This window comes from Trachypithecus francoisi, unplaced genomic scaffold (genome assembly GCF_009764315.1).
Source record: "Trachypithecus francoisi isolate TF-2019V2 unplaced genomic scaffold, Tfra_2.0 Lachesis_group11, whole genome shotgun sequence".
In the NCBI taxonomy this organism is placed as follows: Eukaryota; Metazoa; Chordata; class Mammalia; order Primates; family Cercopithecidae; genus Trachypithecus; species Trachypithecus francoisi.
In genome coordinates, this window is record NW_022681456.1 from 124,693,955 (window position 1) to 124,815,850 (window position 121,896).

Here is a 121,896-nt window from a genome sequence, read left to right on the forward strand (position 1 = left end):
CAGACAGAACTCAACTTCCCTAGTGACCAACGGCTTTCCAACCTCTCCTCCAAGTAAGAAAAGTAATGCCTGATCTCAGTATATTCCAAGGTCTCTAGATGCTGGGCTTCATGCTTTCCTAGCTATTGCGGTAAATGATTAGCACTCAAACTCAGACCGTCAAAGCCACAAAGCCACCCATACTTGCCGCCTAAAAGTCACAGCAATAGGAAGAGGGAGACTTCTACAACCCCTCTTCAAGATGCTGAGAGAACAGGGAACCTATTCACCTGCTGACTCTTCCACCTGCTTCATCCCATAGCAAATGATCCACTAGAGTTTTCCCTAAGGGCTTTGCAAGAAAAGAATGTAAGCCCCATGACAGCAAGGACTTCAGCCGGCTCAGTGCTGGATCTCCAGGACCTAGAACTGTGCCTGCCACACATAGTAGATAGTGTTTTAATTGGTTTTATTATTTTTAGGTATGGTAAATCCAACAGATCAGGAAATGATTGCCACTGAAAAGATAGTTTGTTACAATTCCCAGAGAAGTGGGGGGCACACCATAACTACTTTGATATACTTCAGTGGCTTTACCAACTCCAACTATGTCAAATTGAGCGGGTTGAATGGGCCACATGGACAGCCAGTGCTGTAGAGAAATGATTGAAATGTCCGCTCCTGTATCTACCAAACCTTTAAATTTCTTTCCTTGAATAGTTATTTCACAGGTAGGACATTTATCAGTAATTTGATTTACCCAGTAAGCTGCTTTGCTTTGTTTATTTGTGCTTCCAAATCCTCCTGTTCATTTAATTTCACTTTTTCCCTTTCCCACATACCGCACAATCAGGAGCTGTGCTATGTGCTCTCCTGGCTCTGCTTTCCAGGGAACAGAAGTAGACATAACAATTTGAATTTCCCCATTATAATCTGAATCAATGACTCCTGTATGTATTAGTACACCTTTTAATCTTACACTAGACCTTGCTAAAAGTAATCCTATTGTCCCTGCCAGCAAGGGTCCACAGACTCCTGTAGGGACCTTTTGCGGGGGTTCCTCAGGCAGAAAGCTCACAGCTTTTGTGCAGCATAAATCTACTGTGGCACTACCGGCTGTGGCGGGGGACAGACATTGTACAGGGTGAGGGAATGGCCTGAGTTAGAAATGCCCCAGTTTAGAACGGGGCCCAGGACGGGCCCCTCATGGAGTTTCCCAAAATCAGGTTCCCATCTTTATCAAACTTAGAGTGACACTGACTAGCCCAGTGTTTTTCTTTTTTACATTTTGGACATATTTCAGGCTCAACAGTTTCCTTTTTTCCCCTATCTGGTGGCCTGACTCGCTGATTTTTTCTACATTGTTTTTTAGTATGAATAACTTGTTTAAATTCTTGGAGTAATTTAAAAGGAAAAGGCTCAACTGCAGCTGTAGTATTTCCCTCTTGATCTGGAGGGTATATTCTAACAGGGAACTGCCAAGCTTCTAAATCACACTCTCGTCTAGCTTGCTGAATTCCTGCCTTAATAGAACTAAGAGCGGTCACTCAAGGCACGGCTCAAATAGTCACTGGGGCAACGACTTTCTGCCCAGTGTCCTCCAGAAAAGAAAGATCTGGGGGGTCATTTTCTTCAAAATAATAATGAGAGGGTGCAGACACAGGGTAGGGATGAACCTCTCCTTCCTTTGCCACTTTAGCTTCAGCTGTCAAATAAGCATGCTCTGTAACCTCTTCTGTTACCTCGCTATACTCTTGTTCCTCCCTGTCATCAGTGTGAAAAAGTTCCAAGGTAGAACGAACCAGGCCCCAAACTTGCCCCATTGTTACCCTGATGCTTCCGAGCTCCTCTTCTTACTCACCACAGGGATTGCTTTAAGAGTACTCGGGTGTCCTCCAGCTTGTTTTCCATTCCAACTGTCACTCCGGTGGCCCTTCGACCTGGATTCGAGCCCCCACAAATGGACGCCACTTGCTGAGACCAGCTCGTTCGAGGAGACCCTAACCCAGCAGTGCTAGAAGAATTAAAGACACACACACAGAAATATAGAGGTGTGAAGTGGGGCATCAGGGGTCTCACAGCCTTCAGAGCTGAGAGCCCCGAACAGAGATTTACCCACATATTTATTAACAGCAAAGCAGTCATTAGCATTGTTTCTATAGATATTAAATTAACTAAAAGTATGCCTTATGGAAAGCAAGAGGATGGGCCGAATTAATTGCAGCAGGAACACGCCCTTAAGACACAGATCGCTAGGGCTTTTGTTTGTGGCTTAAGAATGCCTTTAAGCAGTTTTCCACCCTGGGCGGGCCAGGTGTTCCTTGCCCTCATTCCCATAAACCCACAACCTTCCAGCTTGGGCATTATGGCCATTATGGACATGTTACATTGCTGCAGATATTTTATTTATGGCCAGTTTTGGGGGGGCTTGCTTCCAACAGGGGCAAGTTTATAGTCACATTTTGGAGGGCCTGCTCCCAACAGAGATATGGAAGAAAAATGTTCAGCCAGCCACTTGTCTACCACCATGGGAAACTGTCCATTGGGTCAGGGTCTAAGATCCCCAGTTTACTTATTTGAGAAAGGCCACTATTTGGAGCTAATGGAAGGTTAGCTCTGGTATTGACAGGGAGTTTTTTCCCCATCTCACCAGGGACAGTTAGGACATTCTCATTGCCAATGGCCCTTTTGCTTATAGTAGACACACTGATTCTGGCCCAGAGGCCAGCAAGTCAGGGGCTCTTGTCTGGGAATCCCAGATGCTGATCTTGTGACACTTTCTTGGGATGGGCAATTTTGAGGTGGCAGGTGGCTTTAAGCAATTGTTAACAATTTAACTTTTGGGCTATGTTTTGTATGTGTTTTTTCCACCTCTTTTGCCCTGGCCCTATTGTTGTAAACTTTATAGGCCATGTTTAAATGTTGACTTATAGAGGTTTAAAGTCCCCTTGCTGCTTTTTGTAGCTTCCTCCTAATGTCGGGGCAGATTGAGTAATAAAATGTATACCCAGGAGAGCTTGCCCTTCTGAGGAGTCTGGGTCTGCATTGGTATATTTCCTGAGTGTCTCAAACAAATGACCCTGAAACAGTGGGATTTTTGTCTTTGAGTTATTTCTCTTGCCTTGTCATAATTCACTGGCTTAACCACACACCTTTTCTTCTGCTTTTTTTTCCACAGTACAGCAAGCAGATGACAATACTTGCAAGTCATGACGAGTTGAATTTAAAAACCTGGTTTATTTAACGAATTCTTTTGTAAATTTTTCTGGATTTTCTGGCCAAATTTTTCCTTGTATAAAACCAAATCACACATAGAAAATGGCACACGTACTCTGTTTCCTCATTTCTATCAGGCATCTCCCTCAGTGGACACAGGTTTGATTTTAGGGGCTGATACGGATTCCTACTCCTGGTGGTACTGGTTGGGCTTACTTTCTCAGGCAGCAGGGGTGTATAGGCTGGGGTAGCTGGATAAGGGGAATGGGTACCCAATGACCTTGGGTGGAATTCTTCATTAGAGAACTGACAGGAACCCCCTCAGAACTGGGGGACTGAGGAGACTCCAGGGAGACCATAGGCCTTCTAGGGGGAGCAGCTAGGAGGGGATCCCTTAGGCACAGCTTTCTGTTACTTAGAAGTAACATGAGCTAGTAAAGGACCATAAAAGCCTGTACACAAGGGACCTCCTCTCGTTTTCTTTCTTCTTTACAGAATGAGTCTAATGGTAAAATATTATTATAACATATAGAACCATGTTTAGGCCAAATCTATTGGTTTTCTAATTTGAATCGAATCCAAGTGGTATTGTAATAGAAAATGAGTTGCTTTTTCTTGAAGCCAAATTTGAATTTGCTCTAATAGCCTAAAAGACAACCTAGTGGCAATTCCTCTGGTATACTTATCATTGTCTCATGTCCAACAAGGATTTCTACTGGACATAGTTTTTCTAAGTCTAGTGAAAGGGAAAGGAACTGGGCTTTTACTATGTTTCCCTTTTAGATTCTCACTTCCTACTGAGAAGGTCTAAGTATAAGTAGCAAGGCATTATGAAAGTGGGTTAGAAGCATTTGCCAGTGAATGAACTATGACAAAAGGAGTATTTTTAAAGCAAAATGTAAAAGGAAAAGTGCAAATAAAGTGACAATAAGAAAAGAAGATGCTGTTATAGAAAATGAAAACTTTAGGGCAGGAAACAAGAAAAGGCAAGACCAATATTCCCCCTAGGGTGTGCCTCGAACCCACAATCCTAGAGGGAACACCAATGCTGAAAGCCCTGGAGCATTCAGAGGGTGGCCAACAATATCAAATGCCAATAACCCAGAGTACCAGAGTATCAGCCTGTGAGGATCCCTACACCAAATGCCAGAAATTCCAGAGTACCTGGGGCTAACCAATGCCAATAACTTCAGAGCATCTAGGGGAAAGCCAACAGTGAACCCCAAAGGCCTGGTTGGAGCCACAGAACAATGTGACTCTAGCGTCACACAATGGGAGGGCTCTCACAACCAGGTGACCTGCTTTAAACAATTGCCCAAATACAGTTAACAGAAAGTCAAAGCAAAAACACTGCAGGCAAAACACACATTTAAGAACTGAAAATAAAATGGCTGGTTATTTAAGAAAGAGATAGTAAAGACAAGTCAAAAAGTCCAAGCATGTTGTAAATGGTCTTTGTAAGTCGTGATAAGGTTCATGAAAGGGAATTTATGAAAGGAATTCTGTGTATGATTAAGCTAGCTGTAATTAAAATAAAATTGCTTAAAATAGACTTTCTACTTTGGGAGGCCAAGGTGGGTGGATCACCTGAGGTCAGGAGTTAAAGACCAGCCTGGCCAACATGGTGAAACCCTATCTCTACTAAAAATACAAAAATTAGCTGGACATGGTGGCAGGCACCTGTAATCCCAGCAACTTGGGTGGCTGAGGCAGGAGAATCGCTTGAACCCAGGAGACAGAAGTTGCAGGGAGCTGACAAGATCATGCCATTGCACTGCTACCTGGGTGACAGAGGGAGACTCCTCTGTCTCAAAAAAAAATTAAAAATTAAAAACAAATAAAATAGACTTTCTAAAAAACGATCTGCATGTTAAAACCAAACTTTCTTGAGGTACTGATTTGCTAAATTACGGGAAATTTTGCTTTCAATACTATAACCAGTTGTGTTTTTTCTTTTTTAGGCTTCTCAAGTTAGTGTTTCCAGTCCTTTCTGGGCCATCTCTTCTCCATCTTTTAGATTTCTCTGGACTCCATCATTCTTTCTGATCTAATTACTGATACAACTTTCACACACACACACAATCGTCATTGTGAATATTTTTAATGTCTAATGTATGTGAGAAAGACTATTTCCAGGTACCTGGGTTTTTAATCAATGTTTACTAAAATTATAATTATAAAACCTGATTTTGCATAAGGCTTTAAATTCAAATTACAAATCTTAAAATTCTGTCTATAAATGTACTAAGTGTTGTTTTTTGAAAAAAATCACTTCTGCTTGTTCTTTGATTGATGTTTAACTCAAACAGATTTATATTTTGTTAGCAATTAGTCCTATTTACAAAGTTAGTACATTTTTCATAACTGATATAAACCATATTCACATGCTTAATGTATTGGATTTTTTTTCCTCATGCCTTTTCATTACCTGACAAGGTAGACTTAGAATCCTTATATGCAAAATTTTTCTCATCACTTAAGCAACTCTTGTAAATCTAATTACTTGATTTGCCATGCTCAGATGTTTGATTTGTCCTAAATGTTCTAATACTGCTTATAAGCTTCAGCAGCATCTTATACCTTTCAACTAAAACTCATCAGTCTAAAATCAACACATATTTCAAGTTGAAAACACAATTTAAATTGAGATTTAACTTAAATTCACACCGGTTTTTAAAATTTATCTTAAACTTGACATCACAATATTATAATTTACCTCACTGATTCTATACTAAGTTTCACACCTTGTCAGAGTTGTAGAGTCGTTCATCCCACTAAGCAAAGCAATTTGACCTTCTCAGGAAGATTCTGGTTATTAGGTCAAAAACTTAGTACCTAATATGGAATGAATGCTTGTGTCCCTTCCTCCTAAAAAATTTATATGTTGAAATCCTAACCCCAATTTGATGGTATTAGGTTGGTGCAAAAGTAACTGTGGTTTTGCCATTAAAAAAAAAAAAAAATGGCAAAAACCGCAATTACTTTTTCACCAACCTAATATTAGAAGGTGGAGCCTTTGGGAGATAATTAAGGCATGAAGGTGGAGCTCCCATGAATGCAATTAGTGTCTTTCCTTATAAAAAGAGATACGAGCACTCATCCTCACTCTCTCTGCTCTCCACCGTGCAAGAAGATAGATATCTACCAACTAGGAAGACAGCGAGCCCTCATCAGGAACCAAATCTGCTGACACCTGGATCTTGAACTTCCCAGCCAACAGAATTGTGAGGAATAAATGTATGTTTTCTAAGTCAGTGGTCACCTACCTTTTTGGCACCAGAGACCAGTTTCATGGAGGACAATTTTTCCACAGACTGGAGGGTGCAATGGTTTCAGGATGATTCAAGCACTTTTATTGTGCACTTTATTTCTATTATTATTACACTGCAATACATAGTAAGATAATTATACAACTCACCATAATGTAGAATCACTGGGAGCCCTGAACTTGTTTTCCTGCAACTAGACACCCTTTCTGGGGATGATGGGAGATATTGACAAGTCATCAGGCATTAGATTCTCACGAGGAGCACACAACCTAGATCCCTCACATGCACAGATCACGACAGGGTTCATGCTTCTATGAGAATCTAATACTGCCGCTGCTCTGACAGGAGGCAAAGCTCAGGCAGTAATGCCAGCAATGGGGAGCAGCTATAAATACAGATGAAGCTTCACTTGCTTGCCTAACACTCATCTGCTGTTAGCACAGTTTCTAACAGACCACAGACTGGTACTGATCAGTGACCCAGGGACTGAGGACCCCTGGTTTAAGCCACCCAGGCTTAAACCATCTCAAGGTGGCTGTTGAATTGTAATCTTTAGAATCCTTTGGTTACCTATACAATCCTTGGTCCTGAAGTTGAATTTCGGAGACCAACACTGTGGCTTTACCCACTAAGAGTATTATATTTTTTCCAATGTAGATATCAAAAGGAGGAAGAATCCCTCATTATGTACCATGGTATTCTGTTACAGCAGCCCAATTGACTAAGAAAGTGCTATAAAACAGTTACTTGTCAGATTGAAGAGCAGGACAAGAGAGCTACATGCTGCCAAGGTAATTCTCACCAGTGACCTCATGAGCATTCTCCTGGTAGATTTACCTCTGCTGACCACAGGCCAGGTTTTTGGCTGGACTGTTTCACAGCTCACATCAGCAGGGCATCTTTTGCATTGTGCCTTCTCCCATCTTAGGTAGATGGAACAGTACTGCTCCCGTACCTGGATCCTTAGCAAGTTTTCCTCACTTAATAAGTTCTGCATTCTGTATTGCATTTTTCTTGTCTCACCAAACTCTATAGCCCTGTTAATGGCCTTGTCTAACCCTCTAATTGAGGGTCATCAGACCCACATACACCTTTTCTCTTTCATACACATCTGGCCTGGCCTCTAAGTCCTCATACTCCTTTAATATTGTCTAGCTTGTCTTCAAAGACCATAAACCTTTCTCCCAATGAAATTTCCCTCTTCCTCCGTCTTAATCAGCCTTTTATTTTTCTTTTGTTTTTATTTATTTTCACTGCACCTGTTCCAGAAGAAAGACTAAATTCTGTGTTGTTTTGTTGTTGTTGCTGCTGTTGTCTTTAACTAGTTCTTCCTTGATTCCTTGAGCAAATCTGATTCTTAGAATGTTTTAAACATAGGCATTTTAATTGCCTTCTTGAGCCTTTGGGTTTGCAGTAAGTTCAGTTATCTCTATATCTTAATAAGAAAATGGTATATAATGAGGGATTCTTCCTCCTTTTGATATCTACATTGGTAAAAATATAATACTCTTAGTGGGTAAAGTCACAGTTTCAGTCTAGTCTCCAAAATTCAACTTCATGGCCAAGGATTGTATAGGTAACCAAGGCATTATAAAGATTACAATTCAACAGCCACCTTGAGATGGTTGGAAGCAACTCCTCAGGGCTTGTGGACAAGCCTCATGATCTGAGCTCAAGACACCTCCACACTTCACTGTCTCATCTCATGGTACAGCTCCCAATGACAGTAAGAAACTGGCCAGGCATGGCCCACTTAGGCCTGCACAAAGCTCACACACACATGCTTGGGAGAGCAACTTAGCTTCTTTTAAGCTTTGAAGCTCAGACTGAAAACCTGGCTGAAAAACACAACAGAAAAAAAATCATTGCATCCACCAATGCTTACCTAGAAAGCTTATATTTTTGAGAATCTTTTGAGATTCTGACCATTTTGAGATGACTCCAAAAGACTTTCTATATAGTGAGCTAACCTTCTCTATGTTTGCCTTCCGTGCGACACTAGATCACCTTTGCTCATGTAGCTCAAGATCAGCCACAGAAGTTGGAATCCAAAACTCTGTGAGATCTTGCTTACTAAGACCCTAGCGGCTCAGTTCCTGTGTGCTAAAGCCCCCATCTATTAAAAAATAATAACAGGCCAGACGTGGTGGCTCAAGCCTGTAATCCCAGCACTTTGGGAGGCCGAGACGGGCGGATCACGAGGTCAGGAGATCAAGACCATCCTGGCTAATACGGTGAAACCCCGTCTCTACTAAAAAATACAAAAATCTAGCCGGGCAAAGTGGTGGGCGCCTGTAGTCCCAGCTACTCGGGAGGCTGAGGCAGGAGAATGGTAGGAACCCGGGAGGCGGAGCTTGCAGTGAGCTGAGATCCGGGCACTGCACTCCAGCCTGGGCGACAGAGCGAGACTCCATCTCAAAATAAAATAATAATAATAATAATAATAATAATAATAATAATAACAGGCCAGGTGCGATGGCTCATGCCTGTAATCCCGACACTTTGGGAGGCCAAGGCAGGTGGACCACCTGAGGTCGGGAATTCGAGACCAGCCTGACCAACATGGAGAAACCTCATCCCTATTAAAAAATACAAAAATTAGCCTGGTATGGTGGCACATGCCTGTAATCTCAGCTACTCGGGAGGCTGAGGCAGGGGAATTGCTTGAACCTGGGAAGCGGAGGTTGCAGTGAGCTGAGATCACGCCATTGCACTCTAGCCTGGGCAACAAATGCGAAACTGTCTCAAATAATAACAATAGTAATAACACTGTGCCTGTTTAAATTATAACACTGTGCCTGTTTAAAACAGCCTGGCAATGATAGTCACACTCCTATGGACATTAGCCACAGTAAGCTTCTGTGAGCTACCAACGTGAAAAAATCCAGGTGTGTCTGGCTCCAAAGCATGTGTTCAAAACCACAACCCCATGCTGCCTGGGCTTCAGATGGGAGAAGCTTGAGGAATTCTGCCATTCCTAAAACTCCATGCTTTTAAAGACCCCAGCATTGCTGGAACTAAGGATGGTTTTGTTTACCTCCCGGTAATTAATGACGATAATAGCTAACAAGTAGCATGTACTTTACAGTATGTGAGCTCTGAGTTATTCAGAAAAGGTTATCTTATTTAAGCCTCATTCAACTCCTTGAGTAAGTAATTTCCCCCTTTATGTGATGAACCAACCCTTAGAGAAACTGAAGACCAAGAGTCAACACTAAGTTCCTGGAATATGAACACAGGCAGCACTGACAGCAAAGTCCATGTTCTCAGCTCCCTCCCCACCACCACTGCACCCAGCAAAAGGAGCCCTCTGTGCTTTGGGATTTTCTCAAAGCAAAAAGATGGCATAGCAAGAATAGGTCCCTGAGGAAGAGGGGAAGTGGTCCAATGGTCTGGGAAGGGGCTAGACTTTCAGGGGGCAAGTGGCAAGAGCAGCCTGCATCCTCCTTGGGCCTGGTACCCTGGGGCTTTGTGCAATTGTCTGGAAATTGTGTTTGCCTCGCTTCACTGCTTCATGCCTTTGGACTTATCTTTCCTCTCTGTAGTGCCAGGGAAGGAAAACTACTCTCCTTCCAGTGACCTAAGTAAAAATCAGAGGTTTTCTCAAATGCTGCTTTTGTCCCCTGGTAATAACGTCTTCCCCCAGAGCCGGCCGCACTGCGACTCAAGGAGAAAGGGTAACACAATCTCAACCTTTAAGTGTGGAAGGGAAGAGACCACGTCTGATGGGGGAGGTGGGAGAGGGGCGACAGGGCTGGGGTGAGAACTTCTGAAACTGGAGTCAGGTGGCTGAGATTGGATATTGGGACAGAACTTCCCGTATCCTTATGAATTTGAATCCCCACCCAGGAAATACAGGATTCCTACTCCTTTTCTGACAACGCCAGCTCCACCGCATCCCGGAGTCTTCATTCCCCCTCTCCTACCCACTGTCGCTAAATTTAGAGCCTCATCTGTCCTCTTCCTGTAGGACGTGAGTATTTTAAGTGCTCCGCAGCGTGGTGCCGCAGGAGAGGCAGTGACGCCAGCACCGTGGAGGTAGGCACGTCAGCTCCTCCTCTCTGCCTGTCAGACACGCCCACCTGCCCGGGCTCACCCATCTCTCACCACACCTGTCTGCCTTCCTCCTGTTCTTCCTTTCTCCCAGGAGGCTGCCAGAGGGAGCACATTGAGAGCCTCCGCAGGTTGCTGGGGAGTTTAGGAAACTGCACAAAGGAACCTAATGGACACACTCATCTCCAATTCATGCTTATGGACATCTCAGGGAAACACCCCAGAGTCTGAAAGGTTCACCGGCTGGACACACAGTCCAGAAGAGCTCCTAGTTGGGATAGGTCTGGGGATATAGGTGATCTACTTTGGGAAGCCCCTGACACAGACCTAAAATCTGAAGGGAACATGAAATATCCCACAGTACCTAGAAGGCTAGGAGCACATGTGACCTTCCAGGCCCACCCCAATGAAGCCCCCAGGGTGAAGGCGCATCAGCCCAAAGGCTGCAGGATGGAGTGCAGACTTTGGAAGTGGGTAGAGCCACACCTCTGCACACCGCCAGTGCATTTGTGTCCAGCTGCTCTGACGGCACAAAAGGGAATTTCCAGATCTCTGGTTTGGTGACAGAAAGAAGGACACACTTTGTTCTTGAACTGGTGGTTAACATAGTTGCCTCTAGAGCATCGCTTTTCCCCAAGGACATGCTTTTCATCATGTACCTTTAGAGAAGTTAATTAATTTTCATTGTGAAGAGTGGACTTGAGAGGAAAACAGCCTTCCATTGCAGAAAGAACGATTTGAGTGATGCCAAGGGAAATGTGTTTGCCGTTTCAAATTAAATTGGGAATAGGTGAATTGGAAACTCTGCCCCAGGCCTGATATCTCCAGGCTTTGCCAGCTTCTTTGAGGGAGGTTAGGAAACATCTTTCCAGGAGATCTTGAGCAACAAAATAAAAACTCATGCAGAATCCTGCCTGCTGCCCTTTCCCTGCGTCACCGGAGCTGGCCTCCTGCCTCAAACCTGATCCCTGTGCAGTGTGTGTGTGAGTGATGTGTCAGAGAGAGGCAGAGATTGAGAGAGGGAAGGAAGTCAGCAAGTGACAGCAGAAGTTCAGGGCATGTAGTGGCACAAGAAATTCATGGTCTTCTCCAGGCCTCTGGTGCCCATGTATACCCCCATCCCAGGTAACATCTCGATGGGCCCAGTAGTCACACAGGGAGATGTGCTAACCATGGGCCCAAGACCTGGGTGTCAAACACCGAGGGTGAAGAGGAGGGCCAGGAAAGGTTACACCAGCAGAAATAATCAGTGGTCAGGGCTTCTGATTCTGGAGAGAGTTTCCAGGAATCTCAGGTAGAGTGGTTGCATTTAAGAGAAAACCCATGTCCAGCCCCAGAGGCAACCAATCCAGGAAGGCCAAGAGTTGAGCCGAGGCTGGGCAGACGCTAAGAGGACATATGCTACTCTGTGGCGGTCTACAGGGGTGTGTACATCAAGAGGGATGCAGAGCTCATGGCAAACTTGCCTTCTCACCCACAGCCACTACCCCTGAGGCTTGAGCTAGAGGTGAATAAGGACTCCCGAGCCTCAAGTCTCAACAACAGTGTAGGGGCTCCAAGGACAAACACAAAAATAGTAGAAGCCACTTGGCTTCTGCTCCTCTTCATGGGAAACTGTATTTCTGAGACAGGGTAGGTGAGGACTAAGAGGATGACAAGAAGGAGGAGGGGGCTGAACTTCACCCACTGAAATTCAGGACCACCAACTATTAATAAAAACTCTCTCTCAAGCCCCTTTGAGAACCAAAGCTCTCGGATGTCTGAAGTCTGTGATCTTTTGAGCCTCTGGAAGACTCTAGGTAGACAGGCAAGGTGGTCTTCTATGCAGTTTTGCCACAGACCCTGGAACATCAGCTTGGTGTCTAGGCAGACCTAGACTACTGGAGAGGCCACTACAGGGCATCTGCTTGGCCATGCTCAGCCCCTGGACCTCCCATGCTGTGGGCCACCAATGGAGGTCTCCTCTCTCTTCCTACCAGTGAGTCTTCCCTGAGTCTGAGAGCCATACATATCACCTCAGTCACCACTGACTGAGCCCCTACTGTGTGCCAGGCCCTATGCAAGTTCTTGGGGATACAGAGAATCTGTGGGGAGACAGACATGTCCCACAGCTTTGTAGTCACTACCATCATGGAGGCATGAACAAGGGGTCCCAGAGCACAGCAGAACTCCTGGAAGAGGCAACTCTCGAACCAGGTCTTCAGTAATAGAAGACTGTCAAGGCACACAATGGGTAAGAGACATGCCAGGGAGGGGGAACAATACCTGCAGACACAGAGGCGAGAAAGAGCAGGGTGCGTGTGGGAAGCATACATGATTTCTGTGACCCCACTGCAGGGGTGCAGGGGTGGTGGCTGCAAAGAGGCCAGAGAAGGAGGAAGGCAGGACCTGCTCCACCTGGGTTAAGGGGCTAAGGCTTCAGGATGCGACCCAGGCCTGTCAAGGAGGTAGGAAAGTTGCTATACCGGAGAGTGGTCCAAACAGAGTTGCACTTGAGAAAGGCCACTGAGATCCAGAGTTGAGGATGGGTTGGAGTGGAGCAAGGCATAGGAGACAAGGGCAGGTGGGAGGCAGGTGGAGGGCAGGTGGGAGGCTCTTGCCACAGACCAGGCAAAAACACAGAAGGTGCGGGTCAAGGCAGCGGCAGCAATAGGGGGAATAGAAAGCAAAAGACCTATTGGAGAGATTTTAAGGGGTAAGAACAACAGGGTTTCGTCACCATTTGGCCATCGGGTTGAGGGAGAGGGAGGAATCTAGGCTGACTCTCAGATTTCTGGCATAGGCAAATGGGTGAAAGGTGATAGGGACAGGTCACAGAGAAGCTGGGGAAAGGTGGAATCTGAGGCACAGGAAGGGCAGGTGAATATGCCAATAGGTAGTTGCAAATATGAGTTAGGAGAGAGATCCAGGTGGGAGATAAAAATATGGAGGCATCAACACACAGCTGGGAGTTTGCAGCCATGGGCAAGGACAATGGTACCTGGTAGATGTCAGAACAGGCGTCAGGCAGAGCACCTACCTCCACCCCAACTGCGCTACAGGCAACCGCAGAGAACCAGGAAGAGCCTGAGGATGCCCTACCCCCTCACGCTGCAGGAAGGAACTAAGACTTGGATCCCTGGTATTTCCTGGGCCAGGACAGCACCGGGGAGATGCTCCCACCAGCAGTTCACTCTTCTGAAATAACCCCTTCGGGTTACCATCCTTTATCACCTGCGGGTTGAATAAGACCTGGGTCAGAGAACTAGTGGCCCAAAAGGCTGTGGAAGGGCCAGACTCTGCCTGCTGTCAGGCCAGGGGCTGGGCCAGCGTGGAGAGGGCTGAGGTCATTCAGCAGCCATGTGAGGTAGCCACGTGGACATGGGCAAGGAAGGCAGATATCCCCTGGGTCTGAATCTTGGCCAGCAGGGAAGGCTCAGCCTGGGAACAGTCTCCAGATCCCTTTGGTACAAATATCAGGGTTGCCTGCCTTCTCCCTGGGGACACCCAGCAGGGAGCCCGTGTGCACGGGCAATATGTTCCAAGTTGTGGGGTGGGGTTGGCAGTGCCCCTACAAGGCACTGGGCATCTGCCCAGGTGTCCATAGCATTCCCTGAATCTTCTATACTTTTCCAGGGGGTACTGAAGGAAGGGGGCGTGGGAACCTTCTGCCTCAGCTTACTTTCCAGGTGATCTGGCATCCTGGGGACTTACTCGGTCAGGCCCTCAAGATCACCAGCCCTTCCCACCTCACTTCAGCCCTGCGCAGAGACCAATACAGCCCCTGAGGCCTCAGAGCCTCCGTCACGCCCACACAGGACCAGGCAGGCAGGAGACAGCTCACAGAGCTTTTTTTTTTCTGATTGTTTTATTTGAAAACCCTAGGATATGTCCCTTCCCTCACCACACCCATCCCCCCGCCCCTGCCCCAGGACATGACGATGCCACACACACACACACACACACACACACACACAAGGCCGTGAGCTGCACACGGGAACACAGGGGCTGCACTCACGACAACACTGAAAAAATATACATTATATATATACACCTGGGGCCCCCACATCCTCTCCCGTCCCCACAACTTGGCCACACCAGGTCACAGAGGAGGGGCCGGGGCTGCAGGACCTCAGGACTGCAAGGGCAGGAAGGGAAACAGGACAAGAAAGGAAGGAAGTTGGAAAGGAGGGAGAAGCGGGGTCCCCAGACTGAAATGGAAACGAGGTGGGGTGATCATAAGAGAAGCAGGGACGACGGCCCAGCTGAGGGAGCCCTGCAGAGGGAGACAAGCTTCCCATGGACAGAAGAGAGAAGGGAAGGGGAGAGGAGAAGGTTTCCTTCAGTCCCACTCCCAGCTCCAGCCCCAGCCATTGCAATTGTCACCCTCTCCCCAACACAGTGACTGCTAAGAGGGCAGATGCCATTGGGGGTAGAAAGGCAACTGAAGTCCAGCCCACTTTCCAACCCAGTCAGCCCCAGTGCAAGGGGCACACCAGGAGTATGACAGCCCAGAGGTGAGGGATGGGGGGCTAGGGGAGGGGCAGGGCAGACTCCAGAGGGCCCGCTGGGGTTTTGAGATGAAAGGAGGACTGGTTCTGAAGTCTGTCTCCCTCTTGGTCTCTGTTCTCCCAGAAGGTCCTTCTCCCATGTCTGGAGTGTCTGTTTCACCAGGGCAGAATTCTCCCTCTGCGTGGGGAGAGGTGTTGACCTCAGTAGCGGTGTGGGGGGGTCTCAATGATGCGTCTCTCGTCGCTGCTGGGGGAGTCGGCCACCTCCGAGTCACTGCTGTCCTCGTCCTCCTGCTGGCCCCCGGCAGCCCCTGCCACACAGGCTTGCCGATTCTGGTAGGACTGGAGGGCGGGAACAGAGAGAAGAAGGGATCAATGGCCTGCACACACCCCAGCCTCTCTTTCAGGGGCCACACTTCCCTCGGTCCCCTTATCCCCTTTGCACCCCCTTCCCTGCCTGAACCGCTCTCCCTCCTGCTCACTGCAGCTCTGCGAACAGCCTCCACCCGGGCCTGCCCCTCCTCAGGAGTTCTCCCAGTGTGTCCTCCACAGTCTTGACCCTACAGAATCCCCCTTCCCCGGCCTCTCACCTCCATGGGGTTCACAATGATGGTGAGAGCTGAGTCATCCCAGAAGAGGTCAGGGTCCTTGGGGTCACTGGAGGCCCCTGGAGGCCCGCCAGCCCCTGAGACGCGGCGGTGAAGGGAATGGATGCGCACCAGGCCCAGGATGACCATGAGCACCAGGAAGCCCACACACACCACAATGATGAGGGTCGCGGCGCTGGGAATCACTGCAGAGAGAGTGCGGGGGTGAGCAGAACGTGACCAGGCACACCTGGGGCACTCAGACAGGGGGCTGGGTAGGAAAGGAGGCGGCCCAGGCTGAAGGAGTCCCAGGGCAGAACCCACAGTGGCCGAGAAGAGAGGAACACCTGGAGAAGCCAGAAGAGAAACAGCCCGCCAGGAAGGGCAGGAGACGAGAGGGGAGGAAGGGAGCTGCTGCAAGGCAAAGGGACAAACACAGAGGGTGGCTTCCCAACCCAACACTGTCATGAACAGCCCTATCCACACAGGACAGAGGGCAAGGACTGGAATCTGTCCCTGTCATTCCACCTGTGCCTTCCCCAGAGACCACTCAGCCTAGGAAAGAGGTGCCAGTGCCCAGTGAGGGAGGGGCGGGGCCACTACATGAGCTTGGCTGTGCAGGAGGAGATGCAGCTCCAAGCCTGGCCTGGCTGCAGGAGGAGGGCACTAGCACCTGAGGCTGGGGACAAGTCCAAGGGGCACAGAGCAGCCCCTTCCCTTACCCACCTGGGCTGAGCTCACTCCGTGACACCTCCCTTCTCCTGGTGGGCTTGGGGCTCCTGGACGCCTGGGGTTCCTGCTTCCCCAACATCTCCCCCTGAGGCGTACCTGCCTCCCCCATGGCTCTGCCATGCTTCCGGCCCTGCAGCCCCACTTTGATGCCCAGGTTCAGAGGGGCATGGACCTTCAAAGGCAGTGAGACACAGAACGGCATGTGCACTCTCACACGGACCTGAGAGCTGATGGCGGCAAAGCAGATGTGCATGCACAGGTACATGCTCAGGAAGACCGTGTGGGCACACAGCTGCACAAAGATCGCCACACCCCACACCCGAGCCAGGCCTCTGCCAGCCTGCATGCCGGCCCACACCAGCCACCTGGCCGCCTGCTCACATAGCGGGAGTAAAGGAACGCGTCTGAGGGTCTCCAGTAAGGCACAGCAGAGCCATATGTGCAGCATCACCCAGCTCCCCACCAGCTGGGCAGACCAGGCAACCCCCTGAAGGAAGACGTAGACACTACAGATGTGGGCTGTGAGGGCCACAGAGCTAGCCACCGTGAGCACAGCCCTGCCTGCTTCCTGCACACACACACACAGCTCTCGGAGAAGCACAAGGAAGCAAAGCAGGAAAGCCCGCAGCCCCAGGGACAGCAGGTGGAGGTAAAGACCCCACACACGCACCCCCAAGCCCAGGGCCCTTATGGGCAGCTGGGTCACTACTCCCCACATGGGTGCACACCCCTGCCCACCATGCATGCACACGGCTTCTCCCTGGGCAGTCCCGTTGCTGAGGGACTATTCCATGTATGTGTGCCCCAAACACACACAGAGACTGGCAATCACACAAGCAAGCTCCTAGAAACATACACACATCACATCCCAGCCGCGTCTCCAAATTACCTACAGCCTGAGACTCATGTGTCAATAGACAGAGCAGAGCGTAGGGAAGTACATGGCCCAGGAGCTCCCCCAAGCTCACACTCACACCCTGCTGCAGCGCCCCTCTCCCCAGCAGCCAGCACACTCTGCTGCCACGCACTCCAGGGCCAAGCAGGTGTGTGGAGAATGCCCTGCCTGGGCAGGCCACACACCTCCCTGAGGCCACCCTGATGGCTGTCTGCCAAGTTGGTCCCCATCCTGACCCGACCCACAGCCCACTTGAGGCCACTTGCCAATTAGAACGGACTCTGCTGGGGCACACTCCCTCGACACTGGTTCCAAGGTGAAGACAGGACTGGCTGGATCAGTATTTCCCAACTGCCTGGGAACGGGGGGATGAGGGAGGAGGGGACAGAGCTGCCTCTTCTGCCCATTGGCAGGAAATAGTGCCTCTCAGGTCTCCATGTCAACAGACCAGACCCAGGGGCAGTGCCTCCACTGGCAGATGGGCCTGGTGGCTAAGCCTAGGCTCTAGAAGGAGTGGTGACCCCAGCCTCAGAGTGGAGGCCAAAGCAGGTGAACTTGCTGTAAGCACACAATGGTAACAAGCTAAAGCTGGTTTGTGCCTTAATCAACGCAGTGTCCCTCCGAGCTCCTGGCCTAATGAAGGAAATGACAAGTTGACTGCCAGGACCATAAGAAATGACCACAGGAAAGACAAAATGCAGACACTGTATCTACAAGCAGACAAGTCTGGTTAATTAGTTTAAGATGAGTCAGCAGCCCAGGGAGATGGGAGGATTTTTAAATCAGCTACAGATAAAAATCAAGAATTGAAGAAGTACGGTCAACTTTTCTTGCTACATGAGATGTGAGCAGTTAATTCCAGCCTTGAATGACCTCCAGAGCCAACATAAGGGGTGACTTAGCAAATGGTCTGTGGGATTGCGAGGACACTGTTGAAAGCCCTGCCCACAGCTCCACACGGTGCCCTCTTTGCAAAGAGTCTCGGGAGAGACTTCTTTCTGCCCCAGTCCCAGGGCTTTTCATGAAATAGCGTTCGGCTCCTATCATGGCTTTCAGAACTGCTCAGGTTTCCTTTTGCTTTAGCTTCAAAGAAGCTCAGAGTCCAAATTCTGGCCCATGGTAGCAACTGCACGGCATCTCATAGTAAGCATGTTATGAGCTGACTTTATTCCCTGGCTTCATTTGATCTTTATTTCATCATTACCTGTTCCTCCTCGCTTCCTCATTCATTCTCTTTCTGTCCTATTGCTTTCTAACTCTTCCTGCAAAGCTTCAGATACTTGTAGGAAACAAAGGAGGAAAATTATTCCCAAACTTTTAAAGATCACATGGGATTTTTAAAAACCACTGATACATGGCTCCCACCCGCTAGACATTCTAGGGTGTAATTTAGGTGCCAAGAGTTTTTAAAGCTCCCCAGGTGATTCTGGCAGGCATCAAAATTTGATATGAGTAGATGCACAATACCCTCATCACCTCGGCTCACTCTTCTTAACCAACCTTATTCTCTCTAACCGTAAACACTCCTAACCACCCATCTACCCCCAGTTCTCAAATTCTCATTCTCTCTCAGGCCCATCCAAAACTCCCTTCTACACTTCAGGTCCAAATGCAAACTCTACATGTGCCATAAAATCTCCCCTACTGTTCCAGTTTACACTGGTTCCAGTCCACATTGATCTCTCTCTAGTGCACTTAGGAGATTTAGAGCGATGGGCCTCTGTGCCACTGGAGGAGATCGCACCTCTCACTGCTTCTGCATGTTTAGAATGGTTTGATATTGTGAAACCACAATTCTGCAACACCACTCGGCATTTGTAGGTGAAAGGGAGGGAGCACCTTGCGGACTCAGAAAAGGCATATAGAAGGGGTTTTATGCAATGAATGGCCTGTCAGCTCAGGCATGCCAATCACCGGTGCCCTCAGGGAAGCTATGAACTCTGTGTCCTACTCAGGCCAACATAAGAGAAGAAGCAAAGGAAAACTGCTGCTCTCAACTGAAATCTGAGGGAAGCTTGATCAGCCTGGACATGAGCTCAGAACAAAGGATGGGGAGACCGGGCTTCACTGTGGGGAGGTGAAAGGGTGCCATGTGCAGACACTGCTCCAGGGGCTGAGGGGTGACAAGCGCTGCCCGCCAGGCCAGCCCATGCAGGGCAGCTGGACACTCAGGGGAGAAGGTGCTGGGCTCTTAGAACAAGAAGTCCCGGCCGGGCGCGGTGGCTCAAGTCTGTAATCCCAGCACTTTGGGAGGCCGAGACGGGCGGATCACAAGGTCAGGAGATCGAGACCATCCTGGCTAACATGGTGAAACCCCGTCTCTACTAAAAACCATATAAAAAAATTAGCCGGGCGTGGTGGCGGGCTCCTGTAGTCCCAGCTACTCAGGAGGCTGAGGCAGAAGAATGGCATAAACCCGGGAGGCGGAGCTTGCAGTGAGCTGGGATCCGGTCACTGCACTCCAGCCTGGGCGACAGAGCAAGACTCTGTCTCAAAAAAAAAAAAGAACAAGAAGTCCCTCACCTGGGGCCTTATACCAAAGAAAGTAAGGATCGAGAGTCTCACCAGGCCGGGCAGCACCCCTATCTACCTTGAGCCTAATCAGAGTAGCAGGACCTAGTATCCAACCCAGAAAAGATTGAGTGGAATGATCCCCAATGAAAGAACTGGAGAAAGTGCTATGGAATCACAAGAAGGAAAAAAAATACGTAGCTGGCCTCAAGAGTTTATTTGAAATAAATAGGTTTGGTTTGCTAACATGTCTCTCTTGACTAAATACTGTGTGAAACTTCTCTGAATCTTTGCAGCTTGGTGATGCCTTATATTCCCCACGAATCCTCACTTCCACCTACTTGCTATAGTGAATCACAGTAGAACACTGAAAAAGGCCTCTGCAAGTCCAAATGCGGCGGCTCACACCTGTAATCCCAGCACTTCAGAAGCTCAGCCAGGATGAGTGCTTGAGCCTGGGAGTTCAAGACCAGCTTGAGCAACAAAGTGAGACCCTGTCTCTATAAAAAAATCTTAAAAATAGCCAGCATACTGGCATGCATCTGCTCCTCGGGGGGCTAAGGCAAGAGGATTGCTTGAGCTCAGGAGTTCCAGGCTCCAGTGAGCTATGATTACCACTGTTCTCCAGCTTAGGCGACAGAACAGGACCCTGCCTCCCCCTCCCAAAAGCCTCTGCCGTTGTTTTCAGAGAAAGCAAGGAAGAAGGGAGCCAGTCCCAGAAAAAAGAAAACATAAGAGACAGTATAGGTGGTGGCCGCTGCAGGAGGAGAGGAAGCCAGACTGAATCCCTGGGGGCATCAGAGGAGCTGGCCTCTGTCAGAAAACCCTGGGAAGGCCCTCAGGGGCTCCCCCTAATTATGTGCAACTCTAAAATCATAAGACTAATCTTTTTAAAGCATCAAACATCTGGGGAGAGGGGTGAGGGCCATGGTCAGTGCACAGACTGGAATCATGCCTCCTGGAGGTAAATCCTGGCTCCACTTACTTTCTAGCTGTGTGAACTTGAACTCTCTGTGCCTCTGTTTCCTTGCCTGTAAAGGGGATAATTCTGGTACCCATTTCATTGGTTGTTTATGATGGCTAAATGAGTTAATATGCGTAATCCCCCAGCACGGTGCCTGGCACACGATGAGAGCACCCTGTGTTTGTTATAACTATTATTACCATCACATATATTGAAATAAGCTCTGTACTTTCACACAGTGTTCACAGACCACGAACTTCTTCCAAGAAAGCACTAGTGGAATCCTCTGAGAATTGCCTTAAAAGCCTGTGGCACAACCTTTTGACTTTTTTCAAAGGTGACCAATCTATGGCCTTTGAGAGTGGGTTTAATGTTTAAAAACTTAGAATTATATCCAGAGCCAACTTTGGCAAAAGTGGATGATGAAGTTGAGTAACACTGAACAGGGTCAAAAGCAAGTTATGCCCAAAAAATAACAAAATTAAATGCACCTTATAAATTGGCTCTGAAAGCAATTCTAAGAAGGGGTTCCAAAAATCACTTTCAACAACATCAGCATCATTTGCAATTTTTAATAACGTGGGAGAATACTTGTTTTATAATATGAAGTGTAACTATCAGATCACAAAATAGGTTAATACCTAACTCTATAAAAAGGAAAAATTAGGCATAGAAAATAGAAAAAAGACTGGAACAGAAAATCTCATGTTATCAGTGGTTTCCTCTCTAATGAAATCATGGCTGATTTTTCTTCGTCGTCGTCTTCTTCTTCTTCTTTTTTTTTTTTTTTTTTTTTGAGACAGAGTCTTGCTCTGTCTCCCAGACTGGAATGCAATGGTGTGATCACAGCTCACTGTAGCCTCGGCCTCCCAGGCCCAAGAGATCCTCCTACCTCAGCCTCCCAAGTAGCTGGGACTACAGGCAAGTGCTACCATGCCCAGTTAATTTTTTTTATTTTTTGTAAAGACAGAGTCTCACTATGTTCCCAGGCTGGTCTCAAACTCCTGGGCTCAAGTGATCCTCCTGCCTCAGCCTCCCAATGTATTGGGATTGCAGGCGTGAGCCACTGTGCCTGGCCTGATTTTTCTTCTTTAAAAGAAATATTTGATATTTATTTTCTGGTTTTTCTACAATTATGCAACTCAAAAGTTGAAAATAAAATTGCACCATTGGTAAAGGACCATGACCGGGAACCTTTGGGTCCATGGCCAGGTTGCTTTGAAGGGCAGCACTCCATCTGAATGTAATGCTTTGCATATTTGCATATTTTTTTAGACATATTCTTGTGACTGCACACATAGCACATAATTTTACATGTAATAGTACCAATTCTCTCCTTGGGGATAGGGACTGTATCTATCCTATAACTCATTTAGATCATCTTAGGACAGTGCTAGTACACAGTAGGTGCTTAGTAAATGCTTGATAGCTTCACCACAGAGGATCCTAGGTCCAGGGCTAATTTGATAATGCTTGGGGCTGGGGAAGAAGGCATCATCAGGAAAAACAAACACTTCTAAACCCACACTGACTTTATGATTCCAGGAATAAGCACCCCTACAATGACACAAGGCTCATGTTCTTCACAAGGGAAAGTGAGTGATCCAAAGGGAGAGAGGGATTGGTCCGTAGCTGTCAACGAAGGCATGTATCACAGGGGAACTGAACCCATTGCTCCACCCCCCTTGTCCTCTCCCAGAGGTGGAGGGGAGGATACCTGTCCCAGGCCACTCACCTGCCACCTTCCCCTCCCTGTCCAGCCCCACCAGGCTTACGTACTGGAGTTTCGGTGGGAGCTGGCCAGGCTGTGTCCAGCCATCTCAGGCGGGGGCTGGTGCCCACGGTGCAGGAACTGCTGGGAGCTGAGCACGTGGCTGGGGTGGGCAACCCGGTTCATGCTGTGCAGGACATTGACCTGGGCAGAGGGAGGCCTCCATGGGCACACACGCTTCTCCCAGGTCCTCCCCACTTCTCTAGAGCCCAGCCCCATCTAACTACTGCCCCCATCTCCTTCTTCTCCACCCACCACAGGGTCCAGCAGCCCTGCACGCTGCCATGTCCATGCCCACCAGCTAACATTTTGAGTCCATGCCACCTCAGCTCCTTTCTGGGGGTGGGTAACTGCGGAAGGAAGGAGACTCTCTGGGTACCTCCACGATGAATTCATTGCTGGAGTAACGGCCATTCATTTCCGAGCAGGAAAGCCGGAATTTCCTGGCGTAGAGGGCAGCTCCGTGTCGCAGCCGATAACGAGCCTGCCTCAGGATCTCTTCATACACAGTGATGCTCTCCACCCCTGGAGATGAGGAAGCACCTCAGGGCAGGTCCAGTGGAGGCAGGACCCTCTCTCCTGGACCCCCACTAGCTGACACCACACAAGCTGTAGAGTGGGTCAGCCCCATCTCTGCAGAAGTGCGACCTGAGGTCAAAGGGAGAGATGCTCCCCTCCATCCCTGCCCGCTCTGCCTAACTAGGATGGAGAGATCAAGGCTCTGTTTCCTGCTCTGTAGGTTCTGAGGAGGAATGGAAAGAAGGAGAAAAAGACATCCTGAAAGACAGAAAGGGAGATGGCAAGCAGGAGGGAATCTGAGACAGAGGAAAACACAGAAGTGAGCCCTGGAAAGGAGTGGAAATAGAAGGGAACTGGTTATCTCCACCTTCTCCATTCTCCCTCCTGGCTTCCTTTGGAAACTACCAAATCATCACTCCCACTATTCACTAAGAGATGAGCACTTCTTGTAAAGCTCTGGTGTGCACGTGAGATGAGAGAGCTGTACAACAGAGATGACCAGTAACAAACAGCTGGAGGATTAGAAAGCTGGGCAGAGATGAGCCGAAAGAGGAGAGGAAGGAGAGAAGCCTGAATGGAAACAGGAGTGGGACCAGAAGTGGAGGTGACCCAGGCTATGCAGAGGAGCAGGAAGAGAGAAGCATTCGGAGCCTAAACCCAGCACACCTCCCCTAGGGACAATCAAAGCCAGAGGATCTTCCAGGCTAGGAAAATGCAAAACAACACTTGTCCACATCCCTGGACCTGGAGGGAGGACCCTCTGGGCTTCCCAGGCCCTTACGTTTTAGGAGGGGCGCACACACAGAAGACAGGCCCTCAGGCCCCACTGACCAGCAATGGTGAGGTAGGCGGATGTGTTGGTGAGCTCCAGCCCTCGCTGCTGCACGGAGGTTGTGTCCAGGAGCAGGCTTTCCCGCTCGGGGTCCAGGTCATCCCCCACCAGAGAAATTTCACAGCCATCCAGGTTGTGCACAATCTCATCCGACATGCGTGTGTCTGTCACTGGGTTGGGGAGAGCAGGGTCTGGGTCAGAGCCAAAGGGCCCACAGAGGTTCTGAGCCCCAGCCATCCCCTCACCACCACTGTCCCCCCCTTTCCAGGGTCAGGGAAAGGGAAGGCAGCATCATTTTCAAGAAGATCATTACGCAGCAATTCATTTCCATCCATGGGTTTCCCGCTTGCTCTCCTTCTTAAAGATAAGTTGTTTAATCAAACAAACACAGGATGGAGTCACTTTCTGCTTCCAGCCCCAGGAGTTCTCCCGCACTCTGGCTTCAGACACTGGCTGGTTCTCTGGATGGTGTTACTCCCCGGAGTCATCCTTACCTGTGCCCTGCCAACTCTCATCCTTTTTGGCCTCCACCTGGTGAGAAATGGAGCAGGTGATTTGAAGATCAGGGAACAAAGGGACACCCTCCGTTCCCTCAAAGTCCACAGCTGGGCGGGCAAAATGGGCAGTGCCACTCAGCAGGATCTGGGGGGCATCAGGCTGAAGGACCACCACATAGCCCTCTACTTCAGGGATGGACACACAGGACTCTTCACTGAAGCATCTGTGTGAGAAAGGAGGAGAAGCAACATGTGACCCCAACACTTCCTCCCTGAAAACCTACATTCTGTTTCACTCGCTGCCCCAGCTACCTCTATCATAGAGCATCTCATATCAGGGAGGGGCAGGGGAAGAAAGGGGGTCATGCCTCTGCACCCCAACCCCCACAGCAGTTGAAGGGGGACATATCCTTTCCTGGTAGGATGTCACCAAGGAAAATATTGAGGACAGAAAGTCAGGTAACTCCAACCTGTGGGTGTGATCACACCATCAATGACCTACTCCAGGATTATGGAGTACCTATAAATGGTATTTTAATGAAAAATAAAGCAAACTGAACTGACAAACATGTATATATACACACACAGTTCTTTATCCAGGAGTTTAAAAATACAAGGGAACAGTATACTCTCTAGCACATATGCGCCCAAAATTATTCAACACTAAAAGTAGAGGGTGGACATCTACCAAAGGGTGTCCTCCTCGGGTGTGCCTTTCATTCCCTTCAATAGCGGGGACACACACTTTGGTAGGTGAGATCATCTGGCTACCTTGGACCTAGATCCACTGTCTCATGAAGCTTTAGGATCCAGGCACCAGGACAAGCTATCCCTAGAGGACGCCGTTGAGCCAGACCAACCAACAGCACAGCTGCTCAGGAGTGATGCTCTCAGGATCACATTTAGCCCCGCCTTTTACCAGAAATACCAACACCTCACAACCAATAGCCCTTGCCAGTTATGAAGCCTTTTTCCCATACTATTTCTTTTGTTCACTTGTCTGTTTTTTGTTTTTGGGGGGGTTTTTTGGTTTTTGTTTGTTTGTTTGTTTTTTGGTGGAGTTTCACTCTTGTTGCCCAGGCTGGAGCGCAATGGTGTAATCTTGGCTCACTGCAACCTCTGCCTCCTGGGTTCAAGCGATTCTCCTGCCTCAGCCTCCGGAGTAGCTGGGATTATAGGGCACACGCCACAACGCCCGGCTAATTTTTGTAGTTTTGGTAGAGATGGGATTTCATCATATTGGTCAGGCTGGTCTTGAACTCCTGACCTCAGGTGACCTGCCCATCTGGGCCTCCCAAAGTGCTGGGATTACAGTCGTGAGCCACCGCACCTGGCCCATATTATTTCAATATAACCTCATTTCTATGCTGTAAAATGCCAAAAGCTCAGGCTGGGCATGGTGGCTCATGCCTGTAATATTGGCACTTTGGGAGGCTGAGGCGGGAGGATCCCTTGAGTTTAGGAGTTCAAGATCAGCCTGGGCAACATAGTGAAACCCCGTCTCTACAAAAAATACAAAAATTATCCAGGTGTGGTGTCAGACACCTGTAGTCCCAGCTACTCAGGAGGCTGAGGTGGAAGGAACACTTGAGCCCAGGAGGCAGAGGTTGCAGTGAGCCAATAAGATCATGCCACTGCACTCCAGCCTGGGCAACAGAGTGAGACCCTATCTCAAAAACAAAAACAAAAACAAAAAAAAGAAAGACAAAGAAAACAAAAGAGTCAAGGCTTAAACCATTCTTCTCCTTCCAGGTCCACTGATTTTTGTTTTGTTTTGTTTTGTTTTGCTTTGCAGAGTCTCGCTCTGTTGCCCAGGCTGCAATGTAGTAGCGCCATCTCAGCTCACTGCAACCTCCGCCTCCTGGGTTCAAGCGATTTTGTGCCTCAGCCTCCTGAGTAGCTGGGACCACAGGCATGCGCCACCACACACGGCCCAAGTCCACTGATCTTTCCACTAAACCACAGGCACCATTTGGGGCCTGGGTTTGCACCAGGGAAATTTATGTGTAAAGGCGTTTCCCCACTTGAACAAGCAGACTTCACAGTGGAGTTAGCGATGCAGGAGCAGGGACTCTGATCCACATGCTGGTGCTAGTGGAAACAATTTTGCAGAGAGGACTGTAATTATTAGTGTTACTGAGCATGCCCAGCTTGAATGCTGGAGCAAAAAGGGAGAAGGCATAATCTCAGCAGGCGTGATGAGCTCAGAGCCCCTGAAGCTGCCAATGCCCACGATGTGCTGAGTTCCTGTGCCACATGGAGCAGGGCCTATTACAATCTGCACTGTCATCCAGATAGGCCTAGGGCAAAGCCCCTTGGGAAACAATCCCAGATGACCCTAAAGGCACAGACTCCAACAGACATCTTCCCTGCAATGAGCAATGCTGTGCTGTGCTGCCGCTCTGGGAATCCCAAGGGGAATAGGGGGCCTGACCCAAAGGCACTGCTGGTCTGGTAGAGAGATTAGACATGGCACACAAAAGTTAAAACAAAGGCAAATATGGTCATCGCCAGATGAGTGCAACAAACAACCAGAAGAGTTCAGAGGAGGGAGAGGTTAGTTCTGGCTAGGATAAGAGGAGGGTGCTTGGAAAAGGAAGGTAGGAATGATCAGAGAAAGTAGCAACTGAGCTAGCCTTTGAAGGAGGGTAGCACTGACCCAGAGTGGATGGCGAGAAGCTTAACTAAGGGGAGTAGAAGAATATGAGGCAGAAACGACCAGGAGCCAGATGGCTGGTGGCTTTAAATGCCATGATAAGATCTGACTTTTTTTCTCTAACGTTTTAGAGACAAGGTCTCGCTCTGTCACCCAGGCTGGAGTGTAGTGGTGCAATCATGACTCACTACAGCCTTGAACTCCTGGGCTCAAGTGATTCTCCCACCTCAGCCTTCTGAGTAGCTGCAACTACAGGCATGCAGCTTGTTGGTTGTCCAGGCTGGTCTCAAACTTCTGGCCTCAGGTGATCCTCTCACCTTGGCCTCCCAAAGTGCTGGGATTACAGGTGTGAGCCACTGCACCCAGCACATTTGACATTTTTATGCAGTGGGCAAGAGGAAGCCACTGATATCTTTTTCATCAGGGAAGTGTGATGATGAAAACTCAAAAGATCACTCACCTAGCCTCAGAGTGGAGGATAAATGAAATTAGAACACTAGAGATAGGTCAGCTAGTTAGGAGGCAATGGGCCAGACAAGAGGTAATAAGACCTGGGCTAGAATAGTAACAGCAGCAAAAGAAAGAGGAGACAGATTTCAGACACCCAGCACAGAGGCAGGGTCCAGGTGACCTGGCAACTGATGGGCAGTGGAAGATAAAGACAGGCAAGAATCAAAGATGACTCAGAGCTTTCAAGCTCTGGGTGACTGCAAGGACAGAGACACCATTAGAGAGGGAGTTCGGGGGAGGGCTGGTTTGGGACTGCAGTTGATTATTTCAGCATTAGCTCATTCGGTTGAGGTGCTGGCGGAACTTCTACATAGAGGCTACAGGAAGCAAGTGGAAAGTCAAAAGCTGTGGAAAGAGGACAATACTAGAGAAAAAGATGTGGTATCTATCTGTCCGGGGGTCAATGCCACAAGTAGATGGGCTTTCCAAGAAAATACTAAAAAAAAAAAAAAAAAAAAATTTCAGGAAAACCTGCATTTAGGCATTGACCAAATAGCTGCATAAATCTGGCTTTAAATAGACAGACGTCCAAGAACTGAAAACTGGAAGCTACGAAAGCCACATGGACAGGGGCAAGGAGAAGCATCAGGGAAAGGGAAGTGTTGCTAGGTACCTGTCTGTATCTGTTGCATGCACACACACACACACACACACACACATCCCTCTATATTTTCTCCCATCACCTCAGGGAAGTATAAGGATAGCACCAACCATGTAGTAACCTTAGATATGGAGAAATGTAAACTCTGTTTCTTAACCTCATAGAGAAAACATCAAGGCCCCTTTCCTCATAGGCAGCTTCCAAGCCCTTGGATAAACCTCTATCCTAGGCATGAAAAAGATAGGGGGAATTCAGATGAGCCACTCAGCAAAGAAAATGTCAACTCCTCCCCCTGCAGGAACTCCCCTTGCAGAGCTCCACCCTAGGCCAAAAACCAGAGCCCTCCCTTCTGACATGGCTCCTGAGCACTGGAGGGAACGAGGCAATGCCTTGGCTTCTGACGGATTACGCCTTTCATAACTGAATGACAGCCCCTTAACAACTGGAGCTCTGACTGGGACATGGTGGGGTGCATACTCAGCAATCAGCTGCACCCACATTAACTCATCTGCCTGTGACCTTCAGCTCCATACCCTGAACGAGCAAATTCCCAAAAGCCACGGTCCGGGCCCTTCCACAGCTCTAACTCTGAGGCCTGATGATCACACCCAGTAGCCCTCCAGGGCTCAGAGCACTCTCCCCTCTAAACGCACCCCTCCCAGGATAGGGGCAAATTTGAGATGTTTATCTTCATATAGCTCACAGAGAAACTGAGGCAGAATGGGGGCTGGGGTAACAAGATTGGAACGCAGAAATCCTGACTCCTAAAGCATGTCATTCACCCACTAGATGGCAGTATCTCCTAAAAACCGCCCATCAACCATAATAAGGGGTGAAAATGCCTTCATGTAATAATAGCCAGCATTTAAGCAGCATCAGCTCTCTGCTAGGCATTTGATCCAGATTATATCATATAGTTATGATAACAATTCCATGAGTTACTCTATTGCTATCACTACTTTATAGCATTTGCCCAGTGCCAAAAAGCTAGCAACAGACCCTATGCTCTTAACTATCATACTTTCATTGCCTCTCAATTGATCTGTATTTTTAAACATGTAATATATACTCAAACCTTGAAATAATCTACAATTTTTCTTTTAAAGACACCAAAAGTCATTCACTTAGAATTCAGAGGTCAGCAAACTTTCCTTTTTTTCTTTTTTTTGAGACAGAGTCTCGCTTTGTAGCCCAGGCTGGAGTGCAGTGTTACAATCTCGGCTCACTGCAACCTCCACCTCCCAGGCCCCGGTTCAAGCAATTCTCCTGTCTCAGCCTCCCAAGTAGCTGGGATTACAGGCATGCGCCACCACGCCCAGCTAATTTTTGTATTTTTAGTAGAGATGGGGTTTCACCATGTTGGCCAGGCTGGTCTTGAACTCCTCGTGATCCGTCTGCCTCAGCCTCCCAAAGTGCTGGGATTACAGGTGTGAGCCACCATGGCCGGCCAGCAAACTTTTTCTATGAAGGATTAGATAGTTCTGTTTGCAGGGCCATATGATCTCTGTCCCAACTACCCACAGTTCTGCCATCCCAGTGTGAAAGTAGCCATAGACATATGCAAACGAATGGGCACTGGTGTGTTCCAATACAACTATTTACAGAAACAGGCAGCAGGCCAGATTTGGCCTAGGACTGCCAACCCCTAGACTTAGGTCATCGTATGTGACCTCGCAAGGGCTTGGTGAAGCAAGATTAAAACAAGTGAAGCAGCCAGGACTCACCATTTGCCCAAGGTTATCCAAGCAATTCGTATTGAGTCAGAATTAATGTCAGGTCTCCCCACTCCCAATCCTGTGTCCCACTTTACGTGTCAGCACAGAGGCATAGAGGAGATCAAAGGCCGAAAACCCTGGAAGTGTGACTTGGTAGAAAGAGTAACGTATTGATTGTTGAGAAATCTGAGTGTAGTCCAGACTCTTCTACCAATATTGCTCTGTGACCCTCTCCATTTGAGGGCCCAGTCTCCTCATCCATAAAACAAAAGAGGTATGCCTAGCTCTAGGTGATGCCTTAGGCCAAGGACCTGTGACACAGTCTGGCTCTGCTCAATGATTTGCCCTGCCCCACCCAACACTCACTTGACAGCAGTAGTGAGGCGCAGGGGCCTGACGCCGGGCGTGGCAAAGCGCAGAGTGTTCATGTAAGCCACGTGCTGCAGGGCATGGTTGAAGGTCTCCACATCATCCCCCTCCAGGGTGAGCAGGGACTGTGAGGGGTTCACGTGGACCTGGGCCCCAGATACAGACACAGCTGAGAGCAGGGCCAGGAGGTGGGAGAGGAAAGGAGCAGAGGTAGAGGGGTAGGGCACAGGGGAGGGGCAGGGGGCATGCGGGGAAGAACAGGGCTAGAGGATGGGGCAATACCTTCATGCCTTTGCCCAGGCTCTCGAAATCCCTATAGTCCAGCCCCTCCCGACATGCATAGAGGCACTCGATGACCTCACGGCTCTCCAGGCGACCTGAGCGCACGCTGAAACCAGCCAGGTAGCCATGGAAATAGTGGTGAATCGGCAAAGGGTCTCCTAGGGTGGGAACACAGGAGCAGGACGGAAGGTGAGAAGAGAGGAGGATGGAAAAGGATGAAGGCTGAGAGAAAGGGAAAGAAGAGAAAGAGCAGAAGAGTTGAGAAAGAAAACAAAAAGGAGAAATGTGGAAACAAAAAAAAAAAGGAAAAAAGAGAGATGAGAGGTGAAGGAGAAGTGAAGATAAGCGGGGAGGCTGGAGAAGGGAGAAAATGAGAAAAAAAGAAGACAGAATAAAGCCAGAGGAGAAGAAAAAGGGTGAAAAGTAGAAGCAACAAAGACGAGGGGGAGGAAGAAAAGGAAACAGGACCAACAGGAGGAAAGAGTCAAAACAAGGAGGAACGGGGAGGTGGCAGGAGAGGACGTCTTTCCAGACATGCAGGGAGACCAGGATGGATGTGAGCGAGCTTCACAGATGCCCAGACCTTCCCCTCCTGCGTGTCTGACTCCTGACTCCTGCCACCTCCCTTCTGCCATATGGAAAGCCACCAAGAGAACCCCATTCTTCATTCTGTGGGCAGGACAGGACACCCAGAACCCAGCCCAGCTGCCTCTGGCCTTACCACTCCAGGAGCCTCTGCCCTGCTGTATTTCTTGGAGGCTCTGCCCCCTGGTGGCCTAGGAGGCTGTCACAGGCTGGATAGAATTTGGGGTGGAAAAGGGGTCTCAGAACAGAAAGTGAGGATGAGAACTCTCTGGTCTCCAGTTCTTACACACAGAGTACCTTGGGTGATATCTGTACTGTTGTCTCCCTTTTCCTTCTCTTTGTTCTTCTCCTCTAGGGATAAAAAAAAAAAAACAGTGGTAATGACTTCAGGGATGTGGACAGATTGACAGAGAGGAATGAGACTTCTTCTTCTCATCCCCATGAGTGCTCTCACGTTCACATGGGACTCTGACCCTCCCGTGTATAACCTGCAACCTCTCAGCTCAACCCCAACCCTTCTTTTGTCATGTCCCAAACTCTCCAGCCTCTGTTAGAGACAAACCCCCAAATACAATATACTGCTGAGGAAACACATGGGCTCTGGTAAGACAGGCAGGCACATGTGCACACACACAGTCCCAAGAGGGGAAACGTTTTTTAATGGCTTAAAAGTTGAAAGACTGAGGACACTCTAAGGGGTTACTCTCCTTGAGCAGGGGAACAGGCTATGGAAGTCATATCACTTTGATGGAACAAAGTGGAAACAGGCTGGAGTTACAGAGAGAGTCTGAGGATGCCTGAGAAATTAATTCCTCCGAGTCAGAGGTGATTGGATTAGTGGGAGATATGGGAGGGAGGCTGTGGTCCCTTCCATGAAGATCTTCAGTTACCCTGCCCAGCTGCAGAGAGATGCATGAGGTGGCCTCAGCCGCCGCGTCAGACTGCCCTTGCTCCTCACCAGCCTACCTCCCTTCCCAAATCCTAAAACACTGGAGTCTTCACTGAGAAGCTCAGAGGGACTTACCAGTCCAGCAGGCCCCAATCATGAGAGCAGGCTCCCTTCGGGGCGGGTGGATGAGGCCATTGTCGTGGATGAGGGCAGGGTCGAAGGAGATGCCATCGGTGTAGAGTGTGACCGTGGGGAACTCGAGGTTCAGGGCGTAGTGGTGCCACTCATCATCACAGACCTGGGCGAGTAGGGTAGGGGCAAGAGCCTCTCAGGTAATTCCTCTTCAGAGAGCTAACCCCAGGCACTGCCCCATCTCCTGGGAGACAGGGGACAGTCCCTTTATTCCCAGCTCTACCAACAGGGCTTACTAGTGCTTTGCTGCCTATCCAGCTCAAGGAATAACCTCCTTGTCCAAAATCTATCAGGCAATCAGCCTAGTAGCAAAGATTCCACTCTTCAGGGAAATCTTTAAAGCTATAAATATTCCTAAGAGGAGTAACACACTGTCATGCATAAATTTCCCCCAAAAACCTATGTATTACGTATGTATGTAAGGCACTGGAAATTCTAGAGATGGGGTTTCCTTCTGTCCCCCAGGCTGGAGTGCAGTGGTGCAATCATAGCTCACTGACGCCTCAAACTTCTGGGCTGAAGCCATCCTCCCACCTCAGCCTCTGGGGTAGCTGGGACTACAGGTATGTGCCACCACGTCCAGCTAAGTTTTTTATTTTTTAGAGATGAGCTCTCACTATGTTGCCTAGGCTGGTCTCAAATTCCTGGCCTCCAGTGATCCTCTCAGCCTCCCAAGTAGCTGGGATTACAGGTTATCTCTAGGGTAGCTTCTAACCCACCATTAAGCACTAAAATAAATATTGCTTCCCTTTGCAGTCTCTCCTAGGGCCAGCCAAGATGGAATGGGGGATGGTCAGAGGAAAAAGAGGCAGAGAGTACTCTGCCTCATCCAGTTCCAAATGTTGGGGTTCCTTAAGGCTCAGACCTAGGCCCTCTTCTCTTTCCTCTCTACACTCTCTTCCTAGAAGTCACCTCATCTGTTGCCATGGGTTTGGGTACCATAGTTATACACTGGTAACTCCAAAATCTGCATCTCCAGCCCAGAATTCTCCTCTGAATGCCAGGTTCTCTGCTTGGATGCCCACAAGTATCTCACATTTAACACATGTAAGATGCAAGTCCATGCCCTTTCCCAACTCCCTCAGTTTCTCCCCAGGTAGAATAAATGCTCCATCATCCATCCAGCTGCTCAAGCGGCTGACACAGGAAACAACTTTGATCTTCCCTTTCCCTCAGCCTCCACATCCAGTCCATCAGCAGGTGCTGTTGATCCCAAGTCCAAACAGAGCTACAAGCTGCAGGTTTCTGTGCAGGACTCTCCGTCTCCATTGCCACACATCAGTCATGTCCCCAACCCCTTTCATGAAGACTGTTGCAACAGTCCTGTTTACTGTCACCATTAGATCTCTTCAATACATCCATCCCACAGTTGCCAAGGGGATCTTGTTAAAATGTAAATCTGGCCAGGTGCGGTGGCTCACGCCTGTAATCCCACCACTTTAGGAGGCCGAGGCAGGTGGATCACAAGGTCAAGAGATCAAGACCATCCTGGCCAACATGGTGAAACCCCGTCTCTAGTAAAAATACAAAAATTAGTTGGACATGGTGGCAGGTGCCTGTAGTCCCAGCTACTAGGGAGGCTGAGGCAGGAGAATTGCTTGAACCCGGGAGGCAGAGGTTGCAGTGAGCCAAGATCACACCACTGCACTCCAGCCTAGTGACAGAGTGAGACTCCATCTCAAATATATATATATATATATACACATACACATAAATCTGATCAGGTCATGCCTATGCTTCAAATCCTTCAAAAAACACTTCCCATCTCTCATATGACAAAAATCGAGACTAACCCGGCTGAAAAAGTCCACTGTACAACCTGATCACCGCCCATCTCTGCAACTTATCTCCAGCCTTGTTCACTGTACTCCAACCTCACTGGCCCTCTTTCCATGCTTGGGACATGCTGAGCTCTTTCTTGCCTCAGGGCCTTTGCATCTGCTCTTTCCTCTTCCTAGAACCTTCCCACTCTCTTCCCACAGGCAGCTATTTCTCATCCTTTAGCACTAGGCTTAAATTCCGCCTCAGTCAGGTCCCCCAGGAGCATCCAATCCAAGGAGACTTCTCCTCTCCTTGCCTCCCCCCATGCTCTGCTCCAGTCCCTTGCTTGCTACTTTCAGAGCATTTATCACAATTTATCGTTTTTACGTGTCTATTTACCTTTTAAAAATTTCTCTCCCCAACTAAAATGTAAGTTCAATGATGGCAAAGATTTTGTTTCATTCATTGTACCCCCAGAACCTAGCTGAATGACAGAGACTTAGTTGTATTTAATAGATACTGGTTGATTAAAGGAGGTTGAATTAAAGAAAGACAGCAAGGATGACGTTATCAATATTTGCAACGTGTGGCGGCGGGGCGGAAATCAAGCAGCAGCAAATGGCAGACTGTCTCTTTAAAAGAGTGCCACAGATAGCAAAGCTTTCGTAGATAGCCCTCAATTATCTAGTTTATAAATTATCTGGGCACTTCTCTTTCTCTGTTCTGTTTTGTTTTGGTTTTTTTTTTTTTTTTTTTTTTTTTTTTGCCATTTGCTTACTCAGCCACTCCACTAGGACTCACAAGAGAAACAGAAGGAGTGAAAACTCACATTAGTCCTCACTGGTCCTTGCGGTCAGCCGGGAGAATAAATAATGAAGAGGCTGCAACTCTTGGCTCAAGAGAGGATTTTAAATATTTTATCCATTTTTATTTATCCCTCCATAATCAGGGCTGATAATAGTGAGAAGTAACATATACAGAGGGAGTGCTTTTCAGTCGACAAGGGTCTATTACGTCATTTAATCCTAACGACTCTGGGATACAGAATTCTTTTTATCCCTATTTAACAGGTTTTTTTTAACCCTGAAGTTTACACATATTAACGAAGATTTCATAGACAGCAAATTCCCTTGGCAAGACTCAAACCCAATCTGTGTACCTCAGAATGACTTATCTTGATTACAACAGGCTAACTGCCTGAGAGTCAGGGACATATACTGTTAAAGTCCTATTTAAGAGAGAGATGGAATAAAACAGGGAGGAAATAGATGATTGGTCGAGTTTGCTGTTAGTAGTCATTTGTTCCTTTTTTTTTTTTTAAATCCAGGAGTGCTTTGTCCAGGGAACAAGCCTTGGAAAAAGGGAACAAGAGGACCTGGGAGTAGAATGGTCAGGGGCTGAAAGTGGAGAAGCAAAGAGAGCGCAAGGGGGAACCCAGAAAATGCTGACCCTGCCCAGAGAAGGTCCTTTCCTAAAAGTGAGTCACATCTACTCAGCCCTCGCAGGAGCCTGGCTCTGGCCTCACCTGCTCCAGCTTCCAGAGGAACTTGACTGGGCGGGCACTCTCCAGCAGCGGCCAGTAGAGGAAGGCAATCCTACAGCCGTGGACAGTCAGCGAGTAGTGAGAGAAGCCATCCTCTGAGGGCACAGGAAGGGGACGGGGTCAAGTACAGAGGCTGAGGCCAGAACAAGTTCAAAGCAGCAGGAAGGAGAGGATGCTGGATTCTCTTAATCCTCTCTCATTCCCTCATTCTCTAGCGTTTCTCTCTCTCTCTCTCTCTCTCTGTCTCTCTCTCTCTCTGTCTCTCTCTCTCTCTCTCTCACACACACACACACACACACACACACTCCAGTCCAAGTGATAACTTGGGCTTCTGAGGCACCCTGGCTAGCTGAGCGGGGAGCGTCAGCGGTCTCACTCCCTCACCAGCTCTTCACCAGTCCTTTGGTTAATACATACATCATGGGTGACAACCCTTTTCAAAAGAGTTGTCAAGGTCAAGGGAAATGAGGTTGGAGAAGTGGCTAGAAATGAAAGAGCAGGTCAAGACTGAGCCCTCTCCAGTGGAGTAGACCCTGCAGTTGAGGGAAGAACAGGGCTCGGAGATGGGGCCAACCAGTCCCAAGATGGGAAGATGAAAGAATGGGGCACACCATTACCCAGGCTTTCCCACTGCAATGGAGGGGCTTTAATGGGAGAGGAGATAGGGGGTGGGGGCAGCCTACCACATGGTGGTAAGTTGATTGGGCAACTGAAAATGAGTGTAGCAGCAAGGAATCCCATTGCACTCTGACCGCAGTAGGATCCAACATGTCATGTTCGGGATAAAGCACAGAATCAAGGCATAGCACAGCTGGCACTTGCACCTCACAAATGAAGAGAGGGGAAGTGACCTGTTCACAGTCACACAATGGGCAGTGACAGAGGCAGGAAAAGAAGACAGTTTCCCTCTCTGGCTAGTGCCTGGAGGGGAGGCTCACCATTCTGGACAGTGTTACATACGATGGTTTCCTCTTCCTTCTTGCCCTTGTTGGGAGTTACGCCATGCTTCATCCAGAAGGACAGGGTGAAGTGGTCACTGAGGCTGTCCTGGGGCCCAGAACCCAGTCCACTGGGGCCACCCAAGGGCACCTGCACAGCCTGGGTGCCATTGAACCAGTAGATCAGGCTGCTGTCCTGGCTGTAGTGCACCGAGAGTCCTGCTGTCCAGTTGGCATTGGGGCCGGGCATGGGCAACAGATCCACCTCCCCAGTGGCAGCACCTGTGGGAGCCCCAGGAGGCACAAGTGTCAGAGCCAAGAAGCAGCAGATGGTGAAATGAGCAGGAGGCAGGGAAAGAGGGACTGATGGGAAAAGATTTCCTGCAGCGTATCTCGCCACCTCTTGTGGCCTTTCAAAGACAAGAGAGGGATGAACTCTCTTCTAAGAGTATCTCTCCAGTTAACCCATTCTCCAGCTCTTCATCTCTCCCCACCGTCATTCCACCTTGCATCTCGTGACTGTCTATGCATTTTTGCCAAAGACATATGTACCTGCCTTTTGGGCCACAGAAGCTAACCATGTGTCACAACCTCTATGTATAGACACCTGTGGATGGCCAGAGGTGACATAAAGCAGAGTCTTGGAGAAGTTTGGACAGAGGTTGGATGAGAAGGGATGGGCCTGAGGCAGTGTTGGGAGCACACCTACCGCAGAGTTTCCGCAGCGCCCGCTCTGAGTAGTTGTCACGGTCGCAGCCCTTGGCCACATGGCTGGTCTGCAGCTCTATGGTGGCCTGAATGTTCCAGAGTGGTTCATCACAGGTCTCCAGGCGGATACCAGGGAACAAAGCCAAGCTCCCAGCGCCTGGTGCATATTCGATCCTTTTGTTCCAGCCTGCATGGGTGAGACAAAGAGGGCGATGGGGAGAGAGAAGGGTAAAGCAGCCTCCCCTCTCCATGCTTCTCTTGCCATGTCCATGGACAGTTTGGGACTCCTGGCAGGATGGCCTGACTAGAGGAGATAGCTGCAAATCTGCCCCAATATCCTCCAAGCCCTAGCCTAGCGCCCATGATTGTCAGAAGGGACAGAAAGAGAGACAAAGAAAAAAGAGGATTCACAAGATGGGGCCCAGCGCTGAGCTCTCACCTTGCCAGCTGGGTTTACAGGTGGGCTTCACCTGAATCTCCACCTCAGCATCATCTGCCGCCCGCTTCTTCCCACAGTCATAAGCCGTCACTGTAAACTTATAGAGCCGCTCACCACTGTACTGCAGCTTCTCTGTGTTCTCAATGTTCCCTGGGGTGGGGTCAGGAGGACAGAGTGTTAGAGCACTGGAGAAAGCCCAGGGCAGAGAGGGGAGGATGTGCAAGTTCATCGGGCAGTAGGCAGGTTAGGCAGCAGGATGCTGGGAAAAGGCGTCTGGGAAGGGAAGGCTCCATTCGGGAAGAAAGGTGAGGCGAGGGTCTGAGGGGTGAAAGTGGAGAGTGGAACCCCGGGTTGTCCTGAGGGAGGTGGGTGCACAAGGGGAACTGGGCGGCCAGGGAAGCCAGGGGCGGACTCACCATCGTTGTCAATGAGGAAAGGGGTGTTGGGTGTGAGAATCTCGTAGTAGCAGATCTGGCTGTACTGGGGGGAGCAGTCACCATCAATGGCTTCCACCCGCAGGATACGATCATACAGCTTTCCCTCTGTCACAGCCGCACGGTACAGCCGCTCCACAAACACTGGGGCAAACTCGTTCACATCGTTGACCCGCACATGCACAGTGGCCCTGCACATACCAGAGGGGAGGAGGAATGGGGACACATCAGCCAGCCTCGATATTACACATCGAGATACAGCCTTGATACAGCACACCGAGGTACAGCCTCGATACTGTACATCAAGATACAGCCTTGATATGACACACGGAGGGACAGATTCGATACCGTACACCGAGCTACAGCTTCAATACTGTACACCAACGAACAGCCTCAATATGGGCACAACGAGATACAGCCTCAGTACTGTACACCAAGGTACAGCCTCTACATGGTACACCCATATACCAGAAAGAAGCAAGCAGGAATCCCGACCGGGAGCCAGAGCAGGAGGGAGCCTGCCCATCTATCCCCGAGACTGAGGCAGCCAGCACGCTCCTTCCTACCCCACAGAGCACCAAGCTGCATCAAAGCCATGCCAGGGAAAGGACAACACCAGGGGGAGGGCCCGAAGAAAGGGGACTGATGTACGGGATAAGGAACAAGCCCCAGGGGTACTCAGGAGCTGATTTTGATGACTTCTGTGCAGAATGCTATGGGTAAGGATGCCAAGAGGAGGGCTAAGGCATAAAATCCAGCAGGGCCTTCCTTCACAACGGTCAGCTCCAGGGGGATAACCGAGGAAGATGCAGAGTAAAAGCCAAATTAAAACCAGCCATAAGAAGGGAAATGGCATTTGTACAAAGGTCACAAGTCATCTGACACATCTGAAAGAGCACGTGTGGGCAGCGCTGCCTCCCGTGCATGTGGTCCCTCCGTAGTCATGTGCCAGGGCAAGCAGAGCTGGGTCGAGGCCCTTCATACTGAGCCCTGCCCCCAGCCAAGATGCAGGCTCCCAGGCCCCAGAGGCAAGGGTCCTATCTTCAAATGGAAAACTGAGTCACAAAGAGCATTTTTATCTCTAGTGCCTCTTAGTGGCTCAGGCATCCTGACTGAAGATCTTTCTCTTATTCTCAAATAAGAAGTTAGCTGGCAACAGGCGTAGGTGTCCCAGACCCGAGCCTCTTTCTTGCTACAACCATCCCCTGCCCACCCTCACCTAGAGCTATATGTATATGTTAGGGATCGTGTGTGTGGTATACACTGCAAATAGACTGGAGGGGGCAGTTGAAAGGAATCTGGATGCATGCTGAGTGTATTCATCCTCTTCCTTCTTGCTCTCCTCCTCGTCATTACACCCATGTACTGAGCCCTTCACCGTGTATCAGGCACTGTGGTCATGCTTTCAACACAAACCATCTCCTGGAATCTTCACAGCAACCCTATGAAGTAGGTGTCATCACAATCTCCATTTTACAGATAAGGAAAAGCAAGTCCAGAGAGGCTAGGCTGCCCAAGGTCACGAGAGGCAAAACCAAGATTAGATCCACTGAAGTCTACTATACGTTTCTGTCACCTTGCCTGAAGGTCCCTAAATCCTAGGAACAGCAGGGGATAGGGTTCCCTAAGTCCTAGGAACAGCAGCGGGTGGGGGTGGATATTCGATGACCGCACAGACAGAAGATGGTGGGCTTGGGAGAAGGGAGGAGGACCCTGCAACACATGGGGCAGGAGACAAGGACTTCCTCACTTGTGGGACTTCTTGGTGTTAGCCCCGTCGGGGCCCTCGCCACAGTCATAAGCCTGGATGGTGAAGGTGTGTTCCTTCTGGGCCTCGCAGTCCACAGGCTCCTTGGCCCGGATCAGCCCCTCTCCTGTCGCCTTGTCAAGGATCACGGCCTCAAAGGGCACCCCAGACCCATGGAGCCGGAAGCCACAGATCTCACCTGACAAAGGGAAGAAGGGGAGGAGTGAGGCTGCTGTGTCTCCTTCCCCACCCTCAGCCTCCCCACCTGGGGTCTGGCTCCACCTCTCCTCCCGGAGCCCTGTCCCTTCTCCTGTAGGCATAAAAACATTAATGATCAAACACACAACTCCAAGCCCAGCTTCCCTGAGCAGCAACCTCCCAGAACCTCCAGGCCTGAGATCTGACAAAATCATGATGTGTTTAACCCTTGCCTGGCCATGTCCTTTTCTGGCATCCTTGACTCAATCTCCATTCTTCAATGGAGCCCATTTCCCTCCTTGAGCCCACCTTTATTTTCCCAAGGCCTCTTCCCTTACTTTCTCATTGCTCCCAGGACCTTCCTTCCCTCCCTTGATTTTGGCCCTTCCACCCACTTTTCTCTGTCCTACCCTGCCTTGCCATCCCCCAATCCCAATTACCTGCATAGCGCAGCGGGGCATCCTTGTCCAAGGCAAAGAGTGGTGGGTTCAGCAGGACCGTGTTGTCATTCTCCATGACGATGCCCTGGTACTCTGCCTCAATCCATGGCTTGTGCTTGTTGGCTGGCCCCACCCCAGGGAGAGGAGAGGAAGCACCTGTGAGCAGGGCCTCTACTCCCACAACAACCCTTGTTGACCCAGACAACTCACACCTCAGCACCCTCACCCTTTCCACCCCCTATAGGAGCACCTTACAGGAGGCGGGCAGCTGAGGACAAGAAATCAGCTACTAAAGGAGTCAGAGGGTCTGCGGAAGGTCATAGCCTTCTCCTATAGTAGGGTAGACAGTTCCCATGGAAACTACCTGCCCTGGGGGTGAGAAGGAGGGGATCACTATCTCCCTGGGAACCATGGTCAGGATGTGGAGAATGTTCTTTAGGGATTTCATGTGCTAGAGAATGGAGACTGGGAACTTCAGGGAGCAGTGGTGGGCCATGAGAAGGCCCTGGAAAGGGAAGGGATAGATTAAGGACAGAATTGAAACTAGAAAAAGAGCTAGAAGTTTCCTGAGATCCTGATTGCTTATCCTCCTCCCAACTCATTTCAATCCTGATTCCTTCACTCTGCACTTCTCCCAGCCAAGCCCCAACTTGAGGCCATTCTCCCAGAACACAGGATGGGGAGAAAGGAGAGAAGTGAAGATATATAGGACAGAGGGAGGGGGCAGAGAGGGGCAGGAATGGAGCAGAGGAATCAATGCCGAGCAACTGGACCCAGCAGAGCCATCATCCTAAGGGATTATCGGGCTGGCCTAGAAACATGACAAATCCTGTCCCTGCTTCCCACCCCCACACCCAAGAGAACACATTCGAAACCGGCACATTTCTATGTCCTCCACCAGACCATCAAACCACATTCCCTGAAACCCACTTTTTATACAGAACTCAATCCCAGTTCTTATCTACCCCACCCCTCTTCCCTTCAACCACCAGCCAATTCAGAATGGATGCGGGACTTGTCAGACTCCAAATCTCCCCATCTTCTACCAGATTCAGCCTGGTGAGGGACTGTGGGGAAGCATATTTCCTCCCCTTCCACATCACTCCCAACCCAGCCTCCACACTTGCTCTATCTAATCCCATCAAGCCAACACCCAGGCTCCCAAAGCACACCCATGAGGCAGAAGGAAACTGAGTCACCAAAAGGAACCTCATCCCCAGTATCTCATGGTGAGCAAGAAACCCTGATTTCCATTCTCTCCTTCAACCACACCCCAGCACGCCTGTGGCATGGGAAGGATTTCTTACTGATGACCACCATAACCCCTTCCTGAATGCTGAGGAGAAAGCCACAAGATGGTGCACAGGAGGTGGTACAGGAAGTGGCAGGAGGCTAAGAGGGGAGGCTGAGGTCAGAGATGCAGGCGAGGAAGAGAGCGCGATGGAAGGGCAGGGCTGGGCGCCTTCTGCACAGCTCCCGCTCCCACCCTGCTTGTCTCCCCAGGTCTCTGAGCCTCTGTCTCCTCTCCTCCTGGCCCCCTGCAGTCTTGCGTTTGCTCCCTTTCACTCCTAGGCTCCCGGGCTCCTCCTTGACTCACTGTTTTCCTGATTTTCCTCTCATTCTTCCCTCTTTTTTCTGCCTCCACCTTTACCCTTTTCCATCCCCTCCTCACCCCGTCCCACGCCTCATCTCCGGTCTTCTCCTTCTCAGCTTTCCCTCTCACTACTCATTTAGCGCCCCCCACACACCCACTTCTGCCCTTTCCTGCCAGTCTCCATCCGTTTCCACCTACCTGAGCCCTCTGCCCGCAAGCCGCTCCCCCCCCCCCCCCCTCGCAACGTCCTCCCTCTCCGTCCGTCCGACAGCCCCGCCCAGCTGAATGTATCCGCTGTCTGCCAGAGAGGGCAGCTCTGGTAACCCACAGCCCAACTGATGCAGGCATAAGGGTATGAATGCAGAGGCACACGCAAAAACATACGTGCTCCGAATTGCTGAACTGCAGCAAATACTTTCTCCCCAGGATGGGATGGAGGCGAAGCAGATGGATCTGCCACACACCCTTAGCATGCGCCAGTGAAAGGGAGAGCCTCTGGGAGACGTTTATCACCCGCTCGGGGGCAGTCCTTCCCAGACCCGAGGTAGCCACTGGCGTGTAGAAATGGGTGGAGGGGGAGAATAGAGACCACAGGACGGCAATGGAGACCAAATGGGAGCAAGATGACCAGCAAGAGAAACGCATGGGTAGAGATGGACCGGAAAGGAAGATGTAGCTGGGAGGAAGAGAGGGAGAGGAGACGGAGCAGGTCTGAGAACATGGATGGGAAGGCGGGTGATCAGAAGAGGACCAGACACCCGTCAGGTGCCAGGGAGCCTCGACACCTCCTTCCCACCCCTACCGCGCACGGCGCTGCCCGACACCCCTCTTTCAGGACCCCCACCCCCACCTCACTCACCTTTGTTACAGGAGCAGGACGCGAGCAGAGAGGCCAGCAGAAGGAGCAGCAGCAGGAGGGTCATGGTGCGGCGTGGGGCAGGGCAGGGCCAAGCGTTTGCCTCCCCTGGGAGCCTCCAGCCTGCGGATTCCACCTTGCGGGAGGGATACAGGGTGTCTCTAAGGAGCGGGGAACAGCAGGGCAGGGACCTAAAGGAGCCTACCGCCCATACTAGTCCATAAAGCGGGCCTGGGCAGATCCCAATCTGGGTAGCTGAGGCGGGGGACTTGCAGCGGCTTCCAGTTTCCCCCAGCCCAGCGTCCTCACTCTCTCACTCCCACCCCAACCCCGCTACTGCAGGATGACGTCAGCACAGCCGGGCAACGATTGATGGCGCCGCCGGCCAATCAGGTGACTGGAGGGTACCAGGTGCTGCAGCGGGGGAGGGAGCCAATGGGACTGGGGCGTCGGGGCTGGAGAGCTTCAGGGCTCCTTCCCCTGGCTGCAATTTGGGGGAGCCGAGGAACTGCGGGGGCTGGGGAGGAAGCTGGAGAGCCACGGAGTGGGTGGGAAAGAAGAAGGACGTGGGGAGAAAGAAGCCAGAAGCCAGGGGGTGGAGAAGAGAGACGTCAGCGGGACCTGAGGGCGGCCAGGAGGGGTGGCGCCGCGTCACCCCGCCCCCCAAACTCTGCATTAACCTCTTTCCACAGCCCCTTCCATCCACAGTTCCCTGCGCGTGCCCTCTGGGAACGGTGAAGTAAAACCCTCAGTCTGAGTCTGAGAAATCCTGGCATTTGTAGCCCAGGTCTGCGAGGAAATCACAGGGCGGTAGCGAGGCTCTGGGACCCGAGGAGGGATAGGACGTCGTGCACCCCTCGCGCGCGCACCTGTCGGGACCGGTCGCCTCCTCCCGCCTACCTGCCCTCCCTCCTTCGCCCCGAATTTCACCTTAAACCGTGATGAACCAAGCCCAGTGGATTCTGAAGCCTGGGACGATGGCAGGTTCGAGACAGAACTGGGCAGCTGGGGGCGGGGCACAATGTTATTTAGGCGCCTCCACCCCACCTTCACAGAAATACATCTGGAAAGCATGGGCTGTCCTAGGGCTGGAGACTGGGGGTTATGGTCTCACCGATGACTCAGAGGGAGAGAAAACCCTCGGGGTCCCAAGCCAAAGAGAATAAAATTCTCCAGAATAGCCAACAAACTCCTCTCCGGCTCCGTTTCAGACTTTGAACTCAGCACCCCTCGGGCTCCGCCTCCCTCCTAATGGCTCCTTAGGACCAAGAGTCTGGAAAGCCACGTTGGGGTCCCAGTTGAGCACATTGCCTGAGGGAGCTTTGGGGGCCAGGCCTGCAGGGTGCTCTTCATGGTGGCTTCTGGGCAGCTGGCTGTCCTCAGCCCTCCCCTCACATCTTCCAACATCACTCAGTCCCAGGATCTCAGGGTATTGTTGGAACTCATCTCCACCTCACACAGCCAGACCAGCCTCGGGTGCCTCCCAGGAAAGACCGCTCCTCAGGCCGTGGGACGGTTCCCAAGCCTGCCAAAAATGAGGTGGAGGCCAAAACTGGCCTCTGGATGGTTCGAGTTTTGGATGACTGACAGCCCCAGATCCTGCTCCAGGTTCCTTCCTCAGGAAAAGCCAAGGTCAGACACAACTTTGCCAAATCCCTGCCCCTCCTTCAGGCTGGAGACACCACCCCCAAACTCACTATAGCGGGAGGGAGGAAGTCTGATAGGGACTCTTATTGCAACAGGGCCCCAGCCTTATAAAAAGCCCTGGTAACCAGGCCGTTACACATCCTGTCTCTGTGTGTGCGGGCTGGCCTGAGTCTCTCAGCCTCACCTGCCAGACAACAGCCCCTCCTTCCTCACCCTGTCTCCTGTATTCTCCTGAAACCTTGATCCACACAATGCCTCCCAACCTCACTGGCTACTACCGCTTTGTCTCGCAGAAGAACATGGAGGACTACCTGCAAGCCTTAAGTAATGGCCTCGCCCTCCCAGACCCCTGTCACTCCCTTTCTCCCCTCTTTCTTCCTGCCTCTTGGTCCCATGGAGAAGAGGGAATGCCCCGGGTTGGACACTGTGGAAAGGCTCAGGCGGCTGGCGCCTGACCTGGGATCCATTTCTAACCAGGCATTAGTAGGGGGGGTGGATCCACAGTCCCAGACCCAAGGAAGGGAAACTCACAGCCCTGAGGGGCTGCAGCCGGCAGAGGAGCTCCTGGCTGGCTAGCAGCACCCCTGCTAAGAGGCAGCCCCCACAGGCATCAGCTTGGCTGTGCGGAAGATCGCGCTGCTACTGAAGCCCGACAAGGAAATCGACCACCAGGGCAACCACATGACCGTGAGGACGCTCAGCACCTTCCGAAACTACACTGTGCAGTTCGATGTGGGAGTGGAGTTTGAGGAGGACCTCAGGAGCGTGGACGGACGGAAATGCCAGGTACCTTTCTCCTGGCTGGGCGGTGGCCAGAAGGAGGCATCACAGGAGATTCCTAACAACATGGGGCAAAACAAAGTGACCTTCCCCAGCCAGAGCTGGGGGAGGAGGGGAATGGTCACCACAGCAGGGAATGCAGTCCCCAGGATACCAGTCTCCAGAACTAACAGGTCCTGGTGCTCCCCGTCTCTCTCCCACTTCTTCCCTGCCCTCTCTTCGCACCAGCCCAAAGGGCAAAGAACAGGGAAACCCAGACCGAAGAGCAAACATTTGCCCACTCTCTAGCCTGTGACACTGTTGGTCACCCAAAGTCTCTTTTACTTTAGCATCAATAACTTCACTCTCCTGCATTTCTTTCTACTTCTTACATATTCCTTCTTAGCCTCTTTGCAGATCCTAGTCCTCCTATTAATCCTTTAAACTGGAGTTTTCTCCCCAGAGTTTTGTTCTTAATGTCTTCTCCCTTTTGTCTGCCCACTATCCATAGGCTAAATCATCTACACCCATGCCTTCTGCTTCCATCTATAGGCTGCCCTTGGCATGAATTCTCCAGCCAGAGCCATCTCCTGAGCTCCAGGGCAATGTTTTCAACTGCCTACAAAATACAGTTGGCCCTCCATATTCATGGGTTCTGCATCCACAGCTTCAGCAAACTGCAAATGGCAAATATTTGGGAAAAATAAAAATACCAAATGATACAAATAAAAAATAACACAGTATAGCAACTATTTACAGAGCATTTGCATTGCATTAGATATTACAAGTAATCCAGAGATTATTTAAAGCATATGGGAAAAGGCTAGGCGTGGTGGCTCACACCCATAATTCCAGGACTTTGGGAGGCTGAGGCAGGCAGATCATTTGAGGCCAGGAGTTCAAGACCAGCCTGGCCAACATGGTGAAACCTCGTCTGTAAAAAATACATAAATTAGGCCGGGCGCAGTGGCTCACGCCTGTAATCCCAGCACTTTGGGAGGCCAAGGCAGGCAGATCACCTGAGGTTGGGAGTTCGAGACCAGCCTGACCAACATGGAGAAACCCTGTCTCTACTAAAAATACAAAAAATTAGCCAGGCATGGTGGCGCATGCCTGTAATTCCAGCTACTCAGGAGGCTGAGGCAGGAGAATCACTTGAACCTGGGAGGCGGAGATTGCGGTGAGCCAAGATCGCGCCACTGCACTCCAGCCTGGGCAACAAGAGCAAAACTCTGTCTCAAAAAAAATACAAAAATGCAGCAATTAGCTGGGCATGGTGGCGCATGCCTGTAATCCCAGCTACTTGGGAGGCTGAGGCAGGAGAATTAGATTTACTTGAACCCGGGAGCCAGAGGTTGCAGTGAGCCAAGATCACGCCATTGCACTCTAGCCTGGGTGACAGAGCAAGACTCTGTATCAAAATAATAATAATAAAGTATACAGGGGGATGTACGTAGGTTCTCTACAGATACTAAGCCATTTTATTCAGCAGATTTGGTGGGGTAGGGGTCCTGGAACCAATTTCCATTTGAAGGCCCAAAGTCAAACTCAAATTCACCATCTTCCTATCCAAATCTATCCCACTTTGATATCTACCATCTCCACTAATGGGCAATAACCAGCCAGGCCAGAGACCTGGGAGTCATAATCAGTATCTTTTGTTTCCTTACCTCTAGGCTCCTAGCACACACACAAACACACACACACACACACACACACACACATACCCCACCACCGCATCTAATTGGCCAAGAAATCTTTGTAACTTTTCTGCATTACCCAGTATAGCAGCTGCTAACTTCAGATGGCCATTGAATACTTGAAATATAACTAGTCCAAATCTAGATGCTGTAAGTGGACTTTCAGACAATGCCAAATAAAAAGAAGCATTTTGGAAATGTTTATATTGGTTGCATGCTGAAAGAATAATATTTTGAATATTTTTGGTTAGCTAAAATATATTATTTAAATTAATTTCCCCTATTTATCTTTACTTGTCTAATATGGCTCCTGACGCATTTTATTTCTGTTGAGTATCACTCTTCTAAATGGCTCTCCTGTGTTCCCTCCTAACCTTTCTCTATCACCACCCTAATTCAGGCCTTCATTTCTCACCTAGTGCCTGAAATTGGGTTTTTTTTTTTTGTAAAGTTGGGGTCTCACTGTGTTGCCCAGGCTGGTCTCAAACTCTTGACTTCAAGTGATTCTCCTGCCTCAGCCTCCCAAATGCTGGGATTAAGGGTGTAAGCCACTGCACCTAGCTGGTTCTCAGTCTTAACCCTCCTCTAATCTGCATGCTGTAGCCACAGGGTCTACCTAAAATATAAATGTGACCATGTCACTCTCTGACTTACACCCTTTCAGTGATTATCTATTACATTACATCATCTATTACACTTAGCTCAGCCTACAAGGGTCTCTGTGAATCAGCTCTTCAATTGCCTGCACCACATATACTCTAGGTTAGAGCCCTTCAGAACTAATTGACTTTCTCTTTTACCACTATTTCTAGCTGTTTCTTTCCTTGCTAGAAATTTCCTATTCTCTCCAATCTAATTAACTCCCAACTTCCTTAAAGATTTCACTCTACCTGCCCCACTGCCTGGTGTCACAGTTACCTATTTACTGCTCCTCTATCCGTTCAAGACTCTGAGCTCCTTGTTTGGGGCTTCTCCTATGGGAGAACTCAATAAAGGTTGATTGAATGCTCAGGCCCAGAGGGGCTGACTCTTTATTTCTAAGCATACTTCAGCTGTTCTTGAAACCGAGAAAGAGGAGAAATGAGATTACCTGGTAGGATTCCCAACCAATCTTTCTTTTTTTCTCAAAAGTCCCTCTAGGTCAGCCAGAAGTATCCAGAGGAAAAAGTCTCCATTCTTCATAAATGCCCTCCCCAATTTCACCTCTACTTTTTCTGCTACCACCCCTGCTCTTACCCAAAGGTCACTGTAGACAACTTTGGGCCCCCCTCGGTGACCTTTAGGAGTGGGAAGCTGGGTGTGATGGTTCATGCCTATAGTCACAACACTTTAGGAAGCCATGGCGGGCAAATCACTTGAGCTCAGGAGTTTGAGTCCAGCCTGGCCAACATGGAGAAATCCTGTCTCTACTAAAAATATAAAAATTAGCCAGGCATGTTGGTGCACGCCTGTAATCCCAGCTACTCGGGTAGGTGAGGCATGAGACTCACTTGAACCCAGGAGGCAGAGTTTGCAGTGAACCGAGATCCTGCCACTGCACTCCAGCCTGGGTGATGGAGAAAGACTTGTCTCACCGAAAAAAAAAAAAAAAAAAAAAAAAACCGAAGGGGAAAAGGGAGTCCTGCTGAATCAGAGCAGCTCCCTCGCTCAGTGGAGGGGCTGGAGCAGACAGTATCTGCTGAGGAGTAAAAGGGGGAGCCCACTCAGAGTGAGTTGGGAAGCATTTTGAGCATCCTGCCTCCCAATGTCTTTATTCCCTCTTTCCCCTATAGACCATAGTAACCTGGGAGGAGGAGCAGCTGGTGTGTGTGCAGAAAGGGGAAGTCCCTAACCGCGGCTGGAGACACTGGCTGGAGGGAGAGATGCTGTATCTGGTAAATGGGGTAGGGGCTGGGTGTCTGGGAGAAGGGCCTCCAGCTATGAAGCATTCCCTTGTCCAAATCAGATAGGCCCACCACTCTCCCCCCAGCTCAGCCCCACTCCCTCTCCACGGAAGGGAGGGAAAGCAAAAGCACTGGGAGGAGTGGGGAAAGGAAGAAACAGAGTGGCCAAGGTGGGCCCTGCCTACAAGTCGGATGAATGCCCATAAATCATCACAGGAGCAATGGAGGCTTCCGCCATTTCACATCCCCTGACCCGGCCACCTTCCTTCCTGAGGGGTGGAAAGTTGAGGAAGTGGAATAATGATACAATTGCCCATACATCAAACACTCAAGCTGCTGTATCCGGAAGGAGTAAATGGAGGTCAAGGACCTTGAGAAAGGGGCTCTGGCTGGCAAAAGCCCTCTTTCTCGCTCCCCCTTACTTCCCGTCTCTCCCCAGGAACTGACTGCAAGGGATGCAGTGTGCGAGCAGGTCTTCAGGAAGGTCAGATAGCCAGAGAGGAACTGAGGCCTCTCCAGACAGCACCAGCCCACAGACCCTCCTGCCGTGCCCCCTTCAAGCCCAGATTGTGCCAGGTCAGCTGTCCCTGCCTCTGGCCACCTACCCTCCCTCTGGGTCCCTCCTCACCCCTCCCCGTGTTAATCTGTAACTTGTAGCCCCCAGGCCAAAGTCCTTTCTCACACACCACTGCCCAATAGTGACCTCACTTCCAGGTCAAGGTCTGGCCTCCCAGATGAAAGAAGCAGGCAAAGGGAAGGAGCCCCTGAGAACAACCAATGTCCCCTCCCTCCTGTCCATTTGACCTCTTCTTTTCCTTCTAAGAAAGAACTAAGCTATGGGCATTTGGCGATTAGTGAAAATTCTATCCTGATGGACTTCTGGAAAACTGTGACTGGGGTTCAAGAGTTTAAACAGGGGCTACCGGCAGAGGCTTTTTGTCCATTTCTTTGTCCTTATTCTCGAGAAAGCCTCATGTACTCAACAAAACCAGGCCCAAGACACAGCCCCACCCACACAGGGTTCAACGGACCCCGCAGTTCTGACATCTGAAGGCATCTGGCTATTTGATACTTCCATCCTATGTGTTGGGAAAGAGGGATGGGATGGGGTAAGACTTTTTTCCAATGCTGGGGGAGGCGGGGAGCTTCTAAACGGTGACCTGTCTGCTTTGGGAAGGGCAAGCAGCGAGAAAGCCAGAAAAAGCAGAAAAAGGAAGTAGACAGAGGATGCGAGGTCAAGGAATAAAAGACAGGAATACAGGGGTGTGAGGGCATAGGAGGGAGAAGCCCAGCAGTCCTGGCTATAGGGACCTTCTGCTGAAAGGCCAGAAAGGCTAGAGACCAGAGATAAAGAGGAGAGCTGAGGACAGCAAGGGTCCCAGAGTCGCTGCCTTGGAAAACAGCCCAGAAGGGTGGAGCTGGCTCAGGGACAAGGCCAGCTCCAGCCTCGGGCCTCCTCTCCATCTCCAGGGGCCTTGGCTCTTTCAGAATAAAAGTCCTAGGGGGGCAAGTGTCAGAGAGAAGAGGGCTCAATGTGAGGGTGGGAACAACTCCCTCAATGTGAGGGTTGAGGGAGTTGGAAAGTCCCTGGCCCTCATCAGATGAAGACTCTTGCCCCATCTTCCTGCAATGGCTGGGCCCCCCATGCACACAAGACATCACTAGGGCTCTGGCCAAGAACTAGGCGTGCGATACTGATCCTACCACACACTCTGGAATGAATTTGGAATAGAAAAAAAAAAAAAGGAACTCGGGGTTGAATGGAATATCCTGTTCCCTGCCCAACCTCTCTGCAGATGTCCCCAGTAGAATGGAAAGCCCCTTTTTCGCAAAGCCAACCAGCAGAAGCTCTGAGGGCTGCTGGAATCCACCTTGTCCCATTCCAAGGCACAGGAGGATGCTCCGTGCGTACTCACCCATCGCCCACATTCCAGATCAACAGTGTCCTCGCTCTTGAGTTTACAGTGAACGTCCAAGCCTCTTCCCACAGGACAGTCCTCCATGCCCTTCAGTGACCATGCTGGTCAGTGGAGTCTCGGCAGAGGCCTTGACTCAGGAGCTTGTAGGCCCCCATGGTGGGTTTTTCTAAATATTTTTATACATTTTTATTTTACCCCCAAAGTTTGACACTTCTTACCACGGTGGTTTTAAGACCCAAGCTAAAGTGGGTTCAATCCCTCAAAACTCGCAGTGATGTGGGCGTCCAGATCATGGCCACTGCAGGTCCCCGTCCTCCACTCGACCACACTCCTCCAGGGGCCAGACCCCACCAAGAGGCCTGGAGACCCCCTAACGGAACACAAGCATCAGGGGTGGACTACGCAGCTTCAGAGGCATCTCCAAGAGGGTGGGAGCTCGACTGGCAGAGGGGAGGGGACCACTGTGGGAGGCTGGAGCTGCTGTTTCCCTTGCGGGCAGCAGGGGGCGCTATATACCGCAGCAGAAGCCAGGGATCCTCCAAATTCAGTCCTCCCTCCTCCACCACCTTCTTGGATATTCCATTCCCACCACACACACACACACACACACACACACACTCCCAACCCATGTCCTCGTCCTCACAAGACCCTTACCCCTCATTCAAATCAGGTTCCATCCATCCTCAGAAGGAAGAGATAGTCTCCAGTGGGAACAAGAGGTGAGTGGAGAAAGGGCACGGGAGGGGACAAGGGCCACAGACAGGTGGGTCGCACACCAGACCCTCCCAGGGACACACGAAGTTGTGGAGTTGACTTGGTTGGCTAGAGTCTTAAACCCCAGGGATGTGATCAGGAATCCAAAATGTTTATTTCCATATGAGATGGAATAACTGTGCTCTCTAAGTCAGCCCAATGCAGGCCCCTGCCCCACTCCCACTCCACCGGGACCAGATTCCAGCTGGAACTCCAGATGGTCCCTGAGAGTCTGTAAAGACCAAAGGTTAATTCAGAGCCCTCTCCCCAAAATAAACTGAGCGAAAGTAGATGGGGAGGGTGGGTACAGGTGTGTGTCCTGTGAAGCAGAGGACTATGTGCTGCCCAAGGACTTGGGCTCCATCCCATGGGGGTCCCAAGAGGAGGCAGAGCAACAAGGTCTAGCCATGTACCGCTCCCAACTGCCCACCTCTCCCCTCGGCCACCACCTCCCACATGACCCTGACTCCTATGTGCCCAGGCCTGTGTGTTGAAAACGAGCTCAGGTAGAAGCAGGAAGTGCCTCAACTCTAAAGCACAAAGGCCATCCCAGCCAGGGGTCCGATCCTGTAACATGGTTGGACCACTTATTGGCAGCAGGGAACCCCTAGAGGCCACCACAGATCCCAAGATCCCAAGAGACAGCAGAGGCATGGCTATTTTGGTCCCTTTCCCCCACCCTAATGTCACTCCCTAAGATGCAGGAATCACATCTGGTCTAGGCTTAAGTACCCCAAGTAAGAGGCCTGGTATCCCTAGCGTGCAAAGGATGGAGATGAGGGTGGGGGCTGCCTCTTCCCTCGCCCCTACCCCCTCCAGCTGCTCCCTGCTCTTCCATAGGATGCAATTCCTCCCCTAGAGCCTGCTGCTCCCACCTGGCGTGGGACTAGGACCACTTTTTCTTTTTCTTTTTCTTTCTTTTCTTTTCTTTTTTTTTTTTTTTTTTTTTTTTGAGACAGAATCGTTTTCTGTCACCCAGGCTGGAGTGCAATGGTGCAATCTCGACTCACTGCGGCCTCCGCCTCCCAGGTTCAAGGGATTCTCATGCCTCAGCCTCCTGAGTAGCTGGGACTACAGGCACGTGCCACCACACCCACGTAATTTTTCTGTATTTTTAGTAGACACTGGGTTTCACCATGCTGGCCAGGCTGATCTTGAACTCCTGACCTCAAGCAATCTGCCCGCCTCAGCCTCCCAAAGTGCTGGGATTACAGGTGTAAGCCACCGCATCAGCCATGAGGCCACTTTCATAACCCCCAATCAGCTGTCTGGGAAATCTCCCCCAGCTCCCTCTCCCTGGTGTAACGCCCTCAGTCATCAGAGTATCCATGCTGTCAGGGTCCCTGGGGGCTCACCCTGCACATCCTGGGGCTGTGTCCATGATTATGAGCAGATGGGAATCAGGGAGACCTTGTAGGTACAGCAGGAGGTGAAGGGCAAGAGGTGAGGAGACCTAGTGGGCAAATCCAGGCGCCCTGTGAAGGACTCTGCTATAACTGACCCAAGTTTGCACGGAGGACAGAAAGAAAGAAACAACAGTGGTAGCCAAGGCCTCTGAGGCCAGGGTGCAAGCAGTACCCAGAGAACCCTGCCTGCCCAAGGGCCAGAATCGGCAATCTCCAGGCCCACACCCTCTCCCCAGGCCTCAGCCAACAGGATGGCATTGCTTTGTGGGAACCTGTGCTCCATGCTGAATTCGCACTCCCACTAGAGGCCACTTAGGTACCAGGGGGACAAAATGTAGCTGACCTTCCACACTCACCTTTCCAGCAAAAACAAGAAGGACCTCCATCTTTCTCAAGGGCTTCCTGAGCCACCATCTAGCTGGGGGTGAGCCTCCTGCCTCCCTCTACCCCACCCTTTCCCAAGCTGCCTTCCCTCTGCCCTCATTTTACTCTGGCCACCAGGGATTGGAGGCAGCTCTCAGAGCCTCTGTTCTGTTCCCCATGGGCAGTGAGTGCCCAAGCAGAGGGTCACCAGCATAGCCAGGCCATTGGGTTCATGGACAAATCACTTGCCTCAGAGGCTCTAGAGGAACCTAAAATGCCACCCAAAATTGGGAGGCAGTGCTGCATAGTGACCAGGCATGAAATGCCACCTATCAGTAACTGCGGGAGTATACACAAATCGCCAGCCTTCAGCAAATGAGCCACATCGACCAGCCCACAAGGCAACACCAAGCGCATTTCCCTCCTGCTGGGAATTCTGTGAAGATTGCATGCACACTCAGCAGAGGACCTGGAGTGGAGTGCGCCCTGACAGATGCTGGCTATCATTACTTGCACTATTCCCTGCCTCTTCACCTGATGATTGAAATTCTGTTAACTAGAAGCAAAGCCTTGTATTCTTCAGTTAAGGACAAGGCAGTAAGTGCCACTACCCTTGAGGTTACACAGTGACGTATTTACACCAAAGTGTAAGTGACGCATACCAGAGAATGGGGGCTAGTGTAGCCATCATCTTGCTGTCCAGGCAGGTAAACCATCTGGGAGTGACAAGGATGAAGGGGAGTTGCCTCCCCAAGGGATCCATATCCAGGGTCTCTCATTGCACCCCACTCCCCATCCCCAGAGAAGGATGCATGGGCTCCCCAGGACAGCACTGCCCTCCAGAGCCCCTGCTGCAACAGCCATTCTAGCCTTCCCATCCATGGAGAGAAGGCTTCAATACAGGAGAAAAGGGATGATGCAGGGTCAGCTGTCCAGCCCAGTGCTACTGCAGTGATGGCTGCACAGTCATCAACTCCAACCACTCCAACCCCCCAGCCCTTGGGACTCCCCCATCCCCCACAGTATGTACTGAAGCTATCTCATTCAAGGTGCTAGGCACCAGCAGCAGAGGCCACATCCCAGGCCTGGACTCCCCCAGTCACCAGCTACAGGTACTGCCACTCTCCCTTGACCCTCCCAGCTGCTCCCCTCATCCCTATGACAGCTGAATACAGGAACCAGAGCCTTCACCCTACCCTGGAGATTCCTCATGCTTCCCTCTTCTTGAGAGGGCTCCACCCTCCTGGCCCTGGTCTCCTGCAGGATATCTCGCTATCTTTCTTCTTCTTCCTCTTCCTCCTCCTCCTCCTCCTCTTCCTCTTCTTTTAAACTTTTTTAAAAAACACTTCATGAATTTGCGTGTCATCCTTGCACAGGGGCCATGCTAATCTTTTCTGTATCCTTCCAATCTGAGTATATGTGCTGCTGAAGCGAGCACATCCCATTATCTTTCTACACTAGCAGAGCTCCAGTTTCCCCTACGTTCACGCCTCAGTTTGTACCCACACCCCCACCCTACAGATGAATCGTCGATGGAGGGTCTACCTCAGCGTGAATGGAACAGTTTTTCTTCCACGCAAGTGTGCATACCCCACACGATTCTGCTTGCATGCACTTCTTCAATGTACAGTGTGTGTGCTTATTGTCGTGTGGCCTCTCCGTCTTCTGTTCTATAGAATTGCTGACAGCCAGCATCTTCCTTTCCCTCTTTGTGCACAGAACAACAGCTGTGACATCTTCCTTGACCCAGGCAGGTGGCACAACGCAAAGCTAAAGACACCGCTCGAGGAGTCGTGTAACCTCAGGCAAATTCTTTCACTTCTGTGTGCCTGTGCCCCCTCCCAGACCCGGTCCTGATCCACCTTCTGTCTTGTCTTTTACACCTGCTCCTCCCCTTGGATTCCTCTCCCTTCCTGGCTGTTTTCAGAAGAGGCTCGCTCATATCCTTGACCCAGCTGTAAGGAAACTATTGTCACCCTTAATGCAACTAAAGCTTATCCTGCTGGGTCCTCACTGGAGCAAGAACCCACAGGGGAAGGGGCAGCCAGGTGGCAAAACCCCACTCCAGCCTGTCTCCCACCACTCCTTCTTTTCTGAGAAGCGCAGGTGGGACAAGATGGGCCTCTTGGATGAGGGTTTTTTAAAGTCTTGGAGGAAACAAAAGGGAAATAGAACAGAGAGTAATACACACCTCGATTATCTGAGACACAAATGCAGCCTCAGCCATAAACGTATTGAAGGAAGGTAAACGTATTGAAGGAAGGGATAGTCCAGTGTGTAACAGAAGCGCCCTGCTATTGGCAAGCAAAGCACAGACGGAGTGAATTTAAAGAGTCCTTTACTAAAGGACTTTGTTTCAGGACGAAAGACCACACAGAGCCCACAGGGTGTGGGAGGTCTGGAACTGGAATCTCCAGGCTCTGAACTTGTTCTGTTGGGCAATCTGCTGGTGGAGACCTTGTCTTCAAGTGTCGGGATGCACACTGCGGTCTGCCTCCCCTAGGTTGCAAAGGGCATTCTATCTGGGACTTGTCTTCCCTGCCCATCTGCTCTTCTTTTCAACAGCTTATTGGTTCTTTTGAAAGCTATGCTGTCTTCCCAAAGCCCTACCTGCTATTGTGTTGGCCTCCTGTAAGCCATGCTTTGATCTGTCCAGTCCTGCTCTTGGGTGGGATGAACGAGAGGACTCTACAGATCTCAAGGTGGAGGAGGAGAGGGTCAGAGCCCCCAAAGGCACTCTGGATTTAGGTCAATGCGCCTGAAATACAAGCATACCCAGCAAAAATAATATCCTGCTAGCTGATCGTCTACATGTATTGTACTAAAATAATACATATACTTCTATGAGAACCGGCATCCGAGACAGCCACCAACAATACCTGCTTCCCAGTATTCCTGTCCTTGTGATGTCTCCTTCCACGTCGTACCAGGATTGTCTCTGTGACCAATGGACTAAGGCAGAAATGATGCTATGTCACTTCCAAGGCTGGCTTATAAAAGACACTGTCGCCTCTGCCTTGCTCTTTCCATCTTGGGTCACTCTGGGAAAAGCCAGCTGCTATGCCGCGAGGACACTCAAGTGTCCTTATGAGGAGGGCCACGTGGCAGGGAACTGAGGCCTCCTGCCCACAGCCATGTGAGTGACCATCTGGAAGCAGACCTCCAGCCCCAGTCCTTCCTCCGGAGGACTGCAGCCTGCACCTGGACCAAAGCCTTGTGAGAAACCCTGATCCTAAACTACCCAACTCAGCTGCTTCTGGATTCCTAACCCACAGAAACTGTGTGAAATAGTACATACTCGCTGTTTTAAACAATATGTGGGGGTGATTTTTTACAAGCAGACAGATAACTGAAACATAATCTTAACCTTGATTTTCATTGCAATGACCCCATCCTGACCATAGCCTCAATATTCACTAAGTGGGCAGAAGAATGGGGTTGCGGGGGTGGGGACAATAGATGACTTCGGGCAGTAAAAACGTGTCGAGCCACAAAAAGCTATGACTCCACCCTCAGTGCTCACAGCCCTCCCATCCTAGCTCTAAGCCCAGACCACTCAGCATCCACAGCTCAGTGTCTGTCCTTCCATGAGTCTAGAGAGTGAAGTTCAGAGGCAGGCAGCTGCCCCCTTCTCTTCCTCTTTGAGGCCCACCTACCTGAGTCCTGTCTGAGGACTGCCTCTCCCCTAGGTAATTGTTAAAAGGAATATCCAGCATCTTCAGATGGACCCTGCTCCTTTCACAGTTGTGTGACCTTACTCTGTGGCTTCAAAAGGACAAAGACATCAGAATACAACTCAATGTGCCTTGCGCCATTAGATGGCATGAGTGACCAGACATAGGGAGGATATATCAGACAGCACCGGATCTTAGCTGGTAGGAAGTTGATTGACAAGTTCTGTGGAGGACAGAGCAGCAGGGCGCTGAAGTCCACAGCAATAAGGGGAAGATGGTGTTCTAGACACACCAGCAGGGAAGAGCCAAACCTGGATGGTCAGTTTGACCTCCCAGGGTAAGGAGTCTCTGGGTCTCCCCTACCCCTCCCAGGACCACCACCGTGAAACTAGAGCCAGAGGGTTCTTTGCTGAAAAGAGGGTGAGTGAGATGGAGAGATGCAGATGAAAGGAGGCTTTGTGCAGATGCCATCAGGTTTTGCCAAATCTAAAGCCTGGAAAAAGGAGGATACCAGCTGATAGGATTTGGCTCTATGTCCCCACCCAAATCTCATGTGTAATTGTAATCCTCAAGTGTTGGAGAAAGGGCCTGGTGGGAGGTGATTGGATCATGGGGGCAGTTTCTAATGGTTTAGTGCCATCCCCCAGTGCTGTCTCCCGATGGAATTCTCATGAGATCTGGTTGTTTAAAAGTGTGTAGCACTTCCGCCTTCTCTCTCTTTCTCCTGCTGCCATGTGAAGAAGGTCCTTGCTTCCCCTTCGCCTTCCGCCATGATTGTAAGCTTCCTGAGGCTTCCCAGTCATGCTTTCTGTTAAGCCTGCAGAACTGTGAGTCAATTAAACTTCTTTTCTTCATGAATTACCCCGTCTCAGGTAGTTCTGTATAGCAGTGTGAGAATGGACGAATACACCAGCGAAGGTGGTATAAGGGCCTTCTGTTCCACTGTGCTCTTCCTAAGAGTCAGAGCCTTTGGGCAGTCCCCAGCCTGCCAGCTAGAGACTTCTGCTGCCACCCAGGAGAAGCAAAATGCCCACCAGGCCCAGATCTGCTACCACTTCCAGAAGCCCTGTTACCAAATGATAGACCCCAGGTGAGGACCAGCCAGGCCCTCTCCAGGGCAGGATCCTTCTCCTTCCACTCACAGAGCTGCTCTCTACAACCAGGTACCAACAGTGAGCAAGCAGTCACATGCAATGATCAGGCTTCTCACTAGAGAATAGTAAATGGGGAAGGGCCGTGTTCAGATCCTCAAACTCTACTCAATCCCAGCTCCCAGACGCACCTGTCTACCACCTGCCTATCTTCCTCCCTGCACACCTTGAAAACTCCAAAACCTGGTGCATACTCCCCACTCTGCCCCATCGCAAGAACTCACCCACAGACACAGGTGGACACTTAGATGTGCTCAGTCCTAGGGCTGCCACAACCTGCAGGACAAAATTCCTCCCTCAAGGAGCCCACAGCCCTGTGGGAAAGACAGACACACAGGCAGGAGGTTGTCATGCATCAAGAGTCCATGAGCACAGGGAAAGTCATTTTCTCTGAGTCAAAGAAAGCTTCACAGGGGAGAGGACATGGGGAGAGAGGTGAGTAAAAATGGCCGGCATCCCAGGCATGATTACTACATGCCAGGCACTGACCCTTTTCAAGAACCCAAGCACATGTCATTGTCACCATTCTACAGGTAAGAACACTAAGGAACAGAGAATTTTAAGTAATTTGCCAAAGGTTATACATCAAATTAAAGACAGAGATGGGATTTGGACCCAAACAGATTGGAGCCTGACCACCCAACCCTCAGTTTCTCAACCTCGCTGCTATTGACATTCAGGGTCAGATAACATTTTTTTGTGGGAGGCACTGCCTTGTGCATTGTAGGATGCTTAGTAGCATCTCTGGCCTCTACCCACTGAATGCCAGTAATGGGGGAAAAAAAATCTCTAGATATCGTCAAATATCCCCTAGGGAGCAAAACTGCTCCTGGTTAGAACCACTGATCTAACCATTTTGCTATTACATTCTGCCTAATGATATTTATTGTTTGCCAAATGACAGGCACTGCCCTAAGCAATTCTGGTTGTTAACTCGTTTAACCCTCACAACAACCCTGGGTGTGGGTACCGTTGTCCTCATCCTTGTTCTTCAGATGAGGATGTTTAGAGGCACAGAGAAATTATGTAAGCTGGCCTTGGTCACCAAACTTTTAAATGGTAGAGCCTGAGTTTAAACGTGGTGAGTGTGGCACACAAGCCCACCCCTTTAACCAGCATGTTATGCTGATGACTAAAGAACATGGCGTTGGTGGGGGAGTCACACATGCAAATGCAACCATGTTTGCGAAGCCATAGCATCATGACTATGCCTGGAACACACATGCAAGGCGGGAGCAGTGGAGAGCGGGGCCAGAAAGTCACACAGAGCCCAATTATGAAGGAAGAACCTACCGAGACAAAACAAGTGGCTGGGGCTTCAACTCATGGATCAGGAAGTGCAGTCATTGAAAAGTTTTAACCTGGGAAGGGGCGTGGTTGATTGAGATTTTAGATACTGGCAGAGTAGGGAGGATGGGCTTAAGGGCTAAACTTGGTTGCTGACACTCCACTGGGGTTGAACTAGCCACTGCCCAGGTGTCCATAAGGCATTGAAGTCAAGGCCCTGACTTGTAAGCCTGAGATAACTTGGGGGTGGAGGAGTGTGACCCATCAGGGTCACCCCTCTGCCCTGGGCTGTCCACATCTCCACTGGCCATGCCAGACAGAAACACGGGGTCCCAGCCTGGCTGACTCAGCCGCCTCATCACCCCTGCTGCTCTTCACCTCGCTCCTGTATCTCCCTTCTCACCTGGCGCTGGGCACAAAAGCCCCCACGTGTCCCAGCCCACGGCAAGGTATCTAGAGATAAGACAGGGAAGCTGTGGACAGGAATGACTCGTGCTGTCTCAGCCTCCTCTGCCTGGGCTCTCCTGTGGCTGTTTGGATTCCAAGAGAGGGCAAGCTCCTCTTTAAATGCTGAGGGCTGATGAAGGCTGCAGAGAAACTCCCTGGCCAGGAAGCCTCAAGGCACTTTCTGTTGTCCTGCCCTTCCCCTTCTAGGACAGTAGGGGGCAGCACCAACACGATTTTAAAAAAGGAAACCAAACCGTCACTGGAGCACCCCAACCTTGTTCACCCAGCTACCGTTGGAAAGACCCATGCCTGGCCTAAGTTTATATCTAAGGACAAAAACTTCTTCATTAATCATGTGGATCAGAGATGTCGATCAAAGGATCCATCCCGTCATTCTCTAGTCCGGTCTGGCTCAGATAGGACCATCTGGTCACAATTATAATTTCAGATACATTTATTTTGTAACTATTAAAGTTATTAAATAATATTACAGAAGTTTTACTAAACACAACAACATGGTTTAAATCATCCACAACCCCATACTCTAATAGGAAGCACTTATTTTAGATTTTTCTCACAGGTGCTTTCTGCATTTGTAAACATGGTATCCTTACAATTTGGTAGCTACCTTTACTGAGCATGCCAGGAATCCAGCTCCCTTACCTACATCTGGGGGCCTTAACAGAGAGCAGAAGCAGCCTGTGCTCTTTAGGGACTCACACTTGGGTAAGGAAAAGGGAACCGAAGTAAATGATTGAAGTGTTAGAAAAAAGGTGACCGACTGTCCTGGTGTGTGCCAGGGAACTTAACTGGTTTTAATGTTGAAAACCTCATGTCCTAGGAACCCTCAGTCCTAGACAGACCAGGATGATTTCTAATAAGTTACCCTATTAGAAACAAGTCCCCCCAAATGCAGACATCCATTTTCATTTCTACATCGGCCTTTTAGCTATACTTCTTTGCCTTTTTTCTACTAGTGGTCCCCCTAGGGCAACTGTTCTCAAACTTTATACCCTTAAAAAATTATTGAGAACCCCAGAGAGCTTTGGCTTATGTAGGGCATATCTATTCATAGTCACTGTACTAGAAATCAAAATTGAGAAAATTTTAAAACACAAAGATATACAAGCACGCATCCCGCTCGTCACCACGGATTGCACATCACGTGGCCTCTGTAAATCCACCGTATACCATGACAGAATGAGGGAAAAAAGCAAATAACATCGGAGTATTTTTATGAAAGTCATTTTGTTACCTCACAGACCCCGTGAAAGGAACTTAGGAACTGTGGGTCTTCCCAGACCACAGGTGGAGACCCGCTGCCCTGGGAATTAGTCTGCATCCTGAACGCTTCAGTTTTCTCAGTTCCTATTGTACCACTTCGTGTGAAATGAAGGAAACTTGTAATCATGAGTCCACCCCCTTGTCCTCTATACCAGCAGTCCCCACCCTTTTCGGCACAAGGGACTGGTTTCATGGAAGACAATTTTTCCACAAACCAGGGATGGAGGCCAGAGGGAGATGGTTTCAGGGTGATTCAAGCACATTACATTTATCACATGTTTTCTTGCTATTATTATTGTTATTGTAATAGATAATGAAATATTAATAATTATACAACTCACTGTAATGTAGAATCAGTGGGAGCCCTGAGCTTGCTTTCTTGCAACTAGACAGTCCCATCTAAGGGTGATGGGAGACAGTGACAGGTCATTAGGCATTAGATTCTCATAAGGAGCACGTAACCTAGATCCCTCACATGCATAATTCACAATAGGGTTCACGCTTCTATGAGAATCTAATGCCGCCAATGCTCTGACAGAAGACGGAGCTCAGGTGGTAATGTGAGTGCTGGTAATGTGAGTGATGGGAATGTGAGTGATGGGAATGTGAGTGATGGGAATGTGAGTGATGGGAAGCAGCTGTAAATACAAATGAAGCTTCCTTGCTCACCTGCCACTCACCTCCAATACCGGTTCGTGGCCCAGGGGTTGGGGACTCCTGCTTTATACTATAGCCTTCATATATGTTACAGCTACCTATGTTATAAACCTCACAATACAATGTTACCATTTTCGCCTGGAACAGTTTTACGTATTTTAAAGACATTAAAAAGAAAAGTGTATTTTGTATTTACCTTCAAATTTACCGTTCTTTTTATTCCAGCATGCAGCTCTGCTCTTCCATCTGGTTTCATTTTCCTTCCCTCTAAAGAACTCTTTTCTTGAGACAGGGTCTCATTCTGTCACCCAAGCTGGAATGCAGTGGCACCATCATGGCTCACTGCAGCCTCCATTTTCCAAGCTTAAGCAATCCTCCCACCTTGGCCTCCCAAAATGCTGGGATTATAGGCATGAGCTATCGTGCCTGTCCTAAAGAACTTTCTTTAGCGCTTCTCATAGTGGAGGTCTGCTGGTGACAAGAATCTCTGTTTTCTTTTATCTGAAAATAGCTTTATTTCATCTTCATTCTGGAATGATACTTCCACTAGAAAAACAATTCTGAGTTGACATTTTTTTCTTCAAAATTTTAGAGTTATTCCACTGTCTTCAGGTCTATATTGCTTTTGATGAGAAAACAGTGATATTGAAAATATTGTTGTGTATAGTCTTCAGGATGAGATTGAAAAAAAGAAAAGATTTTCTCTTTGTCTTCGGTTTTTAGCAGTTTGACCATGATGTCCCAAGGCATGCCCTTTTTTTTATTGACTACTCTGCCAGTTAGAGATGAGGTCCCATGTAGGGGAGGTGGTGCTGAAAACCCAGGAGGGCACAGCTCAACCCTAGCCCACAGCGGCCTGCAGTGACCAGCTATGCACAGAGCCATCAGCTTCTTCTCCAGTCCCACATCACCGGCCATTCGTCCCCTTCTCCTTGACCCTAACTCACACTGCAGCCACACACACCACCTAGGTGAGACCAAGGTGGGCCCTCATATTCAGAGTGCTGGATTACCCCAAACAGGGACCACATCCAGGCCCTGGACTGCCCAGTCACCTGGGGCTGCCGGTGCATCACTGCCTCTCCACCCTCTTGGCTCCCTGTCCTCTTTCCCACCCAGCCTCACTCCAGCACTTTAACCCCTATCCATTTAGGGTGACCACCAGTCCTGGCTTGCCCAGAATTTCTCTCATTTTAAAACTGAAAGCCTCATGTCCTGGGAAACCCATCAGTCCCATGCAAATCAGAACAGTCAGTCACCCTACCTGTCCTGGAGTTTCCTTCCAAGGCCTTACTCCTCCCTCCTCCAGCTCATCTCCAAGAAAGTCTTCTCAGATGGGCTAGCTGGGTTTTCCAGTTCCTGCCCCTCTTAGCAAACAAGGAAATAATGCTGTGAAGGGAGACGAGAGGTAGACTCCCCAGTCCTGATCTGAGTCTTGGCTGGTTTCTTCCTAATACATGGGTCTTGGGATTGGTACCATCGTTCACTCTTTGGCTGCATCTCTGGCTCCCAAGGTGCTCCAGGTGATCCTAAGAGTTCTATGAGAGAGCAGGTTTCAGTGATCTCACGGGAGGAAAGAAGTCGTAGTCAGAGGGGCCCACTCCTCAAAAGATGGGCATGGAAGATCGTCCCCAGGTGTGTTTGGGTTGGGATGTGGCAGACAGGTAGGCTTGATCTCAAGGCTGTACCTGAGAAATTATGTCTGTCCTGGCCATCACTCTCTTATCATCGCCTTGTAGCCATGGACTGTGGCTCTCCTAAATCTCTCTAGCCTAGAAAAACCAAAGATGCAGAGCATATCCTGTTTAGGTCTGTAACTTGCTGCCATATTACTATATGCAAAATGGAGGAAGCAATAGATTCTTCTCTGAGAGGTGTGTGTGTGTGTGTCTGCACGTGCATGTGTGTGTGTGTACAACGTAAGGCCTTCCACACACCTGCCTTCTCTGAGGACAGGACCACCCACCTCCACAAGGGCCTTCTGGCCTCCTACCAAGTTGTGGGTGAGTGTCCTTCCTCGGGGAGCGGTGAGAGCAGCCATGGGCTCTAGCGTCTGCCTAAAGAAGCTTGAGTGATGGCTTGAGTGATGACTGGGACTAGGGACTGAGGGACACCTGGGCTCGACCCCAGCCCTGACCATGCTGGACAAGCAGCCTCCAGAGGTTGTGGGTAGGATTCAAAAGGCCACCTAAGCGCATGTCCCCCACCCCTGCTTGGTGAGGAGGGAAAGGAAGAGAAAGCTCAAGTTCAAAGGATCACAAACTTCAATTCCACAAGAGGGAGGCTCCCCAGGTCTGTCGGTGAATGGAGAGGTCCGGGAGGAAGAGACATGGCTGAGTGAAGGCAGCAGCCATAACTCACAAGGAGTCATCCTACACACATGGCAAAAATCAATGTTAAATAGTACAAAAGGGTCGAGTCAGTGTCCTGTCACCCTGACCTCTGAGGGCCAGCGAGGTTTTTGGACGTTTTTCCCCTAAGCTGCGGCGGGCCCGCTGTTCCTGAGTCCGACGGCAGGTGGCGCTCCGCCCGGAGAACTGGAGAAGGGGAACTGTGGAGTTGCTCAACCCTTCCAGGAACTTCCTCCTCCCCGACTGGCCTTCACCTTTTGTTCCCTAGCCTGGGCCAGTTCTCTCGCAGGTCCCAGATGTCCAGTTCCAGATGCCTGGACCCAGAGTGTGGGGGAAATATCTCTGGAGAAGCCCTCACTCCACAGGCTGTCCAGGCGCAATGTGAGTGTGGCCCCGGCAGAGGAGGAGGGAAGAGGACGGGAGGGAAAGGGAAGGGAGAGTGTGTGGCCGCAAACCCTCCGCCCCACCCCCACCCCCCCCAACACACACACATATACACACACACCACCACCAGCAGCAGCAGCAGCACAGCAGATATTCCATGGGAAAACTGAAATTTGCCTGTGGCCTGTAGCACCTTCCCTGGGGGTGGTCGGTGGGTATTTGCGGCAGACCCTCACTCGCCCCACCATTGCTCCCTCGGATCCCAGGGTGGGGTGGGATCTGCTGAAGCAGAAAGCACCCCCCTCCTTTGGATGAGACTCTCCTGGGAGATGAGCAAAGGTGATGTCTTCGGAGGAGGGAAAACCCGCAATCCAAGAGCTCAGGCTGCACGGGAGGCTGTAGGGATGGGGTGAGGAAGGGGAGGAAGGGGAGGAAGGGAGGAGACGAGAAGTGCCCAGGCCTCAAGGGTGAGGCCACCGCTTCTGACCCGCCCTTGCCAGGCCTCTCAGTCCTAGCGCGGCTCCCCCGCTCCTCCCACACCCACAGGCTTCCGGCCACAGCTGCGCGGCCCCACCTTGCCCTCCCCCCTACTCACAGGTGGTGGCTGCTCCTCTGGGGAGTCCTCCAGGCTTGCCCCACCCGGGGCTCCGTCCTCTTGGCCCAAGAGCTACCCCAGCAGCTGACATCCCCCGGGTACCCAGAGCCATATCGCAAAGGCCAAGAGAGCAGCACGGACATCAAGGCTCCAGAGGGCTTTGCTGTGAGGCTCGTCTTCCAGGACTTCGACCTGGAGCCGTCCCAGGACTGTGCAGGGGACTCTGTCACAGTGAGCTGGGGATGGGGGGGGTCCCGCCAGAACTGTGGCTAGGGAGACTCCCGGGGTTGTGGGAAGTGGCGGTGCCCTGAATCACCCATCTGGAGGAGGGATGAATTTTCCATGTAGGGACAGTCGGGCTTGGCTTACCGGGCAGCAGTGATGGACCCCAGGACACAACCTCCCAGCAGCGCCTCCAGGGCTGCCATCTGGGCCCCAGCGAGCAAAGAGGGCAGCAAGCAGGCCCTGCATTTGGAAGACTTATGAAGGGACGCACAAATCTTGCAAATCTATGGAGCCAGGGGCAGGCACGCACACATTGGTTGTTAAAAATATATCATCATGTATTTGTTGAGTGCCTGCTCTATCAGGTGAGGAAGCTGGGCACAAATAATAACAAAAGATTAAGTCACCGTTCGCACTTACCTTAGAAGAGCTGTCACAAAACTTCTAACGCCAAAGCCTTATTCAGAATAAGGACATTTTAGAAACAGTACTTGATGGAGTGATGCAGGCCTGTAGTCCCAGCAGTATACTCAGGAGACTGAGGCTGGAGGATCAGAGGGCTGGAGCCCAGGAGTTCAAGGCCAGCCTAAGCAATATAGCAAGACCCCATCTCAAAAATAAATAAATAATAAATAAAAATAAAAAGAGCACATTATCTTTTGATTTAAATTTTATTGATATCAAAATGACACACATATAAACTTTTGAACTTTATTTTTTAATTTTAAAATTTTTAATTATTGTAGATACATAATAGTTGTAACACTTTTTTTTTTTTTAATTAAAGTTTTCTAAGGCTGGGCACAGTAGCTCATGTCTGTAGTCCCAGCACTTTGGGAGGCTGACGCGAAAGGATCACTTGAGCCCAGGAATTTGAGACCAGCCTGGGCAACGTAGCAAGACCCCATCTCTACAAAAACATTTAAAAATTAGCCAAGTGTGGTGGCACGCACCTGTGGTCCCAGCTACAAAGGATGCTGAAGTGAGAGGGTCACTTGTGCCTGGGAGGTAGAGGCTACAGTGAGCTCTGATCATGACACTGTACTCCAGCCTTGGTGACAGAGTGAGACCCTGTCTCAAAAAAAAAAAAAAGTTTTTTAAAAAAGCTTAATGCATAACAACAGTCTCCAAGCTGTTCGTCCCCACCCCGAGAGCTGCTCCTCGGGAGCAATCATCTTCCATTTCATGTAGCTGTTTCATCTGGTCTTTAACTTCATATGTATAAATAACATGCTTATTTATCTTTCATTTTTACGTATTTTCTATTAACGTTCAACTACAGTATAGAAGATAAGGACTAGCTTTATCTGTCTTCAGTCTTCACCACCCACATTTCCCCTCCCCATTCTGCCAGTTTACATGTATTATCATTTTTAGTTAACTCTTTATTCATTATTTACATTATTATGACTGTAAAATATTTGCATCTGAGCACATGGCATAAAATAATTTAGGAGTCAATAGTTACTTGGAGGTTTTTTGTCTTGTTTTGTTTTGTTTTTTGGTGGGGGGTGTTTGTCTTTGTTTTGGTTTTTAGTTTGCTTAGTTGTCTCTGTAACTAATCTCACCAGACTCTTAGCCAGGAGTGTAAATCTTCGGAAATACTCAAGCACAAATTTCAGTCTATTGGTCCTCCTTTTAATTGGTGACATCCCTCCTGAAGATCTCTCGATGGTTTATTTTCACAGCCTGAGTTCTTTGCTCTTTAAGCTGTCACACATTCTGGGAGTTCCCTTCTCCCTCTTCCTGGGGATTTCCTTTACCTGTCCTGTGCTGAACCTGAATCCCATACCTTTCTCATTTTTGGTTTACTCTCCCATTTTGGAGCAGCACCTTCACCAGTGACTTCCTTAGAAAGAGTATTTTAGAATGAATTTTAGAGGATCTTATATGTATCTAAATGTCTCAGTTCTATGCTCACAGCGGATGGATAGTTGATCTGGGTATAGCATTCTAGATTGGACACCTTTTTCTTCTAGAATGTTGATGATATTGTCTTCTAGGTCTAGACTTTGTTAAGAAGTTTGATGCCCTTATCATTCCTAATCCTTTGTTTTCTCTCTCTAGAACTTTTGGAATATTTTCCTTATTACCAGTATTCTGGACTTTCATTATGGTGTCCCTTGATACACGTGGTTTTTCACCCATTGTACAGGTTTCTTTTAATCTAGAGCCTCTTTTAATCTAGTCCTTCAATTCTAGGAATGTTCTTATGCTATTTTTTAAATAATTTCTAGACATCTCATTTCTTTATTTTCTCTTTCTCCTATAATTCAGCTGTCATATGTTCTAGATTGATTCTCTAGCTTTGTTATCTGTTTTGTTCTATTTACCATCTCTTTAGTTCCACTTTCTGCAAAATTTCCTCATCTTTAAATCCCAACCTTTTAGTTAATGGTTTCTTTCCACTGACATATTATTTCATTTCTAAGGATTCATTCTAATTTTCTAAATGTGCCTTTTTATAGAGTATTGTTCTTGTTTCACTGATGCAATATCAACTCCTTTCCCTCCTTTGGGATTATTTTTAAATGTTTCTTCTGTTATCTATAGTAGGTCTGTTTCCTCCAAGTTCCTTTTTACCGTTTGTTTGTTTTGGTCTCTGCTTTTTGTGTTAGAGACTTTCCTACAATGTCTGTTAATACTTGGCTCTCCATTCATATTTAAGGCCAGGTGTGGTGGCTCACATCTGTAATCCCAGCACTTTGGCAGGCCGAGGCAGGCAGACCACCTGAGGCCAGGAGTTTGAGACCAGCCTAGCCAACATGGTGAAACCCCGTCTCTACTAAAAACACAAAAATTAGCCAGGCATGGTGGTGTACACCTGTAATCCCAGCTACTTGTACACCTGTAATCCCAAGAATCGCTTGAACCCGGGAGGCAGAGGTTGTAGTAAGCCGAGATCAGGCCACTGCACTACAGCCTGGGGGCAGAGTGAGTCTCTGTCTCAAGGAAAAAAAAAAGAGCGGAACACTAAAATACTAATTGGAAGTTCTGTGTAGATAGCTAAAAATGTGTCACATGATAGGTTTGAAAATAGGGTTATCAACAGGGTGACCTAGATGTGCCATTGGGGGCCTCCCAACTGTCAGGATGTAAAAGCATTTTATTTGGGGACAGCCAGTTTCCCCTGAGAGAACGCCTGCAGTCTGCAGCTCAGGGAGCCCAGCATTCTGGTCAACAAGCTGAGAGAAGGGCCTGGTGGAGGGAGCTGCAGCTCACTGTTTGGCAGGTAGACTTTCACTTAATCCTTCTGTTTTGGGTACAGTGAGTCCTCACTTAATATCATCCACAGGTTCTTGGCAATAGGATTCCTCCCAGAGTAAGTCACACACACACACCCCTCAAATGCAGAATTCAGCACACTATAATCTAGTTTATTTTTTACTTGTCAGTGTCCTCAGCCACTGCTCCTCAGGAGCAGAACTGTGCCTTTGTCATATCTGTGTCCCCAGCACCTAGCACAGTGTACTACACATAGTACACAGTCAGTGCATGTGTTAAAGGAATAAGTGAAAGAGTGAATAAAATGCAAGCTTATGTGTGTGCAGGACACACAACAGAATGAATTTTGAAGGAGCAGGTATTGAGTAACCATCCTCACCGCTGCTCTTAGTGTGGACTCCGGAACATGCCATAGAACATGCTGGAAGAGGCCACACAGACCATTACATAGGAGAGGAAACTGAGATCTTGGGTGCTTCAGAAACCCCATTTTGCACATGAAGTTAGGAGCAAAGTCTAGAATTTAAGAATTTAAGGGTGTTAGGACTCAGTCCTGTGTCCACTCTACTTTCCCAGTTAGAATCCTAAGCAATTGTATTTAGCTAACAATTCAGGGAAAAGGGCAAAAGGAAAACTGGAGGGTTTTACAACCAAGTAGAGCAGTTGAGCGCCATTTCCTATATCAAATTGCTTCTTCCCCAAAAGGCAGGCCTCTTAAATGCCAGGAGTTACATTTGTTGATATTCTAAGCAAAAGACCAGTACTGGGATTTGTCTGAGCAAGGTATTTGGGGCGATTGGGAAATTTTCTTCATTGCAACTTTTACCCAGTTACTCTGATCATAATGACATGGTCTGGATGAAGTCTTGAATGAATTTGGGACTTGTGGAGAATGAGGGAATGGAGAGCTAGCAAAAACCCGGGATATATGGATCAGTATGAAAACCAGAAATAAAATGAGCCAAGCAGTGAGCTGTGTACCTGGAACAGAGATGAAGCAGGAAGCATGGCCCAGGAACTCCCTCCAAGCCGCCCTTTCCTTGAGTTGAGGAACCCACAGGAAGGGATTTGAGCAGAGGTAGACAGTCAAAGGGCATTGAAACAGAGACAACCTGCCAGGTGAAGCAGCACCATCGAGTGCACCTGGACTGTGGACACCTGTGTCCTTAGGCTTTCATACATTGCGAGAGCTTCGTTTACAAAGTGCATGGGGTAAGAGGAGGGGCACCCCAAAAGAAGGAAAGCAGGAAAAGGCAGAGACCCCAGAGGCTCAGTCTCTGCAGAGGGTCTTACTGCTTCACAGATGTTGGCCAGAGAAAGTTACTCAGAGAAGTGGAAGGTGATGGGATGGGGCTTGGGGATGGAGGAGAAGCTGGATAGGAGGGGCTTATGCCCATGTTTATGTGAGTCAAAGCTGTGGTGCTATAGGTACCACGTTGAGCACCAGGAACTCAGTGGTGAAAAAGACAGAACTAGTCCTTGACTTCTTAGAATTTATAATCCAGCGACTCTTATGGGAATCCTGGGGTTCCCAAGGAACTTCTTAAAAGAAGGAAAATATAATGGGTTGTATGAAATAATTATGGTAGGTTAGAGAAGCATTATAGTGTGCGGTCATGTCTGGAAGAAACTCAGGAGCCAATAATGGAGCCAGAAGCTAGTTGAGGAAGCCTCTGTGAGGTGCCTTCTGAGCCCCAGAGGGGCGCGGCCCGTCTAGGTGGGGCTGGAGTCACACAGAGGATGTGCGCCCTGTGATGCCAGTAGCACAGGTTCACCCCACACCTATCTGCAGGCTCACTCCTCCTCCTGCTTTCAGATCTCAGCCAGCGGGTCGGATCCAAGCCAGTTCTGTGGTCAGCAAGACTCCCCTCTGGGCAGGCCCCCTGGTCAGAGGGCGTTTGTATCCTCAGGGAGGAGTTTGCAGCTGACCTTCCGCACACAGCCTTCCCCGGAGAACAAGACTGTCCATCTCCACAAGGGCTTCCTGGCCCTCTACCAAACCGTGGGTGAGTGTCCCTCCTGGGGCTGCAGGGAGGGAGCCTCTGTCCCCAGCCATGACCCTGGTATCTTCAAGCCTTAAGTGGAAGCTTGAGTGACAGCTGAGGTGACTCAGGGACACCTGGGCTGGACCCCAGCCCTGCCCCTGCTGCAAGCAACCCTATGAAGAGACAGCCATTGCTCGGCCCCAGTGCTTGTTTCCACACAGATTTATAGGCCCGGTGTTTGCAGACCATCTCATTTTTAAAGAGATGCCAAAAATCCAGATTTTTAAGTAAAATTATACATTTTCAAATGATGACTCAGATTGGTTTTGAAAGATAAATACTGGCTGGAGGCAGTGGTTCATGCCTGTAATCCCAGCACTTTGGAAGGCCAAGGCTGGAAGACTGCTTGAGGCCAGTAGTTGGAGACCAGCCTGGGCAACATAGTGAGACCCCGTTTCCACAAAAAAATTAAAAATTAGCCAGGCGTGGTGGTGCACACCTGTAATACCAGCTACTCGGGGACCGACGGGGAGGGTTGCTTGGGCCAGGGAGTTTGAGGCTGCAGTCAGCCATAACCATGCCACTGCACTCCAGCCTGGGAGACATAGTGAGACAAGAAGAAAGAGAGAGAGAAATAAAGGAAGGGAGGGAGGAAGGGAGAGAGGGAGGAAGAGAGGGAGGGAGGGAGGAAGGAAGGGAAGGAGGGGGGGAGGGAAGGAAGGGAGGGAGGGAAGGAGGCAGGGAAGGAGGGAGGGAGGGAGGAAGGGAGGGAAGGAAGGGTGCACATGATAAAATATCATTTTTTTAAGTATGCTAAAAAGTAAGTCTTCCTCCATCTCTGGCTCTTAACTCCTAGCTGCCCTCCCCAGAAACAACTGTGTTCTCCATTTCCTAGGTATTCTTCCTAGGAAGAGGATAAATTGTGTGTGTCTGTGTTGTAAGTGTTCTAAACTTGGTGTTTTTCCACTGAATAATATATCTTAAAGACCATCCCATTCCATATGGTCAGCATTAACTCATTTATTTTTTATTATTTATTTATTTATTTATTTGAGACAGAGTCTCGCTCTGTCACCCAGGCTGGAGTGCAGTGGCACAATCTCTGCTCATTGCAACCTCCGCCTCCTGGGTTCAAGTGTTTCTCCTGCCTCAGCCTCCTGACTAGCTGGGATTATAGGTGTGCCACTATACCCAACTAATTTTTGCATTTTTAGTAATGGTTTCACCATGTTGGCCAGGTCTCAAACTCCTGACCTCAGGTGATCTGCCTGCCTCAGGCTCCCAAAGTGCTGGGATTACAGGCGTGAGCCACCGCACCGGCGAACTCATTATTTTTATTGACCACATAAAATCCCCTTGATTGATGTGTCATAATGTATTTGATCAGCCCTCCTGATAGATACTTTGCTGCCACACACGGTGCTACTGTGCATATCTTTGCATTTATGTCTTTGAGCGATATGTGAGAATATCTTTAGACTAAATTTTTAGAAATGGAGTAATAGGCTAAAAAATATTTGCATTTTAAATGTTGATATTGCTAAAATTTTCTCCAAAAATGTTTTGCTAATTTACATACCTACCAAACATATATGGAAGTGCCTATTCCCCCCACCCTGCTTGTCACACTTACTTTCAAACTCTTTGAGTGTTGACAGTCTGATCAGTGAAAACTAACTCAAATGTTTTTAAAAAACTAAAAATAAAAATAAAAACTAAATCACTGTGCAAGTCAAACCAAGTATAGCCATGGGCCAGCCTCAGCCCCTGGGTTGCCAGTTGGCAAGTCTGTGCTAGGTGCTGTTTTCCTATAGCCGTGAACTATAGTCAGCCCATCAGCGAGGCCAGCAGGGGCTCTGAGGCCATCAGCGCACCTGGAGACAGCCCCGCCAAGGTCCAGAACCACTGCCAGGAGCCTTATTATCAGGCCGCGGCGGCAGGTGAGTCCCCACCTGCTCGGGGTGGCTTCCATCCGCCTCACTCCCACCCAAACGCCTGACAGCCTCCGAGCACCTGGTTTGTTCGCCAGCAGCTTCAACTCTGAGCCTATTTCTTTGCCTCTCCTCATGTTGCGCCTCAGGGACACTCACCCGCACAAACCCAGGGACCTGGAAGGACAGACAGGATGGGGAGGAGGTTCTTCAGTGTATGCCTGGTGAGTAGCCACCTGCCAGCACCGTTCCCCCAACAAGTCTCAGCTGCAACTGGGACCTACGGGACACAGGGGTTAAAGGAAAGCCTTAGAATAGAAAGAAAGATAAGAAGCAGAAGGTGAGGAAGAACAGGGCAATCAAGAAGGCCCAGAAAAGAAGAGGCTTGTTCCTCATTCTTCAGGGGTCAAGATATATCTGAGGAAAAGCATGAAGGAAGTTAATGAGATGGACTAGAAAAGGAGGAGGAGAAACCAACAAGCTGAAGTAAGACAAAACCCTTTTTGTGCCATGTGTTTTAAGGATCTACTGACAGGCTCTCTATTCCTAAAACATCTCCCTACCTAGATGCCACACAGTGCCAGAAAGTCAACCATTTTTTAAAAAATTTATTAAGATAAAATTCACAGCTGGGCGCGGTGGCTCATGCCTGTAATCCCAGCCTTTGGGAGGCCGAGGCGGGTGAATCACTGGAGATCAGGAGTTCCAGACCATCCTGGCCAACATGGCAAGAACCCGTTTCTGCTAAAAAAATACAAAAAATTAGCATGATGGTGTGTGCCTATAATTCCAGCTACTTAGGAGGCTGAGGCATGAGAATTGCTTGAACCCAGAAGGTGGAGGTTGCAGTGAGCTGAGATCGTGCCGCTGCATTTCAGCCTGGGCAACAGAGCAAGACTCTGTCTCAAAAAAAAAAAAAAAAAATTACAGAACTTCTCAAAATCTGTAGTTGCCAAGAAAAAATTAAAAGTTAATTTTTAAAATTCACATTACACAAAATTTACCATTTTAACCACTTTTTTTTTTTTTTTTTTGAGATGGAGTTTCCCTCTTGTTGCCCAGGCTGGAGTGCAGTGGGACAATCTTGGCTCACTGCAACCTCCACCTCCTGGGTTCAAGCGATTCTCCTGCCTCAGCCTCCTGAGTAGCTGGGATTACAGGCATCTGCCACTATGTCCAGCTCTTTTTTTTTTTTTTTTGTATTTTTAGTAGAGATGGGGTTTCACCATGTTGGCCAGGATGGTCTCCAACTCCTGACCTCAGGTGATCAACCCGCCTCAGCCTCCCAAAGTGCTGGGATTACAGGGGTGAGCCACCGCACCCAGCCTTAACCACTTTAAACAGTACAATCCAGTAATGTTTAGTGTGTTCACAATGTAGTGAAACCACTACCACTAATTCCAGAACATTTCCATCACCCTCCTCAAAAAAGCCCAGTACCTCCAATGCTCCCCTGCCCCACCCCTGGCAACCACTAATCTATCTTCTGTCTCTATGGATTTGCCTCTATGGATTTTGTATCAGTGGAATCATATAATATGTGGCTGTTTCTGTCTGGCTTCTTTCACTTAGCGTAATGTTTTCAAAGTTCATTCCTGTTATAGCATCCATCAGTATTTCATTTTTATGGCTAAATAATACTCCTTTCTATGGATACACCATTTTGTTTATTCATTCAACTGATGGACATTCGGGTTGTCTCTATTTCTTGCCTTTTATGAATGATGCTGCTATGAGCGTTTGTGTACAAGTTTTTGTATCAACATATATTTCCAAATCTCTTGGGTATATACCTAGGAGTAGACTTGCTGGATTGTATAATAATTCTGTTTAAATTTTTGAGGAACCACCAAACTGTCTTCAACAGCAGCAGCACTATTTTACATCTCACCAGCTATACATGAGGGTTCAAGTCCACCATTTTTGAGATCCACACTTTTGAATGAAAGCATTGCCTTCTTAACCCAATCTGATCCACGGAGCACTCTAGGGGTAGCCTGAAGGCTCGTAGTGCTTTGGGAATGGGTTGGAGGGCAGGTGGTAGTGGGAGATGTTACAAATGAGGAAGTGACAGAAAACTGAGGCAGGAGGCACTGAAACAGACTCTGCCTGTAGCATGGGGGCCCAGGATGATCCAAAGGAATGGCTTTAATGCCTCTGAGGAGGCAGGAAGGAGAGCCCTGCAGAACCAGCCCCAAGCATATGCTCATCTGTGCTCTCTGCCCTCAGTCCACTGTCCTGAGTCCCATGCAGGGTGGGTGCCCCGTACACTTGGCGTTGATTACCTGCCCTTGTCTGCCAACACGGTCTACACGGTGGGTCTGCATCAGTATAAGACTCCTGATCCCGGCCGGGCACGGTGGCTCATACCTGTAATCCCTACACTTTGGGAGGCCGAGGCAGGTGGATCACCTGAGTTCAGGAGTTCCAGACCAGTCTGGCCCACATGATGAAATCCTGTCTCTAATAAAAATACACAAAAATTAACTGGGTGTGGTGGTCAGTGCCAGTAATCCCAGCTACTCGGGAGACTGAGGCAGGAGAATTGCTTGAGCCCAGGAGGCGGAGGTTGCAGTGAGCCGGAGATCGCGCAACTGCACTCCTGCCTGGGCAACAAGAGCGAAACTCGGTCTCAAAAAAAAAAAGAGTCCTGATCCCAGAGCCTCCTCACGCATCCCCTACCACAGCACTTCAGAGAAGCAGGTCTTCAATCAATGTGCCTAGATGCAGCTGCTGACTATCACCCCTACCCCTCCTCTCTCCCAGTCTGCGGACGGCCAGTCACCCCCATTGCCCAGAATCAGACAACCCTCCGTTCTTCCAGAGCTAAGCTGGGCAACTTCCCCTGGCAAGCCTTCACCAGTATCCATGGCCGTGGGGGCGGGGCCCTGCTGAGTGACAGATGGATCCTCACTGCTGCCCACACCATCTACCCCAAGGACAGTGTTTCTCTCAGGAAGAACCAGAGTGTGAATGTGTTCCTGGGCCACACAGCCATAGATGAGATGCTGAAACTGGGGAACCACCCTGTCCACCGTGTCATTGTGCACCCCGACTACCGTCAGAATGAGTCCCACAACTTCAGCGGGGACATCGCCCTCCTGGAGCTGCAGCACAGCATCCCGCTGGGCCCCAACGTCCTCCCAGTCTGTCTGCCCGATAATGAGACCCTCTACCGCAGCGGCTTGCTGGGCTACGTCAGTGGGTTTGGCGTGGAGATGGGCTGGCTAACTACTGAGTTGAAATATTCAAGGCTGCCTGTAGCTCCCAGGGAGGCCTGTGAGGCCTGGCTCCAAAAGAGACAGAGGCCCGAGGTGTTTTCTGACGATATGTTCTGTGTTGGGGACGAGACACAGCGGCACAGTGTCTGCCAGGGGGACAGTGGCAGCGTCTATGTGGTATGGGACGATCGTGCCCATCACTGGGTGGCCACGGGCATTGTGTCCTGGGGCATAGGGTGTGGCGAAGGGTATGACTTCTACACCAAAGTGCTCAGCTACGTGGACTGGATCAAGGGAGTGATGAACGGCAAGAACTGACCCTGGGGTGCTTGAACAGTGACTGACTGACACAGTGGAGGCCCCAGCCAAGAGAGGGCTGGGAGCGAGACTGAACCCTGGGGCAGTGGTGGGGGGTGGGGGTGGGGGAGTTGGGGAAATCCTATTCACATCACTGTTGCACCAAGCCACTGCAGGAGAAACCCCCACCCAGCAAGCCTGCACCATCCCAGACAGGAAGCAGGTCCCGAAGACCGCTTCTTCTCGCCCTCCACCTCCCTGTGCGCATGCACTATGCCCAGAGAAGCCTGTACATCTCAGCAACTTTCACCTTGAATTCCTTCGAATCCCCAACCCCTACTTCATGTGTTGACACAGCTTTTATACTCACCTGTGGAAGAGCCACCTTCTCACCCGCTATGAGAGTATGGAGGAAGGGGTTTTCATTGCATTTCATTTCTGAAACGTTCCTAAGACCCCTTAGTTGACCTTCAAATTCAAGCTATTCTGCAGCTCCAAGATGCAATTATGGAAATAGCTCCTTTTTTATTTTATGTCCTCTATATGCCAGGTGCTTCACCTGTTATTTCACTTAATCCTCATAGCATATTTGCAAAGGATGTATTATCCATGTATGACAAATGAGGAAACTGAGGCTCAGGGGATAAAGGACTTGCCCAAGTCCCTCAGCTGGTGTGTGACTGCAGAGACTGTGCTCTTCCCAGTGTGCCACCATACTTCTCAACTCTCCTGTGACCTGCTGTGTCACCCAGTCCGCACATCCTGACCATTTTCCCTCCCTGGGAATTCCTGCTTCTGGGAAAATCGCATCCTGATGGCTCCATCTCCTGCAGAAGCCCACGTGAGCCCAGCACTGGACTGAAGTTCCCGCGGACACCCCACCTGTGCCGCCATCATCAAGGAAACTGCTCCACCTGAGAGGACCAACGCTTTAATTTTTAGTAAAGACTGGAGGTGATGGGCCGGGCGCGGTGGCTCACGTCTGTAATCCCAGCACTTTCGGAGGCCGAGGTGGGCAGATCACAAGATGAGGAGCTCCAGACCGCCCTGGCCAACACGGTGAAACCCCGTCTCTACTAAAAATGCAAAAATTAACTGGACGTGGTGGTGGGCACCTGTAGTCCCACCTACTCGGGAGGCTGAGGCAGGAGAATGGCGTGAACTCAGAAGGTGGAGGTTGAGGTGAGCTGAGATCGTGCGACTGCACTCCAGCCTGGCGACAGAGCAAGACTCTGTCTAAAACAAATAAAAGTAAAAATAAATAAATAAATAATTGGAGGTGATTTATAGTGAAAGACACAAAATACAACTGTCCAATGGAAATAGAAAATAAACACAATAAAAGAGAGACGAAGGCCGGGCGCGGTGGCTCAAGCCTGTAATCCCAGCACTTTGGGAGGCCGAGACGGGTGGATCACGATGTCAGGAGATCAAGACCATCCTGGCTAACACGGTGAAACCTCGTCTCTACTAAAAATACAAAAACTAGTCAGGCGAGGTGGCAGGCGCCTGTAGTCCCAGCTACTCGGGAGGCTGAGGCAGGAGAATGGCGTAAACCCGGGAGGCGGAGCTTGCAGTGAGCTGAGATCCTGCCACTGCACTCCAGCCCGTGCAACAGAGCAAGACTCTGCCTCAAAAAAAAAAAAAAAGAGAGAGAGACGAGAGATAATTTGTTAGCATCAAGAGTCACATTGCTACTATGGTCAAAGGTTAAATGTATCTCTAAAAAAATGGCAAGATTCAAAGTTGTACATAAGTGTGGTTACTTCTGTTTTTAACACCCACACACAGTACAAGAGATTATTTAAAATATTCCCAAAAGGCAGGTGCAGTGATGCACACCTATCGTCCCCACCACTCAGGAGGCTGATACAGGAGGATCACTTGAGCCCAGGAGTTCAAGGTCAGCCTAAGCAACATAGTGAAACCCCATCTCCAAAAATATAATAATAATTCTCTCAAAATATCAAACAAAGGTGGTTTTACTGATAAGATTTTTGCTGTTTGGTTTTCCACTATTCTCTATTTGCTGAATTTTGTTTAATTAGCATAAAACATTTTTATTTTACTAATTTTTTATGATTGAAAAAATGGTATGAGTTTCTCCGTACCAAGGCAAAAATATATATATACACCTATATTTATATATGTACGTCTAGATCTATATCTACACCTCCATCACTGTCTCTAGGTCTAGAGATAGAGATATAGACAATGAGATAGAGAGAGAAGTTAGAGAGAGACGATGGAGATAGATGAACTAGTGATAGAGACATGTCCACAGAGGAAAATCTACCACCACTTTAAGAGAGAAATCTTTTTCCCAAGAATCAAATCCTTAGAGGAACAAACACTGTAACAGACAAGGTCCTCAATACTTGTTTTAAAACAAATGCAGCAACATTCATATGCATTTTTTTCCTTCTTGGTATAAGTCAAGGACATAACAAAAATGTGTGAGTAAATGTTACTTTGAATGGTTGGACAGAGTGGAGACAGGGCTGGGACTGAGCTAATGACGTCCAGGTTTGCCGCTCTCCAAGCGTGTTGCACAATGCCAAGGCAGAACTGAGAATCCCTAGGATGGATGGAAGAGCTTCAGCTAACACTGACCTCCTTACCTGTTCCCTCTGCCTCCATTATGAACATATAGTGCATACACACACACACACACACACACACACACACAACACTGCTGCTGCCAGAATATTAATGTGCAGTTTGTTACACGAGATTCCCCTTCCTTCTCGTCCTCTGATCTAGTCCTTTTCCTTCTCCCCTATCTTTTGTCTTTCCTGACCTAACAAGGCTATGGTTCATATCCTGATCCCATCACAGACCAGCCCTCCATTAGGTTCAGTCCTCAGCTCTGACACACAGGCCTGCTGGAGAAACCCTCCAAGCGTTGGTGGATCTTGCACCTTCTGTGTGCCTGCTGTCTAACTACTGATGACTTGGTCACTGCCTGATGGGGAACTGCATCAGCTCTGTGAATTCTTGCAATCTATTGCCTGGGAAAGTGCCTTGCACATTAAACAGGTAGCCCATAAATGGATGAACGGGGGTGGGGGCAGAAGGGTGGAGGTTGGAGGGATTAATCTAATAAGGGAAACGAGCAGAACAGCCTACAAAGGCTTAAGAACACAGAGGCCTACTCTGCAGCCCAAGCCTCTCTATGGGGTAAAGTGCCCTCAGATATTTGGTGCCATGGAGAGTTGATGAAGAAAGGCTTCCAAAAGCAGTGAAATTGTTTTTTATTTGTTTTAACTTTTAGAGACAAGGTCTCACTGTGTTGCCCAGGCTGGTCTCGAACTCCTGGGCTCAAGAGATCTTCCCACCCTGGCCTCGCAAAGTGCCAGGATCACAGGCATGAGCCACCACACGCAGCCAAGAGCAACATTTTTAAAGCAGGACACTATGGCCTGATGGACAGGAGAGACTAGAGTCCCTCCTCCCTCCCAGGGGCCTGGCTCCATCTCAGAAAAACCAAGTCCTTCTTGCTCCACACTCGCACCCTCGGCTTCAGCCCTGGCAGTTGTGTTGAGCAGATGCTGAGGAGATGGGGACATTTTACCCCCTCTGCAGCTGCCCCAGAGGGTCTCAAACCCAGGGCTGATTTAGGGCTGCCCTGACATGGCCATCCCTATTCTATGTCCACGTGTCATTCACGGCTAAAGCAGGCCAGGGCCCCAAGGCAACCAAGCTCCTCTCTCTTCTGCCCACTCCCACGTGCCCTCCTCTGCCCCAGTGTTCCTATCATTACATCCTGGGCATGGAAACCCAGGCCATTCTTGAACCAGGGCTGTGGGCTGAATGATGGCAAGAAGAATGAGGTCAATGGGAAGGGACAGCCCAGAAAAGAGAATCCCTCACAACCTGTGGTCTCCCACTGCTTTGGTAGGAACCTTGTAAACACAGCAGCAGCCCCCCAGGAAAGTCTTGGAAGAAAGGAGAAGCTGATCAGATTCAGAGACTGAGGCATCTGGGCCTCCAACCAAAGGCTCCCCTGGCCCTAAAAAGTCAGACTCCCGTCTCCTTAGCCCTTTCCCTCATAGACCAGCAGGTGGCACCCCCGACAGGGATTTCAAAACCAAAACTAAAGTGGAAACTCAGATCTTTTGTTTATGCAAATAGTTCATTCCCTCCAACATTCCTCCGGGAATGGTCCCCCCTCCATTCCACAGAAACCCCTCCCCTCCCTGCTGTGCGTGACACGGGCTCCCTCTGCACACAGTGCACGAAGGAGAGCCCAGGATTCAACACAGGCCTTGCAAGGGTGATGGGCACCCAGGCGGGAGGGAGAAGCCAGGGCATGGGAGGCAATTCAGGGAGACAAGAACACCCTTCTCTCTTCACACACTCTTCTCTCATCAATCCCACTGTGCACACACATGGACACACACAACACATGCCCCATCCCTCCTCCTAAGGACCAGAGGAGACCTTATACATAGAAGCTCATGCCATGGTCCTTTCTTCTCTCTGGGCTCACGGCAGGGAGCAGAGAGAGGAGGGGACCCCCTGCCCAGGAGGGGACACTCTGCCTGTGTCCCACACTCCACAGATGGTCTCTCCCAGACGCTCTTACTGAACCTGTGGGAGCCCTTTCAGAGACCCACGGGTGGAAACCCTCACCCTCCACTAACTTGTCCCAAGCCAGTACTATTCCTGGAAGGGGAGGGGAGGGATGGGGCTGGGCAGGGGAGGAGGCTGGAAAGGGAGTGTGAGGGGAGTGTGGTGGCCTCTGGACTGGACACTGCCCTGGGGAGTGACCCAATGCAGCAGCTGCAAAGGCCGCCCTCGCCACCCACACACCCCTGCTGAGAACATGTCGGTGAGGTCCAGAGTGGGCAGAGAGGAGGAGGATGCCCAGTGGTATGGCCATCTCGTTCCCTGTCACAGCCACTGCCCACATGGCAAGAGTGCTGAACCCCTCCAACTCCAGACACTCTTTTGTTTTGGCAGGTGGCTATTGTACCTCCTGGCCTCAACCCTGTTCCACAGGCCAAGAGACCCCATTCTCATCCCTCAGAAGTTATTTGGGGAGGTGACTTCCCCTCTGTTCCCCAAGCCTTACCCCAACAGCTTTGAAACAACCACTGTGATCACAGTCCCCACGGGATACAGGGTGAATGAAGCTCGTCTTCCAGCACTTTGACCTGGAGCCTTCTGAAGGCTGCTTCTATGGCTATGTCAAGGTAGGGGCAGGATGGGCGGGCAGAGGGGAGACAAAACGGGACCCTCTGGGATCTGGGATCTGTTTGGCATGCACACCGCCAGACACAAGCCAGCCCCACAAGAGCCGATGGCCGACTGCATCTCTTAGAGCCAAGGGTTGCCCTGGATGGGGCACTCACTGGTGAAGAGGCCCTCAGTGAGCACTGAGGGGAGAAGCACAGAGAAGGGGACAGGACCCACTCAGGAAATTCACTGTGCACTGAGTCAAGTGAGTCAAGAAAACCTTCCCCATCTGCTGTCTAGCTGAGAGCCTTTGGGAAACCACTGTGCCTCAGTTTCCCTGTCTCCAAGGAGAAGATTTGCATGGCTGCCTGCCTCAACAGGAACACAGGGACACGAGGAGAAGAAATGTGTGCTCTGGCAGCACGGGAATAGTCTTCAGCAAGGACAGTAGGCTCAGAACCCTCACCTCTGTGACAACCAAGGGTACCTTCCCTGACCCATCTTTCTATATCCAGTAAAAATGAGATTCCGGGCTCAAGCAGAGCCTGCGAAGGTCCAATAACTACCACTCCCAGGAGACCACCGGAGGTAGGAGGTATGCACGAATAAGATTGCAGCTGACTGCCACAGTTACTACTTGAGAGAGTTACTACTTGAGACAGTCACTACAACAGTTACTAATGTTACTACTTGAGACCATCATTATGAGACTGAACAAAGGAGGACAAACACAGAAATGAAAATTTAAGACAAAAGAAACTGTTTTAAAGAAAGAGACCAAGGGAAGAAGAGAGCTCCCTGCTTCTAGTGAACAATGGCCGCAGACCCCGAGCTTCCACAGCCCTTCGTATTTATTGGGTAGAATGAGCAGGGAGGAGGAGATAAAGATTGGTCAGCTGCTTGATTGATCACAAGGTTCATATTATTTCTTTCTTTTTTTTTTTTTTTGAGATGGAGTCTTGCTGTCGTGGCTCACTGCAAACTCCACCTCCCGGATTCACGCCATTCTCCTGCCTCAGCCTCCCCAGCAGCTGGGACTACAGGCACCCGATACCACAGGAGGTTAATTTTTTGTATTTTTTAGTAGAGACGGGGTTTCACCGTGTTAGCCAGGATGGTCTTGATCTCCCAACCTCGTGATCCACCCGCCTCGGCCTCCCAAAGTGCTGGGATTACAGGCGTGAGCCACCGTGCCCAGCAGGTTCATATTATTTCTAACAGGCTTCAGATATGCCCTGTAGATAATCACAAGAAACACTTGGGGCATGACTGCCCTCAACATTCCTTCTGAGCAGCAGATGCAGTGTGTCAGTTTGCCAACATCCTGCATTTATGAGAAGAGTTTGCTGTTTACTCATATAGCCTCCAGTGGTATACCGAGTTGATCACCACCCTCACTCTTTCAGCCTCCAACATCTCTCCCTTTTTGTTTTTGAATTAATTTAGTAAAGACAATTCCAGGCTGTGCAGCCTTCAATTGCCGTTGGTAGTTTGTTCCATCTTCACATTCAGATTCAACTGGCTCATGGCTCGCACTGCAGGAGCGAGGCCCATAGCTGGGATCCATGGCTCTCTCCAGTCTCTGGTTCCATGGTCTCACACACCTTGAGGGCACCCACCTGGTTTGTTCATTTCCTGTGAAAACATAAGCATACCCTCGTCCGCAGTTAGGAAATCAACCGAAACAAAAGCAAAGGCTTTTGTGGCTGTAGCCAGGAGGCATGCTGTTGCTGAAGCATCTGCTCTACAAGCTGTCACTCAGCTTCTGCCTCTTTGGTTAATTGCTGCGGGGTAAGACTTTCCACTGATAATGAGACAGGCTCTTTCCAATCAACAGAAGGCACAGAGAAAGCAATCAAGGCTTATCCTTCTTGTGCAATAGCACAGCAAAGAAAACAATCTTCAAGATCTATTACCACAAGAGACCAATCTCTTGCTCCCGTATCCATAAGCCCACAAAACTTCTTTCTTCAATTTACACTGAACAAGTTAGTCTATTAAATGCCATGGGTTGTGATAGATAAATTTCCCGTGTAGTTGTACTTCCAAATCCCCGATTCCCTTGTTTCTCCTTTCGTGGAGAAGGGTGCAATTTACAGGGAATAAGCAACAATTGAGCAATATATTCTCCCTGGTTCAAAAACCCAAAGATCTTATGCCATTACCACTACCTGAGTTTCTCGTTTGTAATCCAAATCAACAATTCCCGGAACCACAGCAATGCCCTGTAAGTTAAGATGACTTTTGCCTAAAATTAATCGCATGTGTCCTGCTGGCAAAGGTCCCCAAAACCAGTGGGAATCTTAGTGTGTCTGTCTCCTCCAACTAACGTAACTCGTTCTCTGACTAGGAGATCTAATCCTGCGCTTACAGGTGTTTCTGCTACTGGAGGGAGCTGGAATCAATGAGTCTCCAGAAACCCACCCCGGAAAAGGAGTTGCAACCCAGACAGAGAATGCCCTCATTGTTTGAGGTGCCCAGGTCCAGGCCCCCTTCTCTTTTCCAACAGGGGTGGGGGTGGGGGGTACCATTTTGATGAAACTTTGAGCGGCATTGATTAGCCCAATGATTTCCTTTATTGCAACGAGAGCAAAGTCCTAGCTTTTTTTTCTGTTGAGAGGGGACCTGTGTTATCAGATCCCTTCTGCCCAGAGGTCTGATGGCATTCTCCTTTAAAACATCCAATTTTTCTACACTTATAACACTTTCTCACTTTAGGGCTTAACCCTTGGCTTCCTTTAGATCTGTCAGCTACCAAATTAGCCATTGTCTGAGTCAACACTGCAGAACAATGAAGCTCAGTTCCCACATCTTGACAAGCTGAGAAAACCTCCCAAGTCCTCTGCACATCTCACAGGTGCCAGCACATGTCCACAATCCATGAAAGCCAAAGCCAAAGTTAGCCTTTCTGTAGTCACAAAAGCAGACGGTTCAAGCCAGTTTTTATCTGCCCTCTCCTGTTCACCACCCTCAATAGGTACTGTAGGTGCAGCAAAAAATTAGCTCAAACCCTGAAATAATAACAAAAAGATGGTACTTACCAAACTCCAAACAAAAGAGAAAAGAAATAACCAAATTCTTCCCCATGTTACCCTGATTCAAAAACTTCCTGTTCTCTATACCACTTTAGAGCACTGACCTTATATTGCTGCCGGCAGACTTGTAACGGGCTTTCTCATTCGTCTGGTAGGTTTTAGGTTTTTCTGGGCTTTAGTTTTTCTGCTCCAGCAGACTGTCTTCACTCAAGTCCCTATAGGACCCTATCTGTCCCTGTCTGTCCCTGCAAGTTTCTGCCAGTCTTTCCTAGTCTTTCTTTATCCCTATCTGTCCCTGTGTGTCCCTATGGTCCCTGTTAGTTCCTACAAGTTCCTGCAAGTCCCTACCTATCTCTATTTGTCTCTATTTATCTCTATTTATTTCTATGTATCCCTACTCATTTCTATTTGTCCCTGCAGGCCTCTTCAGGTCCTTGTTTGTCCTTGATTGTCCCTGTTTGGGCGCCACTTGTGACTGATTGCCACGATTACTACTTGAGACCATCACTACAACAGTTACTAATGTTACTACTTGAGTCCATCATTACAAGACTGAACGAAGGAGGACAAATGTAGAAATGAAAACTTAAGACAAAACAAACTGTTTTAAAGAAAGAGGCCAGGGGAAGAAGAAGAGAGCTCCCTGCTCTAGTGAGCAATGGCAGCAGACCCCGAGCTTCCACAGCCCTTCACATTTATTGGGTAGAATGAGCAGGGAGGAGGAGGTAACAATTGGTTGGCTGCTTGACTGATCATAGGTTTATACTATTACTAACAGGCTTCAGATGTGCCCTGTAGATAATCACAAGAAACACTACACTTGGGGCATGACTACCCTCAGCATTCCTTCTGGGTGGCAGATGCAGTGTGTCAGTTTACCAACATCCTGCATTTATGAGAAGAGTTTGCTGTTTACTCATGTAGCCTCCAGTGGTATACTGCGTTGATCACCACCCTCACTCTTTTGGCCTCCAACATAACATGAAAATGGCACATCTTCCCCACCCAGAAGAGTTGGCAAGTGTGCAGTGTGGGGGAGGGCGTTTGGTGGCAGGGGCAAGGAGAGGTTGAAGAGCTGTGAGTAGGAAGAATGAGGGATGAGGCAATGCCTGCTGAGGCTGAGACTGGTGGGATTCAGGGCTTATGTTCACCCGAGGGCATCAGGAGGCACTCCAGGTGTGAATGGTTTGATTAGGCTGAGGTGGAATCTGAAGACGAAAATAAAGCAGAGCTGTCCAAGCTCTGGGAATGAGGGGTGAGTAAAGGCTGGGTACAGACAACCAGGACCCCAGGGGAACAGGCCATAGCAGGTGGTGGGGTTGGAGAATGACCTGAAACCTGTCAGTGGAGCAGAAAACATGGAAGGGTGAGGTACCCAGTGCAGGACAACATGCAAGAGTGAGTCAGTGGGAGACTCGGGGAACAGTTGAAAGTCACATGGGGAAGTTTGCAGCAGCCGAGCCCAGCAGGTAGTGACCAGTGGAGCCAATGTGGTGCATGATTCACTCTGGGCGAGACAAGGAGGACTGTCATTGAGCCACCACGTGTGCCACTCCACACAGGTCTTCTTCCTACCCCCTATCCTTCTTCCACCAGATCTCTGCTGATAAGAAAAACCTGGGGAGGTTCTGTGGGCAACTGGGTTCTCCACTGGGCAACCCCCCAGGAAAGAAGGAATTTATGTCCCAAGGGAACAAGATGCTGCTGACCTTCCACACGGACTTCTCCAACGAGGAAAATGGGACCATCATGTTCTACAAGGGCTTCCTGGCCTACTACCAAGCTGTGGGTGAGTAGCCTCCCAGAGATGCCGTTTCTCTAACCTCAGCCATATTGAATGGAGGCCAGGAAAGGGAATCTTGAATCGAAAGAAGCCGAAAGCCTGGCTTTCCTTGTTCCTCCCCTCAAGAGAACTTTCCCTAACAAGGCCTGTCAACTTGGGCTCTGTCCCCATGGAGCAGTCCCCAGAGAGCTTTGGAGAGGCCTGGAGGTCCAGGTAGCCTAAAGATGCCTTTGTCTTTAGGCCTCTGGTGAGTGACCTCCCTAAGATAAGAGCCACTAATCAGGTCTCCCAGCCGGAGCTTAACCCTCCTTCCTGAATGCCTTCCAGACCTTGATGAATGTGCTTCCCAGAGCAAATCAGGGGAGAAGGACCCCCAGCCCCAGTGCCAGCACTTGTGTCACAACTACGTTGGAGGCTACTTCTGTTCCTGCCGTCCAGGCTATGAGCTTCAGAAGGACAGGCATTCCTGCCAAGGTGAGCCAGAGTGGTGTAGCAGGGAGGCAGGGGTTGAGCCAGCCACAGTGGCCCCATGATGCCCTGTGGCTCTGGTCTCACAGCTGAGTGCAGTAGCGAGCTGTACACGGAGGCATCGGGCTACATCTCCAGCCTGGAGTACCCCCGGTCCTACTCTGCTGACCTGTGCTGCAACTATAGCATCCGGGTGGAGCATGGCCTTACCCTGCACCTCAAGTTCCTAGAGCCTTTTGAAATTGATGACCACCAGCAAGTACACTGCCCCTATGACCAGCTACAGGTACAGCCATCCTACCCCTGAAAGACCCCTTCCTCCTCTTCTGTCGGCACTTCGCTCCTCTTGTCTCAATTTCTTCCTGGATATCCTGGCCTGCTGGGGCAGGAATTGGTCAACATCACCCATGGGCTGGGCAAGTTCCCACATAACTGGAATTGGGTTGTGGGGATCCCTTTCCACCTTCCCCTGAAAACACACATAAGGCAGGATTTCATCACCACCACCACCCTGGCCACCAGGCTACTACACAGTTGGCCCTATGTAAAAATGTCCAAGCTGGAAAAAAAAAAAAAAAACCTCCTCCCCTACTACATCTATGCCAACGGGAAGAACATTGGCGAGTTCTGTGGGAAGCAAAGGCCCCCCGACCTTGACACCAGCAGCAATGCTGTGGATCTGCTGTTCTTCATAGATGAGTCAGGGGACAGCCGGGGCTGGAGGCTGCCCTACACCACCGAGAGTAAGGCTCCCTGGGGGCCTCCCTCAATGGCCAGCAATGGGGAAAAGGTGGGAAGAAGGAAGGGCCGGTGGCTCTGAAATAAATACGCCCTCTGGTCTCCCCAGTAGTCATCAAGTGTCCCCAGCCCAAGACCCTAGACGAGTTCACCATCATCCAGAACCTGCAGCCTCAGTACCAATTCCGTGACTGCTTCATTGCTACCTGCAAGCAAGGCTACCAGCTCATAGAGGTAAGAGCCCAGGGCTGAGGGGAGAGAGCCGGCCCAGCATCCTGGCGGAATTCAGATGGTGGGTTCACAGCTGTGAGGAATTAGTCTCACCCCCGCTAGAGTCATAGGCACTTCAGCTGGAAGAGTCTCCTGGTCCACCAGCTCTCCAACTTGCTGCACACTTAAAACAGACCGTTTACAATCCTCGATGATTGCTTGAGCCCAATCATACAAGGCCCCTGTGAATAACCACTGCACTCCAGCTTGAGCAATATAGCCAGACTCTGTCTCTAAAAAATAAAAATCAGTCAATAAATAAATACTGAAGTCAAGGGCCCCCAGAAGAGACTCTCATTCCATTGATCTGGAGTAGAGCCTGAGCAACAAGACTATTTAAAACTACCCAGGTGATTCTAATGTGCAGCCAAGTTTAAGAACTATTGCCCTCGTCCAATAATCAAGAAAGCTGAAGGAACTGGAAAGGCAGGGTGGAGATGTAGTGACTCATCAACATCGCATAGTGATTTTCTACGGCAGGGACTAGGACCCCAATCTCCTGCCTCCTGCTCCAGGGCTCTTTTACACATGTTGGTGGTCTCACCCTGGGCCCACCGTCCTGTCCTCAGCTCTGAAGATTCAGGAAGGAATATGGTTTTATCGGTGGATCAATCTCACAAAAGCTGGTAAACTAAAAATTCTCTATGTCTCTGGACAGAGACCCAAGACTGGACATCCCTTCATTGCTCAATAGGTCCACATGGAAGACTTAATCAGAATCAAAGAAGAGACCTATGACATGTCCTTAAGTCACAGTTAATTCATTTAATGCACATTTTAAGGGTCTACTGTCAGGCACTGTCCTAGATGTGGGAAGTTCAGTAAAAAGAAACCCACAAAGTCACACAGCCTTTGCGGAGTTCACATTTGAATGTTGCATCAAGTCGAGTTCATCTGATGCATTGTTCTTTACTCCAAGGTGCTTCCATCTCCATCAGGAGGATTGGGTGGGTGTCCTGGGTCCAGAGGACTGGAGACTAACAAACTCTCTGCTCATATTACAACCCTCCCTTGCCTGCACCACCCACTGCCCTTACTTTTGCATTTGTCATTCACGTCATAGAATTTAAAGCAAGTCACACCGTTTCTCACATTACCTACATTTTACTCAGACGGTCTAGTTCTCATACACATTCTTTTGCAACCAAGGCTAACTCTATGGGATGATTGTTGGTCTTTTGGGGTTTGTTTTGTTTTTGAGACAGAGTCTTGCTCTGTCACCCAGGCAGTGGCATGATCTCAGCTCACTGTGAACTCCGCCTCCCAGATTCAAGCGATGCTCCTGGATTCAAGCTACTCAGGTACCTCAGTCACCGGAGTTGCTGGAATTACAGGCAAGGGCCACTGTGCCTGGCTAATTTTTGTATTTTTGGTAGAGATAGGGTTTCTCAATTTTCCCAGACTTGACTCAAACTCCTGGCGGCAAGTGATCCTCCACCTGCCTCGGCCCCCTAGAGTGCTGGGATCCCAGGCGTAAGCGACCGCACCTGGCCAATTTTTGGTCTTAGTAAAACTCACTCATATTGTCCAGTAACTTTTCATTTCAAAGACTGCCATTTCCTAGTCTTGTCCCTGCTCAACAGCAACAGCCCTTCACATACATCAACGTCTCCAGCACCTTTCAAAGGAGTGAGGTGGCTCTAGGATTTCAGGGAAGGCCTCTGTCCTTAGGAAAACTGCAACCCAGGAGAGAGAAAGTGATGCAGGCCTGGAGGCAGGGGACTCCAGCCAGAGAAACCTGGTTCTGCCCTGGAGCACAGGCTTTTGTTTTGATACAAAAAACACTCAAACGTGGCTTGTGATTTTTTAAATTACAAATTGTGGGATTCAATTGGACCTCAGTGGGAACAGGCCACAGTCTAGAGAGAGGATGATGGGGTCTATCAATTAGTCCCGCTCTGACTTGCTGCAGGGTGGCTCAGTGCTCCTGTCTGCAATGGGCTGGGGAGAAGGAAGAAGGAGCCACATCCATGGGGGAGCTGAGAGATGTCTTTGTATTGCCTCCCACTCCTGTGTGGGAAGGGCAGGAAGGGGACCTGCGTTGCCTCTTGGCACTGATGACACCTCTGTCCTCTGCTCAACAGGGGAACCAAGTGCTGCACTCCTTCACAGCTGTCTGCCAGGATGATGGCACATGGCATCGTGCCATGCCCAGATGCAACAGTAAGTCACAATTCAGGGATATGATCCTGGGGACTTCCCACCTCCAACCTTGAGGACCTGGGCCAAGAAAGAAGGAGGTGTCCAGACTAAGCCTCTTTCCAACAGACCCTCACCCTTGGATGAGGGTCTAAGAGACTTGTCCTTTGATGCCTATGGCCCATCTCAGGAATCAGTGAGTCCTCATCTCAATGGGATGGATGGGCTCTACCCAGAACTGAATTTCACACCACCCAACTCCTGTCCATTGTAAGGGCCCTCGCCACTGACTATCTTTTCTAAGCCTCTCAACGTGCTCTGCAGGTAGACAACTCACACTCCCCCCACTAAAGTTCCAGCACAGTCATTCTCAGCTCTCACCCTGCCCTGTGTTCTCTCCAAGTCAAGGACTGTGGGCAGCCCCGAAATCTGCCTTCCAGTATACCACCACAATGGGGGTGAACACCTACAAGGCCCGTATCCAGTACTACTGCCACGAGTCATATTACAAGATGCAGACTAGAGCTGGCAGCAGGGAGTCTGAGCAAAGTAGGGACCAACGCAAATGGAAATTTTCTCCCTTCCATCCCATTGGGTTATCCTCTGAGATTTCTCCCAGTAGAATCCCTAGGGAATGCATATTAAGGTATCTGCCAGGGCATTGGCTTCAGGGGCCTGAATTGTAGTGCAAAGAGGAAGCTAGTAGGTTTGAAGAAGGAGGAGCTGATGCAAAGAAAAGATTCAAATCACATAAACAGCTCACTGTCACCACATCATCCCCACTACTACCATTGCCTCCACCACATCCCCAGTGCTACCATCATTGCCATCACCACCACTACCAGTAACAACACCAGCAACACTACCAATAGCATCAATGCCAGCACAATCACCATCATCACTGCCATCACCACAATCGATACCATTACCATTACCAACACCACCATCACCACTATCATTATTACCACCATTACCAACACCACTATCACCACCATTACTAACACCAGTGCCACCATCAACACCACCAACACCATCATCACCACCATCACCATTACCAACATCGTCATCACCACCAACACTAACACCACCATCACCACTATTATCACAACTAACACCATTGTCAACACTACCCTGATCACCACCACCATTACCAACACCACTATCACCACCACCACCATTGCCAATACCAAAACTACCATCACCACCACCATTACCATCACCACTACCATTACCACCATCACCATTACCAACACCATCATCACCACCAATACCACCGTCACCATTAACACCATTAACAATACCACCATTAACAACACCACTGTCATCATCAACATCGACATCACAATTGCCACCACCATTACCAACATCAACACCACCATCACCACGAACACCAACACCACAGTCTTTGCCACCATCGTGACCACTACAGCTAACTCAGTGAAACTCCCCTCTCCATTCTCCCCTCTAAACCTGGTTGTGATTTTTGCATTTAGTTTTACTAAATGACTCTCACTCATTAGTGGGTATTTTTCAAACTTTTTTTAAATATTAGAAATCACATGCATTATAGGTTTGAAATACAGAAAAAAGGAAAAAATCTGGATTATAAATGGTATTCGTTAAGAGCTGGGCTTTGGAGTCAGAAAACTTCTTGTACCTTGGTTCTGGCACTTAGAAGTTATGTGACCCTGTGCAAATTATTTAAGCTCAACTTCCTCATCCACAATGAGGATAATAACACACATCCGCAAGTGTCACTGTAGTGTTTAAATGAGATCATGCAGATAAAGTGCTTAGCAACAAGCATGGCACATTTTCAGCAATCAGAAGACGTAGCTACAATTATCGTCTATGATTCCACAACCAAGATGCAATCACAGATAAGATTTTGATATATTCCTTCTGGTTTTTATGTCTACTTTTACAAACAGGGATCACAGCAAACATATATCAATAGTTAAGCATTCTGATTTTTTTACTTGACATTAAAACAAAATATAGGTCTAGAGCCTCTGAACACTTGACATTTTTTCCTTCTAGAGTTGAGCCTTTGACCTTTGGCCCTTGCCATGTTGTTCCTCCCTACCCCTCTCCCTGTCGAGCACACTCAGTACTTGCTGGCCTCTGCAACCTAGTTTTCTTACCCATTACCTCCCAACTTGATTCTTGCCTCCTCTGCCCTCAGGGGTGTACACCTGCACAGCACAGGGCATTTGGAAGAATGAACAGAAGGAAGGGAAGATTCCTCGGTGCTTGCCAGGTGAGTGGAAACCCTCTGGGGCCATCCTCAGGATTGTTAGCAGCCTGAAAGTCCTCAGAAGCAGCATGGCCCAGAAAAAGGAGACAGAGGAGAGGAGAAGGGAACATCCCAGGAGAAAGCGAGAGAGGGGAAGAGTGCTGAATTCAGTCCCGAAATGCCGGCATTTTCACTAAGCAGATGGGAAATCAGAGAATAAAAACAACGGAAGACACCCCAGGAAGAAATAAACAAGAACAAGGGGCAAGATGTGGTGGCTCACACCTGTAATCCCAGCACTTTGGGAGGCCGAGGCAGGCAGATCACCTGAGGTCAGGAGTTCGAGACCAGCCTGGCCAACATGACGAAACCCAGCCTCTATTGAAAATACAAAAATTAGCCAAACATGGTGGCACATACCTGTAGTCCCAGCTACTAGAGTGGCTGAGGCACAAGAATTGCTTGAACCCGGCAGGCAAAGGTTGCAGTGAGCTGATATCACGCCACTGCACCCCAGCCTGGGCCACAGAGCAAGGAGTCTCAAAAAATAAAAATAAAAACAAGAACAAGGAGAAGAGCCTGTTAATAGGCCAATGAAGGAAGTGTCGAGATGGGAGGAAAAAGAGAAAAGAGACAAGTCAAAAAGAGAGGGCAAACGGGGAGCTGGCTGGCCGCAGAAGGAAGAGGTGTGGGACCTGGAGCTGACTTGCCCTTGTTTTCCCTCGCCCTCCCTCAATGTGTGGGAAGCCCATGCACCCCATGGAACAGAGGCAGCGCATCATCGGAGGGCAAAAAGCCAAGATGGGCAACTTCCCCTGGCAGGTTCACCAACATCCACAGGCACAGGGGCACGACCCTGCTGGGCGACCGCTGGATCCTTACGGCTGCCCACACCCTGTATCCCCAGGAACACGAGGCACAAAGCAATGTCCCCTTGGATGTGTTCCTGGGCCACACAAATGTGGAAGAGCTCATGAAGCTGGCAAATCACCCATCCGCAGGGTCAGCATCCACCCAGACTACCGTCAGGATGAGTCCCACAATTTTGAGGGGGACATCGCCCTGCTGGAGCTGGAAAATAGTGTCACCCTGGGTCCCAACCTCCTCCCCATCTGCCTCCCTGACAACGAGACCTTCTATGACCTGGGCTTGATGGGCTATGTCAGTGGCTTTGGGGTCATGGAGGAGAAGATTGCTCATGACCTCAGGTTTGTCCGTCTGCCCGTAGCTAATCGAGAGGACTGTGAGACCTGACTCTGGGGAAAGAATAGGATGGATGTGTTCCCTCAAAACATGTTCTGTGCTGGGCACCCATCTCTAAAGCAGGATGCCTGCCAGGGGCATAGTGGGAGCGTTTTTGCAGTCAGGGACCCGAACACTGATCCCAGGATCCCTTCTAGCCCCTTCTGGGCTGGTCCAGTTTGAAGTAGGTTCCTTCGCTTCAAGTCCTCTTGACCACTGGACATTGTCTTTCCTCCCTGGCATGAGCTGCTGACCCACCAGCCCATTTTCTTCTGACCAAAGAAAAGTGACAATTCACCTTCTTTAAAAAGCTAACTATTTTCCTGAGTTTCAGAAAAGCGGACATATGTTCCCAAGTAACTTGCAAGGTACTATGATGGATGCCCTTTAAACACAATGAATGACTTTCTAGCCCCTCTGGGACCTGGTGACGAGCTCTTCCCAGCTCTGAAGTCTCTGATGATGATTCATTTAGCTCTTCCCCCTGCCATTCACCCAGAAAAATGACCTTGCAGCACAGTCAATGATGCAAAACCCATACCCGTCATGCTGTACAAGGCGGCAGCAGAGAGGGAAAGTCTTCCCTGATACCTCAGCCCATCAGCAAGGGCAGAACCCAAATAGACTGGTGATTCTCCGAGGGGGTGAACTTCCTTTTCTGTTACTTGTCAGATTCCAGGTTAATGTTTTGCTATTACCCCAAGTATAAAAAAAAGAAGAAAAATATCTCTATCACAGATCATGTTTCTAAATCTTAATATTTCTCCAATGCCTTTTTATCGCTAGAAGAATCCTCCTGTCACCGAAACAGTCTCGCCCAGGCCACACTGTCCGTTCCATTGCCCCCGCAATGACAGGAAGTGTGAGGAGGCGGCTACGAAGCACACAGTTCAGGGGTGACACAGTGACTTTATGCTGCTTGGTTGACGATATAATCCTCCCAGAGGCTTCCTGTTGTAATTCCCTTCAATTCTTCAGGCCCTTCAATTAGAGTTCCTCTGGTTACCACATCGTGTTTACCCTCTGGTCTAAGGTCAACTGTTGAATTTAGCCCTCTTGGTCTATGGAATATCAAAGTCCATTCTCAATGGGCCCAAACAAACCTTTTTTGGCTTCTGGTAAAAACTGCCCTCCTGAAAGCCACGTGTCACAGTGAACAGGTCAGATTTCCCCTCAACTCTTCTTCTCAGACCTCTGCTTTCCTAAGACACCCTGTTAGGGCAACCGCCATCCTGAGAGAGTTCTCCTGTCCTCAGTTTGTAAAATGCTAAGTCTCTATTCTGTAGTCATTTCTCATCACTAATCATTCTTTGGGAGGAGGAATATTTTCTTTTCCTTCCCCTAGAAAATAGAAGGGAAATTTTCTGCTATGTCATCTTGGTACAGAGTTCAATCTAATGAAAACATTGTCACAAATTGATCAAAACCACCAGGAAAGCAGACAAGAGCATGCTCAATTTCTGTAGTTTTTCTTTTTTGTTGTGATAATATTGCATGATACAAGTGAGTATTAAAGGAAAATTAACTTTTAGTTGACATATTGAAAAATACTATACTTAAAGAAGATCTTAAACAGCCAACTCAAACTGTTGTACATGGACTTCTGAATAAGTTGGGGTTTTTTTGTTTTGTTTTGTTCAAGACAATGTCTCACTCTGGTTGACCAGACTGGAGTACAGTGGCATGATCACAGCTCACTGCAGCCTTGACCTCCTGGGCTCAAGCGATCTTCCCACCTCAGCCTCCTGAGTAGCTGGGACTAAGGCAAGCACCACTATGCCTAGCTAATTTTTACTTTTTATTTTTGTAGAGATAGGGTCTCCCTATGTTGCTCACACTGGTCTTGAACCCCTGGGTCAGTATTCCTCCCACCCCAGCCTCCCAGTGTTGGGATCACAGGTGTGAGCCATGCACCCGATGAGATTTAATGAGTTTCTTTTTTTCCTTATTTTTCCTTTTTTTTTTTTTTTTTTTTTTTTGGCCAGGTAAGTATTAATGAATTTCAAAACTAGAATATGATGCCTTACACTTGTGATCTTCATACTAATCCACAATATTCAGTAAATCGCAGTTGGAAGAGAGAAGAAAAGCTGAATTCCCTGTTTTCATGACAATTAAATTAAATATTAGTTGCTAGATGCCCAATTTCAGTGACATAACAGCCTTCTCATCCCACTCCCCTTCTATAATTCTGAGGGTTTGGTGTGGAATGAGGTAAGTCAGCCAAAATTTGCTTATAAACATACTTTATTGTACATAGACAGTGGATACTGAGAATGATCAAGTAAATGGAATTTTGAACAGGTAAAGAGGAAACAAAGGATTAAGGTGTCCCTGTGGAATAGTGCAAGATAGGAGTGCCCCACCCATAGTGTTATCTACAATAGGTACTCAGGGGAAAGGACCCCAAGGAGTCAGACCATGAATGTATGACCAGCACAATTCTATGATCAAACTCTACCTCTACTTCCAGCCAGACATCTCAACAATCAAGTTCTATTTAAATAATTCCCTCCTGTCTTCCTTTAGTCATGATGAAATAATGAGAATATCATAAGGAACAGAAGGCAATGCATTGGTCATGCCTCTTGGAGAGGCTGGTGGGATGTATCTGGATTAATCCTTACTGGGGGTGCTATTTTCCTGCATAGTCTTCTTTATCCAGTCAACATAGTTCTGTACCCGTGTGTAGAGCCCATAGGTCCCACACTGGGGTCCCCAGGACACCAGGCCAGCTACGTAGAATTTGGTCTTGTCATTGGGATCCTGTACAGCAAAGGCCCCACCACTGTCCCCTTTACAGCTATCCATGCCCTTCTCTCCTCCAGCACAGATCATGTTAGGAGTGAAAACATAGGCCCCTGCATCTGCTTTGGGGTTTTCCACTTTCACTTCTCTGCACTTTCTTAAAGGAGCTACAGGTAACGTTGCCGCTTTGAGGCGAAGAGCGCGATCTCTCTTCTCCGTTCGGCCCCAGCCTGAGATCAGTCCCAGGTCCCCATCCATGAGGTTGTAGTCAGAAGAGGTGCCTGGTAGGTAGATGGGGGCGACGGTGGGTCCCATTTTCACTGGGTCTTTCAGCTACACCAGTGCAATGTCATCATCAAAATTTATTCGTGCTTCTGGGACTTCCATCCTGGATGAATAAACACACGCTCAGGAATGAGCATCTTGGATTTTGCCAGCCATGAGGTCTGCACTGAGGTGGACCCAACATACATTGTTGGCTCCTGGTTTCCCTCCACAACATGAGCTGCCGTCAGCACCCAGTACTCATCAATGAGCGCTCCACCAGCCCACGGGTTGTCAAAGAAGACTTGCCAGGGGAAGTTTTTAATATCTGCATCGGATCCGCCAATTATCCTCTGTTTTCCTTCAAAGGGTTCTCTGGGGACTCCACAGATTAGGAAGGAATAAAAAAAAAAAAACCACAGGGAAGGAGTAAGAAATGATACTGGCTTCCTGCAAATCCTCCAACCACTCAAATAATTTTACCTGCTAGGTTGCAGGGTTCTCTAGTACAAAATGGTCAATCCTATTTGGTCAACAAGCTCAATACCTGACCCACCCTGGTCTTACCTAAACACCCCGCTTTGCCGATGTCATAGCAGGCTCATGGGAGAGCTCAGTTAACCAGAAGCAGTGTGTGAATCACTGAGTCCAGATGCACTAGTGCCTCACGCTATCCACAGTGTGACTCACAGCCCCTCTGGGGGCAGAGGTCCCCATTCCACCTCCCAACTCAGCACGTGAGGCCGGTGCCCAACCAAGAGCCAGTGCTGGAAACCCTTTTCTCACACAGTTGGTGGAGGAGGGAAGCTTTCTGCCTTCTTCAGATGCCCAGATCAAACTTTAATCGCCTTCTTTACTGGAGTCCTAGTGGCACCTGAGTCCCTCCTACTAAACCACAGGTCAGCCTAGGAAGTAGAGAGGGGTCCCTTCTTTGGCCTTGACCTGTCACTCCCAGTGACTGGTGCCATTACCATTCAGTTATACTAATAACTGAATTCAAGTGAAGCTGCTTACCTAAATCCCTTGCTAGACAGCCGGGAGGGACTCCAAGTTGAGCACAACAGGCTTTGGACTTAGACAGACCTGGGCTCAAAGCTGGCCTTCGCAACTTGCTAACTCTGCGAACTTGCACCCACCCATTGACCGGTCAAGTAAGACTAATGACACCTAGCTCACAGGGCTGTTACAAGGACGTGAATGAGATAATAAACACAACAAATAAGCTTGGTCTTTAGTTCTCAGTAACAACCAGGATGGTCTTTATCCTACTGGATTTGCCCCAGCCTTCTGCTACCCAACTCTGATCTTCCTCGTTCCTTGAATTCCTCGATATCTTGCTGCCATATAAACGTTTAATATAATAACTAGGTTATTTAACTAGTCTTGTTTCTGAGTGTTGATTACTCACTCTCAGCTTTCAGGCCCTGTTTTTAGCAGTTATGTATCTTCTCGCTGCAGCTACATTACCAGACAACAACTGTCGCTGGCTCATACTTATATTTCCTTGCAGTCGACCTGGCTTCAGTGTAGCTGAGGAGATTCCCCACGGCCCCGACAGCCCATGGCACAGTGCTACTGCCACCTCACTGAGCTGGACTCTGGCAGGCCACTGTTCAGTCCTTTCCCAAGACAGTTACAGCTGCTTTCAGAAGGTGACTCCCATTCACCCATGCCTATCATCTCTCCCCAAGCCTCGGCCCTCCTTACCTGGAACACATTTTGGCAGCTCTGGGCTCAGCGCCTCATTCACCCAGCTCCCATTACCAGCACACTGATACTGCCCTGGAGTAGCACAGAGAACACAGGCCACACTCACCACCACATCTTACCTCTTCCATCCATCCCACAGCCCGCTCTGTTCCTTCAGAGCCTCAGCTCCTCTGGGATTCAAGTAGTAAATCAGATTAAATCAGCCAGAAAAAATATCTTCCTCCAAACAATCCCTCAGGCCTCTAGCCCGCCAGGGGAGACAAAGGGAACATCTCCAAAGCAGAAGGAAAGAAGGCATTAGGAAAGTGGGAAAAGAAAATACAAAGCAATGCGGAGAATGTATAGTGTCTCATCCAGCCCTTCATCTAGCACAACCAAAGCCTCCACATCAAGAAAGCCAGTCAGTGTAGCTTGCTGGCTTGAAGCGGAAGGCATTGCTCCTGTGGGCTGTACATGAAATAACTGGTCCAAAGGTGGGTAATCCCACGGAATGGATGTTACAGGGGAATTCCTGCGGCAGCTGTGAAGCTGAGCTGGTGACCTCTATGATTCCCTGTGACTGGTGCTGCCCTGAGCGTGCCCTGCTCCATATGAAAAGTGTATCTTTAGATGAAGCTAAGGGGATGAACAATGTCTGGCCTATCGCCTTCATTTGTCTCCAAACTCTCTCTGGCACAGACAGATTATACGATTTATCCTCCAACACCTTCTCACTCTCTCTCCTCCAGTAGAAGAAACCTACCATTTCCTCCATTTTCCATGTAGTAATATGGCTCCTCACAAGTGTAGCGGGTGACAGAACCAAACAAAGTGCTCTCTGGGTCTTCAACTTTACCATTCTCAATGGATTCAGGAAGGCCACAGTCCACAGCTACCAGACCAAGGAAGGAGAACGACAGTCAGGACAGCCACTTCCTCCAAGGAAGAGTCAAGGGGCCAGTTTCACCCTCACTGCTTCCCCACCCCATATCCACAGGCACACCTGGGATGAACCTCCCCACACCAGCCTCTCTGTGGCCATCCTCCCCAGCTGGCATCTCTCAGCTCTCTGGCCCACTGAGATGCCAACTCAGATGACCCCGTGAAAGCTGTAGTGAAGAGCCTGGTTCTCAGCGATTGGTGAAGGCCCACTGGAAGCCACAAATGCACCCACGTGGGGCTATTAACTCAACCTATCCCATAGCCCCTTCCTTGGAAAGAAACCTGACGATCTAGTTGGCCTGGGAACAGCTTCAGGGCTGGACTGGAAAAGCCTCCATGACTGGCTTCCCTTCAAAAACCCAACCCACTCCCTCACATGCCTAAGAGGAAACCATGCATCTGAATTGGAATGTGCTGATCTTTCCATTCTCTCTGAGAGAAAAAGAAAGACTTCCACTTTGAAGAGACACGTACGTTGACATTTCAGTTTGGAATTACTCCACTTTCCATTGCTTTGACAAGTCGAATAGAAAGATGTTGCACCAACACGTCCCTGGAGAATAATAAACATCACCACTTATTTCTGAAGAGAGATATGGGAAACCAAAATCAAAACTGGAATTGATCTCTGGCCTTGGATCAATGAGGAGTCCTCACCACAAGAAGCTTGGGAACATCTTAGCAGACTGACCCAAAGCACTCAGGAGATGAGGCTGACAGACAGCTCTGCCCCAACGTGTCAACTCCCCTTCCCCAAGAAGACTGAAGGCAGAGAGAGAATGCCAAGCTGGCAAGGGAGCTCTGTGACTCACAAGGGAGAACTACAGATCTTAAGCTGTTGTGTTTATGGGAAAGGCGTTATACCTTGATCACACACTTACGTTGGTAAACAACTGGACAATTTCAGTACACTCATCCTGATCTGGGGCCAGGGATTAGGGAGAAGCCAAGATGGTACTTTACCTCCACAACTTCAAACCCATCCAGACAGGTTATCCGCACCACATCTCTAAACACATATTTTGCCTTCGCAGGCTCCCAAACAGAAGTGGGAGTTTCTTCTTTAGGACAGGGGATTGCTTGAAGGAACAGAAGTTGGGGCAAGAAAAAAACATTACTAAATAGTTGAAGACTCTCATTCTATTTACATCATTCTCACACTTTCTAAAATCATTCAGTTGTCCTCATTCCTGATGCTTAACATTCCAATACAGCAGATGTCTAAAATCATATGGCATTACCAACTAAACACCCCCAAACTGTCTGCACTCTCAGGTCTAGTTAAAGGATTACTAGGGGTTGAGGCATTCCTAGCAACCATTGACTGGTTTAGATTTTCCTGAGGAAGTGAAGTATCTCAGGATACTATCAGAACAACAATCTATCTGTTTTTCAAATTATTGTTGCTTTGTTTTTGTTTTGTTTTAGAGACAAGGTTTTGCTCTGTTGCCCAGAGTGGACTCAGACTCCTACTTCCTGGGATCAAGGGATCCTCCTGCCTCAGCCTCCCCTGGTAGCTGAGATCACAGGTGCTTCCATTGTGCCTGGATCATCTACCTGCTTTGATCCCACATTATTTGGGGACTTTGATATCACCAACCAATGAGGCACTTCTAGGTTACTCACGATCTCCATGGTAGCGAAGTTTCCAGCCCTTGTTTTGCCCTGTTAGATCAGTTTGGAAGATGATATTAAGAGCATTACTCTTGGTTTCAATATTTAGTGGCCCAGGGAATCCATGACCGCAGTAAGGACCAAATTGCTGATCTCCTGCAACAAACTGAACGAAATGATGAAATCAGAAGAGGGAAAGAACTAAAGGAAAGAGGTAAAATTCAGGGGTGGGAGATAAAAATAACAGAGGCATTAAATGTCACATAAAATAAGAAGCAGCAAACTAAGGGTCAGGAGAAAAGATAATTTTATCTTCAGGCTGAGTGCAGTGGCTCACGCCTACAATCCCAGCACTTTGGGAGGCTGAGGTGGGAGCATTGCTTGAGGTCGGGAGTTACAGGCCAAACTGAGCAACATAGCAAAACCCCATCTCTGTAAAAAAATAAATAAATAAATAAATAACAATAAAAATATTAGCTGGGTATGGTGACGCATGCCTGTGGGCCTAGCTACTCAGAAGGCTGAGGTGGGAGACTTGCTCGAGCCCAAGAGTTCAAGGTTACAGTGAGCCATGATTGCACCACTGCACTCCAACTTGAAAAATAGAGCAAGACCCTGTCTCAAAAAAAATTTTTCTTTGTCTTCAGGGAGAGATCTCTTTGTGTAAGTTGAGGGTGGGGGTATTAATCAACTGTCACGCACAACTAAACTGTCAAGGCAGTTTCCCTGAGTCAGCTGGTTCCACATCAAAATCTTCTCTCTGCACAGTCACCACCACTTGGAACCCTTCCTCCAACCGGATCGGGTATTCACACCTTGAGTTCTCTGGATACGGTTTGGGATAATTGGGACTTGCAATCTCCCCAATCAGTGCAGTGAATACATCCCCACTGCAATTAACTAAGAGAGAAAAAGTGAAAGGGAGAATCAAACACAGCATCAAGCAAAGGAATTCCTGTACTATTCTATGATTCCTTCTCTCAGAAACTGACAGTCCTCCATTCAAACTAACCTGAGATCCCCGCCCTAACTGGAGGCATGCAGCAATTACACATGCAGTACATATCAGCAGGAACACCCAAGCCCTATTAGGTTTCCATCACTCTGCTTAGGATGGAGCCTTTTCTGGTTATGAACAGCCCCCAGTAGACTCTTTACAGGCATCTATCTCTCTTCTCCAATTAACTAACTTTACCCTGTAGTCTTATCTTCCTCCCTTCTTGTGGCTTCATCTCAGCTTACGAGTAACTAAGAATAGATGCCAGTAGTGAGTGATATAATGGACTCTGTGGACTTAGCACTGGGGGAGGTTGGAAGCGGGACGAGAAAACTGCACATTGGGTATAGTGTACACTGCTCGGGTAACAGGTGCAATAAAATCTCAGAATTGAACACTAAAGAGCTCATCCATGTAACCAAAAACCACCAGTACCCCCAAAACTATTAAAATTCTTAAACATAATACATACATAAATAAGTAAATTTAAAAATAAAAAAGGAATAAGTGCCAAATGAAGGCTGGGCCTAACAGAAGTTGGAAGGGTGGACAAAGCCCTTTCTGAGTCCCCAGTCATTCCAAATCCCAAGGAACATGCGACCCTCTTGATACCAAGCTCACCTCCACAATCCTTCATGTCACCATGGAGGAAATATTCCGGGGGGCAGGAGCAGAAGTAACCACCAATGAAATTGTTGCAGAAGTGGCTACAAGGGGCATCTACAAAATCTGTGCATTCATTTATGTCTACAAAGAGTAGAGAGAGGCTGAGGTCAAGAACAAACACCAAGAAGGAAGAATGAGGTTAAACCCAAAACCATAAGGATAAGAAAAAGTAGAAAAGGCCTATTGCTTAAAGATCCCTCAAGGATCACATTTCAGGCTGGTATTATTCTATATTACTCTCCTGACATATGGTTCCAGAGTTGAGCCCTACCACTACACAGCTATAAGGGAGCTCATGTGTGTGTGTGTGTGTGTGTGTGAGACATAGCCTCACTCTGTCACCCAGGCTGGAGTGCAGTGTGTGGTGTGTGTGTGTGTGTGTGTGTGTGAGAGACATAGCCTCACTCTGTCACCGAGGCTGGAGTGCTGTGTGTGTGTGTGTGTGTGTGTGGTGTGTGGTGTGTGTGACATAACCTCACTCTGTCACCAAGGCTGGAGTGCTGTGTGTGTGTGTGGTGTGTGTGTGACATAGCCTCACTCTGTCACTGAGGTTGGAGTGCAGTGTGTGTGTGTGTGTGTGTGGTGTGTGTGACATAGTCTCACTCTGTCACTGAGGCTGGAGGGCAGTATGTGTGCATGTGACAGAGAGAGAGAGAGACTCACTCTGTCACCCAGGCTGGAGTACAGTGATGTGATCTCAGCTCACTGCAACCTCCGCCTCCCAGGTTCAAGCAAGTCTCATGCCTCCACCTCCCGAGGATCTGGGAACACAAGCAGCACCACCATGCCTGGTTAATTTTTCGTATTTTTAGTAGAAACAGGATTTCACCACGTTGGTGACGCTGGTCTTTAACTCCTGGCCTCCAGTAATCCACCCGCCTCAGCCTCCCAAAGTGCTGGGATTACAGGCATGAGCCACCATGCCCGGCCTAGGGAGCTCTTAATGTCAGAGATCCTTGACTTTTCTCATGTACAGAGCGTTTCAGCTCCAGGGATGGCACTCTGCAAGGTAAACATCATGACGATGTCTTCTGCAAGGAGGAATCAGTACATTCATTGCTTTATATGATGTTGGTCCTTCTATCAAATCTAAACAATAGTTTGGCTTTATGAGATGTCCTAGCTTCATTTTAACCTGGAGAGAGATACAGAAGTACCCAGAATTTGAAGGTTTGAATGCCATATATTGAATGGGTTTAAATACTACACATTCCTCATGTGATTCTTGGCAAGTTATTAACTTTCCTAGTCTATAGTTTCTTCATCTTTATATGGAGCAAATAACACCTACATTGAAGGGTTAAAGTGATGATTGTGTTAAAATAGGAAAAATCCCCGACACATACCCAGTTTACAGTGGCTCTCAATAAATTACTGTGTATTATGTAATATGTGTTATTACCATTATCATCATCACCACTAAGATATGATCATGCATTTGAATTTCACAAAAGTGATTTATGGAGGGACCAAGGCCAAGTCAACACTTTTTGTATGAATTACAAACAGAATCCTCAATCAACGTGTTGCTCAGTGGATTTCTCACTTCTAATCTTCTAGCTGGGTCAATATGGCATATGCAGAAGGGTGAGCCTTACCTGTGGCAACATAGTATGCAGCAAATCCCGTAAAACGCTCTTCATTGGAAAAGTCTGACTTAAAGATCACCTGGAGTTTGTTGTATGGGACTTGGAACTCTTCCACAATTGGAGAGTGGGGATTGTTACTGGTCCTCTGTCCACAGAGCCTCCCTTCTTCAATGTCTCCTGATTATTATCCTGACATTATCTAAGAGAAGAGTCAATAACAACAAAAAAAAAAGCTAGGAAAGGGTAATATTTTGGTATGGAGGTAAGAGAAGGGACAGAGAGAGTAGAACATTTATGCCTCTAAGACTTGACTTCAGTTCACTGTGAGTACAGGTATCTCTCCCTCCCACATGCTTATTCTACTACCTCAACCCTGGTCTTCTCTCTCTATTCTTTTTGTGCTTATAACATACCTGCACTGAGTCATATGCACAGTCCTCTGACAGCTCTATGTCCAGATGGGTGAAGTGGAGGTGAATCCCATACCCTTCAGGAACTTCTATGTCTCAAGATTTCTCTACCTCCCTGGGGTATGCCTGAGGATAGTTAGGGGACAGGATCTCCCCATACATGGTAGGCTCAGCATAAACACATGCCAAAAGGGAAAACAGGACAATGCACCTGAAAAAAAAAAAGAGGTATAGATTGGTGTGGGACCCAGGCACTAGCAGCCTAGGACAGAAAGCGCTATTTCTCAGAGGCAGAAGAAAGGGGGAAGAAGAGAGGCAGTCGGTCGGCCACTGGGAAGAATCTTAGGTGCATTTTGGGAGGCCGAGGCAGGCAGATCACGAAGTCAGGAGATCGAGACCATCCTGGCCAACACAGTGAAACCCCATCTCTAACAAAAATATGTGGGAGTTCAGTTAGGGTGGTGGGAAAGAGGAAATAAACACAAGCCTTCTTGGAAAGCCAAGAAGTTTGCACAGCTTTTGTGAAAGTCTTGGCTGAAGGCAGCTGAGTTCTCTTAAAAACTCAGGACATAGATACATAGGAGCATACAGGACTTTATCTAAAGAGCTTATTTACTCATGTGGTCCTAAAAGTAATCTTTGATCACTCGCAGGCAGGATTGCTCTCCCGGGGTGAGGGCGACCAGATTAATGACCCACAGGCGTGTTGACTCAAAGCCTTTGCCGTTAAAACTGTGTTAATAAACGTCTGCAGAGCCAGCTCGTTGGGGCTGTGGCGGCTACTCTTTACAGCACCTGCCTCGGTGTCTCTGAGGGGCCAGGACCCCTAGCTGCTGTTTCACTGAGTATCGGTGTGTCTGGGTACGTTATTCATCTGTCTGTGGGTCAGGGTCTGCGGGACGGACCCCAGAAGCTGGTGCCCTGTGTGAGGAGCATCTCTGCTGATGCTCCCAACGCCCACGGATGGAGGCAGGAGCTTCTTTTACTAGGGGAAGGCAGGGACCCTGGGACAAGCGGTCTGAGAAGGAAGTGCTGCCCCACTGAGACAGGGTTGTCTGGGGAAGGAGAAAAGGGACAGCCAAATGACAAGGAACGTAAAAACGTCCTACATTTGTTTTCCAGAGTTCGTTTGGGATTATGTTCCCCCGATTACTGAAAATCCAAGCTATCTCCCCACAGTTCCTAAAATCTTGCTAAAATTGCTTTAATCCTGAAAACAGTGGTAGGTAAGGGGGTGAAGTAGGGGTGGATGGGGTGAGCCTAAGAGAAATAGGTTGTCTATATTCTGCCTTTTTTTATGCTGCCTTTGTCAGCCTCTATCACTGCCCCAAGCCCTCCTACGTGACGTTTTCTGCCTTTCTTATTTCCTCCATCGAAGCTCTGCTCCTCGTTCATAAGGATTTTACCTTCAGAAGCTGGTAGGAGGCCGGGCGCGGTGGCTCAAGCCTGTAATCCCAGCACTTTGGGAGGCCGAGACGGGCGGATCACGAGGTCAGGAGATCCAGACCATCCTGGCTAACACGGTGAAACCCCGTCTCTACTAAAAATACAAAAACTAGCCGGGCGAGGTGGCGGGCGCCTGTAGTCCCAGCTACTCGGGAGGCTGAGGCAGGAGAATGGCGTAAACCCAGGAGGCGGAGCTTGCAGTGAGCTGAGATCTGGCCACTGCACTCCAGTCCCGGGCGACAGAGCGAGACTCCGCCTCAAAAAAAAAAAAAAAAAAAAAGCTGGTAGGAGCAAGTGGGTCAGTCCCCTGTCTCCTGCCAGTGGGCATGCTGGGCAACCCCTCCGGCCCCCAGGGACAGCAGCACAGGGCCTTGATGTTCCCTCTGCAGGAACCTCCTTGTTAACCAACAGCTACCACTCTGAGCCTATTTCTTTGCCTCTCCTTATTTTGCCCCTCAGGGGCACTCACCTGCACAAACCCAGGGACCTGGAAGGACAGACAGGATGGGGAGGAGGTTCTTCAGTGTATGCCTGGTGAGTAGCCACCTGCCAGCACCGTTCCCCCAATAAGCCTCAGCTGCGACTGGGACCTACGAGGCACAGGGGTTAAAGGAAAACCTTAGAATAGAAAGGAAGATAAGAAGCAGAAGGTGAGGAAGAACAGGGCAATCAAGAAGGCCCAGAAAAGAAGAGGCAGGGAGCTTGTTCCTCATTCTTCAGGGGTCAAGGTATACCTGAGGAAAAGCATGAAGGAAGTTAATGAGATGGACTAGAAAAGGAAGAAAAGGCTGGAAGCGGTGGCTCACGTCTATAATCCCAGCACTTTGGGAGGCTGAGGCAGGCAGATCACCTGAGGTCAGGAGTTCAAGACCACCCTGGCCAACATGGTGAAACCCCATCTCTACTAAAACACAAAAATTAGCCAGGCTTGATGGCAGGTGCCTATAATCTCAGCTACTCAGGGGGCTGAGAGGGGAGAATCCATTGAACCTAGTACACAGAGGTTGCAGTAGCCAGGATGGCGCCACTGCACCCAGTCTGGGTGACTGAGCAAGACTCCATCTCAAAAAAAAAAAAAAAAGGAAAAAAAGGAAAAGAAAAGGAGGAAGAGAGACCAACAAGCTGAAGTAAGAGAAAACCCTCTTTTTGTGCCATATGTTTTAAGGATCTACAGACAGGCTCTCCATTCCTAAAATATCTCCCTACCTAGATGCCACACATGCCAGAAAAATCAACCATTTTTTAAAAATTTGTATTGAGATAAAATTCATGGCTGGGCGCGGTAGCTCACGCCACTCTCCAAGCATGTTGCACAATGCCAAGGCAGAACCGAGACTCCCTACGATGGATGGAAGAGCTTCAGCTAACACTGACCTCCTTACCTGTTCCCTCTGCCTCCGTTATGAACATACAGTGCACACACACACACACACACAACACTGCTGCTGCCAGAATATTAATGTGCAGTTTGTTACACGAGATTCCCCTTCCTTCTCGTCCTCTGATCTAGTCCTTTTCCTTCTCCCCTATCTTTTGTCTTTCCTGACCTAACAAGGCTATGGTTCATATCCTGATCCCATCACAGACCAGCCCTCCATTAGGTTCAGTCCTCAGCTCTGACACACAGGCCTGCTGGAAAAACCCTACAAGTGTTGGTGGATCTTGCACCTTCTGTGTGCCTGCTGTCTAACTACTGATGACTTGGTCACTGCCTGATGGGGAACTGCATCAGCTCTGTGAATTCTTGCAATCTATTGCCTGGGAAAGTGCCTTGCACATTAAACAGGTAGCCCATAAATGGATGAACGGGGGTGAGGGCAGAAGGGTGGAGGTTGGAGGGATTAATCTAATAAAGGAAACAAGCAGAACAGCCTACAAAGGCTTAAGAACACAGAGGCCTGCTCTGCAGCCCAAGCCCCTCTATGGGGTAAAGTACCATCAGATATTTGGTGCCATGAAGAGGTGATGAAGAAAGAACACAAACACAGTGTTTCTTCACAATTCACAGTTCACAAAAACAGTGAAATTGTTTTTTATTTATTTTAACTTTTAGAGACAAGGTCTCACTGTGTTGCCCAGGCTGGTCTCGAACTCCTGGGCTCAAGAGATCTTCCCACCCTGGCCTCGCAAAGTGCCAGGATCACAGGCATGAGCCACCACACGCGGCCAAGAGCAAAATTTTTAAAGCAGGACACTATGGCCTGATGGACAGGAGAGACTAGAGTCCCTCCTCCCTCCCAGGGGCCTGGCTCCATCTCAGAAAAACCAAGTCCTTCTTGCTCCACACCCGCACCCTCGGCTTCAACCCTGGCAGTTGTGTTGAGCAGATGCTGAGGAGATGGGGACATTTTACCCCCTCCGCAGCTGCCCCAGAGGGTCTCAAACCCAGGGCTGATTTAGGGCTGCCCTGACATGGCCATCCCTATTCTATGTCCATGTGTCATTCATGGCTAAAGCAGGCCAGGGCCCCAAGGCAACCAAGCTCCTCTCTCTTCTGCCCACTCCCACGTGCCCTCCTCTGCCCCAGTGTTCCTATCATTACATCCTGGGCATGGAAACCCAGGCCATTCTTGAACCAGGGCTGTGGGCTGAATGATGGCAAGAAGAATGAGGTCAATGGGAAGGGACAGCCCAGAAAAGAGAATCCCTCACAACCTGTGGTCTCCCACTGCTTTGGTAGGAACCTTGTAAACACAGCAGCAGCCCCCCAGGAAAGTCTTGGAGAAAGGAGAAGCTGATCAGATTCAGAGACTGAGGCATCTGGGCCTCCAACCAAAGGCTCCCCTGGCCCTAAAAAGTCAGACTCCCGTCTCCTTAGCCCTTTCCCTCATAGACCAGCAGGTGGCACCCCCGACAGGGATTTCAAAACCAAAACTAAATTAAAGTGGAAACTCAGATCTTTTGTTTATGCAAATAGTTCATTCCCTCCAACATTCCTCCGGGAATGGTCCCCCCTCCATTCCACAGAAAACCCTCCCCTCCCTGCTGTGCGTGACGCGGGCTCCCTCTGCACACAGTGCACGAAGACGCTGTCAGGAGAGCCCAGGATTCAACACGGGCCTTGAGAAATGTGAGTAAAGGTGATGGGCACCCAGGAGGGAGGGGGAAGCCAGGGGAGAAGCCAGGGCATGGGAGGCAATTCAGGGAGACGGGAACACCCTTTTCTCTTCATACACTCTTCTCTCATCAATCCCACTGTGCACACACATGGACACACACAACACACGCCCCATCCCTCCTCCTAAGGACCAGAGGAGACCCTATACACAGAAGCTCATGCCATGGTCCTTTCTTCCCTCTGGGCTCATGGCAGGGAGTAGCGAGAGGAGGGGACCCACTGCCCAGGAGGGGACACTCTGCCTGTGTCCCACACTCCACAGATGGTCTCTCCCAGACGCTCTTACTGAACCTGTGGGAGCCCTTTCAGAGACCCACGGGTGGAAACCCTCACCCTCCACTAACTTGTCCCAAGCCAGTCCTATTCCTGGAAGGGGAGGGGAGGGATGGGGCCGGGCGGGGGAGGAGGCTGGAAAGGGAGTGTGAGGGGAGTGTGGTGGCCTCTGGACTGGACATTGCCCTGGGGAGTGACCCAATGCAGCAGCTGCAAAGGCCGCCCTCCCCACCCAGGCACCCCTGCTGAGAACATGTCGGTGAGGTCCAGAGTGGGCAGAGAGGAGGATGCCCAGCGGTATGGCCATCTCATCCCCTGCCACAGCCACTGCCCACATGGCAAGAGTGCTGAACCTCTCCAACTCCAGACACTCTCTTTTGTCTTGGCAGGTGGCTCTTGTACCTCCTGGTGCCGGCCCTGTTCTGTAGGGCAGGAGGCTCCATTCCCATCCCTCAGAAGTTATTTGGGGAGGTGACTTCCCCTCTGTTCCCCAAGCCTTACCCCAACAGCTTTGAAACAACCACTGTGATCACAGTCCCCACGGGATACAGGGTGAAGCTCATCTTCCAGCACTTTGACCTGGAGCCTTCTGAAGGCTGCTTCTATGATTATGTCAAGGTAGGGGCAGGATGGGCGGGCAGAGGGGAGACAAAACGGGACCCTCTGGGATTTGGAATCTGTATGGCATGCACACCCCCAGACACAGATGGCCGATTGCATCTCTTAGAGCCAAGGGTTGCCCTGGATGGAGCGCTCGCTGGTGTAGAGGCCCTCAGTGAGCACTGAGGGGAGAAGCACAGAGAAGGGGACAGGACTCACTCAGGAAATTCACTGTGCACTGAATCAGGAAAACCTTCCCCATCTGCTCTCTAGCTGAGAGCCTTTGGGAAACCACCGTGCCTCAGCTTCCCTGTCTCCAAGGAGAAGATTGGCATGGCTGCCTGCCTCAACAGGAACACAGGGACATGAGGAGGAGAAATGTGTGCTCTGGCAGCACAGGAATAGTCTTCAGCAAGGACAGTAGGCTCAGAACCCTCACCTCTGTGACAACCTTCCCTGGCCCATCTTTCTCTATCCAGTAAAAATGAGATTCAGGGCTCAAGCAGAGCCTGCGAAGGTCCAATAACTACCATTCCCAGGAGACCACCGGAGGTAGGAGGTATGCACGAATAAGATTGCGGCTGACTGCCACAGTTACTACTTGAGAGAGTTACTACTTGAGACAGTCACTACAACAGTTACTAATGTTACTACTTGAGACCATCATTATGAGACTGAACAAAGGAGGACAAACACAGAAATGAAAATTTAAGACAAAAGAAACTGTTTTAAAGAAAGAGACCAAGGGAAGAAGAGAGCTCCCTGCTTCTAGTGAACAATGGCCGCAGACCCCGAGCTTCCACAGCCCTTCGTATTTATTGGGTAGAATGAGCAGGGAGGAGGAGATAAAGATTGGTCAGCTGCTTGATTGATCACAAGGTTCATATTATTTCTTTCTTTTTTTTTTTTTTGAGATGGAGTCTTGCTGTCGTGGCTCACTGCAAACTCCACCTCCCGGATTCACGCCATTCTCCTGCCTCAGCCTCCCCAGCAGCTGGGACTACAGGCACCCGATACCACAGGAGGTTAATTTTTTGTATTTTTTAGTAGAGACGGGGTTTCACCATGTTAGCCAGGATGGTCTTGATCTCCCAACCTCGTGATCCACCCGCCTCGGCCTCCCAAAGTGCTGGGATTACAGGCGTGAGCCACCGTGCCCAGCAGGTTCATATTATTTCTAACAGGCTTCAGATATGCCCTGTAGATAATCACAAGAAACACTTGGGGCATGACTGCCCTCAACATTCCTTCTGAGCAGCAGATGCAGTGTGTCAGTTTGCCAACATCCTGCATTTATGAGAAGAGTTGCTGTTTACTCATATAGCCTCCAGTGGTATACCGAGTTGATCACCACCCTCACTCTTTCAGCCTCCAACATCTCTCCCTTTTTGTTTTTGAATTAATTTAGTAAAGACAATTCCAGGCTGTGCAGCCTTCAATTGCCGTTGGTAGTTTGTTCCATCTTCACATTCAGATTCAACTGGCTCATGGCTCGCACTGCAGGAGCGAGGCCCATAGCTGGGATCCATGGCTCTCTCCAGTCTCTGGTTCCATGGTCTCACACACCTTGAGGGCACCCACCTGGTTTGTTCATTTCCTGTGAAAACATAAGCATACCCTCGTCCGCAGTTAGGAAATCAACCGAAACAAAAGCAAAGGCTTTTGTGGCTGTAGCCAGGAGGCATGCTGTTGCTGAAGCATCTGCTCTACAAGCTGTCACTCAGCTTCTGCCTCTTTGGTTAATTGCTGCGGGGTAAGACTTTCCACTGATAATGAGACAGGCTCTTTCCAATCAACAGAAGGCACAGAGAAAGCAATCAAGGCTTATCCTTCTTGTGCAATAGCACAGCAAAGAAAACAATCTTCAAGATCTATTACCACAAGAGACCAATCTCTTGCTCCCGTATCCATAAGCCCACAAAACTTCTTTCTTCAATTTACACTGAACAAGTTAGTCTATTAATGCCATGGGTTGTGATAGATAAATTTCCCGTGTAGTTGTACTTCCAAATCCCCGATTCCCTTGTTTCTCCTTTCGTGGAGAAGGGTGCAATTTACAGGGAATAAGCAACAATTGAGCAATATATTCTCCCTGGTTCAAAAACCCAAAGATCTTATGCCATTACCACTACCTGAGTTTCTCGTTTGTAATCCAAATCAACAATTCCCGGAACCACAGCAATGCCCTGTAAGTTAAGATGACTTTTGCCTAAAATTAATCGCATGTGTCCTGCTGGCAAAGGTCCCCAAAACCAGTGGGAATCTTAGTGTGTCTGTCTCCTCCAACTAACATAACTCGTTCTCTGACTAGGAGATCTAATCCTGCGCTTACAGGTGTTTCTGCTACTGGAGGGAGCTGGAATCAATGAGTCTCCAGAAACCCACCCCGGAAAAGGAGTTGCAACCCAGATAGAGAATGCCCTCATTGTTTGAGGTGCCCAGGTCCAGGCCCCCTTCTCTTTTCCCAACAGGGGTGGGGGTGGGGGGTACCATTTTGATGAAACTTTGAGCGGCATTGATTAGCCCAATGATTTCCTTTATTGCAACGAGAGCAAAGTCCTAGCTTTTTTTTCTGTTGAGAGGGGACCTGTGTTATCAGATCCCTTCTGCCCAGAGGTCTGATGGCATTCTCCTTTAAAACATCCAATTTTTCTACACTTATAACACTTTCTCACTTTAGGGCTTAACCCTTGGCTTCCTTTAGATCTGTCAGCTACCAAATTAGCCATTGTCTGAGTCAACACTGCAGAACAATGAAGCTCAGTTCCCACATCTTGACAAGCTGAGAAAACCTCCCAAGTCCTCTGCACATCTCACAGGTGCCAGCACATGTCCACAATCCATGAAAGCCAAAGCCAAAGTTAGCCTTTCTGTAGTCACAAAAGCAGACGGTTCAAGCCAGTTTTTATCTGCCCTCTCCTGTTCACCACCCTCAATAGGTACTGTAGGTGCAGCAAAAAATTAGCTCAAACCCTGAAATAATAACAAAAAGATGGTACTTACCAAACTCCAAACAAAAGAGAAAAGAAATAACCAAATTCTTCCCCATGTTACCCTGATTCAAAAACTTCCTGTTCTCTATACCACTTTAGAGCACTGACCTTATATTGCTGCCGGCAGACTTGTAACGGGCTTTCTCATTCGTCTGGTAGGTTTTAGGTTTTTCTGGGCTTTAGTTTTTCTGCTCCAGCAGACTGTCTTCACTCAAGTCCCTATAGGACCCTATCTGTCCCTGTCTGTCCCTGCAAGTTTCTGCCAGTCTTTCCTAGTCTTTCTTTATCCCTATCTGTCCCTGTGTGTCCCTATGGTCCCTGTTAGTTCCTACAAGTTCCTGCAAGTCCCTACCTATCTCTATTTGTCTCTATTTATCTCTATTTATTTCTATGTATCCCTACTCATTTCTATTTGTCCCTGCAGGCCTCTTCAGGTCCTTGTTTGTCCTTGATTGTCCCTGTTTGGGCGCCACTTGTGACTGATTGCCACGATTACTACTTGAGACCATCACTACAACAGTTACTAATGTTACTACTTGAGTCCATCATTACAAGACTGAACGAAGGAGGACAAATGTAGAAATGAAAACTTAAGACAAAACAAACTGTTTTAAAGAAAGAGGCCAGGGGAAGAAGAAGAGAGCTCCCTGCTCTAGTGAGCAATGGCAGCAGACCCCGAGCTTCCACAGCCCTTCACATTTATTGGGTAGAATGAGCAGGGAGGAGGAGGTAACAATTGGTTGGCTGCTTGACTGATCATAGGTTTATACTATTACTAACAGGCTTCAGATGTGCCCTGTAGATAATCACAAGAAACACTACACTTGGGGCATGACTACCCTCAGCATTCCTTCTGGGTGGCAGATGCAGTGTGTCAGTTTACCAACATCCTGCATTTATGAGAAGAGTTTGCTGTTTACTCATGTAGCCTCCAGTGGTATACTGCGTTGATCACCACCCTCACTCTTTTGGCCTCCAACATAACATGAAAATGGAACATCTTCCCCACCCAGAGGAATTGGTGAGTGTGCAGTGTTGGGCGAGGGCATTTGGTGGCAGGGGCAAGAAGAGGTTGAGGAGGCTTTGAGGAGGAAGGAAGAGGGACAAGGCCATACCTCCTGACCCTGAGACTGGTGAGCTTCAGGGCTCATGTTCAATCAAGGGCATAAGGAGGCACTCAAGGTGTGAATGGTTTCATTAAGCCTAGGTGGAATCGGAAGGCAGAAAATAAAGTAGACATGTCTGGGCTCATGGAATGAGGGGAGGGGAAAGGCTGGGTACAGGCAACCAGGACCCCAGGGGAACAGGCCGTAGGAGGTGGGGATGCAGAATAACCTGAAACCTGCCAGAGGAGCAGAAAACAGGGAAGGGGTGAGGTACCCAGTGCAGGACAACATGAAAAGAATGAGTCAGTGGGAGACTTGGGGAACAGTTGAAGGTCACATGGGGAAGTTTGCAGCGGCCGAACCCAGCAGGTAGTGACCAGCAGAGCCAATGTGGTGCATGATTCACTCTGGGCGAGACAAGGAGGACCATCACTGAGCCACCACGTGCGCCACTCCACAACAGGTCTTCTTCCTACTCCTTGTCCTTCTTCCACCAGATCTCTGCTCATACGAAAAACCTAGGGAGGTTCTGTGGGCAACTGGGTTCTCCACTGGGCAACCCCCCAGGAAAAAAGGAATTTTTGTCTCAAGGGAACAAGATGCTGCTGACCTTCCACACAGACTTCTCCAATGAGGAGAATGGGGCTATCACGTTCTACAAGGGTTTCCTGGCCTACTACCAAGCTGTGGGTGGGTAGCCCCCCAGGGATCCCTTTTCTCTAATCTCAGCCACATTGAATGGAGGCCAAGAAAGGGAATCTTGAATCCAAAGAAGCTGAAAGCCTGGATTTCCTTGTTCCTTCCCTCAAGAGAGCTTTTCCTAACGAGGCCTGTCAACCTGGGATCTGTGCCCATGGAGCAGTCCCCAGAGAGCATTGGAGAGGCCTGGCCTGGAGGTCCAGGTGACCTAAAGATGCCTTTGTCTTTAGGCCTCTGGTGAGTGACCTCCCTAAGATAAGAGCCACTAATCAGGTCTCCCAGCCGGAGCTTAACCCTCCTTCCTGAATGCCTTCCAGACCTTGATGAATGTGCTTCCCAGAGCAAATCAGGGGAGAAGGACCCCCAGCCCCAGTGCCAGCACTTGTGTCACAACTACGTTGGAGGCTACTTCTGTTCCTGCCGTCCAGGCTATGAGCTTCAGAAGGACAGGCATTCCTGCCAAGGTGAGCCAGAGTGGTGTAGCAGGGAGGCAGGGGTTGAGCTAGCCACAGTGGCCCCATGATGCCCTGTGGCTCTGGTCTCACAGCTGAGTGCAGTAGCGAGCTGTACACGGAGGCATCGGGCTACATCTCCAGCCTGGAGTACCCCCGGTCCTACTCTGCTGACCTGTGCTGCAACTATAGCATCCGGGTGGAGCATGGCCTTACCCTGCACCTCAAGGTCCTAGAGCCTTTTGAAATTGATGACCACCAGCAAGTACACTGCCCCTATGACCAGCTACAGGTACAGCCATCCTACCCCTGAAAGACCCCTTCCTCCTCTTCTGTCGGCACTTAGCTCCTCTTGTCTCAATTTCTTCCTGGATATCCTGGCCTGCTGGGGCAGGAATTGGTCAACATCACCCATGGGCTGGGCAAGTTCCCACATAACTGGAATTGGGTTGTGGGGATCCCTTTCCACCTTCCCCTGAAAACACACATAAGGCAGGATTTCATCACCACCACCACCCTGGCCACCAGGCTACTACACAGTTGGCCCTGTGTAAAAATGTCCAAGCTGGAAAAAAAAAAAAAAACCTCCTGCCCTACCAGATCTATGCCAACGGGAAGAACATTGGCGAGTTCTGTGGGAAGCAAAGGCCCCCCGACCTTGACACCAGCAGCAATGCTGTGGATCTGCTGTTCTTCACAGATGAGTCAGGGGACAGCCGGGGCTGGAAGCTGCGCTACACCACCGAGAGTAAGGCTCCCTGGGGGCCTCCCTCAATGGCCAGCAATGGGGAAAAGGTGGGAAGAAGGAAGGGCAGGTGGCTCTGAAATAAATATGCCCTCTGGTCTCCCCAATAGTCATCAAGTGTCCCCAGCCCAAGACCCTAGACGAGTTCACCGTCATCCAGAACCTGCAGCCTCAGTACCAGTTCCGTGACTACTTCATTGCTACCTGCAAGCTAGGCTACCAGCTCATAGAGGTAAGAGCCCAGGGCTGAGGCGAGAGAGCCGGCCCAGCATCCTGGGGGAATTCAGATGGTGGGTTCACAGAGGATTTAGTCTCACCCCAGCTGGAGTCATAGACGTTTCAGCTGGAAGAGTCTCCTGGTCCACCAGCTCTCCAACTTGCTGCACACTTAAAACAGAGAGTTTACAATCCTGGAAGATTGCTTGAGCCCAATCATTCAAGGCCCCTGTGAATAGCCACTGCACTCCAGCTTGAGCAATATAGCCAGACTCTGTCTCTAAAAAATAAAAATCAGTCAATAAATAAATACTGAAGTCAAGGGCCCCCAGAAGAGACTCTCATTCCATTGATCTGGAGTAGAGCCTGAGCAACAAGACTATTTAAAGCTACCCAGGTGATTCTAATGTGCAGCCAAGTTTAAGAACTATTGCCCTCGTCCAATAATCAAGAAAGCTGAAGGAACTGGAAAGGCGGGGTGGAGATGTAGTGACTCATCAACATCACATAGTGATTTTCTACGGCAGGGACTAGGACCCCAATCTCCTGCCTCCTGCTCCAGGGCTCTTTTACACATGTTGGTGGTCTCACCCTGGGCCCACCGTCCTGTCCTCAGCTCTGAAGATTCAGGAAGGAATATGGTTTTATCGGTGGATCAATCTCACAAAAGCTGGTAAACTAAAAATTCTCTGTGTCTCTGGACAGAGACCCAAGACTGGACATCCCTTCATTGCTCAATAGGTCCACATGGAAGACTTAATCAGAATCAAAGAAGAGACCTATGACATGTCCTTAAGTCACAGTTAATTCATTTAATGCACATTTTAAGGGTCTACTGTCAGGCACTGTCCTAGATGTGGGAAGTTCAGTAAAAAGAAACCCACAAAGTCACACAGCCTTTGCGGAGTTCACATTTGAATGTTGCATCAAGTCGAGTTCATCTGATGCATTGTTCTTTACTCCAAGGTGCTTCCATCTCCATCAGGAGGATTGGGTGGGTGTCCTGGGTCCAGAGGACTGGAGACTAACAAACTCTCTGCTCATATTACAACCCTCCCTTGCCTGCACCACCCACTGCCCTTACTTTTGCATTTGTCATTCACGTCATAGAATTTAAAGCAAGTCACACCGTTTCTCACATTACCTACATTTTACTCAGACGGTCTAGTTCTCATACATATTCTCTTGCAATCTTTCCCAGGACTAACTCTATGGAATTATTTTTGGTCTTTTTATTTTAGTTTTGAGAGACAGTCTTGCTCTGTCACCCAGGCAGTGGCATGATCTCAGCTCCCTGTAAACTCTGCCTCCCAATTTCAAGTGATTCTCCTGGATTCAAGCTATTCAAGTGCCTCAGCCACCTGAGTTGTTGGAATTACAGGCGTGTGCCACCATGCCCGGCTAATTTTTGTATTTTTGGTAGAGATAGGGTTTCTCAATTTTCCCAGACTTGACTCAAACTCCTGGCGGCAAGTGATCCTCCACCTGCCTCGGCCCCCTAGAGTGCTGGGATCCCAGGCGTAAGCCACCGCACCTGGCCAATTTTTGGTCTTAGTAAAACTCACTCATATTGTCCAGTAACTTTTCATTTCAAAGACTGCCATTTCCTAGTCTTGTCCCTGCTCAACAGCAACAGCCCTTCACATACATCAACGTCTCCAGCACCTTTCAAAGGAGTGAGGTGGCTCTAGGATTTCAGGGAAGGCCTCTGTCCTTAGGAAAACTGCAACCCAGGAAAGAGAAAGTGATGCAGGCCTGGAGGCAGGGGACTCCAGCCAGAGAAACCTGGTTCTGCCCTGGAGCACAGGCTTTTGTTTTGATACAAAAAACACTCAAACGTGGCTTGTGATTTTTTAAATTACAAATTGTGGGATTCAATTGGACCTCAGTGGGAACAGGCCACAGTCTAGAGAGAGGATGATGGGGTCTATCAATTAGTCCCGCTCTGACTTGCTGCAGGGTGGCTCAGTGCTCCTGTCTGCAATGGGCTGGGGAGAAGGAAGAAGGAGCCACATCCATGGGGGAGCTGAGAGATGTCTTTGTATTGCCTCCCACTCCTGTGTGGGAAGGGCAGGAAGGGGACCTGCGTTGCCTCTTGGCACTGATGACACCTCTGTCCTCTGCTCAACAGGGGAACCAAGTGCTGCACTCCTTCACAGCTGTCTGCCAGGATGATGGCACATGGCATCGTGCCATGCCCAGATGCAACAGTAAGTCACAATTCAGGGATATGATCCTGGGGACTTCCCACCTCCAACCTTGAGGACCTGGGCCAAGAAAGAAGGAGGTGTCCAGACTAAGCCTCTTTCCAACAGACCCTCACCCTTGGATGAGGGTCTAAGAGACTTGTCCTTTGATGCCTATGGCCCATCTCAGGAATCAGTGAGTCCTCATCTCAATGGGATGGATGGGCTCTACCCAGAACTGAATTTCACACCACCCAACTCCTGTCCATTGCAAGGGCCCTCGCCACTGACTATCTTTTCTAAGCTTCTCAGCCTGCTCTGCGGGTAGACAACTCACACTCCCCCCACTAAAGTTCCAGCACAGTCATTCTCAGCTCTCACCCTGCCCTGTGTTCTCTCCAAGTCAAGGACTGTGGGCAACCCCGAAACCTGCCTAATGGTGCCTTCCGTTACACCACCACAATGGGGGTGAACACCTACAAGGCACGTATCCAGTACTACTGCCACGAGCCATATTACAAGATGCAGACCAGAGCTGGCAGCAAGGAGTCTGAGCAAGGTAGGACCAATGCAAATGGAAATTTCCTCCCTTCCATCCCCTTGGAGTATCCTCTGAGATTTCTCCCAGTAGAATCCCTAGGGAATGCATATTAAGGTATCTGCCAAGGCACTGGCTACAGGGGCCTAAATTATAGTGCTAATAGGAACCTTGTAAGTTTGAAGAAGGAGGCATCTAAGCTGATGCAAAGAAAAGATTCAAATCACATAAACAGCTCACTGTCACCACATCATCCCCACTACTACCATTGCCTCCACCACATCCCCAGTGCTACCATCATTGCCATCACCACCACTACCAGTAACAACACCAGCAACACTACCAATAGCATCAATGCCAGCACAATCACCACCATCACTGCCATCATCACAATTGATATCATTATCATTACCAATGCCACCATCACCACTACCATTATCACTACCACCATTACCAACACCACTATCACCATTACCAACACCAACACCAACACCACCACCAATGCCATCATCACCATCATCACCATTACCAACATCATCATCACCACCAACACTAACACCACCATCACCACCATCATCATAACCAACACCATTGTCAACACTACCATGATCACCACCACCATTACCAACACCACTATCACTACCATCACCATTGCCAACACCAACACTACCATCACCTCCATCACCATTACCAACACCACTATCATCACCACCATCACCAGTACCAACACCATCATCACCACCAATACCACCATCACCACTATCACCATTAACAATACCACCATTAACAACACCACTGTCACCACCGACACCAACACCACAATCACCACCACCATTACCAACATCAACACCACAATCACCACCAACACCAACACCACAATCTTCATCACCACCATAAGCACTACAGCTAACTCAGTGAAATTCCCCTCTCCATTCTCCCCTCTCAACCTGGTTGTGATTTTTGCACCTAGTTTTACTAAATGACTCTCACTCATTAGTGGGTATTTTTCAAACTTTTTTTAAATATTAGAAATCACATGCATTATAGGTTTGAAACAGAAAAAAAAAGGAAAAAAACCTGGATTATAAATGGTATTCCTTAAGAGCTGGACTTTGGAGTCAGAAAACCTCTTGCACCTTGATTCTGGCACTTAGAAGTTATGTGACCCTGTGCAAATTATTTAAGCTCAACTTCCTCATCCACAATGAGGATAATAACACACACCTGCAAGTGTCACTGTAGTGTTTAAATGAGACCATGCAGATAGAGTAAGAAACATGGCACATTTTCAGCAATCAGAAGACGTAGCTACAATTATCATCTATGATTCCACGACTAAGACGCAATCACTGATAAGATTTTGATATATTCCTTCTGGTTTTTATGTCTACTTTCACAAACAGGGATCACAGCAAACATATATCAATAGTTAAGCATTCTGATTTTTTTACTTGACATTAAAACAAAATATAGGTCTAGAGCCTCTGAACACTTGACATTTTTTCCTTCTAGAGTTGAGCCTTTGACCTTTGGCCCTTGCCATGTTGTTCCTCCCTACCCCTCTCCCCGTCGAGCACACTCAGTACTTGCTGCCTCTGCAACCTAGTTTTCTTACCCATCACCTCCCAACTTGATTCTTGCCTCCTCTGCCCTCAGGGGTGTACACCTGCACAGCACAGGGCATTTGGAAGAATGAACAGAAGGGAGAGAAGATTCCTCGGTGCTTGCCAGGTGAGTGGAAACCCTCTGGGGCCATCCTCAGGGCCTTTAGCAGTCTGCAGGGCCTCAAAAGCAGTGTGGCCCAGAAAAAGGAGACAGAGGAGAAGTGAGGGGAACATCCCAGGAGAAAGCGAGAGAGGGGAAGAGTGCTGAATTCAATCCCGAAACGCCAGCATTTTCACTAAGCAGATGGGAAGTCAGAGAATAAAAACAATGGGAGATACCCTAGGAAGAAATAAACAAGAACAAGGGGCAAGATGTGGTGGCTCACACCTGTAATCCCAGCACTTTGGGAGGCCGAGATAGGCGGATCACCTGAGGTCAGGAGTTCGAGACCAGTCTGGGCAACAATGGTGAAACTCAGCCTCTACTAAAAACAGAAAAATTAGCCAAGCATGGTGGCACATGCCTGTAGTCCCAGCTACTTGAGTGGCTGAGGCACAAGAATTACTTGAACCCAGGAGGCGGAGGTTGCAGTGAGCTGAAATCGCGCCACTGCACTCCAGCCTGGGCGACAAAGCAAGGAGTCTCAAAAAATAAAAGTAATAATTTAAAAAAAAAAAAAGAACAAGGAGAAGAGCCTGTCAATAGGCCGGTGACGGAGGTGTGGGGATGGGAGGAGAAAGAGAAAAGAGACAGAAGCCAAAAAGAGAGGGCAAACATGGAGCTGGCTGGCCACAGAGGGAAGAGGTGTGGGACCTGGAGCTGACTCACCCTTGTCTTCCCTGTCTCTCCCTCAGTGTGTGGGAAGCCCGTGCACCCCGTGGAACAGAGGCAGCGCATCATCGGAGGGCAAAAAGCCAAGATGGGCAACTTCCCCTGGCAGGTGTTCACCAACATCCACGGGCGTGGGGGCGGAGCCCTGCTGGGGGACCGCTGGATCCTCACGGCTGCCCACACCCTGTATCCCAAGGAACACGAGGCGCAAAGCAACGCCTCCTTGGATGTGTTCCTGGGCCACACAAATGTGGAAGAGCTCATGAAGCTGGCAAATCACCCCATCCGCAGAGTCAGCATCCACCCGGACTACCGTCAGGATGAGTCCCACAATTTTGAGGGGGACATCGCCCTGCTGGAGCTGGAAAATAGTGTCACTCTGGGTCCCAACCTCCTCCCCATCTGCCTCCCTGACAACGAGACCTTCTATGACCTGGGCTTGATGGGCTATGTCAGTGGCTTTGGGGTCATGGAGGAGAAGATTGCTCATGACCTCAGGTTTGTCCGTCTGCCCGTAGCTAATCGAAAGGACTGTGAGACCTGGCTCCGGGGAAAGAATAGGATGGATGTGTTCTCTCAAAACATGTTCTGTGCTGGGCACCCATCTCTAAAGCAGGATGCCTGCCAGGGGGATAGTGGGGGCGTTTTTGCAGTAAGGGACCCGAACACTGATCGCTGGATGGCAACGGGCATCGTGTCCTGGGGCATCGGGTGCAGCAAGGGCTATGGCTTCTACACCAAAGTGCTCAACTACGTGGATTGGATCAAGAAAGAGATGGAGGAAGAGGACTGAGCCCAGAATTCGCTAGGTCCAAATCCAGAGAGCAGTGCGAAAAAAAAAAAAAAAACTGACCAGTTGTTGATAACCACTAAGAGTCTCTATTAAAATCACTGATGCAGAAAGACAGTGTGGAAATTCTTTTTCCTATAGTCCCATTGACATACTTTACCTGAAACAACCCAAAGAGGCCCTTTCTTTCTTCCAAGGATTGCAGAGGATGTAGTTATCAATCTCTAGCTGTCACTTTCCTTTCCCACTTTTATACCATTGGGTCATTGAATATAACTTTTTCCAAATAAAATTTTATGAGAAATGCCAGCGTGCAAAACGAGTCAAAAGTTGTATTTATTTTATATAAAAATATTTTGTAAGGAAGGTCA

The 121,896-nt window shown here is 49.1% G+C and overlaps 7 protein-coding genes, 1 long non-coding RNA gene and 2 pseudogenes across 13 annotated transcripts; 5 read left to right on the plus strand and 5 right to left on the minus strand.

Annotated features, from left to right (window-relative positions):
* Nucleotides 1–14,345: 14,345 nt before the first annotated feature.
* Nucleotides 14,346–64,938, minus strand: CLSTN3 (calsyntenin 3). Of its 2 annotated transcripts, XM_033222965.1 has the most exons (20): nt 64,565–64,938; nt 62,967–63,240; nt 42,776–42,908; nt 40,323–40,445; nt 39,688–39,883; nt 37,920–38,128; nt 37,504–37,653; nt 37,066–37,251; nt 36,357–36,638; nt 35,401–35,513; nt 32,058–32,220; nt 31,331–31,384; nt 30,449–30,606; nt 30,164–30,312; nt 24,313–24,539; nt 23,818–23,988; nt 22,847–22,992; nt 22,476–22,611; nt 15,598–15,800; nt 14,346–15,349 (listed from the first exon to the last, which is right to left on the minus strand). In XM_033222965.1, the coding sequence occupies exons 3-20, from the start codon at nt 42,837–42,839 to the stop codon at nt 15,209–15,211; spliced, it is 2,871 nt and encodes a 956-aa protein (XP_033078856.1). In that variant the 5' UTR covers nt 42,840–42,908; nt 62,967–63,240; nt 64,565–64,938; the 3' UTR covers nt 14,346–15,208. The 2 variants fall into 2 exon arrangements, with proteins under 2 accessions (XP_033078856.1, XP_033078855.1); XM_033222964.1 differs by lacking the exons at nt 62,967–63,240; nt 64,565–64,938 and adding an exon at nt 43,703–44,194.
* On the minus strand, nt 15,807–19,520 carry LOC117090588. Its single transcript, XM_033222970.1, has one exon. The coding sequence runs from the start codon at nt 17,069–17,071 to the stop codon at nt 16,313–16,315; it is 759 nt and encodes a 252-aa protein (XP_033078861.1). The 5' UTR covers nt 17,072–19,520; the 3' UTR covers nt 15,807–16,312.
* Nucleotides 42,838–43,957, plus strand: LOC117090590. The gene is made up of 2 exons (XR_004440070.1): nt 42,838–43,165; nt 43,465–43,957. It is a non-coding gene; the product is annotated as an uncharacterized LOC117090590 (long non-coding RNA).
* On the plus strand, nt 44,508–49,692 carry RBP5 (retinol binding protein 5). Its single transcript, XM_033222971.1, has 4 exons — nt 44,508–44,743; nt 45,027–45,205; nt 48,651–48,752; nt 49,201–49,692. The coding sequence occupies exons 1-4, from the start codon at nt 44,671–44,673 to the stop codon at nt 49,252–49,254; spliced, it is 408 nt and encodes a 135-aa protein (XP_033078862.1). The 5' UTR covers nt 44,508–44,670; the 3' UTR covers nt 49,255–49,692.
* LOC117091138 lies at nt 54,540–54,640 on the minus strand (annotated as a pseudogene).
* On the plus strand, nt 64,263–76,504 carry C1RL (complement C1r subcomponent like). Of its 3 annotated transcripts, none has more exons than XM_033222967.1 (6): nt 64,265–64,434; nt 64,984–65,263; nt 70,299–70,488; nt 72,282–72,407; nt 72,548–72,622; nt 75,165–76,504. In XM_033222967.1, the coding sequence occupies exons 1-6, from the start codon at nt 64,364–64,366 to the stop codon at nt 75,935–75,937; spliced, it is 1,515 nt and encodes a 504-aa protein (XP_033078858.1). In that variant the 5' UTR covers nt 64,265–64,363; the 3' UTR covers nt 75,938–76,504. The 3 variants fall into 3 exon arrangements, with proteins under 3 accessions (XP_033078860.1, XP_033078858.1, XP_033078859.1); XM_033222968.1 differs by having other exon boundaries at nt 64,268–64,434; nt 65,035–65,263; XM_033222969.1 differs by lacking the exons at nt 72,282–72,407; nt 72,548–72,622 and having other exon boundaries at nt 64,263–64,434.
* Nucleotides 76,505–80,744: 4,240 nt separating this feature from the next.
* On the plus strand, nt 80,745–93,206 carry LOC117090924 (annotated as a pseudogene). The gene is made up of 11 exons (XR_004440149.1): nt 80,745–80,791; nt 80,882–81,114; nt 85,729–85,921; nt 86,243–86,389; nt 86,473–86,669; nt 86,979–87,126; nt 87,234–87,355; nt 89,476–89,554; nt 89,934–90,079; nt 91,716–91,790; nt 92,503–93,206. The product of XR_004440149.1 is annotated as a complement C1r subcomponent-like (transcript).
* Nucleotides 93,207–95,237: 2,031 nt separating this feature from the next.
* On the minus strand, nt 95,238–96,111 carry LOC117090595 (complement C1s subcomponent-like). The gene has a single exon (XM_033222977.1). The coding sequence runs from the start codon at nt 96,069–96,071 to the stop codon at nt 95,625–95,627; it is 447 nt and encodes a 148-aa protein (XP_033078868.1). The 5' UTR covers nt 96,072–96,111; the 3' UTR covers nt 95,238–95,624.
* On the minus strand, nt 95,238–103,692 carry LOC117090594 (complement C1s subcomponent-like). Its single transcript, XM_033222976.1, has 9 exons — nt 103,527–103,692; nt 101,884–102,009; nt 100,968–101,165; nt 100,278–100,431; nt 99,615–99,730; nt 99,126–99,204; nt 98,473–98,601; nt 97,728–97,802; nt 95,238–96,411 (listed from the first exon to the last, which is right to left on the minus strand). The coding sequence occupies exons 3-9, from the start codon at nt 101,010–101,012 to the stop codon at nt 96,119–96,121; spliced, it is 891 nt and encodes a 296-aa protein (XP_033078867.1). The 5' UTR covers nt 101,013–101,165; nt 101,884–102,009; nt 103,527–103,692; the 3' UTR covers nt 95,238–96,118.
* Nucleotides 103,693–108,231: 4,539 nt separating this feature from the next.
* Nucleotides 108,232–121,638, plus strand: LOC117090591 (complement C1r subcomponent). Of its 2 annotated transcripts, none has more exons than XM_033222973.1 (11): nt 108,232–108,443; nt 109,154–109,382; nt 113,961–114,153; nt 114,480–114,626; nt 114,710–114,906; nt 115,215–115,362; nt 115,470–115,591; nt 117,707–117,785; nt 118,165–118,320; nt 119,956–120,030; nt 120,759–121,638. In XM_033222973.1, coding segments are annotated over exons 1-11 (2,118 nt in total). In that variant the 5' UTR covers nt 108,232–108,441; the 3' UTR covers nt 121,529–121,638. The 2 variants fall into 2 exon arrangements, with proteins under 2 accessions (XP_033078864.1, XP_033078863.1); XM_033222972.1 differs by lacking the exon at nt 108,232–108,443 and adding an exon at nt 108,930–109,061.
* The last annotated feature ends 258 nt before the right edge of the window (nt 121,639–121,896 follow it).

Coding starts and splice junctions, on each gene's coding strand:
- LOC117090588 (XM_033222970.1), bottom strand. CDS start 17,071: ATGCATGGTGGGCAGGGGTGTGCACCCATGTGGGGAGTAGTGACCCAG.
- CLSTN3 (XM_033222964.1), bottom strand. CDS start 43,846: ATGCTTTCCAGATGTATTTCTGTGAAGGTGGGGTGGAGGCGCCTAAAT. Junction 35,514..36,356: donor ATGTAACACTGTCCAGAATG/GTGAGCCTCCCC, acceptor CTGTGCCCTCAG/AGGATGGCTTCTCTCACTAC. Junction 32,221..35,400: donor TCCTCTGGAAGCTGGAGCAG/GTGAGGCCAGAG, acceptor CTACTCGCCCAG/GTCTGTGATGATGAGTGGCA.
- RBP5 (XM_033222971.1), top strand. CDS start 44,671: ATGCCTCCCAACCTCACTGGCTACTACCGCTTTGTCTCGCAGAAGAAC. Junction 45,206..48,650: donor TGGACGGACGGAAATGCCAG/GTACCTTTCTCC, acceptor TTTCCCCTATAG/ACCATAGTAACCTGGGAGGA. Junction 48,753..49,200: donor AGGGAGAGATGCTGTATCTG/GTAAATGGGGTA, acceptor GTCTCTCCCCAG/GAACTGACTGCAAGGGATGC.
- C1RL (XM_033222967.1), top strand. CDS start 64,364: ATGCCTGGACCCAGAGTGTGGGGGAAATATCTCTGGAGAAGCCCTCAC. Junction 65,264..70,298: donor GTGCAGGGGACTCTGTCACA/GTGAGCTGGGGA, acceptor TCCTGCTTTCAG/ATCTCAGCCAGCGGGTCGGA. Junction 72,408..72,547: donor TTATCAGGCCGCGGCGGCAG/GTGAGTCCCCAC, acceptor GTTGCGCCTCAG/GGACACTCACCCGCACAAAC.
- LOC117090595 (XM_033222977.1), bottom strand. CDS start 96,071: ATGGGACCCACCGTCGCCCCCATCTACCTACCAGGCACCTCTTCTGAC.
- LOC117090594 (XM_033222976.1), bottom strand. CDS start 101,012: ATGTGGAACCAGCTGACTCAGGGAAACTGCCTTGACAGTTTAGTT. Junction 99,731..100,277: donor ACTTCGCTACCATGGAGATC/GTGAGTAACCTA, acceptor TGTTCCTTCAAG/CAATCCCCTGTCCTAAAGAA. Junction 97,803..98,472: donor CATGGAAAATGGAGGAAATG/GTAGGTTTCTTC, acceptor GTGCTACTCCAG/GGCAGTATCAGTGTGCTGGT.
- LOC117090591 (XM_033222972.1), top strand. CDS start 109,018: ATGTCGGTGAGGTCCAGAGTGGGCAGAGAGGAGGATGCCCAGCG. Junction 109,062..109,153: donor AGAGAGGAGGATGCCCAGCG/GTATGGCCATCT, acceptor TTGTCTTGGCAG/GTGGCTCTTGTACCTCCTGG. Junction 115,363..115,469: donor GCTGCGCTACACCACCGAGA/GTAAGGCTCCCT, acceptor TCTCCCCAATAG/TCATCAAGTGTCCCCAGCCC.